The sequence below is a fragment of the Bos grunniens genome, chromosome 3 (assembly GCF_055505025.1).
Source record: "Bos grunniens cultivar Pamir isolate PY7600 chromosome 3, Bosgru_T2T1.0, whole genome shotgun sequence".
Lineage (NCBI taxonomy): Eukaryota > Metazoa > Chordata > Mammalia > Artiodactyla > Bovidae > Bos > Bos grunniens.
The window spans coordinates 785,463-897,017 of record NC_141167.1 but is presented as its reverse complement, the minus strand read 5'-3'; the positions used below and the strand labels follow the sequence as shown (position 1 = coordinate 897,017).

Here is a 111,555-nt window from a genome sequence, read left to right as displayed (position 1 = left end):
CAAACACAGTCGCACTGCGGGTTCAGGGATTCAGCCTGTGAATTCTGAGGGGGGTATTCAGTCTGCAGCACTCGCGTACTTGCAGAAGAACGAGATGCGCTGGGCACACCACTGCCCTGTGGGATGCCACCTCCCAGCCTTGCCCGCATGTAGACATGGCCTGGTGGCTAAGTTCCTGCCCGGGAGCCGCGAGCAGCCATGGTTGTCTCCTTCACACGGCAGACTGTGCCTCTGCCTCGCCCCCAGTCCTGTCTTCACGTTTCCAGCCTTCACTGGGGAGACAATGGCAAGGCCCTTTGGGGGCAGATGCCACGCTGGGAGGAGTCCAGGTCTCTGAGTGACCCCGTGGAACATGGCTGCCCGCCTCCTGGACTGTTCCAGAAGAAGTAAAGTTCCATCTTTTCTGTGCTACTGAGTTTGGGTGGGTTTCTCTGCTAGAGTAGCTTAGCCTTACCCTCAAGCACCGGCTCTCAGCTGGGGGACATTCTGACCATCACGACTTGGGGTGCAGGTCTGACAGTATCGAGTGTGAGAGGCCCAGGGTGCTGCTCGCCCTCGACAAGCACAGGAGAGCACCTCCGCCACCCCCCCGCCCCCAGCACAGGCCTACTGGGCTGAATGTCAGTAGTCCTAAGTGTGAAATCTGTTATCAAAGATTTATCCAGAGCACATAGAAATAAAAAGCAGGGATGAAAAATGCTGCCTGCCGTATCAGTCAACAAAGGATGTGGCAACTGTCAAGCCAGCAGCAGCTGCAGCTGCCCCTGAGAAGCAGGATCCTGGCCCCAGAGAATTAAGGCGCACACCAGAGGAGTGAGTCCAAGGAGCCCACGCTCGCATCTTCCCATACACAGAAAAGCGTTGAACCGACTCGCGATGTCTGGTTAATCAACATCGACTCGCGATGTCTGGTTAATCAACAGTGCTCTTTTCATGTTTTGACTACGCGGTTTTTGCTCAAAAACTCTCACATACCCTGGTCCCTTCCTCGCCTCCTCGAAGCAGTCTCTCAGTCCTCCACATGAAACTTAATTCTTAATGTTTAGGTTGCACAGTTTTTTCTTCAGCTGACAGTAGTGAGAGAGTCATCGCTCATCTTTGCAGTTTCTAAAATGGTCTTTGGGCTTCCCTGGTGGCTTAGTGGTAAAGAATCTGCCTGCCAGTGCAGAAGATGTGGGTTTAAATTCCTGGGTCGGGAGGATCCCCTGGAGAACGAAATGGCAGCCCACTCCAGTATCCTTGCCTGGGAAATCTCACGGGCAGAGGAGCCTGGCGGGCTATAGTCCGTGGGGTCGCAAAGGAGTCGGACATGACTTAGCGACTAAGCAACAAAATGGTCCGTGTAAGAGAATTCATCAAGTCTTCTTATGTGAATGAAAGAAGACAGATTGTTTGTGTCTTTGATACGTGAAGGCCACTACCCTTTGTTTCTCCACAGATGACGGTGAAGAACGTACCGTGAGAGAATAACTACAAACAGCCAACAAATTGTGAAAATCTGCTTAGCCACGCTTAAAATCAAAGAGACACAAACACTGAGGTTCTCCCCCCCGCCCCCCATATCATGTTAAGCAAAGATAATACAGCTGATGCAGTCTAGGGCTCACTGTACTAGACACATTCTCGGTTGAGTGTCAGTTTAACTGTCCCCTCGGCCAGTGCGTTTAGAAATAGCAGCACTTACAACATGCCCTCTGAGCCAGCAATACAATTTCTGAGCATTAACCTTAAAGAACTAATAAGACAATGTGCTATAAGATTAATACAGACTATAAGATTAATACAGCCACAACAGTGCTGCTCCTCCCTTGAGAGGTACGGGTCTACCGTCCCCTCCCCCAGAGTCTGGGTTGGCCCCAGGGACTCACTTGACCAACAGAATGTGGTGAGGTGTCGTCTTGGGATGACCCAGGTGAGGTCACAGAGTCGGGCAGCTTCCACCGGGGCCTCTCAGAACTCTGTAGAAGCTCTGGGCTGGAGAGGCCGCACTCTAGGTGCTCTGGTGCAGGTACCAGTTGAATGCCACCTTCTAGCCGCTCTGGAGATCTCTATCATATTGCACAGAACAAAACAATAACCCAACCGAGCCTTGCTGGGACGCCTGACTATAAAAGCTGTTAGCTCGAATAAAATGTTTCTTTTAGACGACTAAGTTTACAGGTATATTATGTAGCAGTAGGTAACCAGGACAGATACAAACAACTGTATGAAAAATATTCACCAGAACACTTATGGTAATGAGAAACGGGAAACCATCAAAACAGTGTTCCTCTGTAAGGCGTCTGTTAAAGTAGGTATAGTGACCCAGTGAAACACGGCTAGTAACCAGGATGACATCAAACTGAGTAAGACGTGAGATGGCTGGATGGCATCGCCGACTCAGTGCACATGAGTCTGGGTGGACTCCGGGAGTTGGTGATGGACAGGGAGGCCTGGCGGGCTGTGGTTCATGGGGTCGCAAAGAGTCAGACACAACTGAGCGACTGAACTGAACTGTCCAGAATTTGCGAAGAATATTAAGTTAAAAATGTAAATGGTAGAAAACTGGATAGTATGACTCACCAGTTAAGAAGCCCAACAGCTCAATTTTAAAAACTGGGCAGAAAATCTGAACAGACGCCTCACCAGAGACATACAGGTGGCAATATGCATGTGAAAAGGTTCCCAACACCGCATGTCATTGTTCAGTCGCTAAATCATGTCCAGCTCTTTGTGACCCCATGGACTGCAGCACACCAGGCTTTCCAGAATTGGAAATAAAAGGAGATACCGCTACACGTCTTTTTCACGGCCCAAAACCAAAACACTAATGACACAAAATGCTGGTGAAGATGTGCAGCCACAGGAACTCTCATCCATTGTTGGTAGAAATACAAAATGGTACAGCTCTTTGTGGAAGACCGTTTGGCAGTTTCTTACAAGGCTAAACATTACAGTCTGATCCAGCAATTACAGTTTTTGGTATTTATCCAAAGGAATTGAAGTGTGTGCACCCAAAAACCTGACCGTGGTTATAGGAGCTTTATTCCTAATTGACAGAACTTGGACGCAAGCAATATGTGAAGAATAAACTGTGGTACAGACAAGGAGATGATTTCTAGTGTTAAGAGATGAGCACGACTTCCCTCTTGGTCCAACGGTTGACGATCTGCCTTGCAATACAAGGGATCTGGGTTCAATCCCTGGTCAGAGAACTAATATTCCCACCTGCTGTGGAACGACAAAGTCTGCTTCCTGCAAGTACTGAGCCCAAGAGACACAACTAGAGTCTGTGCACCACAAGGAAAGATCCGCAATGAAGATTCCAAGTACTGCAATACGTGACGCAGTCAAATGAATATATATATATATATATTTTTTTTTTTTTAATAAAGGAAGCTGTCCGGTCATGAAAAGGAATGGAGGAAACTTAAAATGCATGTTACTAGGTGAAAGAAGCCAATCTGAAAGGGCTACACGTTCTATGATTTCAACTATATGACATTCTGAGAACGGCAGAACTAGAGACAGTGAAAGGATTAGCGTTTGCCAGGGGTTCCCCAGTAGGGAGAACGGAGAAGCAGCTGATTTTTAGGGCAGAGCAACTGTTACATTTGACACTGTAATGGGTGCCACTTAACATAAATGCCCAACGCAGACTGAAGCCTAATGTAAACCACGGACTTCTTTTTGTTGCTGTTTAGTCGCTAAGTTGCGTCCGACTCCTTTTTGACCCTATGTAGTGTAGCCAGCCAGGCTCCTCTGTCCATGGGACGGACGTCCCATGGCAAGAATACTGGAGTGGGTTGCCATTTCCTTCTCCAGTGGATCTTCTCGACCCAGAGATCGAAGCGGGGTCTTCTGCATTTGCAGGTGGGTTCTTTACCAGAGCTAGCAGGGAAACCTTAATAATGTATCAATACTATTTAATCAACTGTAATAAATGTGCCCCAGCCATGGAAAATGTTCTTAAGGAAAACTGTGTATGCGTGGAAGGGGTGTATAAGAACTCTTGTATTTTCTTGTCAATTTTTCTGAGACCCAAAAACTGCTCTAAAAATAAACTCTATTAATAAAAACACTTATCTACTCGAAACAATAAAATAGGGGTGGTGTGCAACAGTGCACGGGAGCGTGCGTGTGAATTTTCACACCAAGCATTAAATGGAGCGGGGATCGTTGCACAAACATTGGTATCACTTGGATCGAAGGGTGAGCAAGACGATCGCAGGCCCGCGCCTCCGGGAGTGGGGAAGCTGTACATTTCCCTACATCCTGACTTTGTATAATGCAGGTAAAGCTGGCAAAACAGTGAACGCGTTCCCCCTTTTACATGTCCGCCTGGGGTTTAGAACGCCGGCCCCCGCCAGGCGGCCCTGGGAATCGCAGGCTCCGGGCCCGCGGGCCCCGGAAGTCGCCCCTCCAGGCGCTACGCGCGCTCCCGGGCCCTCGGCCGAGCACCCGACCCGCCCGCCCGCCAGGGCCGCCCAGCCCGCCCAGCCCCCGCGCGAGGTCGCGCGCGGCCCGGCCGGAAGCCGAGGCGGGGGCCCCGCCCGGCCGGCGCCCAATCAGCGCGCGTGGCTCATTAATAGTGACTAGACGGCCCCGCCCCCGGCCCTCGCGGCGCCGCCGCCCGCGCAGACCCGGAGCGCGGCCGCGGACGAAGATGGCGACCGCCATGTACTTGGAGCACTACCTGGACAGTAAGCGCCCCGCGCACCTCCCCGGCCCGCCGCCCGCGCCCCGCCGCCCCTGCCGCGCTTCCCCGAGCGCCGGGCTCCGCGCGCGGGCCCCGGGGCACGCGGGGGCGGCGGGGCGGCCGGAAGGCGGCGGGGGCGGCGGGGGCGCGCGGGGCGGGCGGGGCGGCGAGGGAGGGGCGCGGGGCGGGCGGCGCGGGGCACCGCCGGCACGGCCGCGCCAATTCCAGGTGCGTCACGGCGGGGCGGGGCCGGAGCCGCGGGGCGGGGCTCGGGCGGCCCGGCCCCGCCTTGCCGACGGCCACGCCCACCTTCTTGCAGGCCCCGCCCTCCCCGCCCTTGAACCCAGCCTCCTGGGCGGGACCCCTCCCCTTATCGGCTGGGCTCCGCTCACCTCCCTGTCGGGCCCGCCCCCTCTGGCCAGGCCCCGCCCCTCCGAGCCCAGCCCGCCTTGGGGGCGGGACTGGCACACCAATGGTTGAGTCCCAATCGCCTGGGACTCTGAGTCGGGTTTGGGGGTCCCAGGGCCTCGGGGTTCTGGGTTCTGTGCCTGCTTGTGCTGTGACCTAGCTTGTGCCTCACTTCCAGGCCTCAGTTCGTGCATCTATCTGCAAGGCATGCAGGCGCAGAGGGTCACTGAGGGTACCGGTCCGTGCCCAGGGGCTGGGGGCGCTACTTACTGGCCTGGGTTAAGGTGTTCAAGGCAGGGGTCATCGTCGTGGCCAGATGTCCCGACGCGTTGCACATGTCCTCTCTGGAGAACTCCTGAGCAGGTGGCTTTTTTCCTCCACATTTCACAGAGCATGTGATGCTGCCTGCAGAAGCCACGTAGCTTGTTAAGGTCTCTTGCTTGATAGCGGCGATCCCGCATTGGAGTCCTTCGTTCTGACTCCATTCTGGCCTCCGCTGGGGCATGGCCTGGGGAGGGGGAGGCTGGTGGGTGTTGGGCCCCATGGCTCTAGAGCACTGTGCTGTACTGGGAATTTTCACAGCCCCCAGACCCCCACGTGAGGTTGTTGAGAGTAGGGATTGAACTTCTCTGGAGAAGACTGTGGTGATCCACAGGGATCACCCAGTCCTTGCCCAGCCTGAACACAGGTCCTGGGTGGGAGAGCACCCAGGTGCCTGGGGGGGGGGGTGGGCACTGCGGCTTACCCTCCTCTTTCCTGGTGCTTTCTGGTGGGTCCCACGAGGAGAGTCCGAGGAATATGATTCCTGGCCTTTGCGGGGCACCGTGTGAAGGCTTGGGGACAGAAGCCCCTGCTCACTCCCTAAGCACCTGCTGTGGACCAGGAATTTTCCTGGGACACGCTCTCAGATGGGGCAGGTGGAGTTTTTAAACATTCACTGGAGTTTAAAGGTCATGAAGGAGCCTAGCACATCTGAGGTGCAGGGGCACTGCTGCTGTGGGAACCCTGGGGGGTCCCACAGAGAGGCTCTGAGGGGTCCGCTTGCTGTCTGCTGAGCCGGGGAGCCCGGGGGCTTAAGCAGCAACTTTGTTTGATGAGAGGGGCCCATCCTGGCTGCAGGCAGGGGGCGGGCTTGGCCTGGACCAGGAGCCTGGCAGTGGGGACAGCAGACCAGTGTGGTGCAGGGTTGTCACTGTGCTGCCCCTCCTGGTCTGTTTGATTTTAAATAAACTCTCGTAAAATGGGAAACTCAGTCCATCTGTGGTACTGGCCCCATTTCAGGTGCTCAGGAGCCCCGTGTGGCCAGTGCCTCTGTGTTGGGCAGCTCCATCTTTGTATCACGTTCCCCCACGCAGCCCCGGTTGGCACTTCCCGGTGCCCCAAGTTCAGAGTCAAGTTTGAGGAGGACCCCGGGGTTTGGGCTTATTCGCTGGGAGGGGGTGTCTGCAAGGGAGGAGTGGCCTGGGGTCTGGGGTGGGAAGGTCGCGTGGGCGCCCTCTGTCCTCTTTGACTCTGACTTCTTGAGTTTCTGACCGGCACTCAAGCACGTCAGCCTGTACCAGGGTGTGTTCAGTGTTCAGAGCACGTCCCTGGAAAAAGATACCCTGATTCTTCTTGTTTCCGAACCCTAAGAAACAGAAGCTGGAGTGGGCTTATCCCTTGTAGCCTTGAGGTGTGAAGCTTGGAAGGTGAGTGTTTGTCCTGCTGTGTCTGTGTTTCAGGTATCGAGAACCTTCCCTGTGAGCTTCAGAGGAACTTCCAGCTGATGCGAGAGCTGGACCAGAGGACGGAAGGTGGGTGCAGGGCCCTGGGGGTGGTGCTGCGGGCGTGGGGTCATGTCTCAGAGAGAGTGCCGGGTCTGTGCAATCAGATGGAGTCCCTGGTGCTCCTACGTTTCTTCGTTATAACCCTAGTCCCCTCCTTGCAGTTAAAGTGTTTGTTACCTTCTCTTTAAAAGACTTCTCTTTTCACTCTCTGTGTGTATAGTTATATATATATATATATAGTTATACAGTGCTCTTGGATCTTTTGGTATGTAACTCCTTATTTCTAAGCAGCTCATTTTTGCTGCATTTCTTACTTTATTTCCTTTTGGTTTTAGACTTTAGCTGTTCGATTATTACAGAAAGTGAAGATTGACGTCTCTGGTTGCGCCCAGCCAGCTCATGTGCACACAGCTCCTTCCCGCCATCTCCTGGGTGTCGTGGGCCGGGGTTCACGCTGTACTGACGCTGTGTGCGTCCCCTGGGTGTCGTGGGCCGGGGTTCACGCTGTACTGACGCTGTGTGCGTCCCCTGGGTGTCGTGGGCCGGGGTTCACGCTGTACTGACGCTGTGTGCGTCCCCTGGGTGTCGTGGGCCGGGGTTCACGCTGTACTGACGCTGTGTGCGTCCCCTGGGTGTCGTGGGTCGGGGTTCACGCTGTACTGACGCTGTGTGCGTCCCCTGGGTGTCGTGGGCCGGGGTTCACGCTGTACTGATGCTGTGTGCGTCCCCTGGGTGTCGTGGGCCGGGGTTCACGTTGTACTGACGCTGCGTGCGTCAGGGCCCCTGTATTGGTAGCGGACCATCTGCTGTGCGCACGCGCCCTGTCTGGCCTGACTTTCTCTCGGCGTCCCTCCCTGCTCTGCTGCTCGGCTGGTCTCCCACGTTCCCGGTGCGCTGCGCCAGGCACCTGCCAGGCCTCTGTGTGTCCCACACGGGGCCGCCGCAGCTCACCGGCGGGTCTGCTGTGCACGCCTTGCCCCAGGCCTTCCTCCCTCTGCTGTTCCTCCACGCGGAGCCCTGTTTGCTAGGTTGCTAAGCGTGCTGCGTCTTGATTTGCCCCTTTGTTTCAGGGGAGCCTTTTCTCTGGGAGCTCCTGGGAAAAGGGTAGAGAGGAAGGTGAATAATGTTGCGTATCTGAAACTGCAGCAGCGAGTAGTTGGCTGGGTATAGAATCCCAGATTGACGGGCATTTCCCCCAGAGCGCAGCAGGTGCTGCTGTGTCGTCTCCAGGTGGCGACTGAGACGGCCACTGTCGTTTGCATTCCTGATGCTTTGAAGATGTGATCTTTATTTCCACTTTTCTCTGTATCTGTGACGTTTGACATTTGATGATGTGCTTGGGCATGGACACTTTTTTCACACGTCGTGTTGGGCATATACTTTATGATATTGGAATAACTGGTTTTTGACTGAGGTACAGCCTTCTGAGTAGTGAATACAGAGACGTATTTTATTGTGAGATAGACCACTTACATTCAGAAATAAGCGTTCATTTCAGCTCAGTCACTCAATCATGTTAAGACTCTTTGCGACCCCATGGACTGCAGCACGCCAGGCCTCCCTGTCCATCACCAACTGCCGGAGTTCACTCAGACTCATGCCCATCAAGTCAGTGATGCCATCCAGCCATCTCATCCTCTGTCGTCCCCTTCTCCCACCTTCAATCTTTCCCAACATCAGGGTCTTTTCCAGTGAGTCAGCTCTTCACATCAGGTGGCCAAAGTATTGGAGTTTCAGCTTCAACATCAGTCCTTCCAATGAACACTCAGGACTGATCTCCTTTAGGGTGGACTGGTTGGATCTCCTTGCAGTCCAAGGGACTCTCAAGAGTCCTCTCCAACACCACAGTTCAGAAGCATCAGTTCTTCTGTGCTCAGCTTTCTTTATAGTCCAACTCTCACATCCATACATGACCACTGGAAAAACCATAGCCTTGACTAGACGGACCTTTGTTGGCAAAGTAATGTCTCTGCTCTTTAACATGCTGTCTAGGTTGGTCATCAGTTTCCTTCCAAGGAGTAAGCGTCTTTTAATTTCATGGCTGCAGTCACCATCCACAATGATTTTGCAGCCCCAAGAAGTAAAGTCTGCCACTGTTTCTCCATCTATTTGCCATGAAGTGATGGGACCAGACACCATGATGTTAGTTTTCTGAATGTTGAGCTTTAAGCCAACCTCTTCAGTCTCCTCTTTCACTTTCATCAAGAGGCTCTTTAGTTCCTCTTCACTTTCTGCCATAAGGGTGGTGTCATCTGCATATCTGAGGTTATTGATATTTCTCCCGGCAATCTTGATTCAAGCTTGTGCTTCATCCAGCCCAGCGTTTCTCATGATGTACTCTGCATAGAAGTTAAATAAGCAGGGTGACAATATATAGCCTTGACATACTCCTTTTCTTATTTGGAACCAGTCTGTTGTTCCAAGTCCAGTTCTAACTGTTGTTTCCTGACCTGCATATAGGTTTCTCAAGAGGCAGATCAGGTGGTCTGGTGTTCCCATCTCTTTCAGAATTTTCCACAGTTTATTGTGATCCACATAGTCAAAGGCTTTGGCATAGTCAATAAAGCAGAAATAGATGTTTTTCTGGAACTCTCTTGCTTTTTCGATGATGCAGCAGATGTTGGCAATTTGATCTCTGGTTCCTCTGCCTTTTCTAAATCCAGCTTGAACATCTGAAAGTTCATGGTTCACATATTGCTGAAGCCTGGCTTGGAGAATTCTGAGCATGACTTTACTAGCATGTGAGATGAGTGCAATTGTGCGGTAGTTTGAGCATTCTTTGGCATTGCCTTTCTTTGGGATTGGAATGAAAATGGACTTTTCAGTCCTGTGGCTACTGCTGAGTTTTCCAAATTTGCTGGCATATTGAGTGCAGCAGTTTAATGGCATCTTAGGATTTGAAATAGCTCAACTGGAATTCCATCACCTCCACTAGCTTTGTTCGTAGTGATGCTTCCTAAGGCCCACTTGACTTCCCATTCCAGGATGTCTGGCTCTAGGTGGGTGATCACAGCATCATGATTATCTGGGTTGTGAAGATCTTTTTTGTACAGTTCTTCTGTGTATTCTTGCCATCTCTTAATATCTTCTGCTTCTATTAGATCCATACCATTTTTGTCCTTTATCGAGCCCATCTTTGCATGAAGTGTTCCCTTGGTATCTCTAGTGTTTCCCATCCTGTTGTTTTCCTCTATTTCTTTCATTGATCGTTGAGGAAAGCTTTCTTATCTCTCCTTGCTTTTCAAAGGAACTCTGCATTCAAATCTTTGCTTTTCTCCTTTATTTTTTGCTTCTTTTCTTTTCACAGCTATTTGTAAGACCTCCTCAGACAGCCATTTTGCTTTTTTGCATTTCTTTTGCATGGGGATTGTCTTGTTCCCTGTCTCCTGTACAATGTCACAAACCTCAGTCCATAGTTCATCAGGCACTCTATCAGATCTAGTCCCTTAAATCTATTTCTCACTTCCACTGTATAATCATAAGCAATTTGATTTAGGTCATACCTGAATGGTCTAGTGGTTTTCCCTACTTTCTTCAATTTAAGTCTGAATTTTGCAGTAAGGAGTTCATGATCTGGGCCACAGTCCACTCCCGGTCTTGTTTTTGCTGACTATACAGAGCTTCTTCATCTTTGGCTGCAAAGAATATAATCAATCTGATTTCGGTGTTGACCATCTGGTGATGTCCATGTGTAGAGTCTTCTCTTGTGTTGTTGGAAGAGGGTGTTTGCTATGACCAGTGCATTCTCTTGGCAAAACTCTATTAGCCTTTGTCCTGCTTCATTCCGTATTCCAAGGCCAAATTTGCCTGTTACTCCAGGTGTTTCTTGACTTCCTACTTTGCATTCCAGTCCCCTGTAATAAAAAGGACATCTTTTTTGGGTGTTAGTTCTAAAAGGTCTTGTAGGTCTTCATAGAACCATTCAACTTCAGCTTCTTCAGTGTTACTGGTTGGGGCATAGACTTGGATTATAATGATATTGAATGGTTTGCCTTGGAAACAAACAGAGATCATTCTCTTGTTCTTGAGATTGTACCCAAGTACTGGATTTCAGACTCTTTTGTTGACTATGAGGGCTACTCCATTTCTTCTGAGGGATTCCTGCCCGTAGTAGTAGATATAATGGTCATCTGAGTTAAATTCACCCATTCCAGTCTATTTTAGTTCTCTGATTCCTAGAATGTCGATGTTCACCCTTGCCATCTCCTGCTTGACCACTTCCAGTTTGCCTTGATTCATGTACCTAACATTCCAGGTTCCTAAGCTATATTGCTCTTTACAGCATCGGACCATGCTTCCATCACCAGTCACATCCACAACTGGGTGTTATTTTTGCCTTGGCTCCATCCCTTCATTCTATCTGGAGTTATTTTCCCACTGATCTCCAGTAGCATATTGGGCACCTACCAACCTGGGGAGTTCCTCTTTCAGTGTCCTATCTTTTTGCCTTTTCCTGTTCATGGGGTTCTCAAGGCAAGATTACTGAAGTGGTTTAAACATTTATAAATTGCTTAGCAAATAACACCCAGAGACCCTTTCCCCAGATGGAGAAATAGAGCCCCTGGTGCCCACGGCCTGTGAGACTCCTGAGTAGGCCCTCTTCCCCTGAGGAGTGCACCCTGAGTTATCACCTGCAAGGATGGTCTTTTCGTCTCTACACTGAAGCATTAACGCCTTCGTCTGTCTCCACCCTTAATGACCATGGAATCGTCACATTGTGTGTGTTTTCCTGCGTCGTGCTTTTCTTGGTGGGATTGGCCGGTGTTGTCGTGTCTTTTTACTGCTGGGCAGTGCTGAGAGTCGGGCACGACTGAGTGCTTTCACTTTCACTTTTCACTTGCATGCATTGGAGAATGAAATGGCAACCCACTCCAGTGTTCTTGCCTGGAGAGTCCCAGGGACAGAGGAGCCTGGTGGCTGCCATCTATGGGGTTGCACAGAGCCGGACACTACTGAAGCGACTTAGCAGCAGCAGCAGCAGCAGCAGTGCTCTGTTCTGTGAATGGACTGCAGCTTATTTATCTGTTTTATCCTAGATTTGATGTTTGAGTTGTTTCCTGTTATCTGTAGTTAAGGCCATTTTCCCATGTGTATCCTGGCCTCCGAATCTTTAGGGTATGTCCCTGACAGTAGCATGCTGGTCACAGGTGAGGTGAGCACATCATTTATTCAAACAGGGACTCTTGAGAGCCCAGGGAGGCACAGTGAGCCCTTGCTGGGCAGCAGCATACACTGGGTTGTCCTGGGCACCCTGCCCCGGTCAGGGTGTCTGCCCGCGGCCCTGACCCACAGTGTCTGGGAAGGCTGTTCCCCTTGCCACAACAGGCAGCCAGTTCGAGCCAACTACTTCTTGGCTGGAACTTGCCATCGTCAGGCTTTATTGGTTGCCGGTCTGGTGAGCTTGTCCTGGATCGCACGCGGGAAATAGCTCTTCAACCATTTCTCTCTCAGATAAGAAAGCTGAGATTGACATCCTGGCTGCAGAGTACATCTCCACCGTGAAGACTCTTTCCTCGGACCAGCGAGTGGAGCACCTGCAGAAGATCCAGAGTGCCTACAACAAGTGCAAGGAGTACAGCGACGACAAGGTGCAGCTGGCCATGCAGACCTATGAGATGGTGAGTGCGGGCTGCCCCAGGCACACGCCGCGCCCCACGCGGCGGGGAACGCTGCCCAGAGCGGCAGGGCAGGCAGAGGCCAGGCTGGGGCCGAGCGATGCAGCTCGCGAAGGTGCGCCGTGGAGGGACCTGCCTCCCGGGGGCGTTGGTGTAGTCTCGTGCTCTGTGGCCTTTCGGCTGGTTCAGTTATGTGTGTGTATATATATATATTTTTGCTGTTTGTTTTTATCAGCTTTAGGTGAGGCCCTAGGGCTTGCTCTGGCGACCTCCCTCTCAGGTCTGCCTCACTTGAGGCTCATGAAGTGGCACATATGGGGTTCTGTCTGAGGTGCCCCATCCTCACCTCCCACAGCAAGAAATAGTGATTTATCAAAGCCCGAATTCAGTTGTGTTTGAGAAAGAAGCCTCTCGAAGGAGAGCTTAATGCTTATGTTTGGGGTTTTGATGCTGTAAAGCAGTAAGTCCTTTGAGTAAGCAGCCTGTCTTCCTGAGAGTTCGGTGGGATCAGCATCCTTAAGGCACTCCCATTTTCTCAGCTGTGTAACGAAGCTGAGGACTCTGGTTCACTCTGACGGGGCCATGTGGTTCCCGCTTGGGAAGCTGCCACAGGGGGCGATGGGTGGCCGTCACTGCCGGCAGGCGCTTTTCTTGTGATGACCCTGCAGCTGCTCAGCAGGAGCATCCCCTCCCTTGTTATCCTGTGTGGTCATGGGTGACGGGTGATGTCCCACCTCTTTCTCCTTCCTTCCAGCTCCATCCGGAACCTAGAACTTAAGTCGTTTTCTCCTTAAGGACCTGTGCACACTTCACATTTTACGTTAAGTTTCGGTATCTAGTGTCCTTAGCCCTTACTCCACGTCTCACAGCTGTTTCTCATCCCTTCAAGGTTTTCTCCCCAGTAGGCTTTATTCTCGGAGAAGGCAATGGCACCCCACTCCAGTACTCTTGCCTGGAAAATCCCAGGGACAGGGGAGCCTGGTGGGCTGTAGTCCATGAGGTCGCACAGAGTTGGACACAACTGAAGCGACTCAGCAGCAGCAGGCTTTATTCTGTTGATGGGTCATATGTGGGGAAAAAAGACCTTTGCATCAACTAGGAAGTAGTGGGCCTTGTTCTAGCAGAGCTTCGTTAATTCAGGACTCAGCCTAGGGCAGACAGCATTCTTTGGCTGACGCTGGGAACGTTTGTGATTCCCAGGGCGTTTTGCCCTGAGAGCCACGCGGATTGTGTGAGTGTCCTTCCGTGCAGGTGGACAAGCACATCCGGAGGCTGGATGCAGACCTGGCTCGCTTTGAGGCGGACCTGAAGGACAAGCTGGAGGGCAGCGACTTCGAGAGTGCTGGAGGACGGGGGCTAAAAAGCAAGTCTTAATTTTTCTTCATTTTGTTACTATTAACCTTGGAGTTTTGAAGAGTTTTGTCTGATAAGTGTGTTAGGGATATCATGGTAAATACTTTATTTGGGTAAACCTTGTCCTGCCTCAGGAATTCTGTGAACAAAGTTGGGGTCTTTCTTGTTTCAGAAGGTCGAGGTCAGAAAGAAAAGAGGGGCTCCAGGGGTCGTGGTAGGAGGACCTCAGAAGATGACACCCCAAAGAAGAAGAAGCATAAAGGAGGGTGAGAGGTGCTTTTTTTCTTTTTCCCCAGAGAACGTTGGTGTTTGCTCAGGATGATACCACCAGTTACTGCTGAGGCTGCAGACGTGCTCACCTGAGCAGGTGTGCCGTGGCCCCTCCCCCCTCACCTGTGTTAGGTGTGCTGATCTGATATCCTTCTGAATCCGAGGTTCCACATCCAAGGGTCACATAATACTGTAGCACGTATTTACTGAAAAAAATCTACACATAGGTGGAATCACCCAGTTCAGACCCATGTTGCTCAAGGATCAGCTGTTAATTTCACATATTGTGATTTTTGTTCTAGAACATCATTTGACTCCTTTTTTTTGTTTTACAGATTTTAGTTCTGTTTTGAAACGTCTCCATACATGAATGTCTTAGTTACGCTTCTTCCGTAACATGTATCTAAAGCCCTTCTTTGTTCATCTAAACACCCAGTCTGCTGTACATTTGATGCTTTTTGCACACGCACCTCCTGGTTGGTGGTGTTTAGCCTCTTATATCATGTCTGACTCTCTACAACCCTGTGGACTCTGCCCACCAGGCTTTTCTGTCCATGGGATTTCCCAGGCAAGAACCTGCCGACTAGGGATCAAACCCATGTCTGCTGCATTGGCAGGTGGCTTCTTTACTGCTGACCCAGCAGAAAAGCCCTCCTGGTGACCACTCCTGTGTTCTTGGTTCCTTAGGGCACACGGTTTTCTCCTCGTCTGACCTTGCGGGCGTACGCAGGTCGTGGAGAGGGCAGCGCCTGCGCTTCCCAGAGGGCTCGCCCTCGTGTGGCGCAGGTGGACGGAGCTGGGTGGGGGATGGTGGAAAGGTGGTGAGGCGGGGAAGCCACAGCGCCTGTCTGCCGCCTGCGGGCGAGGCTCTCCTGCTGCTCCCCGGGTTGGTCACGGGGCCTGGGAAGCTGGCTGGTTGGAGTCCAGGGGCTGGGCTCTGCAGCCTCTGTGTGGCAGGGTTCGGTAGATGGACCGTGGGTGTGGCTGTGGGCAGGTCCTGCGGTGTCAGAGCGGTCCCGTGGGCAGCAAGGCCTCCGCTGCACCCAGCAGGTGCTGCCTGCCCCCTGCCCTCCACAGCCCTCGCGTGTCTGTACCCATGACACGGTGGTGTGCGGGCTTGCCTTTCCCCGTGGTGGCAGGGCTTCCTGCTCCTTCCTGCTCAGGACCTGGGATCAGGCGGGCATCCTCTTGTGTCCCTTTGTCTCCACGAGTCCCCTTGGAGGGATGAGACTCCAGCTCCCGAGTGCAGGGGCGCCTCCCCGGGGGGCACGTGCCTGGCCGCGCAGAGCCCGGGTGAGCCCCGTGGTCCCAGCACCCTGAGGGCCCGCAGCGTTCCCTTGGCCGCTGTCCGTATCACAGCGGGTGAGCTGGGGCCGTCGGGGGCGACATGGCCGGAGCCCTCGGTGAGGAGGCTGGGCCCAGTGGCCCTCCTGAACCGCATCATCCCCGCGGCCGCCTGGCCGAGCACAGGACCCCGCAGGCCGAGAGAGAGCCCCCTGGCCGGCGGGCCCGTCTGTGGCTGTGCTTGAAGCAGTTGGAAAGCCCCGGGTCGAGCTACGTCTCTCTGATGTTTACAGAGAGGAAGTCTCTTCTCAGAGATGGATACAGAGTCCTCACAGAGGAGGCCTCAGAGCGTCCCTGCCGACGTGGGCCGTGTCAGGGGGCCGGGGTGCAGCTGACTGGGGCGCGGTGCCCGAGGAAGGGGCGAGCAGTCAGTCACTCTGGGACCTGGATCCTTTCCGTTTACCCGGTCGGTGCCTTCACGTCGCCTGGTCGGCCGCTGCCTCTTAGCTTTCCCTTTGCTGGTTCCTCCTGTGATGCGCCATCTCTTTAGCAGATGAATATCTGAACACACCTGTACTTTTTACCTGGGGGTAAGGGAGGGAGGGTTTTCCTTCTGTACTGATGGGAAAGTACTGTTTCACTCACTGAGCTCATGGGATTTTTTTAGAAGGCTGAAACCCACATGAGTCGATTCCCCCCGAGCCCCTTCCCTCCCTGCAGCTGTGGTGCCATGGGCAGCGGTCTTGGGGGTGGCCTGGGTGCTGTGGGGGCTTGGGAGTGGTGCGGGCAGCCGCTGGGTGCAGGGTGGTGGGCTGCTTCCTGGGGCCAGCAGGTAAAGTGGCCCCGAGGATGGGGTGGCTCTGGTGCCGCTTGGTTCCCGAGAGGCAGAGCCCAGGGGAGGCTGGGGGCAAGGTCGCCTGCAGTTCTGGGCTGAAGGTGCCAGTGGAGTCGGGCGGTGGGCGGAGCTGCAGGGCTGCACGGACACCGGGTATCCGGGTGGGCTCGGGGGTGCTCTCGGGTGTCGCACTGGTGGTCATGCCGTCGGCCTTAGGGCAGGGGTGGGGCTGGAGCAGGCCTGCTCGCTGGGCGACTGCTCTGCACACGTGAACACCTGCTCCACACTGGCCCGCGCTGCTTGGCCGCGCCCTTGCCGGGCGCCCTTGGGGTCAGTTTGTCCCCAACCCCCCGCCTGTCGCCCCCGCAGGTCAGAGTTCACCGACACCATCCTATCTGTGCACCCCTCTGACGTGCTGGACATGCCCGTGGACCCGAACGAGCCCACCTACTGCCTCTGCCACCAGGTGTCCTACGGGGAGATGATCGGCTGCGACAACCCAGACGTGAGCATGGGCCGGGCCGGGCCGGGCTGGGCAGCGGGCGGGAGGGCGGCACTGACCACCGCCTCTGTACGAGAGTGCGGGCCGCAGGCCAGGTGGGTGGGCGGCGGGCGGGCGGCACTGACCGCTTGCTCCCTCTCCCTGCAGTGCCCCATCGAGTGGTTTCACTTTGCCTGTGTGGACCTGACCACGAAGCCCAAAGGAAAATGGTCAGTATGGCGCCAGCCTTGTTTGTGGGCTGGGCGGGGGGGCCTGCCTGCTGCGCCCGTCCTGGTGCCTGGGGCTGAGCTGCAGAGGCACAGCTCCCTGCCTTACCCAGGGTTGTGGCTGTCATCACCGCTGTGTGACAGTGACCTCGAGTCACATGGGTTTGAACCACTTCCACGCGGCTGTTTCTCAGTGGTAAACACCACAGTACCGCGAGCTCCCTGGTGGGCGGAACCCGCGGATGGGAACCCGGGTGTGAGGAGCCGTGGGTGGGGACGGCTGCTGGCGCCCTGACCCCCGCCTTGTGCAAGGTGGGCCTCCCTCCGACAGCAGCCGCTCTGGCTCTCGAGGGAGGCAGAGGTGACTGTAGGTCTAGACAAGGCAGGAAGGACTCTCCCTGGGGAAGCTCTGATGGCAGCTGAGGGCCAGGCTCGGGCTGGGCGCCCCTGGAGCCGGGGCCTCCGTCCCGGGGGAGGTGTGGGCGGCCGCAGCTCTGCTGTGTGTGAGAGCCTGGTCCCACTGGCTGGGCCGAGCACAGGCCTGGGGACGCTGCCCCCCGTGCTTCCACCTGTTCCCGGCTCCCTCCAGTGACACCGTGTGTGGACACGGAGCATGGGCTGCTTGAGGGACGTCCGCGTCATCTGCCTGCAGTGGACGGCTGGGCGGGGGCTGCAGGCACATCTCAGAGCCACGCGTGGTGTCCACCCGGCCAGGCCCTGGCAGGCAGAGCCAGCGGAATCTGGTGGCCCGGAGCAGGCTCAGTGTGGGATGGGGTGGGGTCCTGTGCTGAGCCCCCCGGGAAGAAGGGGAGTGTGGGCTAGCTCTGGGGCGGGAGGCAGGCAGGGCGACTTGGGTTTGATTTTGGACGTGGTGGGTTTGAGTTGTTTGCAGGACTTTGCTGGTAGGTGCTAGAAGATTGTTCCCTACTGTGTGGGCGCGGTTCAGGGAGCAGCACACGCTGGGCGGACGTGGGGCGGGGCCGGGTGGGGTGGGGCCCACCCGCCAGCCGCTTGACCCTTGGCCTCCCTGTCTCCCTTCAGAGGGGGCAGAGTACAGGCGGCTTCCCACCTGGTCTGCGTCCTGAGCCTGCATCCGAGCCTGTGCTCTGTGACCCTCAGTGCAGTGAGGCTTCTGGCCCCCCACCCTGGGGCGGGCGGGCTGCGGTCAGGCCCCAGACCAAGTGCTGGGAGCCAGGGTTCGGGAGGCCGCATCGTAGGCGCGTCAGCTGTTCCCTAGGAGGGGCCTCGGGAAGCTGTGTGCACAGGGTCGTGGGGCCGCTGAGCCCCCTGGGGCAGGGCAGGGGTCTGCGCCTGCCTGGCGGGGCTGCCTGGCACCTCCAGCGTGCCCCCTCGAGTGCTCGCTTCCTGTGTGGTCCCATGGGCCCTGTGCTCGCACCGGGAGCGCTGCTGAGCTTGGGCGACAGGAGTGCTCGAGTGTGCACGCCGCTCGCTCGCTGACTCGGGTCTTCCCTGGCCTCAGCACGGACGTCGGGCAGACCTCCCCCCACGGCAGGGTTGCGCCATCTGCGTCTGGGTCTCCGTGCCGGCACCGTGGCCACAGCGTCCCGCTGTCCCGGGAGACCGGGAGATGGGGCCTGGCCTCCCGCCTTCCGGGGCCCCTGACGGCGCCTTTCTCGTCACAGGTTCTGTCCCCGCTGTGTTCAGGAGAGGAGGAAGAAGAAGTGAGGCCGGGGCGGACGCTGGGCAAGACGAGCGCGTTAGCGTGTTCCCTCATTCATGTTGCAATATTTTACATTTATTTTAAAACTACCTTGTTTCCAACGATATTTAATAACTCAACGGCCAGTTGTCATTCTGGATGTTTCCTTGAACAGACGAGAAGCCACCTGAGCCCTGTTGCACAGAGAAGCAATCTTAGGGGACTTGCCACAGTGACTCAGATCTCGTGACTTTTGTACAGACCCCAGGCCCTGAGCATGGTGGTCACCCCTGGTGGCCCCGGGACTCCGTGGGGTGCGTGGCTGGTGCACTGCCGTCGCGTGGCATTTGGAGCCATGAGCCCTGGCGTCTGGCTGGCTTCCTGGGGCGGCTTGCCAAGGCCCCAGTGCCACCGCGGGCACCTCTGAGCCTTGCTGGGAGCCCAGGGTGCGCCCGGAAGTGCCAGCTCTCCCCGGGGGTTCCGCCTCGCTGTGCACTGCCTTTGCGTTTGAACTGCCTGTTCCCTCCATGAGGGGTTTTCTTTCCAGAGTAAACAACTCACCACTAGCAAACGGGCTGTGGGTGCCGTGACCGGTACGGATAAGAGACGGTCGAGCGGAAGGCCGATGGCCCGTTTCTCCGGGAATTCTGACTCTGTGCTGTGAAGATGAGTTATCGTGGTAGCGTGAAGATAGTGGTCTGTGTGAGTATGAAGTGAGCCCAGGCTGCCGGGAGCTGACCTGAGGCCTGCTGACTTGCACAGCAGGTCAGCCGCTTAGACTGAGAGGTGACTATTATGTGATGTGATTTCTGAGCCTCCCGTGCCGCAGGAGCAGTTCTGCACGAAGTGAGGAAACCCGCGTGTCTTTACTCCCCAATCAGCACGTGGTCTTGGACCCGCCTTGCTGGTCACAGTGTGGGTGGTCCAGGCGTGGACGCCCTGCGTGGCTTCTGCAGGCATCCTGTCCCCTGAGGCCGTCCAGGCGTGTGTTTGGAAGACGGTGGGCATGGTGGCTCTGCCTCAGGCCCGGGGTCCGCGACAGACTGGAGGCCCAGCTTCCCGGCATGGACAAAGCACATCCTGTCTGTGAGGAGGGCCATCGACAGGAACCCACCTGCTTCCCCCTGACAGCCGCCCGTCCTGTGCGCTTCCGAGAGAGGAGACAGCGGGCAGGAGCCGCAGAGGCCGTGTCCTGTGGGGCCACTGCCCGCGGGGCAGCTACCATCCGGCAGGCGACGGGGGCCACCCTGGGTCTGCATCCGAGCGCCCTGCGTCTGACCCAGTCCTCGCCAGAGGGAGCTGGGAGGCGGCGGGCGGTCTGTGCAGCGTGTGGCCCCCGGGGCTCCCGTGGGCCGGTGCGGGGTCTGGCCGCGGCTGCCCCTCGGCCCCGGGCTCGTCCCGGCCACGCAACGTTCCTGAGGAAGGGCCCGCTGGCACCCTCAGCCTCTGCCTTGGCTGGAAACCCTGGGGGAGTTGGTGTTTAGTAACTTAGGTTTTTGTTAGCATGGATGTTTAAAGATTAGGGGAGTAAATTGTGGAAAAGTTTTTTTTCACTCCTTTACCAGTTTTTGTGGAGAAGATAGGTAAGTACAGTACACTTGTGGTGATTCCTCATACGCTCATTTCACCTTCCACCCATTCACACCACTGTGCCCACGGGACGGGGGATTTGTGGACACAGGTGGACGGCGGTCCTGAGCCTCAGCGGGGTGCCTGCCGCCCTGGCCGTTCCCCAGGAGGGTGACTGACTTCCCTGCTGGAAGCTTTCGTTTAAAGTTGGCTGGTGTTGCCCTGCTTGTCACCGTGTAATGTGCCATCTGTGCACCTTTTTGGGAAAGTTTCTGTGCTTATATGTTTCCAGTGTTTACTTTTGCTGGTTACAGTAATATCACTGAAATAACATGCACGTAGCTTTGGAGAAAATGGAAAACACGAGCAGGAGAGAGAGGGTCCCCGGGACGTTTTTGGGCCCCGGCCGAATGCCTCCTGACCATGCCGCTGCCCGCGAGGCGGAAGATGCGGGGGAGGCCCTGTGGTCGGGAGCGTCCGGCCCGCGCTGCTCGCCCCTCGCCTGCCGCCCCCGTCAGGACGAGACGCTCGCTGGTCTCGGGCGCTGGCGCCGGGGGCAGGCTGGCACTGCCGCAGCATTCCTGAGCCAGCGAGGGCGCGGGCCCCCAGGGTCCTCGGAGTCTGCTTGTGAGGGAAGAGACTTCTCGTGCAGAGAAGTGGCGCCGTCCGTCTCCAGTGCTGCTCGTACCCATCAGCAGTGGTTGAAACATCCACTGGTTTTCCCGCAGGAGAGCATGCGCTGCGTAGTAGGAGCAGGTGTTAAGCCGTGCCCCCGCCTCTGCGGCGGAGCTTGAGGGGCTCACGGCTGGCACACAAGGCCTGTGACTGTCCCTGCCGCGGGCTGGGCCCCTGAGCAGGCGGACGCGATCCTGGTGCTGGCAGGGCCACCTGAGCCGGGCGGCCCCCGTCTGCCCCAAGGCGGCAGCCTTCCAGATGCAGCTCCTGGGCAGTTGCGGGGGCGTGTGGGGCACTGGCCGGCTGCCTGTCAGTCCTGCCTCCTGACCCGTCGCCGGCAGCCCTCGGCCAGGACTGCTTCGAGCAATAACACTGTCCAAGGAGCAGCTTCCCCGCGTGCCAGGGACTGCCCTGTGCGGGGCTGGGACACTTAGCGTTTCAGGCTTTCCTCGGCTTTTCGTGAACAGTGTGGTTGGTCTTCATTACCTGTGCCGAGAGGAATTTTAAAGTGGGAAGTCTAAGAAAAGCGTTCTCATTCAGGAGAGAGCTCTGTGAAGTTTCCTCCCCGCTGGTATGTATCTGTGGTGTTCATCTTACCACATCTCATCCAAAAGATGGTGCAGCTTTAACCTGAACGTTACGTTGTGTTTTCAAGGAATTATTATTGATGTTCTCTTTGTAAAAGAAAGAAATATTGTAAATCTTTTTATTAAATGATGTAAAGATGTATATCTGTATTTTTGGATCATGTTATAGATGATGGATATATTGTTTAACGAATAAAGTATTTTTTGGAACAAACATTTGAGAATGCATCATTTCTGGAAATAAGACTTCAGCATCGTGTCGAGAGCTGGGACCGGATGCCGTGTGGACTCTTGAAGGGGGCGTGCAGTGGGCAGAGTGGGTGAGTCCCGCCGGGGCCTGGGTGGGATCCTGGGCCTCAGCTGTCTCATGGCGTCCGAAGGCGGTCCCAAGCTCATGAGAAAGACGTGTTCTTAGTGAGGGCACTGGGGGTCGCTTCCTAGGGGCATAAGGTGTCTCCTCTGGAACAGAAGCTTCGCCTTCTAGACCTGCTTGGGTGCCAGGGCCCTGTGGGAACTAAACCTCTCTGAGGACATTTCCTTGACGAGTGCTAACAGTCCGCATCCAGAAAGCCAGCTCCGTCACCACGGTGAAAGCATGGCTGGGCACCCATTTCCAGATGACGCCCCGTTCCCAGACTTGGGTCCTTGCTGGAAGGGAGGCTGTGGCTCTGGAGGAGGGCCTGTGACCTGCCTCTGCCCTCACTGTCCCCCACGTGCCCCAGGGGTGCCTGCCTGGGAGGAGGAGGAGGCTGGGCGCTTTGCTGCGGGGGTGGGGAGCTCAGGTGCATTGCTGCGGGTTCCCAGGGGCCAGGATGCCACTGGTCTGTGGTCAGAGTGAGGTCTGTGGTGATCGAGTGGTAAGGTGACATTGTTCTGGATGGCTGCCCAGGCCCCTCTGGTTACCTTCCCAGTGTCTGTGTCATTCAAATAGATGGACTTGACCACTGGCAGGATGGCCACGCCGACCTGTGGAGTGAGGACTGTCATGGTAGGAAGGGCCAGGGGGAAGTCTCTAGAGTGTTCTCTCCCTGCCGGAGCATAACCCAAAGGCAGGGTGTGTCCTAGCGTGCCCCCACTGATTCACTGTGAAGAGGCAGGCAGGTCTTAGGGAAGAAGGTTTAGAGGTGGTGAGACCCCCGCTGCAGCTGCTGTTCCTGACAAAGCATCCTTACCGGAGCATAACACACGCTCTTGGCAGGCGGCAGGTGCTGGTTGTTGATCCAGTCCTTGCTTGTACTCTCTGCCAATCTGCAGGGACCACCTGGATCTCAGTTCTACTTGGCAGAACCTGCAGCACACTTTCCCAACCCAGCCTTGAGCCATGTACACACTCTGTCTGTCGTGCCCTCGGCCAGGGGTCATCATCTTAGTGTCCCACAGAACGTCCCTCCTGTCTGCTGCACCGAGGACTCTGGAGCTGGTGAGCCAGACATGTCCTGGAGCCGCCTCGGTAGGACACGGGGGCCAGAGGGTGGGAATAGAACTCTGCTCTGGGTACCAGTGACCATGTCAGCCAGCAAAGGGTAGGCGTCTGAATACTGGAACCATTTAATGGAGGATATCCAAGGGCTTTTCCTTTTTTCACAGCTATTTGTAAGGCCTCCCCAGACAGCCATTTGGCTTTTTTGCATTTCTTTTCCATGGGGATGGTCTTGATCCCTGTCTCCTGGACAATGCCACGAACCTCATTCCATAGTTCATCAGGCACTCTATCTATCAGATCTAGGCCCTTAAATCTATTTCTCACTTCCACTGTATAATCATAAGGGATTTGATTTAGGTCATACCTGAATGGTCTAGTGGTTTTCCCTACTTTCTTCAATTTAAGTCTGAATTTGGCAATAAGGAGTTCATGATCTGAGCCACATTCAGCTCCTGGTCTTGTTTTTGCTGACTGTATAAAGCTTCTCCATCTTTGGCTGCAAAGAATAAAATCAATCTGATTTCGGTGTTGACCATCTGGTGATGTCCATGTATAGAGTCTTCTCTTGTGTTGTTGGAAGAGGGTGTTTGTTATGACCACTGCGTTCTCTTGGCAAAACTCTATTAGTCTTTGCCCTGCTTCATTCTGTATTCCAAGGCCAAATTTGCCTGTTACTCCAGGTGTTTCTTGACTTCCTACTTTTGCATTCCAGTCCCCTATAATGAAAAGGACATCTTTTTTGGGTGTTGGTTCTAGAAGGTCTTGTAGGTCTTCATAGAACCGTTCAACTTCAGCTTCTTCAGCGTTACTGGTTGGGGCATAGACTTGGATTACTGTAATATTGAATGATTTGCCTTGGAAACGAACAGAGATCATTCTGTCAGTTTTGAGATTGCATCCAAGTACTGCATTTCGGACTCTTTTGTTGACCATGATGGCTACTCCATTTCTTCTGAAGGATTCCTGCCCACAGTAGTAGATATAATGGTCATCTGAGTTAAATTCACCCATTCCAGTCTATTTTAGTTCGCTGATTCCTAGAATGTCGACATTCACTCTTGCCATCTCTTGTTTGACCACTTCCAATTTGCCTTGATTCATGGACCTGACATTCCAGGTTCCTATGCAATATTGCTCTTTATAGCATCAGACCTTGCTTCTATCACCAGTCACACCCACAGCTGGGTATTCTTTTTGCTTTGGCTCCATCCCTTCATTCTTTCTGGAGTTATTTCTCCACTGATCTCCAGTAGCATATTGGGCACCTACTGACCCGTGGAGTTCCTCAGTGTCCTATCATTTTGCCTTTTCATACTGTTCATGGGGTTCTCGAGGCAAGAATACTGAAGTGGTTTGCCATTCCTTTCTCCAGTGGACCACATTCTGTCAGAAGAGAAGCGAAAAGCAAAGGAGAAAAGGAAAGATATAAGCATCTGAATGCAGAGTTCCAAAGAATAGCAAGAAGAGATAAGAAAGCCTTCTTCAGCGATCAATGCAAAGAAATAGAGGAAAACAACAGAATGGGAAAGACTAGAGATCTCTCCAAGAAAATTAAGAGATACCAAGGGAACTTTTCATGCAAAGATGGGCTCGATAAAGGACAGAAATGGTATGGACCTAACAGAAGCAGAAGATATTAAGAAGAGATGTCAAGAATACACAGAAGAACTGTACAAAAAAGATCTTCATGACCCAGCTAATCACGATGGTGTGATCACTGACCTAGAGCCAGACATCCTGGAATGTGAAGTCAAGTGGGCCTTAGAAAGCATCACTACGAACAAAGCTAGTGGAGGTGATGGCATTCCAGTTGAGCTATTCCAAATCCTGAAAGATGATGCTGTGAAAGTGCTGCACTCAATATGCCAGCACATTTGGAAAACTCAGCAGTGGCCACAGGACTGGAAAAGGTCAGTTTTCATTCCAATCCCAAAGAAAGGCAATGCCAAAGAATGCTCAAACTACCGCACAATTGCACTCATCTCACACGCTAGTAAAGTAATGCTCAGAATTCTCCAAGCCAGGCTTCAGCAATATGTGAACTGTGAACCTCCTGATGTTCAAGCTGGATTTAGAAAAGGCAGAGGAACCAGAGATCAAATTGCCAACATCCACTGGATCATGGAAGAAGGAAGAGAGTTCCAGAAAAACATCTATTTCTGCTTTATTGACTATGCCAAAGCCTTTGTGTGAATCACAATAAACTGTGGAAAATTCTGAAAGAGATGGGAATACCAGACCACCTGACCTGCCTCTTGAGAAATCTGTATGCAGGTCAGGAAGCAACAGTTAGAACTGGACATGGAACAACAGACTGGTTCCAAATAGGAAAAGGAGTACGTCAAGGCTGTATATTGTCACCCTGCTTATTTAACTTCTATGCAGAGTACATCATGAGAAACGCTGGACTGGAAGAAACACAAGCTGGAATCAAGATTGCCGGGAGAAATATCAATCACCTCAGATATGCAGATGACACCACCCCTATGGCAGAAAGTGAAGAGGAACTAAAAAGCCTCTTGATGAAAGTGCAAGTGGAGAGTGAAAAAGTTGGCTTGAAGCTCAACATTCAGAAAACGAAGATCATGGCATCCAGTCCCATCACTTCATGGGAAATAGATGGGGAAACAGTGGAAACAGTGTCAGACTTTATTTTTCTGGGCTCCAAAATCACTGCAGATGGTGACTGCAGCCATGAAATTAAAAGACACTTATTCCTTGGAAGGAAAGTTATGACCAACCTAGATAGCATATTGAAAAGCAGAGACATTACTTTGCCAACAAAGGTCCGTCTAGTCAAGGCTATGGTTTTTCCTGTGGTCAGGTATGGATGTGAGAGTTGGACTGTGAAGAAGGCTGAGCGCCGAAGAATTGATGCTTTTGAACTGTGGTGTTGGAGAAGACTCTTGAGAGTGCCTTGGACTGCAAGGAGATCCAACCAGTCCATTCTGAAGGAGATCAACCCTGGGATTTCTTTGGAAGGAATGATGCTAAAGCTGAAACTGCAGTACTTTGGCCACCTCATGCGAAGAGTTGACTCATTGGAAAAGACTGATGCTGGTAGGGATTGGGGGCAGGAGGAGAAGGGGACGACAGAGGATGAGATGGCTGGAATGCATCACTGACTCGATGGACGTGAGTGGATTCTGGGTGAACTCTGGGAGTTGGTGATGGACAGGGAAGCCTGGCGTGCTGATTCATGGGGTCGCAAAGAGTCAGACACAACTTAGCAACTGAACTGACTGATGCAAGGGCTGAAGAAGCAAAAAGGGACATTGAGGTAGCAATAGTTGGAGGAAGCAAGTTGAGTCTGTGGATTTGACAGCTTGGAGGAGGTGGGCTGACTGGGATTCAGAGGAAGAGGAGGCCAGCTGGCTGCATGGTCACCTTGGGTACCTCAGTCCCAGGAGCCCTGGGAAGAGGAGCCCCACGGAGCTGGGGCTCAGATGTCTGCGGAGACCTGCTGCTCAGCCTCCGCTGGCACCCCCGGGGGAGGGGGAGGCGGCCGGGAGCTGGCCGCTGGGTGGCTGGGGCGGGGAACACCTGTCAGGCCGGGAGCCCCCCCAGCCTGGTGCCCTGGATGGCAGAGCCCAACGGGCCCACAGAGCAGATACCCTGGAGCCGTGGGTGGCAAACTGGCACCGAGCGGGCACAAACTGGAGGGGCTGGAGGAGGCGGCAGTCCCGAGAGGCGGACTCTGTGTCCTCCGGGGCGGGGCGGTGCTGGGGGGCGGGTCAGGGCCTTCCTGAAGTGGGATCGCCACCGAGCCCAGATCCTAGGCCCCCTCACTTGAGTCACTGGGGTTCTCAAGTGCTTCGGGGCGTCCTAGGGCTCTGCCTGCAGTGCATTCCTGACCCGCTGGGATGTCTGCCCTTCTGCCAGAGTTGGGGCCAGGGGACCCGGGCTCTGGGTGCCAGCGTTCCCCGAAGCTGAGAGGGTGAGTCACGGTCCTCTGGGGACCCCTTAGGAGGACAGAATTACGCTCTGGAGTGAGGCGGGATGTACACGTGGGCCAGTCCTCGTGGAAGGGGTGGGAGGGTGTGCAGGGGCCACGCTAGACGGTGCCAACGCGACTCAAGTCCAGCTGTCCTTGCGGGGGAAGCTGGGTGAAGCCGGACATCACGGGGAAAGGGGCGGGGCCGCTGATGGGCGGAGTCGGGCAGAGGGCGGGGCAGTGGGGTGGACGGAGCCAACAACAGGGGCCGGGCCTGGGTGGGCGGGGTCCCCGAGGGCTCCCGGCGCAAGCGCAGTCCCGCCAGCCCCGCCCACTTTCCGCGGCGGCGCGAAGCCTGCGGCGGGGACGCGGACGTGAGTGCGTGCGCGCGGCCGCTCGGGGTCTCGGTGGAGGGGCTGGGGGCGGCGGAGGCGCGCGGTCACGGGCGCCCATGGGGCCCTCGGATCCCACCGCCCGGGCCGATCCGGTCACGCGATCGCGCAGGCTGCGCGCCCCGGGCCCTCCGGGCGAGCCTGGGTCACTCTGCGTGCCTGGGGCGCCGGCGCTTGGTCGTCGGCCCCTGGCTGGGGCGGCCGCTCCTGGTTCCCCGTGGCCCCCGGTGGTCCCCTGACGGCCGTGACCCCAGGCGCCCGGCCCTCGGCGGGAGTCCGGCCCCGAGCTCGCTGCTTACCTGTCCTGCGCTGCCCTGAACAGGCGGGGTTGGCCTCCGCGCCTCCTTTAAGCCTCACCCCCACTGGTGCAGCGCCTGCTGCCTCCAGGCACCCAGGGGCTCTGATCGTGTCCTCAAGGTCATTCGGAGGTGTGACCCCGCCGAGGGCGCTGCCCCTCGAGCCCCCAGGTGGTCTGAGCGCCAGGTGAGCTGGAAGCAACCAGAACACCGGTGCGCCACACTGCTCCCCTCCCCGGGGGTTGCCTGGCGAGTTGCGCAGTCCCGGACCCCCAGGATGGGGGCCCAGAGGAGCTTCCCTCTGTCCCCCGGTTTTTGTGAACTTGTAGCATATCCACAAACATAAGACATATTATTTTAACCACTTGTTCCCTGGTGGCTCTGTCTTAAAGATTCCACCTGTACATTCAGGAGACACTGGTTCACTCCGGGGGTCAGGAAGATTCCAGGGAGAAGGAAATGGCAACCCTCTGAAGTGTTCTTGCCTGGGCAATCCTAGGGACAGAGGAGCCTGGCTGGCTACAGTCATGGGGTCGCAGGGTCGGCGCCGCTGAGAGATTAAACCACCGTGTGTGTGTGTGTGTGTGTGTGTGTGTGTGTGTCTGTGTGTGTGTACAGTCATGGGGTCGCAGGGTCGGCGCCGCTGAGAGATTAAACCACCGTGTGTGTGTGTGTGTGTGTGTGTGTGTACGTACAGTCATGGGGTCGCAGGGTCGGGGCCACTGAGATTAAACCACCGTGTGTGTGTGTGTGTGTGTGTGCGCGCGCGCGCGCGCGCGCGCGCGCGCTCACTCGTGTCCAAGTCTGCGACCCCAGTCCATGAGCTGTATAGCCCACCGGGCTCTTCTGTCCAAGGAATTCCCCAGGCAAGAATACTGGAGCCAGTTGCCATTTCCTTCTCCAAAGGCTCTTCCTGACCCAGGGATTGAACCCACGTTTTTGCATCTCCTGCATTTGCAGGTGGGCTCTTTCCTAGCTGAGCCACCAGGGGAATGGCATCTGTCCCTCACAGCACCTTAACTGCTCGTTCCTTGTGAAGGAAGAGGGGCTGAGAGGGAGACGTGGTTCTTGCAGATGTTAAAGCTAACACAGGTGGGGGTGGGGGTGGCCTCCGCCAGGGGTGTGCGTCTTGTGACTTCTCAGGGTGACTCCTGCCAGGGGCTGTGCTGCGGCAGCTGAAGGCCTTGTGTCCCTCGTGCCCACCTAGCCCGCTTCTTCCGGGTGGTCCAAACCTCACTGCCACCGCAGCCGTGGAAGCCACTGTGGGCCTGTCTCCCCACCCTGCAGGTGCTGCCTTTGTATCAGCTCCATGCTGTTCCAGAGTCATAGGTCCGACCACTTACTTTGTAGGGCAGGAATGATGATGCCCCGTCTGGTGCCCCGGTGGCCTGTGTGGCTTTTCTGCTGGCGGGCAGCCTGCATTCAGGGAGCCTCTGTGAGACAGAAGATGTGGGCAGGGCCGTCCAAGATCCCTGGGCTGGGCGGCCCGCGAGGGGCCTGGGGCACCAGCCCCCTGGTTCCACGAGGCAGCTGCTCAGCCTCCTCCTGCACTCCTGAGGTGACGCTGACCCCGGAGCGGTACCCTGTGCGGCGGCTGCCCTTCTCCGTGGTGTCTGAGGACGACCTGGCCGCCCTGGAGCGAGTCGTCCCTGGCAGGGTCATCACAGACCCGGAGGAGCTTGAGCCTCCCAACGTGGACTGGCTGAGGACAGTCCGAGGTGAGTGAGGGTCTGTTCACAGTTCATGCTTGGGGTGGGCAGGGTTGAGGAACAGCCTGGGATTCCATGTGGCCAGCGGTGAGCACTGGGTGCAGGAGCTCTGGGCGGCGTCACAGACGCTTTTCTGATGCAGGACATCTGCAAATTAAGATAAAACAGCTGACCGCCCCCCTGACCCCCCAGCTGCTCTGAGGGGTGTGTGTGTGTTAACTACTACTCACTTCCTCGCAAGGCGTCAGTTCAGTTCAGTTCAGTCATGTCTGACTCTTTGCGACCCCATGGACTGCAGCACACCTGCCTCCCTGTCCATCACCAACTCCCAGAGTTTACTCAGACTTATGTCCGTTGAGTCGGTGATGCCATCCAACCATCTCATCCTCTGTCGTCCCCTTCTCTTCCCGCCTTCAATCTTTCCCAGCATCAGGGTCGTTTCCAATGAGTCAGTTCTTCACATCAGGTGGCCAGAGTATCGGAGTTTCAGCTTCAGCATCAGTCCTTCCAATGAATATTCAGGACTGATCTCCTTTAGGATGGACTGGTTGATCTCCTTGCAGTTCAAGGGACTGTCAGGAGTCTTCTCCAACACCACAGTTCAAAAGCATCAATTCTTCTGTGCTCAGCTTTCTTTATAGTCCAACTTTCATATCCGTACATGACCACTGGAAAAACCATAGCCTTGACTAGACGGACCTTTGTTGGCAAAGTAATATTTGCTTTTTAATATGCTGTCTAGGTTGGTCATAGCTTTTCTCACAGGAAGCAAACGTCATTTAATTTCATGGCTGCAGCCCAACGCCTGGGCTAATATATAACAAAGAACCGCAAACTGGGCTCAATCGACTGGAGTGTCTGCTCTCTGTTCTCAGGTGTGGGTAGGGCTCCCTCTAGTGGAGGGTCCCTCCTGCCTCTTCCAGTTCCTGGGGCTCCAGGTGATCTTGGCTTGTGACAACATTTTCCAGTCCTTGTCCCTCCTCACACAGTCTCTCCCTGTGTTTCCCTCTCTGTTCTCTTATGAGGTCACCTGTCCTTGGATTGGGGTACCACCCTCATCAGGATGGTCTCAAGTTTAGATCCTTAATTACATCTGTAAGGACCCTTTCTCCAAGGAAGGTCACGTTCGTGGGTTCTGCAGGGTGGGGTGTCTATACGTCTTTTGGGGGGCCTGTTGTCCCCTCTGCAGCTCGCTTGGGCAGGATGTGGGCCCTGCAAGATGGCCTGGCTGCCCACACCCCCACAGCAGCTTGGAGATTCTCCTTCTGGACCCAGCTTGCCTTCCTGAGAGCAGGTTTCCTGAGGCCCTGTGTAGTCTTCCTGGTGCTCAGATGGTAAAGAATCTGCCTGCAATGCAGGAGACCCAGGTTCGATCCCTGGGTCAGGAAGATCCCCTGGAGAAGGGAATGGCAACCTACTCCAGTATTCTTGCCTGGAAAAGCCCATCATGGACAGAGGAGCCTGGCGGGCTACAGTCCATGGGGTCAGAAAGAGTCGGACACGACTGAGTGGCTAAGACTTTCAGTTTTGTGTTTTCTCTTGAAGTGATTTCAGAGGTAACATGACCTACTTAGTTATAAAAACCAACAGTGTCTTTGTTGCATATTAAGAAGATATGCAAGAGAGTTCCATAAAAACATCTATTTCTGCTTTATTGACTATGCCAAAGCCTTTGACTGTGTGGATCACAATAAACTGTGGAAAATTCTGAAAGAGATGGGAATACCAGACCACCTGACCTGCCTCTTGAGAAACCTGTATGCAGGTCAGGAAGCAACATGGAACAGCAGACTGGTTCCAAATAGGAGAAGGAGTATGTCAAGGCTGTATATTGTCACCCTGCTTATTTAACTTATATGCTGAGTACATCATGAGAAACACTGGGCTGGAAGAAGCACAAGCTGGAATCAAGATTTCCGGGAGAAATATCAATCACCTCAGACATGCAGATGACACCACCCTTATGGCAGAAAGTGAAGAGGAACTAAAAAGCCTCTTGATGAAAGTGCAAGTGGAGAGTGAAAAAGTTGGCTTAAAGCTCAACATTCAGAAAACGAAGATCATGGCATCCGGTCCCATCACTTCATGGGAAATAGATGGGGAAACAGTGGAAATAGTGTCAGACTTTATTTTCTGGGCTCCAAAATCACTGCTGATGGTGAATGAAGCCATGAAATTAAAAGACGCTTACTCCTTGGAAGGAAAGTTATGACCAACCTAGATAGCATATTCAAAAGTAGAGACATTACTTTGCCAACAAAGGTCCGTCTAATTAAAGCTCTGGTTTTTCCTGTGGTCATGTATGGATGTGAGAGTTGGACTGTGAAGAAGGCTGAGCACCGAAGAATTGATGCTTTTGAACTGTGGTTTTGGAGAAGACTCTTGAGAGTCCCTTGGACTGCAAGGAGATCCAACCAGTCCATTCTGAAGGAGATCAGCCCTGGGATTTCTTTGGAAGGAATGATGCTGAAGCTGAAACTCCAGTACTTTGGCCACCTCATGTGAAGAGTTGACTCATTGGAAAAGACTCTGATGCTGGGAGGGATTGGGGGCAAGAGGAGAAGGGGACGACAGAGGATGAGATGGCTGGATGGCATCACTGACTCAATGGACGTGAGTCTGAGTGAACTCTGGGAGTTGGTGCTGGACAGGGAGGCCTGGCGTGCTGCAATTCATGGGGTTGCAAAGAGTCAGACACGACTGAGCAACTGAACTGAACTGAACTGAAGAAGATATGGAAGACAAGCTGTTTACAACATGATGACATGTTTAAGCCTGAAATGCCGGACACACTGTGTCCAGGTCCTCAGGCTGGGCCTGGAGCCAGCACAGTCCAGACTGAAGGCGAGCCCTGGAGGGTGTGCTGGGCTCTTGGCTCAGACACGGTGGGGGCCGTGCTGGTGGTAGGAAAGTTGAGTGAGGCTCCAGATCAGAGTGCAGCATCAGGAGCAAGTGGAATTGGGGCGTAGGCGCAGATAACTGGCCGGTCCTGACCTGTGGGGAGGGTGGAGGCGGTGGACGCCCTTCTGCTGGGCGTCTCTACCAGGTTGCCCTTGAGGAAGGTGCCCAGGCCTGTCCTGCCCTCAGAGGCAGCCCCGCCCCACCCAGAGCTCCCTGCCGAGCGCAAGGCAACGTGGTGTCTCTGATACCGAGATAGGAGGGAGGTCCCTGAGGAACGTGGGGGCCCACAGTCCCATGGGCAACGTGGATGCTGGGCACAGCTTGTTCTGCGGGCCACTTGGCTCGAGGAGGTGGCTCTGAGTCCTGGAGCAGAAAGTCTCTGTGGCCTGACCAGCAGGCTCCTGCCGAGGGCGGGGCAGGAGGTTTCAGCTCTGCAAGGTCCCGTGAAAGCAGACCCGAGGCCGTGTGTGCTGACCCTGAGGTGTGTGCGCTGACCCCGAGTGGTGTGTGCTGACCCCCAGGCGGTGTGCACTGACCCCGAGGCAGTGTGCGCTGACCCTGAGTGGTGTGTGCTGACCTTGAGATCTCTGGACATGGACTTGACTGGGGGACCAAGAGCCGGGAGCACTGCTGTGTTTGCGTGTGGGATGAGGGTGCCTGGATGAGGCCCTGGGGTGAGGAGGGTGCCTCCCGTTCCTCAAGGCCAGAGGCGCCTTGAGTGAGAGAGGGGACTGCAGGGGAAGCAGAGCAGAGGCAGGAAGGCTCAGCAGCAGTGGGGGCAGCTGTTCCAGGGACAGTGGGCAGACGGTTGACAGAGAGGACAGGGGGCAGACAGCCTCCGGGAGGGCCTGCAGGGGGAGGGTCCACTGAAGTTAGGCCCTTGGAGCCCTGGGGATGCTCCTGGCAGGTGGCGGGCAGGATGAGGAGGGCTGGATCAAGGGTGGCCCGCCTGTGAGCACAGCAGGGTGTTCAGAGGGGGAGGGAGGCTGCAGTGGGGGGTGATGGTGGCGGCGGTACCCCAACCCTGTGCGGCTGGCCCTTCTGCCTGTCCCCTTGCCAGCCTCTCCAGGCTGGACGTTCCTTCCCTCCTGTCCTGGGAGCTTCCCCAGAGTTGGCCTCTGATGACTTCTGCTCTGGGCTTTGCTCTCTTTGTAGCCTCCCCTTACTAACACACTGGACCATTTTCTTACCCTTTTCCCCATTAGAAAGGTGACTCCGCGGGGCGGGAGAACTTTGTTTTTCTCTCTGTGCCTGTGCCTGTACACACGGTGGGAGCTCAGGTGCTGAGAAACACGAGTGAATGAAACCGACAGGAGCCTCACGGGCGACCAGGGTCCCGGGACTGTGCTGCCCTGAAGGGCCTGGAGGCCTGACAGCCAACCGCCTGGCAGACACAGTTCATTTGATGAAAAGCAAGTGAGAAACGGCTTTCATAATAAGAAAATAAGCTAGAGACTACAGCCTGATCTCAGAGCACCGTAAAAGTCAGTGACGCAGCAGGAAGATGTGCGAGACAGCCTCCTGTCCTCCTGCAGCCTCTTAGCTGCTTAAAGCACTTTCCGCAAAACTGAGAGCGTAGAGAGAAACTTGATTGTCTTCGAGGCAGTGGTCAGGAATGCCAACAGATAAGGCTGTGACTGGGCATCAGATAACTTGTGATAACCAAGAACTGAGAGTGCACAGCCTGCACTGCTGTGGACAGATGGCCAAGATGATAAATACACGAGGTGGGGAAGGCCCCTTCCTGGAGCAGGAGATGGGTTCATGAGTGCGGGAGAATGCGTGCATTTGGAAGCATCCGCCCAGAGAACAGACTCGGATGAGGATGATCCACAGACACTGAAGCTCATGGGCGTCGTCGGCTCGCAGGGCGCCAGATGTTCACGTGTCCTCAGGTGTCCCCACACGACACAGGTTCCTTCCCGGGGAAACCCAGTCACTTGCAGTGGAGAGGACTCCAGGCCCCTGCCGCTGAGGTCCCCGGGCCCAGCTCCAGCCCACGGGCTGCCCCGGGCGGGCCCTCCTCCTCAGGGAATCGGGCTCTAGGCCTGGAGGCTGGCGGGCTAGCTTCCTCGGGAGACGGGACGCCCCTCCTGGGTGACCGTGGCTTCTGTCCCACAGGTTCCAGCAAGGTGCTGCTGAGGCCGCGGACGACCCAGGAGGTGGCACACATCCTCAGGTAGGCGCCCTGCCCACCCCACTCCCTAGTCACCAGCGCGGGGCAGAGAGCACGCGGACCCCACGGCCACGCAGGAGGGCCCGGGAGGGCGGGCTGAGCAGGGGAGGGCGGGGCGACGGGAGGGCGGGCCGAGCGGGGGAGGGCGGGGCGACGGGAGGGCGGGCCGAGCAGGGGAGGGCGGGGCCGAGCAGGCTGAGCGGAGCCGCGGCCTCCAGGGGGCGCCGGGCAGCCTCGATGCCCACGGCAGCGGCGGGCACAGGCCTTTTCTTGAAAAACGCTTGCTTTGAGGTTTTCAATCCCTACACGCTCGTGTTTACTATAGAAAAATTGGAAAACATAGAAAGCCATAAAGAAGAAAAAATTGCAAAAGCAAAATTTTCCTCTCCAAGTGTAACCGCTGATGACATTTTGGTTTGTCAGCTCAGCGCTTTCCTGCATGTGTGTGGGTTGTTAAGCATCATCACATTATACCTCCCGCGTCACGGTCTTTCCCTTCCACGTGGCAATGCCCGCGGTCTGATTCCTATTCCACGCCACTGTCGATGCGTGGAAGGTGAGCGCCTGAGAGTGCTCTGTCCGCGCTGCCCTGTGGAGGTGTGTGCAGGGCCCCAGGAACCTGGCGCTGCTCCGTTTGAGCTTTGCTGGAGGCTGGCTGCCTGGCAGGTGGCTCACGTGACACAGGTGGGCAGCCTGCCCCTTGGGGTGGGCGCCCCAGCGTGCAGATCCTGACCCATCAGGGCTCGGTCCCTTCAGATCCTTGCTCGGTAGGAGGCTGGCTGGGGATGAGGTGCTGCTGGCGACTCTGACCTGGCTCTGAAGGGCAATGGGCAGGAGAGGGGTGGGCAGCCCAGGATAAGGGGGAGCAGAGACGTGGGGTGGGGGGCAGGAGGGGCCCTGAGTGCCCAGGGCTGCAGCTGTTGAGGTGAACAGGCAGGGCAGCAGTGGGCGCTCTGTCTGCGCTCGGAGGAGCAGCCTCGGGGTGGCCTTGGCCTCGTCCGTGACCTGGGAAGGCCATGGCCGCCTGCTCCCCCTGCGGTTTGTGGGGTCACTTGCCCCTCAGACTCCCGTCATGTGTGGGGATGGAGGGGACACCCCCTCGAGGCTGTGGCAGGAAGTGGCCTGGCTCAGTGGCGGGAGAGGCTGGGGTCTCACGGCCCTGATGGCGTCCCCCCAGGGTGCTGGCGTGGGAGTCGGAGAGGGCCCTGACCCTGGTCCTCGGTGTGTCCCAGGTACTGCCACGAGCGGAACCTGGCTGTGAACCCACAGGGGGGCAACACAGGCATGGTGGGCGGCAGCACACCCGTCTTCGACGAGATCATTCTGTCCACCGCCCTAATGAACCAGGTCCTCAGCTTTCATGACGTGTCGGGTAAGGCCGGCTGCCGCTGGGCTGGGCTGGGCTGGGGTGAGGGGGGCCTGGGTCCGGGGTGGGGGGACAAGCAGCCACCCCTCTGCCTTAGCCAGTCGCCCAGGCCCCTTGGCCCTTGGGGTGACTTACACCCTGGACTTGAGCTGTTCTGTGGCCCCTCCCGGCCACACCGACCCTTCCTGAGGCCTGCGGGGCGTATAAGGGGCTCCACGGTTTTGAAGCTCCAGGCCCCACAACTGTGTAGGTGCCTCTCGGTCAGGACCCCTGGGCCGAGCATGCTCTCTGGCCAGGGCGCCTGGACACTGGGGGGGCTGGGCAGAGCCCCAGGCTCCACCCACTTGATGCCAGCAGCATCTCCAACCCAGATTGTCTCCAGACTTGTCACATGTCCCCTGGGGCAGAATCCCACCTGCACTTGAGGGCCCTAGCCTTGTAGGAGCCCCTCTTCACCGCTCCCTTTAGTGAGCCTGTGTGTGTGAGCCCTGTTCCCCCGACGTGGCCTCACTGGCCTTTCCTCTTTTCTCATAAAGGCATTTTCTGGGGGAGGGATGGGGCACACCCGTTTTCCTCCTCGCCCTGGTTCCTGGGCGGACGGATGCCCCTCTCGGGCTTTTTGGCCTGCTGGGCCCCCTGGGCTGAGCCTGAGGGCCCCTGCGGGGGCTCTGCTTGCTCGGCAGGGGTCCTGGTCTGCCAGGCGGGGTGTGTCTTGGAGGCGCTGAGCCGGTACGTGGAGGAGCGGGGCTTCATCATGCCTTTGGACCTCGGGGCGAAGGGCAGCTGCCACATCGGGGGGAATGTGGCCACCAACGCAGGCGGCCTGCGGCTCCTGCGATACGGCTCCCTGCGGGGGACGGTCCTGGGCCTGGAAGTGGTGAGCTGGGGACACTTGCCGCCGGGCGCTGGCCCTGCTTCCGGGGACCTGGCTGGACCTGCTCCGGTTCCTGGGTTGGTCCCAGGGGGCTGTCCTTTCCAATGGTCGTCATGCAAGGTCTCTGGTGAGACCCCCTGGCTCAGGGGTCAGGTGCACCCTTGCTGCCATGCACGGGCACCCGGGGTGCTGCAGGCCCAGCTCTGGTGCCACCCTCTTGGGCCTCAGGTGGGCAAGGAGGCCACCTCTGGGTGCGGCCTGGTCTCCACTGGGCCCCACCCGGGCCGTGGGGGTTACACGCAGCACCCCACTCTCCGGCTTTCCACGAGGCGATGACGCACCTCCTGCCCCCATGAAAGGCTGCTGTGGGAGCTGTGGCCCTGAGCAGGTTCCCGGACTGTGGCATTCCCCCTGCCAGCTTTCCTGGGGCTTGTGCCCAGAGGAGCCCGGTCAGGCCTCCGTCACGGCTCCAGGGGTTCTCTAAGGCCCAGACCCTATGTTTACCCAAGGAGGGGCCACTTCTGTCTGATGAATCGCACGGTTCCTGTGGCTTTGTTCTCTGGCTGCAGGTTGTTTTTTATTGCAAGTATCTTGCAGGCTTTTGCAAGTTGTTTCACTAAGCTTTTGACTAATTCACCAAACAAGAGTCAAACGGGATTAGAGAGCTTGACTGAGCTCCCTGGGGATGAGGAGTGCAGGGATGGGGACACTGGTGCACTGCCTTTCCCTGCCTTCCTGCGCCCCGGGTGCTCCCTGCTCCACCCAGGTGCTCTGTGCTCCACCTGAGGTGCTCTGGGCTCCGCCTGGGTGCTCCCTGCTCCACCCAGGTGCTCTGTGCTCCGCCTGGGTGCTCCCTGTTCCGCCCATGTGCTCCATGCTCCACCCTGGGTGCTCCCTGCTCCACCCAAGTGCTCTGTGTTCCACCCTGGGTGCTCCTGGCTCCACCCCAGGTGCTCCCTGCTCTACCTGAGGTGCTCTGTGCTCTGCTCAGATGCTCCAGGCTCTACCCGAGGTGCTCCCCGCTCCATCTGGGTGTTCCCCACTCAACCCAAAGTGCTCCCCGCTCCACCCAAGGTGCTCCCCGCTCCTCAAGGTTCTCCCTGCTCCATCCCGGGTGCTCCCCACTCAACCCAGGTGTTCCCCCCTCTGTCCTGGGTGCTCCCTGCTCTGCCCTGGGTGCTCCCCACTCCACCCTGGGTGCTCCCTCATCCCCCTCCTCCACCCTGGGGCTCGCTCTCAGGGTGCACAGGGTGGTTTGGCCTCCCCAGGGCAGCGTGGGGCCAGTGCTGATGCCGTCTCTAGGTGCTGGCCGACGGAACCGTCCTGAACTGCCTCACGTCTCTGCGAAAGGACAACACGGGCTACGACCTGAAGCAGCTCTTCATTGGGTCAGAGGGCACCCTGGGGGTCATCACGGCCGTGTCCATTCTGTGTCCGCCCAAGCCCAGCACTGTGAACGTGGCCTTCCTCGGTAGGCGCCCTCCACCAGCCTCCGGGGGAGTCTTGGGTGGCACTGCCTGCAGCCCCCTCCCGTTCCTCCTGCCTCTCCCTCTCCCCATGGCCTGGGACCTGGCCTTGGTGCCAAGGTGGGGTCTGGGCTGGGCACACTTTATTCTGTAAAAGGACCGGGCTTCCTGTGTCTCATCCACCCGCTGTTTGTTATTCTTAAATAACAGCTTATGCTGTAGGGTAAAGACCAAAAGGAAGTAAAACCAAAAGAAGATAAATTAGGAGAGCCGGGTTTGATCCCTAGGTTGGGACGATCCGTTGGAGGAGGGCATGGCAACCCACTCCAGTGTTCTTGCCTGGAGGATCCCAGGGACAGAGGAGCCTGGCAGGCTGCAGTCTCTGGGGTCACACAGAGTTGGATGTGTGTGACTTTCAGTGAAAGACACTGAGTGACTTTCATTCCCTTTCACTCACTCATGCCGTAAGGTTCGCAGGGAAGCGGTGTTTGGTGCCAGGTCCAGGGCCGTGTCTGTTCATCTTGGGGCCGTTAGTCCACCTGGTGGGGCCAGCGGCTCGCCACCATCTCTGCAAGCGCGTCGGGGTCCCCTCCAGCTGCGTGGCTTCTCGGCTCCCCTGCCCCGGGGCACCCCGCCTCCAGCCGCTCAGCTTCTCGACTCCCCTGCCCCGGGGCCACCCCCTCCAGCGGCGCGGCTTCTCGACTCCCCTGCCCCAGGGCCCCCCCTCCAGCCGCGTGGCTTCTCGACTCCCCTGCCCCAGGGCCCCCTCCCTCCAGCCGCTCGGCTGACTCCCCTGCCCCGAGGCCCGCATGCGTGCTCCCTGTGCCCCTCCTCCCCTGCCGCCGTCCACCCGCGCCAGGCTCTGGGCCCCGCAGCCTTGTCCTGATTCCGTCCTTCTGTCCCTTCCGTCGCGCTGGTCATCACTGTAATTCCACGTTTGCCCTCCTGCTTTGGGCTTTCCCGGCCCCGCGCTGTGAACACATCCTGGTTGCTCTGTCGTGGACGCCTGGGGCTGTGAGTCCCTGTTGAGTCCATGTGAGTCCATGCGAGTCTGTCTGGAACGTCTCCCTCCTCCCCTTTCCCGGAAGCTGGCCCCGGTGTCTGGTGTCTCCCATCCTGTGGGAGCGGCGCTCCTCACGGCTCCATGGTCACCAGTGGCGGGTTGGCGTCCCCTGCAGCCGCCATGAGGGGGTGTTTCTCTTTCTTTGGCCGACGTAGAGATTTCCTCTTTTCCTTTGGTCTTTTATGGGTCCCGGTGTGTCTCCTGTGAGAGTGCGTTTCTTTTTCTTTCTGAAACTTCCTAAACCCCTCACTTCCGGAAGCTTCCCTCCACCCCGTCCTCAGCAGCTGCCCAGCCCTCTCTCCCCCCAGCACGGTGGTCAGACACACGAGAGGACCTTTCAGGTGGTCGGTCTCCACGTGTCGTAACCGCGCGGGTTTCCCTCCAGTCCGGCTCTGTGTTGTGTTCTGGCAGCTTTCCTCCGATCTGTCGCCAGTTCGCTCAGCTCTCTTTGCTGGGGTTCACAGGCCACCCCCGGCTACTCCTTGGCCCCACAGAGTGGGTCCCACCCCATGACCCTCCTCCCTGCCCTCCCCGGGACCCCTCAGTGCCTCCTCATCCCTGCCGGGAAGGGCCGAGCACAACCCCGTGCCCACCAGGTCTTCTTGGCCTGCCCTGCCTGCCTGCACACCGACGTCCATGCTCCGCCTCGGGCGCCTGGCAGCCAGCCCCGGGTGCTGGGGCACCGTGGAGAGCTGGGGTCCGGGAAGTATGCCCTGAATGGCTTGCGGGGCCCAGGGTGTCATAGAGACACGGCCAAGTTGCTTCCCGAGGGGCCGGTTTCTGGCCACGTGTTTGTGACTTTCCAAGTGGCCGTTGGCTGGGCAGGTTGGTTTTGCTGCTTGAAGGGCGGGCTCGGGTGGCCTGTGGCGAGGCCTGGTGCCTGCATGCCAGTCTGCCTGTCCTCTCACCGCGCCCGTTGCAGGCTGTCCGGGCTTTGCTGAAGTTCTGCAGACCTTCCGCACCTGCAGGGCAATGCTGGGCGAGATCCTGTCTGCGTTTGAGTTCATGGACGCTGAGTGCATGAAGCTGGTCAGGCTCCACCTCGGTCTCTCCTGCCCCGTGCAAGGTACTGTCCCTGCCTGCCTGTGGGCAGCGCCCACCTCACCTTTGGCGCCGTTTGGCGTGTGGGCTGATGGAAGGTGCCAGGCCTCCAGCCCATCCGTGGAGTAGAGGTGGCAGGGAGTGCGGCGGTTCTGGTGTCCCCGTCGCTGTTGAGGGCAGGGTTCTCCCTGAGGGCCCTTCCCCTGCAGAGCTGGGTCAGATGCTGACAGTTGTGCTGGAGCCCCGGGGTCTCTGGAACAGCCAGACGCAGTCAGGACCCTCCACCGGCTCCTCAACTGGGAGAAGTGTCCCCCTACAACGTGCCAGCCACCAGAGCTCAGCCAGCTTGTTCCGACTGAGCCGACGAGCTCGTCACACCTGGTTCTTGGGCCCGCACGCTGTGTGCATCTGTGTGAACCCGCACAGCTGCAGGTGCTGGCGCTCTCGCTCCTGAGACTGACCAGAGGAAGTGGGCCTGGTCTCCCCCCAGGCCGCCCCCACGGAGCCGCAGCCCTCGGCAAGGGCACCGATTTTCCCCTTTCTGGAGGCTGCAAGTCCAGGACCAGGGCTCCACGGGGGCTGGGTGCTGGTGAGGGCCCTACGTGGTGTCTTCTCTATGTGTGAGGGTCTGGAAAAGTGGAGGGTCCCTTGGGGTGGGGGTGGGGAGGCCCCTGGGTGGGTGGGGAGTCTCTAATGGGATGGAGGGCCCCTGGGGGGTGTGGAGGCCCCTGGGGGCGTGGAGGGCCCTGGTGGGGCATGGAGGGTCCCTGGAGGTATTGATGGCCCCTAGGGGGTATGGAGGGCCCCTGGGGGGCGTGGAGGGTCCCTGGATGGACAGAGGGCCCCAGGGGGCATGGAGGGCCCCTGGGGGGCATGGAGGGTCCCTGAGGGTATTGAGGGTCCCTGGGGGTGTTGAGGGCCCCTGGATGCACAGAGGGCCCCCCGGGAGTCATTGACCACGGCAGGCACCACACCTCCGCTCACCCTGCGGTTTGATGAGAGGAGCCCTGTCCTCCACTGCGCGATCCCAGCCCCAGCATTCCGGCTCTGCCGTGTCTCCGGGGGGCACTGTCTCTCTTAAGTGAAGGACCTGTCTTTTAGCCACAGTAGCCAGCGGCTGCTCTGTGGGTGACCCCAGCGCATCGGGAGGTGCTGGAGCCCCCTGGCCCCGGCTGTCCCGCCCTGGCCTTCCCCTGACCGCCGCCCCCTGTTCACCCTGCCTCTGCTCTTCCAGAAAGCCCCTTCTACGTCCTCATTGAGACGGCGGGCTCTGGGCCGGGGCACGATGCCGAAAAGCTGGGCTGCTTCCTGGAGCAGGTGCTGGATTCGGGGCTGGTGACCGATGGGACCCTGGGCAGCGACGAGAGGAGGATCAAGGTGGGTGATGCCCCGCCCCCACTGCTAAAGTGAGAGGGGCTGCAGCCGGGGACCTGCCTGCTGGCTGCCTCACTAAAACACAGTTGGTGTCAGGGCCTGTGGATGGGGGGCGGCTGGGCAGGGCGTGGGGGGCTCCCTGGGAGGGGCTTCACCAGAGGGTGAGGAGAGTGGGCCTGGCATGGAGGAGGCCGCTGTCACCGTGCGGGCCTGGGAGCTGGGTAGCCACGGTCACCATCCAGGGACATGGGACCTTAGAGGCTGCAACCCATCCTGTTCCCACCTGGCCCTCTGGTCTGGGTTCCTGGGAGGCCCTCACCTCCCGACCCAGGATTTCAGTCCTGCTCCCCGTCCACCACCTTCCTGTCAGCCACTCTGTCCACTCCTTCCTGAGGCTGGGCTTGCTGGGCTGAGTCCTGGGGGGATGGGGAGATGGGGCCTGAGTCCCGGGGGGATGGGGCCTGTGTCCTGGGGGGATGGGGGCTGAGACCTGGGGGGATGGGGCCTGTGTCCTGGGGGGATGGGGGCTGAGACCTGGGCTGCGTCCTCTCTCCATCAGGGCCCAGTACTGGGGCTTGCCTCCCACGCTTTCCTTGTTCCCCCCTAAACGCACTCTGTCAGTTGCCTGGGAATGAGGAATCGTTGGGCCTCGGGCCTGAGAGCCGGGCCCTGCCCACTCCGGGCACACGGCCCGCGTCTTCTGATGGAGGGCCCGGCTCCAGCGGCCCGGGCTCCGTCTGGGTGCACCGAGCTCCAGGCTGCTGTGCGGGGCGGGCACGGCCAGAGCGGGGCTCCTGGGCCATCTGCCGGGGGAGGGGTCCCAGCCAGGGGCCACGCTGCCTGCCTCAGTGCCCTGTTCTCAAGCATTGGCGTCCAGGGGCCTGGCGGTGGCGCGGGGTGAGGGTCGGGGGCGCTTGGGCCTGGACGGGTTGGGGAGCAGCGTCAGCTGTGCAGGTGCACAGAGGGGTTGCAGACGGAACGTTCTAGAGAGGCTGGGTTTGGAGCAGTGGGCAAGGTGAGTGGATAAGGGGCCCGCAGCTCTGTGGCCGCGCCGGGACGTGAGGGCTTGAGGAGGCCGCACGGGGCAGGCAGGGCTGCCGGGCTCAGGCCAGGCATGTGGCCAGGCCCCGGGTACGGGAGGAGCATCAGGCCGGGGTGATGGTCAGGGAGCCCAGGCGCGGGAATGGCGCGACCCACAGTGCTGAGTGACTGGGGAAATGCACACACCCGCTGGGCGTCCCATGCTGGCGAGGAACTCAGGGGGGATTATTGCACCGTGGGCTTGTTTAAAAAGAAATGAAGAAAAGGATGTTTTCCCTTACCCAGAAAGCTGCCTCGCCTCGAGGTTTCCTGCGATGTGGAGGGGGGGATGGAGGATGGGGGGGACCAGACGGGACAAGCCTAGGGACGCCCTCCCGGGTTGTCTGTGACAGGACAGGACGTCATGGGGTGCTGGGAAGGGTGCGCAACCATGCTGAGGTCCCCGCCTGTGTCCCCGAGCTCCCCCGCCCGGCCAGTCCCAGGGTCACAGGGTCAGCGCTGATTGTCTCCGAGGGGCCCTGGGTGTCTGCCCTCAGGGGCCCGCCTGGCTACATCTGGGGCCCCCGTCCAGTGTGCGTTCTCAGACGGAAGCCCCGCCCTTGTCATGGCGTGGGACGTTTTTGTCACCCGGGGGTTTCCTCCTGACCCCGGGGTCATCCTGCAGCCCTGCCTGCTCTGGGTAACGGTGCCCGTCCCCCCTCCAGATGCTGTGGGCACTCAGGGAGAGGATCACTGAGGCCCTGAGCCGTGACGGCTACGTGTACAAGTACGACCTCTCGCTGCCCCTGGACCGGCTCTACGACCTCGTGGGCGACCTGCGTGCCCGGCTCGGCCCAAGCGCCAAGCACGTGGTGGGCTACGGCCACCTGGGTGAGCACAGCCCGCGGGGTGGGGGGCGTGCCTGGGGTGTCCCGGGAAGGCCTGCCCTGGGAGCACGGGCTCGGGGCTTGGCAGGGGCGGGGGCCGGCCTGATCACGGGGGTCTCATGTTTGAGGATGAGCTCTGACCCTGCCCTCCCTCCAGATGAAAGGGTCTTAAAACCAGTTCCCGTCATTATTGTGTGCAGAAGAGTCACGCTTATAAGTTATTGACTCACATGAAGGAGCAATTTCATCCCCCTTGATTTTCAGCAGCCTTTGGGACCGGGTGTCTCAAAGCCCCGTCTGTTCACAGGTGTAGGGGTGACCTCTGCCTGGGGCCTCCACTGTCCTTTTCATAAGGTGGGCTCAGTTCCACCTCCCGGGACTGTGTGGGGGGGCCCTGAACGCGTCACGTGGTGGAATTCCACTCTGGAAATTGAGCGTGATTGCTGATTTCTGAATGCTCTTTTTGCGTCTGCTCGGGTGCCGGGCTCCGGTTTCCCGTTGACCCCTGGGTCTCATCTCTCTGACCTGGGGGCGAGTGGGTCTGTGTGTCCGGGTCAGCCCAGCATGACGGGGACCCTTCTGTGTCTTGTCTGACCCCATTTACTGACCCCGCGGAGGAGCTCCTCTGTCCCGCCCTGTCTGGTTCCCTTTGTCTGTGCAGGCTGGAGGTTGGTCTCAGAGTCATAAAGCGACCTGGGGGTCATCTCTAGAAGCGTCTGGCAGGTTGGAATCACCTCCTCTTTGAACGTTTAGTAGCTTGCAGATGAAGGTGCTTGGGCCTGAAGTTTTCGTGGGTGATTTTTTTGAGGAGATTGACTACAACGCACTTTCTTTCGTAACTACAGGACTCTCCGGCTTGCCTTTTCTTCAGAATTGACTGCTCATCTTTTTCTGGCCTTTGTCTGTCTCTCCTAAGATCCTGAGTGTTCTGGCGTTGCGCTGTTCTTATCCTTCGTGCCGTGTCCAGCACTTGCGGAGGGGGACTGTCTAAGTCCGGATTCGGATTGTTTCTTATCTGTACAACCCGAAGGTTGTGAATTCAGTTTTATTTGGGACTGTACCGAGAGCTCTAGGTGGGGAGCGGGCTCTCGGACGGTGCAGAGGAGGGGAGGGGGCAGGGGAGCAGCCAGGATACGTCGGAGTGTCGTGCTGGGGCCAGAAAAGCCCGTGTGGTCAAACATCACAGTGTTGCTGCTCCTCACAAAGCCGGGCGTGCCAAGGCGGTGACCTCAGTGCTTTCTGTGCGCGGGGAGACGCGGGCACCTGGGCTGGAGATCATTCGTTCCGCGTGGCTCTTGCCGGTCCTGGGCCAGCGTGCGTCCTGGTTTCCGCGCAGGGCGGTGGGCGCAGGGGCTGACGGCCGGGTCCTCGTAACTGGAAGGGAGGGGACGGCCCCGTCCACACCTCCGTCTCTCTTGTTCAGGCGTTTATCGATTCTGCAGCCTCTCCAGAGAGTCAGTGCTGGGCTTGCTGGGCTTCTCCGTGTGGGTTTTCCGTTGGGCGCTTTTCTCGCTATTTCGTCTCCACCTTCCGGCATCACCGCTGCTCTTCTGACTTTATAATAAAGTACGTAGCTCACTGATTTTCAGCCTTTCTGCTCTTCTGTGTATTTAAGTTTCCCTCCGTGTAAGCACACAGGTGGTGTTTGCTGGTTTTAGAAAGTACCTGTTTCTTGCCTCCTCAGACTTGGCAGCATCCAGGAGCGCCCACAGGACTCACGAGGGCCAGACCCGGCTCCAGGCCCTTGTGTCCTGTGACCGAGGCGCTGGCCCTGCACGCCCGGTACTTCAGCTCGCTCTGGGCGTCTGCTGCCCTGGGCGCTCGATGCCACCCCTCTACAGAGGACTGGGTCGGGGACGGCCGGGTGCCTCCCTCTGTCCCGTCTCTGCCACTGCCTGGGTGCTTCCCGTGTCTGAGGGTGCTCTCGTCATCTTTAAGTTCTGAATGCTTTCTGATTTCCCTCATCATTGCTTCTTTGACCCGCGAGGTGGGCAGAACTGTGTATTTTAACTTCTAAACATGCAGGACTTTTCCATCCACTTGAAGGCCGTGGGCTTGCTGTTGACCATGCGGTGGATGGAGGACTGAGTGGAGCACGCCGCTGGTGGAAGTGTGGTCCCTGCCTGGGGCGCCGCCAGTCTCCCTAGCTGTTTGCCAGGTGCTGAGAGCAGACCCTCTGGATCCCGTCTGCCCTCTGTGCTGCCGGCGGCCCGAGTCCGCTTAACTGTCAGCTGACGAGCGAGCTCCCCACCCCTGCAGTAAGGGTGGGCCCCCTTCTCCTGGTGCCTTGGCTGCTTCTGAAGGTGGACACCTGGGTTGTCCGTTTGATGCCTAGAGCTCGGTCTCTGTGCGCCAATGCCAGATCAAATCTCAGAGGCAGAGTTTGGGGTGAAGGAATAAAAAGTAGATTTATTGCTTTGCCAGGCAGGGCTGACACGGTGGGCTCCTGCCCCCAGACTGTGTCCCACGCTGGGAGGGTCTGCTGAGGAGTTTATGGGGACGGTGCAGGGCAGGGTTGATGATTGATAAGGACCAGGGTGTGAGCCGGGCCTGCATTCCTTTAGCCTGGCGTCAGGTGTCTCCTGAACTTCTCCAGATTAGCAAACTGGGATGCTCTGTGGAAGGAAGAACCTGACAGCTTCCACTTATAGGGGCGCTTAGTTCTGTAAAGCTCAAAGATACTGTCATATGCGTCCCTTGAGGTGCAGCTGAAACCACGTACCTCAGATTGGGACGTGAACCCATGTAGTGGGGGCAGGGACTCGAACCCAGTCAAAATCCATGGTCTTTTCTGTCTTGTTTTTTCAAGTTGTTTTCACGTGTGCTGTGTGACTTTTGGGTTTCCCCATTGGCTCAGCGGTAAAGAGCCCACCTGTAGTGCAGGAGCGGCAGGAGCCACAGGTTCGATCTCTGGGTCGGGAAGAGCCCCTGGAGGATGGCCTGGCAACCCACTCCAGTATTCTTGCCTGGAGAATCCCAGGGACAGAGGAGCAAACTAAATATAGTCCATGGAGTCACAAAGAGTCGGACCTGAGTGAGCAGCTAAGCGTGCAACATGCGTGTGATGTTTAAAAGCTATTGATTTACTTTGGGCTGTGCTAGGTCTTCACTGCCGTGTGGGCTTTCGCCAGGTGTGGGGAGTGGGCTGCTCACTGCAGTGGCTTCCTTGTTGCAGAGCACAGCTCCAAGGCTGCCTCTGGCGCGTACAGGCTCAGGAGCTGCGGCCCTTAGTTGCCCTGCGGTGTGCGGAGTCCTCTGGGACCGGGGACCAAGCCCACGTCCCCTGCGTTGGCAGGCAGAGTCTTAATCGCTGGAGCACCGGGAAGTCCACCTGTGGTCTTTTAATTAAGATCGCACACCTGGTCTCAGGACTTAATGACGCTCAGGTTCTTGATGCCTCGTTGCAGAAAGGATTCAGTGGGAGACAAAACGGTCGGTAAGAAGCGGGTTCATTTAGAGAGGGACACGCTGCAGTGTGGGCCACCTCAGAAGGGGAGAGCCAGTGTGTTTTAGGTGAGTAATTTCATAAGCTAACGAGTGGGAGGATTATTCCAGCTGTTTTGCGGGAGAGGCGGGTTTCCAGGAACTGGATCACGGCTGACCTGTTGGTCTCTGTGGGTCGCCCTTGGACCTGTTGTGCTGGTGGGCCAGTGCTGACGTGTTGCGATGACGTGTACTGAGGCCCAAGGTCAGGTGGAGGCTGACGCGTAGTCATTTTGGGCCCATCTGGCTCTGATCGTTCCAGGCCATCTCATTCTGTTAAAGGTCGTGCCCGCGCCCTGCCCCTGCCGCTCTATTGTTCTTGCCTGCTCCTCCCTGTCTCTGCACCCCTCCCCTCCCTGGTTAGCAACTGTTCCAGTCTTCCCTTTGGAGCTCAGGGAAGGTCATGGAGGCTGAACAGAGAGACCCCACAGGGTCCTGCTCAGTTTCAGGTAGTTAGACTTGTAGGGCATTTTAGCAAAGAACAGTACCTCTTTGGAGACAGCATGGATGAAGGAAGAGGATGGACGTTCAGGGGCAAAGCCTGGAGCTGTCCCGGGTGGCGACCCTGCCCTTGCCTGGGGCACCTTTACACGCTCTCGTCCTGCTTCCAGGTGGATGGAGGGCAGGGGGCTATTCTGTGTCTCTTTCTTCTCAGTTGCCTTCAGCTCAAAATAATCCTTATGCCAAAGTGGCCTGTTTTGAGGTGGCACGTTTTGCTGCCCTTCATTTATGGAGACTGTACAGTGACCTGGTTGGTCTCACTTTGGGCCTTCTATTTGTCCCCATTTCTTCTATTTTTTTTTACTCTGATTTGTTACCTTCTTTGCCAACAAAGGTCCATTTAATTAAAGCTATGGTTTTTCCAGTAGTCATGTATGGATGTGAAACTTGGAGTATAAAGAAAGCTGAGCACCAAAGAATTGATGCTTTTGAACTGTGATGCTGGAGAAGACTCTTACAAGTCCCTTGGACTGCAAGGAGATCCAACCAGTCCATCCTAAAGGAGACCAGTCCTGGGTGTTCTTTGGAAGGAATGATGCTAAAGCTGAAACTCCAGTACTTTGGCCACCTCATGCAAAGAGTTGACTCATTGGAAAAGACTCTGATGCTGGGAAAGACTGAGGGCAGGAGGAGAAGGGGACGACAGAGGATGAGATGGTTCGATGGCATCACCGACTCAATGGACATGAGTTTGAGTAAACTCTGGGAGTTGGTGAAGGACAGGGAGGCCTAGAGTTCTGCAGTCCATGGGATCGCAAAGAGTCGGACACGACTGAGCGACTGAACTGAACTGCTTTACCTTCTTTTGGTTGGTGTTTTATCTCATAGAGTTTGTTTCCATTTACTAACAGGAAACTGTGCCCCTCTGATCTCCCAGCAGTATCCCTAGAACTGTGTCTTTATCAGGGAGGTGGTGGTGCTGTTGTTGCTTAGTGGTGTCCGGCTCTTTGTGACCCCCTGGACTGTAGCATGCCAGACTTCTCTGTCCTCCACTGTTTTCTGGAGTTTGCTCAGATTTGTCGGGAGCCGCGTTAGGCGTTACTGACAAAATGGAGGCACGGCCCCACCCCCTCTCTTTGTCCCGCAGGCACGGACCCGGGATGAAGGAGTTAGGCCTTGTGATTCTGACTTGTCTTTTCCTCTCCTCGGCTGAGTTGACTGAAAAGAAGTACTAAGGTGCTTATTGTTCTTGAGAGGAGCATGAGAAGGCGCACACCGCCTTCTGCAGCTGTGCTCAGAAAATAATTCATTAAGTTAGTCATTGACATTTGTTTGAGGACTTTTACAAAAGAGTGTTCCAGGGTGAGCACGTAGGCCGCAGCTTGAGGCCACGGGAGGGATTGCTATCTGAAGCCTACTTGTGAGGAGAATGTTTATGGTAAAGGAGTTTACTGAATTTAGGGCTTAGAAATAATTACAATAGTTAGAAGTTAAAGATTTAAGGAATGTTGGAATGTTAGCATATTTTACTATAGCTTATAGAGGTTAGGAATTTTAGAGATACTATAGCTAGAAGCCTTTTTAAGAGATAGTGAGCTCGGGATGTTAGGGGCAAACAGGATTTAGAAAGATAAGAAATAAACTGAGGAATGTAGTATGAGTTACAATGTAATCACAAGTTAACTATAGGACACATTAGAGGATGTAGATAATAGATGGTAAAGCTGATTCCTAGAGAATCACTGAAGCAGGAACTCTGTTTGAAGGGCAACAATGATTTATGGAGATAATAAATCTGGGTGAGAGAGAACTGAAAATGTCAAACCTCTGACCTAATGTTTTTGTAAAAGTACAAAAGAGAATCTTAAACTTGAAATAAACAGGCAGTCCAAGAAAACCGAGAGGCTGTCTCATTTCTCACCAACACCACTCACTCCTTCAGGTTGAATCCCTGGCTGCTGGAGCTGGACTCCAGCACAAATTCATGTCGTTTGAGTTGGTGATGCTATCTAACCACCTCATCCTCTGTCGCCCCCTCTCCTCCTCAGTCTTTCCCAGCATCATAGTCTTTTCCAGTGAGTCAACTCTTCTCATTAGGTGGCCAAAGTATTGGAGTTTCAGCTTCAGCATCAGTCCTTCCAATGAATATTCAGGACTGATCTCCTTTAGGATGGACTGGTTGGATCTCCTTGCAGTCCCAGGGACTCGTAAGAGTCTTTTCCAGCAGCACAGCGTGAAAGCGTCAATTCTTCAGCGCTCTGTTTTCCTTATGGGCCAGCTCTGCCATGTGTACATGACGACGGGAAAAACCAGAGCTTTGACTATAGGGACATTTGTCAGCAAAGTGATCTCTGATCTCTAATACACTGTATTTGTCATAACTTTCCTCCAAGGAGCAAGCATCTTTTAATTTCATGGCTGCAGTCACCATCTGCAGTGATTTTGGAGCCCCCCAAAATAAAATCTGTCACTGTTTCTACGTTTTCCCCTCTATTGGCCATGAAGTGATGGGACTGGACGCCATGATCTTATTGAGTTTCAAGCCACTTTTTCAGTCTCCTCTTTGACCCTCATCAAGAGGCTCTTTAGTTCCTCTTCACTTTCTGCCATCAGAATGGTATCATCTATATATCTGAGGTTGTTGATATTTCTTCTGGCAAAGTTATCAGGGTGGTCCTACCTTAAAAGAGTTGGAGATTAATCAGTATCACTCTTGATAATCAGTATCAAGAGGGTCACTCTTCCCAAACAGTGTGGCAACCTGTGTGTCAGCCTGGCTGGGCTGTGTGCCCAGATGCTTGGTCAGACGTCAGTCTGGATATTGTTGTGAAGATAGTTTTAAGATGAGATTAGCATTTATCCACAGACCTTGAGTAAAGCAGGTCACCCTCCCATGTGGGAGGGTCTCGCCTGATCAGCTGAAGGCCCGGGCCATGGGACATGGACATCCCCCACGGAAGAGGCCTTTGGACTGGAGCTGCAGTCTCAGCTCGTCTCTGGGTGTCCACCTGCTGGTTGGCCCTGTGGATGCTGGGCTAACCATGTCCCCACAGTCATCTGGGCCAGTTCCTTACAGTCAGCTCTCTGTCCCCCACCCCTGGACACCACTGCTCCCCTGAGAGCCTGGCCAGTCCTCGGAGCAGGGAGCCTGGGGCCCTGTCCCTTGGGCGCCGTCACCCGCGCCGGGTCGCTGTGTCTGGAGCGTGCCCCAGTGCCGTGACATCCCAGCCCTGGTGGCGGTGCTGTTGTTACTGCCGTGTGAGCCCGTGTCTGAGCAGACTCACCCACACTGCGGGCCCGTCTTTGGCCTGGTGTCACAGCCCTGCCTTTAGAGAGTCCTGTGGTCTGGGAAGGCAGGTGGCCGCATGCCATGGGTTTTATGAGCCTGCTCTTCAGTGGTTTCTCCGCAGTGAACTCTGAGACTCTGGTCTGACAGCCCTGTTCTCTGCAGAGTGCAGGCGTCACTAACTGCTGTCGGCAGGTGGCCGGGGACCAGCGGGGCTCCACGGAGAGAAGTGCGCTTTAAGATCTGTCCTTTGTCCTGGAGTTCCTTGGCTTCTCTCAGCGTTGTCTGGGTGGGTCAGTGTCTGTCAGCTGGAGTCCGTGGGCTCTGCTTTCGGACACTGCTCCCCTGCTGTCCCTGTGGATACCATCTCCCTGCCCCCCAAGCATCCCCCGCAGGCTTACGGCGCGGCCTGTCTCTCCCATCCGCGGGCCCAGATCTCTGCGTGCTTGTCTGCTTTCCATTCTGCTACATCTCTCTCTGCTCGTTGACATTTCAGTGACCATCTTTTTCGTTTCTAGAAGATTGAACTGGATATTTAAAAGCTTTCTCTGGTCTGTGTTTTATATTTTTTGCTCATGTTTTTTTAAACACATGAACCATTTATTTTCTCTTTTTGGAAATCACTGGATCGCAGGTCTTCGTGGGTCTTGGTCATCATGGTTTCTCTTCTGTGTGTTTGTAATTTTTGTCTTAGACTTTGTGTGGTGTGTGTGTGTGTCTTAGGCTTTTATCTGTGGGGATTATTGGAGGCTGAGTTGGAGGTAATTTGCTTGCACAAGGAGTGGGGAGGGCCCTGGGGCCATGTGGATCCCCCAGGCCCCTGCAGGGGGTGTAGGTGAGTATCAAAGGAGCCCAGCTTCTCTCTCTGTAGTGCTTCGCTTGTTTTCAGAGCCTTCACCCCGGGTGTGCTGTGGGAACCACATTTGGTGGGAGAGGGGTCCCTGGTTTGCTCCCTACGTTTGACAGATGTGCATGGGGGAGGGGGCATAAGAAGTCCCAGGTCATAGGTTCAGTGGTCCAAGGTCACTGGGTCAGAGGCTGCAGGTCACCCGGTCAGAGGCGTCCTGGGTGCTGGGGGACCCGGGTCTGCGGCGGCCTCAGTGGTCCAGCTGGGCTCGCGCAGGTTGGGCGGATGTTTGTCCGTCTCAGGCGGGGGCCCTCGGGGAGGGGGGTCTGTGCGGGTGGGGTGGGGGGCTGGGGAGAACTCGGAGAGAAACGTGTGTGTGGCCAGGGGCGCTGCGACCCCCGGAGGAGGGGAGTGACCACTGCCAGGTCAGCGGCCAGTGGTGTGAAGGGCGGCGGGGTGGGGCTGGGGGCTCTTGGGAGTGGGGGCCTCGGGGAGGAGAGGGCCTCAAGGGGCAGAGGAGGCCCTGCTGACCTGCGCATCCCTGTCCCTCCAGGGGACGGGAACCTGCATCTCAACGTGACGTCTGAGGCCTTCAGCGCGTCCCTGCTGGGCGCCCTGGAGCCCTACGTGTACGAGTGGACAGCGGGGCAGCGGGGTAGCGTCAGCGCCGAGCACGGCCTGGGCTTCAAGAAGAAGGACGTCCTTGGCTACAGCAAGCCCCCTGAGGCGCTGCAGCTCATGAGGCAGCTCAAGGCCCTCCTGGACCCCAAGGGCATCCTGAACCCCTACAAGATGCTGCCCACCCACGCCTGATGGCCCCCTGCAGCCAGACTGGGGGCCTCCATCCGGTTTTGGTGTTGCCCATGGGGTGGGCCCACAGAGCCTCCAACCTGCAGAGCCTGCAGCAGGCTGGATGACTGACCGCTTGGTCCAGGGGGCTGGAGCTGGCCCCGTGAAGCCCAGGGCACGTGGCTCTCTTGGCAGGAGTCTTCTGGAGCCCTGCTGTTCTATTGGGTGGACAGAGAGCTGTCCGTCCACTATGACTGCCCACTGGACAGACACTCCACCCCTCCTCAGGTCCTGGATAGGCCAGGTGGGCGCACGGTTCTGCCCACTCAGGGTCGACCAGGTCACCCCTGCTTGCCTGTGGCCCGTGGGATCCTGCCTTGTGGGGTATGTCCCTGAGAGGGCGGTCATCCCACTGGCCCCCCACTTGGTACAAGCCTCTGAGGGGCCCCGGGCAGGGGGATGAACTCCATATGGGTAACGGGGCACCGAGGCGGGTCCATTTGCGCTCTGACCAGCAGAGCTGAGACATCGGGCACTTTCTGGATGACAGCTGGTCCCCTTTGAGCCGGAGGAACAGGCGTGCCCGCCCTGGGTACGTCGCGTCCCTGTTTGCTAGAAGGCCCGGCGGTTCAGAGGCCAGCCACCCGTTTCTCGCACTTGCTGTGACGCGTCCATGGAGATGTCTTTCCGGTTCTGCTCTGACCACAAAAGTCAGTAGTGCCAGGTGAGAAGCCCCGCCAGCCACAGGCATCCTGCCACCCCGAGCGGGCGCTCCCCCGGGGCAGCTGCTGGGGCTTGGAGACGGTCTGAGAGGCTGCAGTCGCCTTCTTTCTGGTGCCGTGAGCTTCCAATAAAAATGTAATTAACCAGCATCCTCTCCTCCCTTTTGTTCCTAGGAAAGTGGCCTCACAAACTGGGTGAAGGGCCCGTGTACTGCGTTCTTGAGCGCTGGAAATTCAGGGCCCTGGGGCCTGACCACCCGTGTGTGGGGGCGTCCCTGCACCGGCGCCTGGCCCCATGCCATGTCCGCCGTCCCCCACTGTGTGACTGGGAGGCCCGCCTCATCGGCCCCTGAGGTGTGGCCTCTCGTGGCTTCCTAACGTTGCCAGAGGCGGTCAGGTCCTGTTTGCAGTGTGCAGTGGGGGCCGTTGTGCAGAGACCTCCCATAAGAAGTGTTAGGACTCAGCAAGTTTATTTTAGAGAATTAAAGTAAAATGCATGAATTATTAGAAGGCTTAACACTTGGAGGCATTTTCTGCTGCAGTAACAGCAGGGCTTTGAGAAGGTGGCTTAGTGACTGGGGGTGGGAGGCAGCAAATGGCAGGGGAAACCCCTGCTTCCTTGCAGGACAAAGCTGGCCCGCTCGAATGTCAGAAAGTGAAGCGGCAACCTCTGGCCCTGCAGTTTGCCGCTGGGACTCACCCTGCAGCGTTGACCTGTGTACGTACACACGGCACATGAGCGCACGCGACACACAAGCACGCACTCGGCTCACGGGCACACGTGGCGGTGGGCTGTGCCCCCAGGCCATGCACGAAGCGCCGAGTGCAGCTGGGGTTAGTCAGCGGCTGGTCGCTGGCCGTGCGCCTGTTGAGGAGGAGGCGAGCGTGGCCCTTGAGGCCCTTGGGGAGAGGAGGGGACGGAGGGCAGCTCACTGCTGCTTCCAAGAAGGACGCAGACCCTTGGACGCCAGTTCCAACAGAACCTTCCTGCGTGGAGACCGTGGCGGGGCCTCACTTTGCAGAGGCTCTGGAGGTGGGGTCCGGAGTGGGGGAGATGTCGTTGTCTATACTTCGAGAGGCTTTGCCTTCTTTTTCTGCTAGGAGCAGGTGCAGTCGTATCAAACCTGGATGTCCCAGGCACAGGCTAACTCGGGTCCCGCAGCTCCACTGGGCTGGATGGCTGAGTCAGCCCTGGGCTGCAGCCTGCCCTCAGCTGGCTCCGAAGGGGCTACGAGCCCTGCCCCCAGTGCCACGGCTGGCTGGAGGCCCCCTGCTTGGCCAGGGCCCCCTGGCTGTGGAAGGGGTGCGTCCTTGGGGAGATGGGTGTTCTCCTTGGGGGGGTCTTGGCTCAGCAGGACTTCAAGGCACAGGCCAGGGGCCCGTCTCCAGGCCCCATGCCGGCCCGGGAGGGTGTCAGGTCACCTGTGAGAGCCTTCCTGGACTGGGGACTCTGGGCCGTCCGGGGGCTCTGGGGCCCTCCTGCCTCGCTGGCCCTGGTGGTGGGCTCCGTCCCCTTCCCGCCATCCTGGGCTCGGCACGTGGTCCTGTGGGGCTGCCTGAGCGCCTTGTGGCTGGTCTCTGGTTCCAAGCCTCCGAGGCCTGTGGGTGGCCCCTGCAGCTTGGCCTCTGACTCTGGAAGCCAGGCTGCAGGCTGGTGTTTCCCACCTGTTTCAGGGTTGGGATGGTGGTGGGGGGGAGCGGGCAGCTGACCCCCCTAGCGAAGGAGGTGGCAGAGGCTGCGCCCTGGGAAGCAGGCTCGCATCAGGCGTTTCCTGCTGGGGCAACCCTGAGAGTGGGGGTGACCCCTAGGGTGAGGAGCGGTGACCTTGAGGGTGGGGTGACCCTGAGGATGGGGGGGTGACCCCGAGGGTGGGAGGCATGATGAAGGTGGGGGTGACCCCAAAGTTGGGTATGATGAAAGTGGGGTGTGATCCCGAGGGTGGGGGGCATGATGAAGGTTGGGGCAACCCTGAGGGTGGGGGGCATGATGAAGGTGGGGGTGACCCTGAGAGTGGGGGGCATGATGAAGATGGGGGTGGCCCTGAGGGTGGGGGGTGACCCCGAGGGTGGGGGGCATGATGAAGGTGGGGGTGACCCCGAGGGTGGGGGTGGCAAGGGTGGGGGTCTTGCTCCTGGGCTCACAGCTGCTGGGGTGGGGGCTGCCGTCCTCTCTGCCCACCCCCCACTGGCTGGTGACGGTTCACATCTGCCTCTGAGCCCCCGACTCCTCTGTGCTTTGGAGTGTCTCAGTGGACAGTGTCTTGGAGTCAGTGAAACAAGAGAGGGGGTGCCAGGCAGGCTGGACTGCAAGAGACCCTCCTTCCAGACCAGACAGGAGCCCTGTGTCTGGAGCAGGGAGCAGGAGAGACCCCCAACACCTGTGATTTCCCCGGGATAATCCCCTGAGGTTCCTGGGAGGGCTTGAGAGCGTATTGTGTTTGGATTAGAAAAAGCTGATTTTCACCTTAAAACATCTAAGCTGCAACCTGAGAAGAGGTTATGTAAGAGTGCTGGAGGGGCCTGGGGTGTCGAGGAAGGGGCTGCAAGTGGCCCCCGGGCGGGAGGAAGCTGCAGGTGGGGTGAGAGCTGCTGGAGAGCCTGGGGGTGCGAGAACGTCCCATTGCTCAGCCCCTGGGATGGGGTGCGCCTGGGTGGGAGGCACCCTGCCCAGGCCTGCAGTGGGGCAGAGTCCCCATCCTGTAAGCTGGACTTGAGTTCTGGAGCCCAGAGGCTTGGGGGGAGACTGGTGGCCTCGTGGCCCTGCAGGTGGGCGACCTGAGCATGTCCATCAGGACGCTGACCCCAGAAGGGTGCAGGTGGCCCTGACCCCTGACCTCACTCACGCTAGATGCTGGCCCCAGCCTGCCCCCGCCCCCCGTCTCTTCCCTGACCTCCGCCAGGACCAGGGGTGGTGGCCCCACCAGCCCCACTGCTGCCTGGCCCACTGCCGGGGTCCAGCCCCGGTGGATCCAGGGGATTCGAAGCGGGGACGGCTTCGGCGAACTGGATACAATAGCTTTAATTAAATATTAATTAGAGATATAAAGAGTAATAGAATGAGGAATGCTCAGCAGGAAAATTCAGTGGAGAAAAGAGGCTGAATAACTTGGTTTACGTGGAAAGCTAATGAAATTCCAAGGCAAGGAATTTGCGTCACCTACATAGGCCGCAGGCGTCCTCCCGTTCTCCCGAAGGAGAGGAGACACTAAGGCCTCCCCAGTCAGATCTTAGAAGCCCAGCCATAATTAGTAGGCTTGACGAGCCTCCACTGTCCAGATGGGAATTCAGCCAGAAGGTGAGAGAAAGAACGACATGCGGAGACCAAGCTCCGGTGAACAAGGCCTGCACTTTATTTTCCAAAGTAGTTTTTATACCTTAAGTTGTGCATAGAGGATAATGGGGGGAGGTCAGCAGTCCTTGATCCCTATCGAAGCCAGGTTTTCTTCCTGCAAACTTACCATATGCAAAAGTTTAGGTGATTTACATCATCTTCTGGCCAGGAGGCCTGTTAACATTTTATGACCCTTTCTTCAGAAAACTTATTTTTCTCTAAAGGTGATGATTCTAAAGTCAGGCGCCACCCTCCAAAAACATTAAAATTGCATTCCTATAGGGCAAAGGTGTGGTGGGCTATAACAAGAAAAGAATTAACTCAGGGGTCCAAGGTTACAAACATTAAAGCTACTACTCACATTCCTATACACCAGTTATATTAATCAATATACTCCCAGGGACACAGTAGGTAAGGGATATGGAAACTTAGCAGCAAACATTGGCTCAACAAGTGAAAAACCCTTCACCAATACAATTTCTAATCAATCTTATAACTGCTCAAAGGAATCTGTATTTAGACAGTTAAGAACATCTCATGCCTCTCACAGTTGGGAGGCTCTGAACAATCACATGTGGCCGGAAGGACCTGTTCAGGCAGGCTAGAGGACTTCCAAAGGAGTTTGTAGGTTGAAACACTCTTGTCATGCCCAGGAACTTTATTAACTGGAGCTGTAAGTTAACTCTTTTTCAGAGAGAGGTGGTGGGGGACAGCCCCCCGTAAAGTCAGAGGTGTAGGTGAGAGCACAAAGCAGTAAAGTAGGCAGACTCTGGTTTTGGGGGTAGGTGCTCGAGAATTTCCAGGGGGACTCCTGAGGCTCGATCCTGCCTTTGCATATGCCGAGCCTCCTTCCTCATGACCTTTGCCATGGGCGGAGTTCCTCACGCTGGCTCCCGGCATCCCACAGCCTGCCGTCCCAGGCTCCAGGCACCTCAGACCCCGCGGGCCAAGAGGATGGGCTGAGTTTCTTCCCATTCACCGGCGGTGGGGACATGGCCCCTTCTGGGACAGTCACCCTGGTGAATGCACTCGGGACGGCCCTTGCTGGCTCCTGCTCCTCCAGGGAGCCTCAGCCCTCCTCGCCACGGGCCGGTCCATCCTGGCAGGCTTCCAGAGTGGTTCCTGCAGGGGCGTGTGAGAAAGCGGCTGTGGGCATCCCTGGCAGGCCTGTCTCCCCGGGGCCCCTTCCCCTCTCCTCTCCCCTGAGGTGGTCTGGGCGTCCCGTGGGGCAGCCGCCATGGTCAGCTGTGTCCCTTTGTTTCTGGGCAGGGTAAGCAGCAGCCGGCTCCACAGCCGAGGCATCGGGGCAGTGAGGGAGCAGGGCAGGTGGACCCAGGGTAGCTGGCTGGCGGCTGCCGGGCCCTCCGCGGGCCCTGGACTCAGAGCCGGAGGGCGGGGCAGGGGTGAGGGGGCCGCCCTGCGTGTGACCCGCTCCCGGGGTTCACCAGCCCGAGCCCAGAGGGGCCGCAGGCGGTCAGCTGCCCGGCCCTGGGCTGGCGAGGGGGGTGCATCCGTGGCCTCTAAATGGGAGGCCCCCTTCTGCCGGCCCCCAGCCCCCGTTTAGGGTGGAGCCCAGGGGCGGAGCTGCGCTCTCAGGCTGCCCTCTTGCCCGGTCCCCGGTGCCGCCCATCCCGCAGGCCCTGTGCCTGCCGCCCAGTGAGAGTGCGGGCAGCCCTGGTGGGCAGAGCCCTGTAGGGTTAAACTGCCCCTCGCAGGAGGGAAGCGGACCCCGGGGCCGGGGCACGGCCTCAGCCCTCAGCCCAGAGACAACCACTGGCCCTCGGAGGCAGCTCTGCCGGCTGCACCACCGCACCTGCTCCCACGCTTTGCTGGAATCTTCTTGGAGTCCCATCGACCCCTGGGGCCCTGCCGGGGTGAGCAGGAGCCCCTAGACCCTGGCCTCACAGGGGCTTCCGTCGTGACTCCCGAGCCCAGGCAGCCCCTGCCTGTGTCCCCAGCCCCCCTGGGCTCTATGTCCTGTTCTGGGTGCCAGCCCAGATCTGAGCTGGGGCTGCAGCAATGGCCCCTGGGCTGCCCACCTTGACCCGCTCCTCTTACTCGGATCTGGGTGCTGGGACCCCAGCTGGGGTGCAAGGCAGCCTCCCCGCCCCCGGTCTGTGGGTGTAGGGGCAGGAGAGGGAGTGGGTGGGGAGAGAGCATTCCCCTGAAAGGTGGGGCCGGCCTGAGCCTTCAGGCGAGGAATGCTGAGGCTGCTGGCGTTTGAGTGGGAGACCCCCCCGCCAGCAGCACCGTGGCCTTGGAACGCGGGAGGAGGTGAGCAGGACAGAGGGGGCCTCCGGGGCCGCTGGACACTCCGGGTGATGAGGGCTGTGGCCGCCGGGCCAAGGCCTCTGACGCCGGCAAGGCCAGGCCATGGGGACCCAGGGTGGCACGACTGTCCCCCATCCAGGCCTTGCAGAGTGGGCACTGGGGCCTGGGCAACAGCTCTGTCTGCAGGGTGACCTCCGGTTCCGCCCGCAGGGTCTCCGGCACAGGGCAGACAGCACGCGGAGATGCCCGCCTCTGCAGGGGCCCCTGTAGCCCCCGAACCAGAGCTCCCAAGTCCACAGGGCAGCCCAGGGCTGTGCTGCCCGGGGACCCCCATCCGGCCCTGGAGGTCAGAGACAGGCAGTCTCAGGAGACTGAGAGCCCAGTCACGGGCAGGAGGTTCACAAGGCCCAAGATGGGCTCCTGATGACAGGAGGCCAGGAAGGGGGACACGGGGCTCCTAGCTGTCCTCTGGGACCCCGACCCTGAGGGGCTGTGATGGGGGTGGGGCACTCAGTGAAGGCCTGGGGGGAGTCCACAGAAGCTGCGAGCGGGTGGGTTGGGGTGATGGAGGGTCTCTCTGGCGCAGACAGGCCACTCCCCACCCGTCGCTGTGGGGGCTCGGTTTGCTCCGGAGAAGGAGGCCCAAGTCCCCACTGCCCTGCAAAGCAAGCACCCAGCCCCCAGTTCCCCAGCCCCCAGCCCCCAAGGTCATCAACCAGCCCGAACTCCCCAAGGTCATCACCCACCCCCAGCCCCTCAAGGCTGTCCCCCATCCCCCAGCCCCCCAGGGCTGTCCACCCATCCCCCAGCCCCCAGCCCTCCCCCCACAGTGGCTGGGTCAGACTTGTGTGTGGCAGTGTCCTCTCCCTGCCCCATTCGGCTCCCCATCCAGGCTACTCGCAGGCATCTCCCCTCCCGGAGGCCCCTCCTGCTCCGACCCTCCTCGGGGCTCCTTTTGGCCCAGCGAGGGCCCTGAGAAAGTCAAGGAGCCCCGCAGGCCCGCACCATGGGGAAGACCAGCCGCCCAGCAAACTGGGGCCTCCTGTGCCAGGAGGGCACTGCCCCAGGGCCCCGGGGACAGAGGGTGGCTGCAGGCGGACGATGCCCTGCCTCCTGACCTTGGGCTGGGCTGTGTGGCTCCGTTGGCAGTGAGGTATGAGGGGCGGCGGTCTGTCAGGTGAGACGAGCCCATACCTGACCCCGTGAGTCCTGGCAGCCACGCCCTGGAGCCTTCAGGTGGTTTGTCTGGGTGCTGCAGGTGGGGCTCACCGGTGAGGTCGGGGCTGGGAGCACAGTGCTTCTGTCTCTTTTCATCCTCCACCGCCCCCCCCCCCCGCAGATACGAGGTACATGGTGTGGGCCCCAGCTCCCCCAAGGAAGGCCCTCCTGGAACCCCGGCTGGGCAGGGAGCAGGGCCCCAGCCTTCTCGCCACCCTTCCAGCTGAGCATCTCTTTTCCTCAGGTGCGGGCTCCCTGAACTCCGCCCCTGCCCCCCAAGCCCTGCTGTGTCCGAAGCACCATGGGAGAGAAAGTGAGTGTGCCAGCAAGGCCTCTCCAGCAGCTCGCCAGAAAGTCCTGGGAGGGTTCTGAGCGCACGTCTGCACGTCTGCCCTTCTGCCCATCCACCATGATGGGTCAGACCAGGCTGGGGAAGGGCCTGTGGACAGGCAGCCCCAAAGTGCCTGGCCACTGTGGCACCCCTGGCACCCACATGGCCAAAGACCCTGGGCTGGCTGGGGCTTGGTGCCGGGAGCCGGCGAGAGACATTCCACTCGTGACAAAGGTCGTGAGGAAGGAGGCTCGGCATACGCAAAGGCGGGATCGAGCCTCAGGAATCCCCCTGGATATTCTGGAGCATCTACCCCCCAAAAACCAGAGTCTGCCTACTTTATTGCTTTGTGCTCTCACCTCTGACTTTACTGGGGGCTGTCCCCCACCACCATCTCGCTCTCTCTGTCAAAGAGTTAACTTACAGCTCCAATTCATAAAGTTCCTGGGCAATTAGGAGTGTTTAAATCCAAACCCCTCAGATGGCTCTCTAACTCGCCTGACAAGTTTACCCGGACTCCTGCAGCTATGCGTACGATTGTTTATAGTCTCCCAGCCTTGAGAGGCACGGGAAGCTTAAGATATTCAAATAGCTTAGAGCCTCTCAGAGAGTTAGAAACTGTCAGAATAAAACTAGTAAAAGATTTCATTGATGAGCCAATGCTTGTTGCCAAGTTTCACATCCCCTGTATTGTATCCTTGAATATGTATTAATTAATAGTTGGTATGTAGAAAAAATAAGTAGTGGCCTTGGTGTTAGTAACTTTAGACCCTTAAGGTAATAAATTCTTTCCTGTGTTGTAAACCCATTACACATCCGCCCTATAGGAATGCAATTTTATCTTCGGAAGATGGCGCCAAACCTTAATTACGCTTAGAGAAAATAAGTCTTATGGTTGATAAGTCTTTGTCAAGAGTCATAAAATGTTAATAGGCCTTCTGGCCAGAAGATGATGTAAATCACCTAAACCATTTGTATACGATAAATTTGCAGGAAAGAAACCCTGGTTTTTGATAAGGATCAAAGACTGCTGACTTTGCATCCCCTATTATCCTCTGTGTGTAACTTAGGGTATAAAAGCCCCTGTTAAAAATAAAGCTACGGGCCTTGTTCACCAGCGCTTGGTCTCCCCATGTCATTCTTCCCCTCAACTTCCAGCTGAGTCTCCATCTGGAGCGTGGATATCCTCTGCGACCACTTATTTGCCTGGGCTTCTAAGACCCACTCGAGAAGCTGTCTAAGGTGGGGCACTTTCCGCTATTCGAGAGGGCGCCTGCGGCCTCCGTGGTCAGAGCTAACCTGGTGTCACGGGTTATATTGATTTTCCGCGTAAACCAAGCTACTCAGCTTCTTTTCTCCACTGAATTTTCCTACTGAGCTATCCTCGTTCTATTACTCTTTATATCTTTGATAAATAAATGAATAGGTCGCCAAAGCCGTCTCTCCTTCGAATACCCTGGATCAGCCGGGGCTGGACCTCGGCAGCTGGGGTGCTTCACGGCGGAGTGAGGAATTTTGTCTTCCCTTATGGACCTAACATTTGGTTAAAATGCTGCAAGTATTTCTCTCGGTCTACTGTCTTTGAATTGTATTTATTTATTTCCAAAAGAAAGAAGTGTACTTACATGGAGTAAAATCTAGTAAATTTAAAATTTTCTACCGCAATGTCCTCTTTTGAAAGTTCTTTTCCAGCCCAAGGTGTAGATAACAGCTGAGTTTCCTCCCGGGGTGAAGCTTTTGAGGAGGAGGAGGAAAAGGAGAAAAGCTGCTGACTTTGGCTCCTGCTCTCTTCCTTGTCCTCAGAGCCACCCACTGACCCTCAGCAAGATCTGCATCTTGCCCTGAGTTCTGGACCCAGAGGCCTTGTCACTGCCCACAGCTCCCTGCAGGCCCCCTGGGCTGACCTACCCCGCACCGGGGCAGGGTGAGCGGGCGCAGGCTCACGGGCATGTGCCAGGTGCCAGCACTCGGGTGTGGGCGCAGAGGGCGCGGCCCCAGCCGGGGCTGGCAGGTGTGCTCCTCCAGTTCCTGCTCTGCCCAGTGTCACGCCCCGCCAGTGCCTGTGCCCTGCGCCCGCCCGCTCAAGTCAGGCAAGGGCCAGGCCAGATCGCCACCTGCCAGCATGCCGTCCTCTCTGGGGGGCTTGCAGAGGTAAGCGGGGGCTGTGCCACCACAGGGGCCAAATTCCTTCTTCAGTCCTGGGGGCCTGAGCGCCTGATGGACCAAGTTCTCCTGCGGCATCGCCCTGGACCAGGCATTCGCTCTGAGTTCACCCTTGTGGGCCTCATTTCAGGCAGTGGGGAGCCCCCCTCTCCTGCCTGGGCAGCCTTGTCCTGGGCCTGGTGGGCGGTTCGGGCAAGAGGGATGTGGGCAGAGGAGACAGGGATCTGGCGTCTGGGCTGGAGGCCTAGGTGGGCGGCTGCTGGGGGTCCGGCTATGCTGGCCTCAGTCCTGTGGTCACCTTCTGAGGGGCTGGCCGTGTCCCCCGCCCAGCTCCGGCACTTCAGCCCAATCACCCGTCTTTTGCAGGTTAGGGTGCTGGCCGGGCCCTGAGCCCTAGAGCCTGCCCGTGCGGTGGAGGTCAAGAGGGGAGGGGCGTGGCGTTTGCAAGCACCCCCGTCCTTTCCTGGCCCGTGGGGGGTGCTGTGCCTCTGCCACCGCTCCCCGAGGGCGGGGAAACATGACCAATCTCTTCCCGGGGCCTCCCTGGAGGGCCGGCTGGGGGGTGTCGCCCTGCTATCTGGGGTCCAGCCCGGGTCCTGCGGGCTGTGCCAGCTCTGGCGGAAGGGTGGGTCCCGTGGGGGCTGTTGGGACACACGGCCCGGCTGGCCGCTGTGTGTGTCCCAGGCTTGCGGGTGCAGCACAGACCTCGGGGAGAAGGGCAGTGTGTGGGCTCACACTCGGTGGGGAGAAGGGCAGTGTGCGGGCTCACACTCGGTGGCCCTGAAGGCCCAGAGCCTCGGGTCGGTTTTCTCTGACTTGTGGGAACGCCTGGGGCCCATGTTGCTAGGTCAGTGCCCTGGGCCTGTGGGCAGACAGGCCAGCTGCTGCCCAGGACAGGGCACCGGCAGGCTCGGCCTTGCAGCACGTCTGGGCACCACGGGAACCGAGGGGACAAGTGTGGGCTGGGGGCATCCAGGGGTCCACGGGGAGGAGGGGTGGGCATGGGCCAGGGGTGCCCAGGGGTCCACAGGGAGGAGGGGATGGGCATGGGCCAGGGAGCCAGGGGTCCACGGGGACGAGAGGGGACAGGCGTGGGCTGGGGGAGCCAGGGGTCCACGGGGACAGTGGGGATGGGCATGGGCCAGGGGCACCCAGGGATCCACGGGGAGGCGGGGACGGGCATGGGCCGGGGAGCCCAGGGTTCCATGGAGACGAGAGGGGATGGGCGTGGGCCAGAGAAGCCAGGGGTCCATGGGGACAGCGGGGACAGGGAGGAGGGGACGGGCGTGGTCCGGGGGAACCCAGTGGCTTGTTTGGTTATACGGGCCGCCTGGAGCAGAGACCAGACCTCTTCTGCTGGACAGGGTGAGGGGTCTGGGTGAGGCTGCTGGCCTGAGATGCTGCAGCATCAATCCCCCTGACCGTATGGGAGCTATTGGATGGTCCCTCAACTCTACGCCTTGGCTTCAGGTCTTTGGAAACTTGTGTTTCTGGTTATTTGAGGTCAGCTTCTCAGGACAAAAATCTCCTGGGGTGCTGGGACCAGGGAGTGGCTGTGGGGAGCCATGTGATCCCAGGGGGCTGTGTGACTCATAGAAGGCTGTGACCCAGTGGGGGCTGTGTCACCCCATGGGGGCTGGGTGACCCTGCGAGGGCTGTGTGACCCATAGAAGGCTGTGATTCCTTGGGGGTTGTGTGACCCCGTGGGGACATTGTGACCCCGTGGGGGCTGTGTGACTCCATGGGGACTGTGTGATCCCATGGGAGGCTCTGTGACCCCGTGGGGACAGTGTGACACTGTGGGGCTGTGTGACCCCATAGAAGCCTGTGACCCCATGGGAGCTGTGTGACCCCATGGGGGCTGTGTGACCCCATAGAAGGCTGTGACCCCATGGGGGCTGTGTGACCCCATGTGGGGGCTGTGTGACCCCGTGGGGACAGTGTGACCCCATGGGGACTGTGTGATCTGTGGGGGCAGTGTGACCTCACAGGGGCTGTGTGACCCCATGGGGACAGTGTGACCCCGTGGGGGCTGTGTGACCCCATGGGAACCATGTAGCCTCATGGGGGCTGTGTGACCTCGTGGGGGCTGTGTGACACCCTGTGGGGGCAGTGTGACCCCATGTGGGGGCTGTGTGACCCTGTGGGGACAGTGTGACCCCATGTGGGGGCTGTGTGACCCTGTGGGGGCAGTGTGACCCCATGTGGGGGCTGTGTGACCCTGTAGGGGCTATGTGACCCCATGTGGGGGCTGTGTGACCCTGTGGGGGCAGTGTGACCCCGTGGGGGCTGTGTGACCCCATGTGGGGGCTGTGTGATCTGTGGGGGACTGTGTGGACCCTGTGGGGGGCTGTGTGACTCTCCCAGCCTCAGGTGAGCTCTTAGGGTGGGTAAAGAGTACACGCGGGAGTGCAGGCGGGGAGGGGACAGGGCAGGGCGTCTGGCAACATTCTACTGGTGCACAGCTGTGGTGGCCACGTGTGGGCTGGATGGGGGCCGGAAAGAGTCCAGACGGGGGCCAGCCAGGACACTTGCAGTCTGCTTTTCAGCGGACAAGGGGACGCTTTGGCCTGAGCATGAGGTGACGGAGGCAGGATGGCAACTGAATGAGGAAGAGTAGACCTGTTTCCATGGTGACCGGGCAGAAGAGTGGACCTGTTTCCATGGTGCTCTGGGGGAAGACAGCACGCAGCATCGCTGTCTGGGACACACTGGAATCTCTGTGCTGTGTCTGTCTGAAACACGTCTCCCCGCAGCCACACTGCCTCCCACGTGCTCAGATACTGTCTAGTCTGCGTTTATTCTTTGCCCGTCTGTATCAGGTGGCGCAGTGGTAAAGAATCCGACTCCAGTGCAGGGGGGTCAAGAAACCTGGGTTTGATCCCTGGGTTGGGAAGATCCCCTGGAGGAGGAAATGGCAACCCACTCCAGTGTTCTTGCCTGGGAAATCCCAAGGACAGAGGAGCCTGGTGGGCGACCGTCCATGGGGTCACAAAGAGAGTCGGACACGACTTAGTGAGTAAACAAGTCTAAGTTTATTGACTGTATCTACATCGATTCTATTCTGTGCCTGTGCTTTTCTTTCTGTTCTATTTGCTTCTATTTCACACTATTCTCTAGGAGTGCTGGCTGCAACCTCCAGCCCTCAGAGTGTGACCCACTGAACTGACTTCAGGGCAAATGTGGTGCCACCCGGATGGGAGGAAACACCCCAGGTTGTAGAGCACGAAGCAGTCCCCTTTGGGGGAAGGACTCAGAGGGCCCCGTTGGGGTCGGTGGGGACATGCGCCACCCTGGGCTCTCCTCATATCAGCAATCTTGTAAGCAGCCCCCAGAGACCTGGCTGCACCAGGCCATGCTGACCTATCTCTCGGGCTCAGTGTCCCCCCGGCGACACCCCGCCCCACCAGGGGCTGCGCCTAGCTGGACAGCTGCAGGGCTGGAAGGCCCTGGCTGCCTCTTGCTCCCGGGTCTCGGCTGCAGCATCTCGGTTCCCCTCCTGGAAAGTGGCACAGCACCTTCCTGGGGGTGCCATCTCAGGACAGTGTGGAGGGAAGTAGAAGCAGAAGTTGCAAGGTTCTTCCTGCCGGCCTCAGATCCCAGCCAAAGCAAGGCCGCATCACTCCCAATTCGGTGGGTGGTGACAGGTGGGGACAGGGAGGGAAGCGTCTTGGCCATGTTTCTTCTCTGTTGCACCCTGCAGGCAGCAACAGAGTGACTTTCCTTTCTGTTTTGGCAGGATCCCCTGGGTGGAGGGTGTCCCACTCTTTCCCTCTATTTAGGGGATGTTGAGTTTGGGCATCTGGGCCCTGTCCCTGCTTCTTCTTGGTTTGTACGGATGGCTGTGTGCCCTGGACTCACTGGACGACGGCCTCACCCACCCTGATCACAGGGTCCCCAGGCCAAGGAGACCTCCGGCAGCCCTGTGCCCGGCCCCCTGCTGGTGCATCTGGGGGTGGGGGTGGGGACCGGGGGCCAGCACCTCCTTGTTCTTCTCAAATAGCCGAGCCAGGGCAGGGGGGCAGGGCCTGGTTCCCGAGGATGCAGCCTTCCTGGCCAAGGGCTTATCTGTGAGGAGGGAGCCCTGAGTAACTGTTCAGTCTTGTCCTTGGCTGCTGCTCATTAAATGCTGCCACTGTACACACCCCCTTGGCTTGGCCCCACACCCAATAGGGCATTTGGGGCTAAACAAGAGCCAGTTGAAGGAGTGATGGATGGACAGACCAGAGGTGACCGCTGTGGGTGTGTTTACCTGGCCACTTTGGATCCTACTCAGGAGCCCTGGATTGGGCCCTGGGATCAGCTAAGGGAGATAAGCGCTTATCTTACAAAAGGTTTTCTGCTAGTCATGAGGAGCTGATGTCACCATGAAGGGATTTAGTGATTTCTCAAGATGAGGAGATGCAAGGCTTGGGCTCATAAAATCAGTTTCTGAAAATATCTATGTAAAGACCTATTCCACCAGTTTTCCTGGAGCACAGAGTGTTTCATTTCAGGGAGTGTCAAAGGTCAACAGCTGCAGCTATACAAGATTCCATTCCCGAAGACAGATGGCAAATGCCCAGGACCCTGTCTCCCTGCCGGGCAGGACATCCCTCCTGTTGACAGCCCCAGTAGTGGCTCCCTGAGCACCGGTCCTGCTGGGCGGACCGCCCGGCCCATCCCACACGCACACCCTGCTGACCCCCCGGGTGATGGGACCAGACGGTGTTCTGCAAAGGAAGAGCCTCTCCTTAGAAATGAGGGGTTTCTCTGAAGACATTATTTCTCTTGGGCAGCTGTTGTTGCCACCAAAAACCTTGGATTCTCTGCCCAGTGAAGCCAAATAAAAAAAATATGGAGACAGTTTGGAGGAAATAGAAAGGTGGCTTTAATCCTCAACCGGCGAGGGGAGACAGAACAGGACAGGCTTGTGCCTCGAGGACTGTGCCTTCTTCCATGAGGAGTCGGGGGATCCTATAGATGAGGGCTCGCAGCTGGAGAGCTGATGAGGGACAAGGACATCAGGACCTTGTATTCTTCTTCCTCCCGCATTGTTTCGGAAGCAGTCATAGGCTGGTGTTGGGTAGTCGGGTCCATTGCCTTTTGTGTGCTGTACTGTGGCCTTCTTTCTGAATGGGAAAGAGGAGAAAACCTACAAGGGGTGGTCTGCAGAGGGAGAGTGCAGTAAAGGTGAGCACCAGGTATAGGATGTGCTGCTGCTGCTGCTGCTAAGTCGCTTCAGTCGTGTCCAACTCTGTGCGACCCCATAGACGGCAGCCCACCAGGCTCCCCCGTCCCTGGGATTCTCCAGGCAAGAACACTGGAGTGGGGTGCCATTGCCTTCTCCGATAGGATGTGTCACATAGAGTTAAAAGATAATAGGTGCAGAACTAGCTCATGCAGAGTCAGAGGGTGAAAAGCAAACTTAGTTACCGACTACAGATTGTTGCTGTTCAGTCACTCAGCCGTGTCTGACTCTTTGCGACCCCATGGACTGTAGCACGCCAGGCCTCCCTGTCCTTCACCAACTCCCAGAGTTTACTCAAACTCATGTCCATTGAGTCACACGAGATGGCCATCCAGCCATCTCATCCTCTGTCATCCCTTTCAATCTTTCCCAGGATCAGGGTCTTTTCCAGCAAGTCAGCTCTTCGCATCAGGTGGCCAAAGTATTGGAGCTCCAGCTTCAGTATTAGTCCTTCCGGTGAATATTCAGGACTGATTTCCTTTAGGATGGACTGGTTGGATCTCCTTGCAGTCCAAGGGACTCTCAAGAGTCTTCTCCAGCAACACAGTTCAAAAGCATCAATTCTTTGATGCTCAGCTTTCTTTATGGTCCAACTCTCACATCCACACACAACTAATGGACAAACCATAGGTTTGACTATAAGGACCTTTGTTGGTAAAGTAATGACTCTGCTTTTTAATATACCGTCTAGGTTTGTCATAGCTTTTCTTCCAAGGAACAAAAATCTTTTATTTCATCACTATCCACAGTGATTTTAGAGCCCAAGAAAATGAAGTCTCTCCCTGTTGCCATTGTTTTCCCGTCTGTTTGCCATGAAGTGATGGGACCGGGTGCCATGGTCTTAGTTCTCTGAATGTTGCCTGCAGATTAGGAACGAAGTAAAAACTCGGCGTGATCAGCCCTGCTCACTATTCTCTGTATCTTTGTTCTCAGGGAAGGAAAGAAGAACTCATTCCTCTTTTCTCCTTTACACTGCAATTCTGTGGAGAACTTGTTCCCTTAAGGCCAAAGGGGTTGTTGTAAATGTGACAGCAGAAATTTCCAAGAAGTCCTCAGTGCGGCTCCTCTGAAGGGGCCAGCAAACACCCAGTGTTTGGTGAAGGGAGTTTTATGTGTCAGAACAAAGTCAGGCTGGGGGCAGACTGAGGGGAAAAGCCAGGCCCATTAACATCCCAGGAGGGCCTCATCTGGGCCCTCTATATGGGCCCAGACTATAACTATATGGGATGATAAAACTCTGTGTAAAGTAGATAGCCAGTGGGAACTTGCCATGTGACACAGGGAGCCTAAAGCCAGTGCTCCATGATGACCCGGAGGGGTGGGATGGGGAAGGGGGTGGCAGGGAGGTTCACGAGGGAGGGGACGTGTGTATCCCTGTGGTTGATTCATGTTGCTGTATGGCAAAACCAACATTGTAAAGCAATTATCCTCCAATTAAGAAAAAGGAACCAACTGCTCAGGCTCCAGTGACAAGCTGCCTTCCCTGGAGGGTCTCGTGAGCTCTGCAGATGTGACTCCACTGCAGTGTGGGAACCCCGTGACCACAGCGTGGCCTTCCAGAAGTGCACCCCTTTGGGGCTTGGGGAAAGTGTGCAGTGAGCAGACCCCGGGGCCCGGCCCCTGGGCTGCTGCACCGTCTCCCGCTGCATCTGCGGCCGCCCTCCTGGGGCCCACAGGCCGTGACTGCGGGCTGACAAGGGCATCCTTTCCCAGCAGCCCTGCCCTGTGTGTGAGCATTCTACACTTGGTCCACCGTAGTCCTGAGCTTACAGAGACTCAGCCTGTCCACCTGCTGGTTCCTGGGAGTCTCTCTCAGGTGGATCTCAAGTCCTTCGTCAGGAGGACTTGAGGGAGCGTTAGGCAGCTGGGGGTTGGAGAAGCTCACATCATGTTTGAAAACCCAGGTATGGTAGCAGATACAAATGGTGGAGCAAGGGACTCCCCTGATGGTCCAGTGGTAAAGAATCCACCTTCCAAAGCAGGGGACGTGGGTTTGATCCCTGGATGGGGAACTAAGAATCCCATACACCATGACTAAAGATCTTGTGCAACACAGCTGCTGAGCCGTGCGCTCTGGAGCCCATGTGCTCTGTAACGTAAGATCTCACACGAACAACTAAGACCTGATGAGGCCAAATCAGATCAGATCAGATCAGGCGCTCAGTCGTGTCCGACTCTTTGCGACCCCATGAATCGCAGCACGCCAGGCCTCCCTGTCCATCACCAACTCCCGGAGTTCACTGAGACTCACGTCCATCGAGTCAGTGATGCCATCCAGCCATCTCATCCTCTGTCGTCCCCTTCTCCTCCTGCCCCCAATGCCTCCCAGCATCAGAGTCTTTTCCAATGAGTCAACTCTTCGCATGAGGTGGCCAAAGTATTGCAGTTTCAGCTTTAGCATCATTCCTTCCAAAGAAATCCCAGGGCTGATCTACTTCAGAATGGACTGGTTGGCTCTCCTTGCAGTCCAAGGGACTCTCAAGAGTCTTCTCCAACACCACAGTTCAAAAGCATCAATTCTTCCGTGCTCAGCCTTCTTCACAGTCCAACTCTCACATCCATACATGACCACTGGAAAAACCATAGCCTTGACTGGACGAACCTTTGTTGGCAAAGTAATGTCTCCGCTTTTCAACATGCTATCTAGGTTGGTCATCAGTTTCCTTCCAAGGAGTAAGCGTCTTTTAATTTCATGGCTTCATTCACCATCTGCAGTGATTTTGGAGCCCCAAAAAATAAAGTCTGACACTGTTTCACTGTTTCCCCATCTATTTCCCATGAAGTGATGGGACCGGATGCCATGATCTTCGTTTTCTGAATGTTGAGCTTTAAGCCAACTTTTTCACTCTCCACTTTCACTTTCATCAAGAGGCTTTTTAGTTCCTCTTCACTTTCTGCCATAAGGGTGGTGTCATCTGCATGTCTGAGGTGATTGATATTTCTCCCGGCAATCTTGATTCCAGCTTGTGTTTCTTCCAGTCCAGCGTTTCTCATGATGTACTCTGCATATAAGTACATGAGGCCAAACAAGTAAATATAAAAAGGGGTGGGGGGAGGGCAGGTCATGTGCCACAGTGGCTTGACCTTAAGGGGGTGTGTGTGGAGAGCAGAAAGTGATGGCAGGGGCTCAAATTCTCCCAGCTGTGTCTGAGACTAGGCTTGCGTCTGAGATAGGAAGCAGTAGGAAGAGGGTCACTGAGAAGCTGTGATCACTCACCTAGAGCCAGACATCCTAGAATGTAAAGTTAAGAGGGCCTTAGGAAGTATCACTACAAACAAAGCTTGTGGAGGTGATGGAATTCCAGCTGAGCTATTTCAAATCCTAAAAGATGATGCCATTAAAGTGCTGCACTCAACATGCCAGCAAATTTGGACAACTCAGCAGTGGCCACAGGACTGGAAAAAGTCAGTTTTCATTCCAATCCCAAAGAAGGGCAATGCCAAAGAATGTTCAAACTACCGCACAATTGCACTCATCTCATACGCTAGCAACTAATGCTCAAAATTCTCCAAGCCAGGCTTCAACCATATGTGACCCATGAACTTCCAGATGTTCAAGCTGTATTTGGAAAAGGCAGAGGCACCAGAGATCAATTTGCCAACATCTGTTGGATAATGGAAAAAGCAAGAGAATTCCAGAGAAATGTCTACTTCTGCTTTATTGACTATGTCAAAGCCTTTGACTGTGTGAATCACAACAAACTGTGGAAAATTCTTCAAGAGATGAGAATACCAGACCACCTTACCCGCCTCCAGAGAAACCTGTTCAAAACTGAGAAAGGAGTGCGTCAAGGCTGTATATTGTCACCGTGTTTATTTAATTTATATGCAGGGTACATCATGCAAAACGTTGAACTGGATGAAGCACAAGCTGGAATCAAGATTGTTAGGAGAAATATCAATAACCTCAGATATGCAGATGATACCATTCTAATGGCAGAAAGTGAAGAGGATCTAAAGAGCCTCTTGATGAAGGTGAAAGAGGAGAGTGAAAAAGCTGGCTTAAAACTCATATTAAAAAAACTAAGATCACGGCATCTGGTCCCATCACTTCATGGCAAATAGATGGGGAAACAATGGAAACACTGACAGAGTTTATTTTCTTGGGCTCCAACATCCTGTGGAGAGTGGCTGTGCCATAAAATTAAAAGATGCTTGCTCCTTGGAAGAAAATCTATGACAAACCTAGGCACCATATTAAAAAGCAGGGACATCACTTTGCCAACAAAAGTGTGTATAGTCAAAGCTATGGTTTTTCCAGTAGTCATGTACGGATGTGAAAGTTGGACCATAAAGGAGGCTGAGCACAGAATTCATGCTTTCAACTTGTGGTGCTGGAGAGTCCCTTGGACTGCAAGGAGATAAAACCAGTCCATCCTAAAGGAGATCAGTCCTGAATATTCATTGGAAGGACTGATGCTGAAGCTGAAGCTCTAATACTTTGGTCACCTGATGAGAAGAGTCTATTGAATAGAAAAGACCCTGATGCTGGGAAAGATTGAGGGCAGGAGGAGAAGGGGACGACAGAGGATGAGATGGCTGGATGGAGCCACCAACTCAACGGATATGAGTTTCAGCAAACTCCGGGAGACAGTGAAGGACAGGGAAGCCTGGCGTGCTGCGGTCAATTGCTTCGCAGAGTTGGACATGACTGAGCGACTGAACACCCCCAAAGTGTGGCGTCAGAGTTGGCCGTGTGGGTGTGAACTCGGGGAGTTCCCAGCTGTGTCCACTGAGAGGACCCAGCAACTGACAACGTCCCAGAGCAGTGAGCATCCCCAGCCCCCAGGCTGTGGTCCCTAAAGACCATTTCTTTTCTTTGCTTTTTTTTAAGCCCATTTCTTTCCAACGAGACCCGGAGCGTCTTGGCGATGAGGCTGGTCACAGGCCAGCGGGCAGGCATACAGGGCGAGCGGGGCAGTGCCCCGTCACACCAGATGGCAGAACGCTAGTGTTCGGCTACAAGAGGCATGTACAGTGGCTGAAGGACTGGATACAAGGCACATTTTTTTTAAACAAAGCTTTTTCTACTCTAGTGATAAGGACCAAGAAATGAAAGTGAGTTCGTTTACAATGGCAGTAAAAACTAGAGATTGAAATCAACACAAGGGTCACAGGACCGAGGTAATGAAAACGACAAGATGCTGTTGAGAGCCTGGAGAGAAAACAGCCCTGGGCGCACGGGTCCGGCACTTCCCCGGGGAAGGCGACGCTGGCCCAGGCCCACCCAGCGCCCCCTCCTGGAGCAGCCCCGGCTGCCCCCCCGCCCCTCCCTGCGAGGGGCTGCTGGTGTCCACGGCTCTCAGCAGTTTCCTCCGATGGACGGAGCTGGCTAGGAGTCCCGTGCAGCGGCCTGTCCGTGGGTGGCCGGCCGCCCGCTGCCCCGGACGGAGGGCATCAGGCGCCCTCCCTGTCCTCGGGTCCCCTCCCTTCCTAGCGCCCGGCAGGCCCCTGCTGCCTGACACCGTTTAGAATTGTCCTGTTATTACCATATGACGTGCTTCCATGGGGAGTTGAGAACTGAATTCTGAGTTAGAAACTCTCTTTGGGGGAAGATGTGAAGCTTCAAGACTATTTGGTGTGGGGTCCGGCCGTCTCCTTGCCCCAGAGCAGAGTTGGGGGTGTGGACCTGCACCCTGCTTGCGGCCAGGGGGCCAGAGGGGTCTCACGGGGCGGCCCTGCAGCCAGTGTGAGTCCACTTCTGAGTTTCTGCCTGGGGGGGCGTTGAGAGGTTCCTGCGAGGCCGGGGTCTGGCCTCCCTGCTGTCGGGCATCACCCGCCCCGATGGAGCAGCCGTGCTCTGCCCTTTCCTCCCGGGCTCCTCCCCTGCATGCCCCCTGCTCGTCACACTCCCCGTCCCTGCGAGCCCTGTGGAGAGGCCGCAGGCCATTCAGGAAGCTCCCTCCCGGCTCTGCTCCCCGTGCCAGGCTCCGAGTGCAGGTGCGCCATCCGGCCCCTCTCACCTGGGACTGACCGCCGCACTGAGCGGCCCCTCGTCCCCTCCAGCCCCGTCCGGCCCTCCGCTCCCCCCGGGAGGCCTTCCTGGTCCCAGCCACTGCCACTCCACGTCGCTGGAGCCCGAGGAACCAGCTGCCCTGGGGGCACAGGCTGTGTGGAGACGCAGGGCCCAGAGGTCCCAGGAGGGACCTTCTCCTCCTTCGGATGCAGGGACACCTGGAACTCACCCCCCGACCTCGGATTTGCCCGAGGGGAGGCCTCAGAGCCGGCCCTGACACCAGCAGGGGGCGGGTGGTGAGGAGGGTGTCGGGGCGGGGGAAGGGGGAAGGGCCATGAGCCTCGGAACTGACCGGGAAGGTCAGTCGTGAAGCCTCCCGGTGCCTGGGGGCAGGTGGTCGGCCTGGTCTGTCCTGGGGACGGTGTCTGGCTGGGCGGCTCCTCCCAGGAGCTCAGAGTAAGGCCGAGGGGAGCACACACAGGCCTGCCTGGGCGCCTTGCTCCCCGGAGAGGTCAGGATGCTGAGCCATCAGTGTCCCTCCCGTGCTGGGCTGGTCGGGCCGTGCGCCGGGTGTCCTGGGGGCAGGGGTCTCAGCAGAGGCCACAGAACCCCACCTCCCCGACTTGCTCCTGTCTGCAAGAAAGAAAGGTATGGGTGACGTGTAGGGGGTGGTGTTCCAGCCGAGTAAGGGGTCCCAGTGGTCCCCTGCCTGGCAGCACACAGGGGCCTGCCCGCTGGAAAATCAGGGCCAAAGCACCTGGATGCAAGCGGGTGCCCACACTCTACACACACTGCAGCGAACACCTGGAAACAGCCCAGGCCCCGGAGGTGGTGGCTTTGCCAACACCCTGCTGAGGCCACAGGAGGCAGGCAGGGCCAGGGCCGCCTGGCTGTGAATTCCATTTATTCGTCTAGGAAGAGCCTGCAGCCAGAGCATTAGGACTAAACAGGGGCCTGACTGGGGGGCTGTTCTTGCTGCAGGCTGGGCCCCCTGGATCCAGGGCCACGGCTGGGCTGCAGGCGAGAAGCTCACTTGTGTTTCAGAGATGTGCCTGCCTCCATGGGCAGACCTAGCTAGGCCCAGGTTGCAGCCCACCGTTCCCACGGATTCACACAAACGCAGCTGAGGCTGACAGCCACCACCTTCTTGTGCCCCCCCCAGGACAGAGGCTGTAAACACTAAATGAAGCTTTCTCAGCATTCCCTCGCAGTTGGGGGAAGGGGGACCATGTGACCGCATTTCGGCCGAGAAGATGGACAAGGAGGTTTGTTAGAGGCTTCTAAAAGGCTTTTGCTTCCTTATTATGGCTGGTCCTGTCCCTTCTACTTTCTTGCTGATGCAAATGTTTATGTGATGTCTGGAGCTTAGCAGCCATATTGTGACTACCAGGCCACGAGCATGGGGAGAGAGATGTCGGTTTTCGCAGTGTGACGGGGCCGAGTCTGCCGGAGCCAGCAGCTTCCCTCCCAAGCCTCTAGGTTGGTGAGGGGAGTCTGCCATTGTTTTCTGATTCCTGCAGCTGAGGTTCCAAGTGACATGGGTTTTTACTGTTGCTGCTGTGCAGTTGCCCAGTTGTGTCTGACTCTTTGTGACCCCGTGGACTGCAGCACGCCAGGCCTTTTTATGCTGATGTGAGAGTGCATGTCCTGGCCCTGGCAACGCCTTGAGCCCCGGACTCCTTCAGCCACTGCTGGGCACCTGCTCTTGGTGTCTCAGGACGTTTCACACTCAACAGACTTGCTTCCGATCTTGCTCCCACCTCATTGTTTCTCCTCCCTCTGCACCCCATGCTGACACAAAGCAGGAGGTCTGCGGTGGCGGGTGGGATGTGTGCTTGGCTTCACTCACTCACTCAGCACACATGCGCCGAGCACCGTGCACGTGCCAGCTGCCTTTCCAGAAACCGAGGAGCTTACCCGATGGTGGGCAGAGCTGTGCTGTGTGCTTACTTGCTCAGTCCTGTCCAACTCTTCGAGACCCCATGGAGTGTAGCCCGCCAGGCTCCTCTGTCCATGGGTATCCTCCAGGCAAGAACACTGGAGTGGATTGAGGAAATGGCAACTCACTCCAGTATTCTTGCCTGGAGAATTCCATGGACAAAGGAGAGACTATCACCTCCAGGGGATCTTCCCAACCCAGGGATCAAACCCAGGTCTCCCGCAATGTAGGAGGATTCTTGACCGTCTCAGCCACCAGAGAAGCCCAGTGGGCAGTACAGACTACAAAGGGACTGCTGCAACCTCGACGCCCTCAGGTGGCGGGGGTGAGCTGCAGGGAGGTCGGGAGACGCCCTGCCCACAGCCCGGAGAAGCGCGAGGCGGCTCTTGCAGAAAGACAGTCTGCTGCTGGAGCCTCTGAGTGAAGAGGTCCTGGGGCTGGGTGTTTGAGGAACAGGAGGAAGTGGAATGGCTGGAGGGTAGGGGTGGAGTGGGGGCCTGGGGACTGGCTGGGAAGACTTGCATTTTCCTGAAGGGTTTAGCACAGAAGGCTCTTCAATTATGGGATTTAATCAAGGGTTTGAGCTTGTTGAAAGAAAATGAAAGTGTTAGTCGCCCAGTTGTGTCCAACTCTTTGTGACTCCGTGGACTGTAGGCTCCTCTGTCCATGGGCTTCTCCAGGGAACACTGGAGTGGTTTGCCATGCCCTCCTCCAGGGGATCTTCCTGACCCGGGGATCGAACCTTCATTGCAGGTGGATTCTTTACCTTCTGAGCCACCAAGGAAGACTTTGAGCACATTGGATTTTTTAATAAAAGGGTATTTTGGGCTGCGAGGGCGGAATGAACCACGGGGCAGGGACACAGGAGGGGGTAACCAGGCCACCAGGGTTCGGGAGCAGCGCGGATCAGGACAGAAGGTGGGGGGAGGGAAACGGGACCAGAGCAGGTGAAGAAGCCACTGTCCCTGGGGGTGGGCTGGGTTTGGAGGGCAGCGTTGGAGCCAGTCTGGACCTTGGAGGCTGCGATCCCTGTGGACACCCCAGTGGGGGTTCGGGGCCAGCCCAGGCTGGGGTGTAAGTCTGGGGCGGCCTGCAGATGATGACCAGAGCTGAGACTGGCTGGGCCTCCTCCCCCTTCTCAGTACAAAGTGGCCCTCCAGGTGGCGAAGCGCAGGGAGCCCTTCATGGCTGAGCTGCTGCAGCTTCTTTGTCCAGGGATGGCGGGACAGGGAGCCCCTGCCTGTCTCTCCTGATCTGCTCACTGCCTTTCCCTTGTGTGTTCTGGCCCAGGAGCCCTGCCCACACCACCTTCAGCTCCTGCACCCGGGCGGGCCCCCCTGCCCTCATGGGCCCTGGGCTGGAACTCAGGGGTCTCAGTCAGGCCCATCTCTAGGGGGCCCTGCTCAGGGTTGAGGGTCCACAGACATGTTTTCACCTCTGATTGCCCCCCCAGGGAGTGGATCCCCCTCTTGGCTTCTCCCAGCTTCTGAGTAGTGGGCAGTGCAGGGGGGCCACGTGGGGGTGGTGTCTGATGACTCAGGCCCATCCTGGGCTTTGCCCCCACCCTAGGGCCCCCATGGGCCAGCACACAGTAGGTGCCGGACACAAGTTGTCACATGGATGCCGGGGAGGTGGAGGGGGTAGGGAAGGGGGTGGGCAGCAGAGGCTCCTCCTGGGCCCCGGACTCAGTGCGGAAGAGGTCCTCTGCCCACAGGTGCTTCTGGGCCGTGCTCCTCCTCCTGGCCCTGGCTGTGCTCCTGCTGGGCTGCATCATGCACGTGGACATCGGGCTGCTCATGCCGTGAGTCCTCCACTGGGTGGCCTGAGGTCTGGGCACTGCCCCCTCCCCGAGCAGTACTGGGACCCCAGCGTGCCCCACTCCGGGTGACACCCAGCCCTGCCTGTGACTGTGGTAGGCCACGCCTCCCTGCCAGGCCTCAGCCTCCCCTCTGCAATGGAGGAGGGGCTCTTCCTGTGGTCACCCAGCCTGGGGGCCTCCCAGTATCTCCCATGGGCAGTAAGCTGCCCAGAACTCCAGGCAGGGATACGGGAGGGTTGAATCTGGGCCAGGTTGGGGGTGCCCTGGGCAGAGTTGCTGTGTGCAGAGGGTGACTGGGAGGCAGGGCTGGGGTGGTTGGAACCCCCTAGTGGTCTGGATGTCAGGACCCCTGCTCCCCTGCTTGTTGGTGGTATGGCCTCTGTGAAGCTCAGGGTCCTCCCGATGGCTACCCTGCCCCAGTGGTTTAGCCTGGCTGGTGGGAGGGCCCTCCAGCCCCGGGCCTGGCTGATCTCCATTGGAGAGGGGGAGTGCTAAAGCTCCTGGGTATCCCTGCCTACCCCCCAGGCCTGGCACTAGCCTCTGGACCCTGTCCCCACCATCCTGGGTCACTCTCACCAGCCCTGTTTTGGGATCTTGTGTTGGGGCAGGGTGGGCACCTGTAGCTCCAGGCTGGTGTCCACAACTGGGTGGGTGCCACCCTGAGATCACAGGAGTGAGCACCAGCGTCCAGTCTTGCCCGGCAGTGAGTCAGCCCATCTCAGCATGAGGGGCCAACCAAGCACCGCTGGCCATACGGCCTGGGTCACAGGGCAGAGCGATGCTGGGCGCCCTCAGAGCCAGGCGGGAGGTTGGGAAGCAGAGGGGTGCAGGGCCTGCAGTTCATGGGGCAGGCGGTTGCGCCACTGGAAGAGGGCAGCCAGGGCGGGGTCTCAGGTGAGGGGCACAGTAGCGGGGCTGGGCTGGGGTGTTGCCAGCTCAGGGAGTGTGGGTCGGGGAAGCGTGCACGGGGCAGAGGCTTTGCGGGCCTCCAGGTTCAGGGCTCGCGGGGCTGGAATCTCTCCGGCTGGGCAAGCGCGAGGATTCCCGGCCCACGGCGCTGCGCTCTTCCCCCAGCCAACTCGGGGACCAGGCTGATGGGCCTCCCGTCACCAACGTCATGTTTCTTAAGACGCACAAGACGGCCAGCAGCACGGTGCTCAACATCCTCTACCGCTTCGCCGAGACGCACAACCTGTCGGCGGCGCTGCCCGCCGGCGGCCGCTTCCACCTCGGCTACCCCTGGCTCTTCTTGGCGCGCTACGTGGAGGGCGCAGAGCAGGGCGGGCCCGGGCGGCGCTTCAACATCATGTGCAACCACCTGAGGTTCAACCCGCCAGAGGTGCGTGGGGCGGGGCTTCCGGGGGCGAGCTCCTGGAGGCGGGTCTCCCGGGGCTGGGCTCCATGGGGGCGGGGATCTGGGGCGGGGCTTGCGGGGCCCCGGGGCGGGGCTCCTTGGAGGGCGGGGCTTCCCAGAGGGCAGAGTCTTCCGGGGGCGGGGCCCATGGAGGGCGGGGCTCCAGGGGGCGGGGCTCCCGGGCGGGGTCCCGGGGCTCCCGGGGGCGTTGCTCTCCCAGTCGGCAGCTGGCACCCGGCGTCTGCGGCCCTCTCCCTCTTCTTCGCCTCCTTCTGGGTCCAGACCCACCAGCTCGTCCCTCCGCAGGCCCTTTTCACGTGTTCACAGCTCCTTCTCTGGGTCATTCGGGTCTTAGCTTAGAGGGCATCTCCTCCCGGGGGCTTCTCTGACCTCCTCCCCAAAGGCTCAGCGGGGGTGACGGCGAAGGGTAATGGGGGCCGGGACGTGGCCAGGGTTGTTCTGGATGCTGGTGCAGGGTGGCAGGCAGAGGAGCCAGGTGGCCTGGACTGGAGGCAGGAGACTGGGTTTCGGGGGCAGGGGACCGGGGGCAGGCTCAGGTGTGTTGCGGGGTGGGGGCAAGGGAAGAGGCACCACCTGGCCCCGGGACCACGCCCCGGGGAGCCAGAGGGTCACCAGCCCTTCCCGTGCTGTCTCCCGACAGGTGCAGAAAGTCATGCACAACGACACCTTCTACTTTTCCATCCTCAGAAACCCTGTTTTCCAGCTGGAGTCCTCCTTCGTCTACTACAAGAGCCACGTCCCCGCCTTCAGGAACGTCTCCAGCCTGGATGCCTTCTTGGCCTCGCCGTGGACCTACTACAACCAGAGCCTGGGCCTGAGCAACGCCCACGCCCGGAACAGCATGTGGTTCGACCTGGGTTTCGACAATGGCGCGCCGCCCGAGGAGGGCTACGTGCGCGCGCGCCTGCTCGACGTGGAGCAGCGCTTTCAGCTGCTGCTCATTACCGAACATTTCAACGAGTCCATGGTGCTGCTCCGGCGCCTGCTGCGCTGGCGGCTGGACGACGTGGTGGCCTTCAGGCTCAACTCGCGCAGCCAGCACAGTGTCACCCCCTTGTCGCCCGCATGCCAGGAGCGCGCCAAGCACTGGTGTGCCCTGGACTGGCGCCTGTACCAGCATTTCAACCGCACCTCTGGGCCCGGCTGCGCGCAGAGCTGAGCCCGCGGCGTTTGCGCTCCGAGGTGGCTCGGCTGCGCGAGCGGCGGCGCGAGCTGGCCGCCATGTGTCTGCAGGACAGCGAGCCCAAGAACCAGTAGCAGATCACCGATTTCCGACTGCGCCCCTACCAGTCGGGCAGGGCCAACATCCTGGGCTACAACCTCAGGCCGGGCCTGGACAACCAGACGCTGCAGATGTGTCAGCGGATGGTTATGCCTGAGCTCCAGTACATGGCCCACCTGTACACCCTGCAGTTCCCCGACAAACCCCCCAAGAACATTGCCTTCCTGGGGGCCTAGAGGGATGGCACCGGGGACTCTGGCTGGGCCCTCTCCTGTTGTCCTTGGAAAGCCCTAGGTGCTGTCTCAGGCTCTGAGGGGTCTTCTGGGGGCACCTGGGGTACCCAGGCCCTGCCAGACCACCAGTCCTCAGGGTGAAGACACCAGTGAAGAGACCACCCGTGATCCATCCTCTCGGAGGTGACCTCTCCACTGAGGACCCGAAATATAGGACACCCGCGCACCTGGACTGAGGATGTGAGCCTGCTCATCAGATTCATCAGATGAAGCGTCTTATGAGGTGCGAAAGTGAGGGATCTTACATCAGAAGAAAGGAACCTGGAACTCAGAGCGGCTCCCCTACTTTGCCAGCCATGGGGACATGGCCCTGGTCACTGAGACACCCACACTGTCAGCACCCCACACTCTGGAGGTGGGCTTGGGGACCTGGGTTTGGAAGGGTCTGGAATGCTCAGTTTCCCATCTTTGGCTGTATGAGCCTTATTTCCAACTGAAGAACAGTTTTGGATTGAGAAATGTTACAACTGCTTACAAGGCAAATGGTTTAGCCGGAGCACAGGTTGAAGGCCTGTACTGCAGCTCTGAGCTGCAACAGACCGCCCCCAAAAGATGAGTGGAGGAGGAGACCTGCCGGAGAGCTGGGAGGGGACTGCTCTACCCTTGGTTGCCGTGGAGACGGCACTGGATAAAGCCCGAGGAGGGTGGCTTCCAGGCCCCCCTTCTTGTGGTTTGTGTGGAGGGAGTGAGGATGCCTGCCTGGCAGAACATGATCCCTGGCTGCTTGGGGGCCCAGTGGTTAGTGGGGTGCACACACCGAGAACCATGTGCCCTCTGCCTGAGAAAAGTGGGCTACCTGGAGCACCCAAGAAACAGAGCTGCTCTTTCACACTCAGCTGAGATGCTCAGCCTGGCCTGTCTGTCTGGCTCTGGGGTCCCCTTCCTTCCACGTGGGGCCCTCAGCCTTGAGGACCCCGGCACCTGCTCAGGTGCTCCTGGGTCCAGACATGTCCACACTTTTCAGGGGAATCAGCACTTCAAAGAGAAGGGGAACACTCACCCTCAGAACAGGCAGCAGCTCACTTGGACACAATTTAATGGAGAGACTTTATGAAGAATGAATTTTCAGTAAGAATATGGGATATACTGCAGCAAATTTGAGAATAAATGACAATATTTAGAAACAGAAAAAAACGAACAGAGTCCATGCAGGATGGACGGAGATCCAGGTTGGCAGGAGACGCCCCCCACCCTCCCCCGCCCCCTGGGAGGTTCCTGCATCCTCCATCCAGAGGAAAATGCAAAGAGGGAAATTGCAAGGGAGAGAGGAGACAGGGAATCAGGTCCCAGATGAGCCAACCTGACAGGAGTCCGGGAGGGGTGTATGAGCCATGGACGAGAGTCGATAGCCAAACGAAGAGTGGGGGATGAGCCGGATCTAAAGAAAGCCTCGAGCTTCCCTGGTGCTCCACTGGTGAAACCTGCCGATTTAGGAGATGCGGCTTCGATCCCTGACCCAGGAGGGTCCCGCGTGCCACAGGACAACTAAACCCGGGCACTGCAACTACCGAGCCTGTGCTCTAGAGCCTGGGGCTGCAACGACAGAGCTTCCGAGCTCCGGGCACTAAAGCCTGCAGGTCCCCACACCTGTGCTCTGCAACCAGCAGAGCCACTGCGATGGGAAACCCGTGCACTGCAATTAGAGAGTAGCTCGTGCGGCAGTGAAGACCCAGCACAGACAAACATAAATAAATAATAAATAAAAATAGACATTAAAAAAGATCCAGTGCAGCCAAAATTACATAAACGAAAATAAAAATAAAGACTCAAATCCCATCACTGCCCTGAGCCTCAGGCGAATCTGCCAACCGCCAGAGAAAACACGATGCCTGCTCAGCTGATGTGAGGAAGCGAGTGGATCCAGGATGAGCAGGAAGCGTGGAGGCCTCTTTATACCGAGTGAGCGGGCTGTCTCTGCGAGCCGGTGTCAGACCGTCACTGCTGCCCACAGGGCTGGGACCGTGCAAGTGGGCTGTTCTCAGCTGCATGGTAACCAAGAGCGCGAAACTGCCATGGAGATTCAGTGGCGGTTACTCTGGTCTTTGAGGTTGGCAGGAGCGTCAACCGGCACTGTCTTTTTGGAGGGAAAATTGGGGATATTTATCACAAGGTAAAGTGCATGTGGTTCGTAACAGACAACTTTGAAAACAATCCATCTGCTTGTCCGTCCAGAAGAGAGTTTAACGTGCGGAGTCCGATGCGGCCAATAAAGCTGGAGGCCCGGACTCTGTGGGTCTCCTTTCCTGAGGGGCTCTAGCCGCGTGTTGTTGGAGGTGGGGTTGGTAGGCGGGGCTGCGGCTGACTGGGGTGGGTGTGCAGGGGAAGCTGGGGAGAGAAAGTGGTTTTTCAAGGGAAGCAGGTTCTTATGCAAGATCTCCATGTTTTAAAAAAGCAGGCATCTAACTAAAACATTACAGTGTCTGAGAGAGGGACCAGGGTGTGTGTGTGTGTGCGCGCGCGCGTGTGTGTGTATGTGGGGGGGCCTCCTTTCATGGCCCCCAGGTGCCCTGCCCCGTGGGGCTGCCCGATGGGCATCGCAGAGGCTTGGAGGCCCGTGTCCCTGAGCCTGGGTTCTCTGAGGGAGCTGGTGAGCCACGACTGGTGGGGCTGGCGGACAGGGACAGAGCTGGGCCCTCCCTTCTAGTTCAGATGGGCTCGAGAGACTCCTGGCCGTGCTAACCCTTCCTTCACACCTGTCTTCCCCTTTCCGCTCACCGCAGACCCTTGGGCTTTTATGTGGGCGCCGGCTGCCCGCTGGGGACATCCCGGGGCCCCCGGAGCAGGCAGAGCGATGTGGGCCAGGTCTCAGCCTGCTCTGTGGAGGGGCCCCTCCTCGGGCTGCGGGGGCCCGGCTCTGGTGCGCCGCTGTGGCCGTGGCGGGGAGAAAGCAGCCCAGACGTGCGGCAGGACGGGGGGCTGCAGCCCAGTGAGGGCCAAAGGGCCGGGCACCCTGGGGGCCGGGGGCGGGGGTGAAGGACCACAGAGCACTCACTCGCCTCCTCGTGGGAGGCGTCTCTGGGCCGTCACACCGAGCCCCCCAGGGAGGTCAGCCATGGCCCCGCACGGCCTTGTTGGAGGATGAGCACCCAGGGGGAGGCTGGTCAGTCAGCAGAGGGGAGCCCCGGGCGTCCTTGTCCTGACGCGTCCCCTCCCGCGGGCCTTTCGCCCCCCACCCTGTCTCTGCCGTGCCAAAGCCACGCAGCTGGTGGGACGGTTCTGGGCCCTGACGCAGCCCTGGGCCGCGGCCAGCACCCGGCTCCTGGCCACACAGTGGGCTCTGTCTCCCTGGGAGCGGGTCGGAGAGGCAGGCGCTCCTGCGGCCACCCCACAGCTGGTCTGCTGTCCTGGTGAGTCCCTCTCCGCTCACCTATACCCCGGGCCTGGGGCTCGGGACCTGCCCCTCTTTGGGGTGGGGGCGATGGGCTTGTGGACAAGGGTCCCCTCCTCCATGGGACGACTTCCTGAAGGGCCCCTGGGTAGGTTTAGAGGATGGGATGGGTGTTACCTGCCTGTTGGGGCCCAGCGAGCACTGCTGCTCACATGGCCTGGAGGCGACACTCCAGCAGGCAGGAGTGTCTGTAATTGAGGCCTCGCCCTGGACAGGGCACGGGACACCTGGGTTAGGCCGGAGACCCATCCTGAGGGGCAGCCAGGTCTGCCTGTCTTGAGTGCAAAGGGCCTGTGACCTTCTCCTGTGAGTGTGTCATTGCAGGCAGGCCACAGGACCAGTGTGCTGGCCTGGAGGGTGTGGGCAGGGGTCCGGGCTGGCTCGAGCTCCAGGGTGGGGCCCAGGCAGGACTGGCTGCGGGACTGCAGGGCGGGTCCTGCCTGGACACAGTGACCCCCAGGGGCTCCCAGACTGTCTTGGAGGTCGCTTCTCCTCCCCAGGCCTTGTCTCCCGCTCTGTGATGCATCCCCCCTGGGGAGGTCCACGCTGGGGAGGGTGGATGGGCGCTGTTTCCCCTGAACGCTGGGGCGCAGCAATCCTGGTGGAGCCAAATGCCTGGAGCCTGCTGCACTGGCCCAACCGGGCTGGGCCGTGAGCTGGCGGGCCTATCCTCTGCCTAGATTGAGGGGCCCCCCAAGACTCGGGCTCTGCAGGGACCCAGGGCCTGGCCCGGGCGCTGGGGCCCTGGGTGCCCTGCAGCACCTCCTGCTCTGTGCAGGGGGCGCACTGGCCAGCGGGCCTTTGGACCCTCCATTCCCGCTGCCTGGGCCCGCAGCGGGGGCGGGGCCCGCGCCTCCTGCTTCTGCTGGCATCGGCTCCGCGGGGTCCCCAGGGGAGAGAATGTCCCCTTGTGTCCATGCAGCCTGCGGGGCACGCGGCACCGGCACCTGCTTCCTGCTGGGGCACAATCGCCCTTTGGATGCAGAACGGGGTGGCCCGTGGCTTCCAGGACGCAGGAAGCCGATCCTCTGGCACCGCCCCCAGGCGGGGGGTGGGCAGGCCTGGAGTGAGGCGGGGTCCACAGGGCTGAGTGGGGGCGGAGTCTGCAGGGCTCAGTGAGGCGGGGCCTGCAGGGCTCAGTGGGGGCGGGGTCTGCAGGGCTCAGTGGGGGCGGGGTCTGCAGGGCTCAGTGGGGGCGGGGTCTGCAGGGCTCAGTGGGGGCGGGGCGGGGCCGGCTGCCCGTGAGCCTCCCAGGGGCAGGCGGTCCTGGGCAGAGGTGGAACGGAGTGGAAGTGTATATCTGCCTGGGGGACCTTAGGCATGAAAGTGTGTGCGTTCGTCCTGGTCGCCCCATTCTCCATCCCGACTGTGTCCTTGAATGCGCCGGCCTCGCTGTGCCGGGACTACCTCGCCTCAGCACCCGGTCTGGTCACCGCTGCGTGTCTGGCCCTCAGGCCTCCACTGCTCAGACACCCCTCGCTCCCGTCGCAGACCCGGGACCCCTCTGTGCTGCGGGGAGGGGAGCGGACTCAGTCCTGTTCCTGGATGCAGCCGGGGCCCCCCAACTCTGTGCAGGAAGCCAGATCCCATGTGGCGCAGGGCAGCCCACCCGAGGCCCCGCCCTCGCGAGCCTCCTTCAGGTGCATCCTCCTGGGAGCGGGGCAGCCCCCGCAAAGGCTGCCCAGGCCACGCTGTCACTCCTGCAGGAGCCTGGCCTGTGGGCGAGCGGGGCTGGGAGACCAGCCAAGGTTTAGGGATTCAGGCTTCGTGGGGCTAGGGGCCCAGGGCAGGGGCCGGTGGGGCCTGGGCTGCGGTCAGACAGCCTTGCGGAAGGGGCCCTTTGCATGGTGGCTGAACCCAGAGATGCTCCCTCCTGTTGGGGGTGGCCAATGCCTGGGGCAGCAGTCTCCCCTGTGCCTCCCCTCTGGGCTTCAGAGGCCCCCCTTTCTTCACCGCACCCCTAGCCTGGCTTCTCCCCTGAGTGTGCTCCCTTTTCTGGGGACCCGTCAAGGAGGGCACGGATCTTCCTCCATCCTTGTGTGGGAGCCGCGGCTCTTCAAGTTCAAAGCCCTGCCCCTGAGAGCAGACCATCAACCCCACCTCGATTCCTTTCTGCATGGAGCGGGCAGGGCAGGGCCGCAGTGTGGTGACCTCTCTGGCCTCCTTGGGGTCCCTCTCACTACCCCCGCTAGCCTGTACCGCCCCTGGCTCTCTTGCGGATAAACGTGTGAGCTATTTGGGGTGCCTATTGGTAGGGGCATCTCTGCTGGGCCTCCCGCACCCCCAGCCTTGCTCAGGAGCCTTAGGGGCAGGGTGGCGGGTCCCCTCCCCTGCTGGGGCCTGGAGTGCGGGAACTTCATGTGCAGGAGACCAGCTAGGGCCCCTTCTTGGGTCAGCAGGCTGCCCCTACCTCTCTTGGCCACTCCCCCGAGTCCCCTGGCCCTGCGGAACCCAGTCTGAGAGCAGCAGCCTGGCTGTCTTCCTCCAGAAAGCCTCTGCAGGTGTGTGGGGCAGATGAGCGAGCTTCATGTCCCTCCGCAGCCTCTTCTGCATGTGGTGTCTGCAGGGCTCCTGTGGTCGAGGGACCTCTGTCTGGGGACGCTGAGCCCCTCTTTATCCCAAAGCCTGGGGCCTGACTGTCCCCTTAGCAGCCTCCTGCTGGGCGGGCGCTGTCATGGAGGCAAGCACGTGGGTGGGCAGGGTCCAGGGGCTCTGACACCAACCAGCTCCCTCTCCCTGGGTGATGCTGAGGAGAGGAAGACATTTGAGCTGCAGTGTCGTCAGGGAGTGGTTGTCCTGGACCGGAGGGGGGGCACGTGAGGGGCCTGGGACAGGGTGGTCTCTGGGGTGGGCACGGGAAGGTGGGTGGGACACCGGCACCAGCAGAAAACCCTTGCCCATCTGGAGGGACCAGCAGGGAGCCTGGAGGACTGCCCCGCCGCTGACCCGCTGACCCAGGGTCCTCGCCCCACCCGCAGAGCATGGGGACCCCGCGTGTCCCCGCGCGGACCGTCCTTTTCCAGCGCGAGCGGACGGGCCTGACCTACCGCGTGCCCGCGCTGCTCTTCGCGCCCCCCGGGCCCACCCTGCTGGCCTTCGCGGAGCAGAGGCTCAGCCCCGACGACGCCCACGCCCACCGTCTGGTGCAGAGGACCGGCACGCTAGCCGGGGGCTCCGTGCGGGTGAGCGCGCTGGGGGGCGGGTTCGGGAACCGCGGGGACGGATGTGAGACGCGGGACTGAGGCTCGGCCCCTCCCCGCAGTGGGGCGCCCCGCGCGTGCTGGGGACGGCGGCCCTGGACGAGCACCGCTCCATGAACCCCTGCCCCGTGCACGATGAGCGCACGGCCACGGTCTTCCTCTTCTTCATCGCCGTGCGTGGCCGCACCCCCGAGGCCGCGCAGATCGCCTCGGGCAGGAACGCCGCGCGCCTCTGCTGCGTTACCAGCCGGGACGCGGGGCGCAGCTGGGGCGGCGCGCGGGACCTCACGGCGGAGGCGGTGGGCAGCGCTGAGCAGGGTAGGTGGGCGCGGCCGGGCCTGCGAAGGGGCGAGGGGCGGGGTGTGCACCCGGGGCTGGTGGAGGGTGTCGGGCTGGAGGATCCGCCTCGCCCAGCTCCCAGCCCCAGCGCCGCCCACACCACCTGCCCCGCCGTCTGGCCCTGTGCCTGGGACCCTCAGCCCAGCGGGCTCGTCGCATTCCTGAGCCTCTGCGCCAGCCTGCTGGCCCCAAGCCTCGGACAGCCACTCTTTTACCCCTTCCTCCTCGGCCTCGCCCCCCACCCCGCCCGCCTAGGGTTGCAGCTAGGTAGGTTGGCTTGACCCCAGAGCTTTCCTGTTTTCTTGCTGTCGGTTCCCTGAGGGCTGACCACCCATTGCCCTCTAGGGCCACCCTGCCCCTGGCTTGTGGGTGATGACCCAGGGGTCACTCACACTCTGGCAGGTGGGAGCTCTCTGCTGGTGTGGACCCCACCCCAGGGGACTCGATCTCATTGCTAGGAGGGGCTGCCTAGACCTTTCAGCCCTCAGCTGCCCCTCTGCCTGGGCACACTGGGTCACCGGGCACCACCAGTGGCCATACATCCATGCTTGGGGACCGGCCACCTGCTGACCCTCTGAGAGCCCAGCCCAGGGCCGCCTGCTGATGACCCGAGAGGCTTATCCAGCCTGGGGGAGGGGCCCAGAGGAGCAGAGGGTGGGGGCTTCCTCCCGAGCTGTCCCCTAATGAGAGGCCCTGGCCCCCCATCCTCCCCATCCCCCGGGGTGGTGGTGCTGCCTGCCTGCGGCCACAGCCGCCCCCTCCTGGGGTGACCGGGCCCCTCCTTCCTGCAGACTGGGCCACGTTTGCCGTGGGGCCTGGCCACGGCCTGCAGTTGCGCTCTGGCCGCCTGCTGGTGCCGGCCTACACCTACCACGTGGTCCGGCGGGAGTGCTTCGGCCGGATCTGCAGGACCCGCCCCCAGTCCTTCGCGTTCTACAGTGATGACCACGGCCGCACCTGGCAGCGCGGGGGCCTCGTGCCCAGCCTGCGCTCGGGCGAGTGCCAGCTGGCCGCGGTGGACGGCGGGCGGGCCGGTGGCGTCCTCTACTGCAATGCTCGGAGCCCCCTGGGCAGCCGCGTGCAGGCCCTCAGCGTGGACGAGGGCACCTCCTTCCTGCCCGGGGAGCTGGTGCCTGCCCTGGCCGAGACCGCCCGGGGCTGCCAGGGCAGCATCGTGGGCTTCCCGGCCCCGCCCGCCAGCGGGTGGAAGGATGAGGGGTGGTCCGCGGGCACCAGCAACCCCCTCCGCCTTCCGCACCTCTGTCCTGGGGCCAGGGAGGCCCCAGAGGAGGGCACTGGAGACACCTGTGGGGGCGGGGGGCTGGGTGGGATGGAGGGCTGTGGCAACGGCCCCAGGGAGCCTGGTGAGAACTGGGGCTCCTGGGCCTCAGTGCTCCCGGGACCTCTTGCAGCCTTGTCGCAGAGCCCCACGTGGTTGCTGTACTCCCACCCAGTGGGGCGCAGGGCTCGGCTCCACATGGGTGTCCGCCTGAGCCGGTCCCCGCTGGACCCCCACAGCTGGACGGAGCCCTGGGTCATCCACCAGGGCCCCAGTGGCTACTCGGACCTGGCATCCATTGGGCCTGCCCCTGGGGGCGTCCCGACCTTCGCCTGTCTGCTCGAGAGTGGGGCCAGGGTCTCCTGTGAGGACACCTCCTTCTGCATGTTTGCCCTGCAGGAGATCCTGGAGAACGTGAGGCTAGGGGGAGTGCACCCCGGCCCTGGAGACAAGCCTGCGGGGCGCTGCCAGCCCTCCTGATGGGTCCCTGTCTGGGCCCGGCCCTGGTGCCCAGCAGGGGCAGGGCGGGGGACGGGGTGGTGGGCGCTGGGAGGCGGGAGTAGAGGTCCAGTGGGCAGGGGGCTGCCCCCAGGTGGCCCGCGCCAGCCTCTTTCCAAGGCTGACCGCGGGCTGGGGGCCTGGGGTGGGAGGGGGCACGGGGACTCTTAGTGGAGCACACGGGGCTCAGTTGTCAGTGCGGCCTTCCTCTTTAACCTTGCTTGGCTCACGACTTTCTGGCTTATGGACGAGAAATAAAGGGGTCCTCCGTGTCTGTCCAGGGGCGTCTCTCCTCAGTTCTTTCTACTTCGAAGCCTGGGGAGAGTCCCCAGGGCTCTAGACACCCCGGATCCCATTTGCAAAGTCTGCCCGCCTTCGCCAAACTCCGTGAGGCCAGAGGAGGAAACGCCCCAGAGCCGCCTGCAGGGGCGGGGGCGGGGGAGGGGCGGGGGCAGCTGCCCGCCCTGGCTGGGTCCCCGCCCCAGAGCTGCCTGCAGGGGCGGGGGCGGGGGAGGGGCGGGGGCAGCTGCCCACCCTGGCTGGGTCCCCGCCCAGCACCTTTCTGTTTGCGCTTCTTTGTAACATCTGCCTTTCCGGTTATAGAAATAAAATACACTCCTAGAAAACTTGGGAAACAAAAAAGTGATGCACACAGATTCCCTTGCTCACCCCACAACTATGATTATCTCTTTGGCATTTCTTTCTTGAAGAAATTCTTTTTGCAAAGCGTGACTTCACTTTAGCTTGCCGTTCACTGCCCTCCCCGTTGGCCGCGTTTCGGGCCCCGACGCCCCGTGTGGAGGGCCCTGCAGGGACCTTCTGGGCTGCTCGGTTTCCCTGGTGGCCAGTCGCACACGGTGAGCACCTCTGGGGCGTCCTTTACCTCCTTAGGCTGGCTTCTGGGCAGCATGAATGTCTTGCACTCTCTTCCCAACACTGGGGGTGTCCAGGAGACCTCGGAGCAGCAGAGGGCCCAAGGGTCCCCAAGGAACTCAGGACAGCCAGTCTCTTGGGAGCCAGGAGGCGCCCCCCCCCCCATTGCTGCCTTCACTGTCAGCCCCCTGCAGGGGCCGCCCCCTTTCTGGGGTCACCCCTAGGCTCCAGGCAGCGGTGGGATGGGGGTCTGGGGCCCCTCAGAGCCCTGAGCGTGTGCACCCAGTGACCCCCCACCCCCGAGCAGCCTCAGCCCCCTGGAAGAACACCCCTTCTACCTGCTGCCTTGGGGCAGTGGCTTGAGGCCACTTTTCCGTTTTCAGGTTTAAGCCCCAGAAACCAGCATGGAGGGCAGGTGGGGCTCTCCGGAGGCCCAGAGGTCACAGGTGCATGTGGCTGGTGTCCTGCACTGATTCATGCCCCCGCAGCCCCCAGAACCTCAGCTTGTGACTTGTTTGGCAGCAGGGGTGGGTGTGTGCAGACGCAGCTGAGATCAGGACTGAGAGGGGGCCAGCAGGAGCGAGCGTCTTCACGGAGGGAGACGACAGTCGGGGGAGCACCCTCACAGTGGGAGAGGACGGTCGGGGAGCACCCTCACGGGAGGGAGGACAGTCGGGAGAGCACCTTCACGGGGGGAGAGGACAGTCAGGGGAGCACCCTCACGTGGTGAGAGGATGGTCGGGGAGCACCCTCAGAGGAGGAGAGGACAGTCAGGCGAACATCCTCACGGGGGGAGAGGACAGTCGGGGGAACACCGTCATGGGGGGAGAGGACAGTTGGGGAGCATCCTCACAGAGGGAGAGGACGGTTGGGGAGCACCCTCAGAAGGGGAGAGGATGGTCGGGGGAGCACCCTTGGGGGGAGAGGACGGTCGGGGAGCACCGTCACAGAGGGAGAGTACGGTTGGGGTAGCCTCCTCACAGGGGGAGAGGATGGTCGGAGGAGCACCCTCGGTGGGGAGAGGACGGTTGGGGGAGCACACTCACGGGGGAGAGGATGGTCAGGGGAGCCTCCTCCCAGCGGGAGAGGACGGTCGGGGGAGCACCCTCGGGGGAGAGGATGGTTGGGGAGCACCCTCACGGAGGGAGAAGATGGTCAGGGGAGCCTCCTCACAGCGGGAGAGGACGGTTGGGGAGCACCCTCGAGGAGGGGGAGAGGACGGTCAGGGGATCTTCCTCATGGAGGGGGAGGGGACGGTCAGGAGAGCACCCTCATGGTGGGGAGGATGGTCGAAGGAGCACCCTCACGTGGGGGAGGATGGTTGGGGAGCACCCTTGGGGGGGAGAGGACGTTCAGGGGAACACCCTCACGGAGGGAGAGTACGGTCGGGGGAGCACCCTCAGGGCGGGAGAGGATGGTCGGGGGAGCACCCTCATGGGGGAGAGGACGGTTGGGGGAGCCCTGTGTGGATGAGACCGGGACTGAAGCAGCCTGGTGCACGGCGCTTGGATGCCCAGAGCCCCCAGTGGTGGGCGGCAGGGGGACCTTCCCTGGAGCCTCAAGAAGGAGCACATCTCTGGGCCACCTGACGGGGGGCTTCCGGCTCCAGAACTGGGGTGACTGATACCTGCTGCTCGTGTGAAACTGCTGCTATCCCGCCAGGGTGCTCTGGGCCAGCCCCGACCATCATGCCTCTGAGTCCTGGCCCAGTGTCCCAGCTGGTCCCGCAGGCACATGGCCAGCCTTCTTCTGGGTGAGCCCTCCACCTACGCAGGCCAGCCAGAGCAAGAGTCCTCTCAAGCCGGCAGAGCTGGCCCTACTGACCCGGCCGTCCTGGAGCTGTGGCTCCCTTTGCTGGCCCCGTCCTGGCTCTCTGCTGTCCAAGCTGTTGCTGCGGGCCTGGGTTAGGGAATGACACCCTCGGGCAGGGAGACAGGCCATGGGGAGCGTCCCTGGGCTCAGGACGGCCGGGCCCCCCAAAGCTTTCTCTGCACTGAGGCTGCACCGCCTGAGCCCGGTCTGTCTGGTGCCGGGGGCTCAAGGCCCCTGTTGTCAGGGGGCTCATCTGGGCCAGGCTCGCCCTGCTCTCTGGGCCTGGGTCCCGCTGTTGGCTTGCAGGGGGTCACGTGGGGCCTTGGCCCTGCTCGCGGATCCAGGTGACTGTCCTGGGTGAGTGCCCCGCTCCCCGTTCCCCAGGGCCCCCAGTCCTCAGGAGTTGCCCCTTTGCTCCCTGCCTGCCAAGGTCCAGCCCCGGCTGATCCAGGGTATTCGAAGGGGAGACGGCGTCGGCGACCTATTCAAATGGTAATTAGAGATATAAAGAGTAATAGAATGAGGATAGCTCAGTAGGAAAATTCAGTGGAGAAAAGAAGCTGAGTAGCTTGGTTTACGCGGAAAATCAATATAACCCTTGACACCAGGTTAGCTCTGACCACGGAGGCGCCCTCTCGAATAGCGGAAGGTGCCCCACCTTAGACACCTTCTCGAGTGGGTCTTAGAAGCCCAGGCAAATAAGTGGTCGCAGAGGATATCCACGCTCTAGATGGAGACTTCAGCCGGAAGTTAAAGGGAAGAATGACATGGGGAGACCAAGCGTTGGTGAGCAAGGCCCGTAGCTTTATTTTCAACAGGGGTTTTTATACCCTAAGTTACACATAGAGGATAATAGGGGATGCAAAGTCAGCAGTCTTTGATTCTTATCAAAAACCAGGGTTTCTTTCCTGCAAATTTATCGTATACAAATGGTTTAGGTGATTTACATCATCTTCTGGCCAGAAGGCCTACTAACATTTTATGACTCTTGACAAGGACTTATCAACAAAGACTTATTTTCTCTAAGAGTAATTATTTTAAGGTTTGGCGCCATCTTCCGAAGATAAAATTGCATTCCTATAGGGCGGATGTGTAATGGGTTTACAACAAAGGAAAGAATTTATTACCTTAAGGGTCTAAAGTTACTAACACCAAGGCCACTACTTATTTTTTCTACATACCAACTATATTAATTAATACACATTCAAGGATACAATTCAGGGGATGTGAAAACTTGGCAACAAGCATTGGTTCATCAATGAAATCCTTTACTAGTCTTATTCTGACAGTTTCTAACTCTCTGAGAGGCTCTAAGCTATTTGAATATCTTAAGCTTCCCGTGCCTCTGGAGGCTGGGAGACTGTAAACAATCGTATGCATAGCTGTAGGAGTCCAGGTAAACTTGTCAGGCGAGTTAGAGAGCCATCTGAGGGGTTTGGATTTAAACACTCCTACTTGCCCAGGAACTTTATTAATTGGAACTGTAAGTTAACTCTTTGACAGAGAGAGCGAGATGGTGGTGGGGGACAGCCCCCAGTAAAGTCAGAGGTGAGAGCACAAAGCAATAAAGTAGGCAGACTCTGGTTTTTTGGGGGGTAGATGCTCGAGAATATCCGGGGGACTCCTGAGGCTCGATCCCGCCTTTGTGTATGCCGAGCCTCCTTCCTCATGACCTTTGTCACGAGTGGAATGCCTCACCAGCTCCCGGCACCTGCCCGCTTCCCTGCACCCCCAGGCTGCTCTGACCCAGGCCTCTCAGGATGGCCCTGCGCTCTGCTGGCCGCCTCCTTCCTCTACCGGACTCTACGGACCAGCCCTTGGGCCATCCCCAGCTCCGTCATGGCCGCAGTGTGGCCCCCAGGTGGGTCGGGCCTCCCTGGGCTTCTGGTGCAGACTGTCTGTTTTGTCATTTTCTCCCGGTGTTGTTCCTTCCGTTTCCCTTCCTGATCTCAATGGACCAGCAGGACCTCCATCCTGAAATAGGCATAAGGTCCAGTAGACAGGATCCGGGCTCCCCCAGCCGTCAGTGTCCTCATCCCGGAATCTGTGAGCTCTGTGACAAAGGGACCCCACGACCGAGACTAAGGGCCTTGAGATGGGGATTACCCTGGGTTGATGGGCGGGCTGGCTGTTACCCCAGGGCTCTGAGAAGCAGGGTGGGGGTCAGAGGGGCAGCAGGTCTGTGGCGCTGGGTCTGCAGAAGGAGGCTGGCTGTGAAGCCAGGGCTGCAGTGGCCCCTGGGACCTGGGAAAAGCCACGAGCAGATTTCCTCCTGGGGCCTCAGGAAGGATGGACGGAGGACGCTCCGTCTCTGCCCAGCGAGGCCCAGAGCTGTGCCGTTGTGACTTCCTCCCAGCAGCCACAGGAAACCAGGACAGTCACTGGCTGGGTGCCTGGTTCCGTTGCAGCGCTTCTGGGGCCCACGGGCCTGAATGCTGCCCTGCTCGCGGACGCGTCTGACTCTCTCCTGTGTGTGTTTCCATCATTTACTGTCTCTGTGCTTCATTCTGGTTAGTTTCTCTTAACTTTTCTTCCAGCTCACTAGTTGTGTCTCTGCTGGGATTAACTGGCTGGAAGCTACTGCCTCCTGCCCCTTTGGTTGGGCTTCCCTGGTGGCTCAGATGATAATGAATCCGCCTGCCGTGCAGGAGACCCAGGTTCGATCGCTGGCTTGGGAAGATTCTCTGGAGAAGGGAAAGGCTACCCACTCCTGTATTCTTGCCACGGACAGAGGAGCCTGGCGGGTCGCAGAGTCGGGCCCAGCAGAACGACTAACAGCCGTGTGTCTGTCTTCTCTCCTCCCTCCCCCCCCCCGTCTGTCTCTCTCTCCTTCTCTGTCTCCTCTCTCCTCTCTCTCTCTCCCTCTGTCTTCCTGGACTCCAGTGCTGTGCTCCTTTTCCGTATGTGCACAGAGGGGAAAGGAGAAAAGATCTGCAAGGTTTCCCGTGTGTTACATGCTTTGTATGTTCCGTTCCACTTAATAAAATTAACCCCCCTGTGAAGTGGGTATTATTTCCATTTTCCAGATGTGGAAATTGAAGCTCAGCGGCTTGTGATGACCTCACAGGTTGGGGTAGAAACCAGCTTGCCATCCATTTGGTGGTTCCCACATGGTTCTTTTTTGAATGTTTTCCACTGCGTGTGATTAAAGCAATTTCAATGGCCACAAGTGCTTGTTTTAATCAGTCAACTCAGAGTCTCTCCCCACCCCTTTCTGCCCTTAAGATGACAGCGGCCCGCTCCCCTCCTGGGGCTCGCAAAGGAGGGAGTAGCCTGGAAGATCACAGAGGTGCTTCTCTTTGTGCCCGACTGGAGCGGTTGCGTGTCTGTGGCCCGGTAGCTGGCGGCCCTCACGAGGACGTGCTGGGCTGGGCCTGCCCCTGCGGTCTGGGGCTAGCGCGGGGCCACTTCCCTCACTAGACCTCCATCCTGCGTCCGTTTCCTGTGGAGCCCAGACAGCAGCACAGACTCACATCCTGGCTTCTGCCTTCTCATTGCTGGCTCTACAGGTTCAAGAGCAGGGCCGTGCCCTGGGCCAGCCTGTTTCCTGCTGGGCACATGCAGAGGGGGACAATCACATGTTGTTGTGATTATTATTGCTGCTGCAGACAAAGCTGCAGTGCGCCCCTCTGAACGTCTATCTTTACAAACCGAGACTCTCCTTTCTGCAGGATGGGTTCTCAACTGTGGGGGTGATTGAGCAAAAATCTCCGTAGTTTTTTATTTTAATAGATGATAGCAGACTATTTTCTTAAAAGGAGCGGTAGTTCACATGCTGTGCCTGCAAATGAGAAGGCTGCTGTCTGGCACACTCTTTTCCTTGTTCCCGTTTGGTGGGCACACAGTGGCCCACCCTGCCCTTCCCAGGCGACCGTGACCTTGCGCGTGCCCTTGTCCCTGCGTGGATCCATGGGGGAGGGGAGCGTGTGCCTTCCCTTCCGTGTCCTCTGCAGGCCCCCCTCCACCAAGCCTGGTGGAGGCGGGGAAGCAGTCTCTGCCAGGGCCCCCAGCCTTTGCATCTTTCTAAACCGAGACCGTCCCCCCTGGACACTAACTCCCCCGCTTCGTCCCCACCTGTTGGCACCTGCCAGTCTGCTTTCGGTCTTTACGGTTGGCTGCTCTGAGCACTGCAGGTAAGCAGGCGGCAGGTGTCCATCCCCTTCTGTCTGGCCCATGTCACTGAGCACTGTGTCCTCAAGGTCCATCCACAGTTAGCACGGCTCAGAACTTCCTCCCTGTTTTCTCTGTCGTGTGGACGGGCCGCACTCTGTTTATCCCTCGTCAGTCGGGACACCCGGGTGGCTTCCATCCTGTGGCTACTGCAAACAATGCTGCTGTGAATGTGGGTGGACAGAATTTAAAATTAATTTAGGTTTTAAGTGACTAAATAATAGAATTTGATAGTTGGTTTTTGGAATTCGGACTGATATAAAAGCATAAAAACAGAAGACGATTGTGGATTTTGCCACTGTGGGTTGGGGGAACAGTAGTCCAGCTGCACCTAAGGCAGGGACCCCAAAGGGGACCCCCTCCCGCTCCCAGATCACGCCCTCAGGTCAGCCACGCTTTGCCCGAAGGAACAGTAGGAGCTGAGTCTAGGGGAGCTGGGACCCTGGCTGGGTTGAGTTAAGGGACCTGGGGAGGCTGGTGTGTGGCTCCCGTGGCCAGTGGCCAGGCCACCAGGGGCTGGCATCTCCAGGGCAGTTGGGAGGCTGGGGCCACCTGCCTGGATATGTGCTCAGAGCCACTGGGGCCTCTTCCTGCCCGAGGAGCAGGCGGCTGAGAGCCTCCTGATGCTCAGATGACCGGGCCTGAGGTGCGGGGCTGAGGGGGTGACACGTCAGAGGCGGCCTTGACCTGTGGTGGGCGCAGTGTGCCCCAGACCACAGTGGGGGGCTCAGGGATTACCGACATGGGCCCCCCGTCAGCAATGGGGCAGACCATCTGGGTGGAGGTACAGGGCCGCAGGGAGGCTCCCCCGACCTCTGTGTCTGCCTTCAGGAGGGTCCCCACATTCTGAAGCCTCCAAACACGTAGGTACCTCACCCAGACCGCAGGCACCTCCCTCCATCCACAGGGGACCGCAGACCGCAGGGGCCTCCCTCAGTCCACACAGGACCGCAGGCCCTAGAGGCCGTCGTCCACGAGGGCTGAGGGCCCAGGCCCCGCCCCTACGGCAGCCCCGCCTCAGTGGCCTAAGCTGGGTTCCCTTGGAGACCCTCGGCCACAGCCCCACCCTCCGCCAGCAGTCCCGGGGGACCTGGGGCCCCTCTGCCGAGGTATCTGGCGGCCCCCACAGCCCAGCAGACTGGGTCAGGAGGGCGCAGGTCGGGGGGGGGGTGCTGAGGAGGGGCGGGGGGGTGGGTGTCCTGCCGGGAGTTCTCCAGCGGGGGGCGAGGTGGGGGATGTCCTGCTGGGCAGAGGGGCTCCAGGGTGGGCTCGGCTGGCCGCGCCGGGAGGTCTCCAGCGAGGGGCGGGGAGCCCCGAGGCCCCCGCCCCCCTTCCCCCACCCGGCGGCTCTGGAGCCGCGCAGACGCTGCTGCAGGGACAGGCCCGATGGGCCGCGTGGGTGGGGGTGGGCGCGGTGCCGGGCGCCGGGGCGAGCGGGGACGGAAAAAGTGAGTGGGGCGCGGGGCCGCGTTACGGGAAGGCGGATGCTCAGCGCTGAGCGCGGCTCTCGGTCTCGCTGAGCTGGGCGAGGCTGCCAGGCGCCGGCTCTGCCCGCCCGCGGCCGGGCCACTTCCGGCCCCCTGCTGCCCGCTCTTTTGTCTTTGAAATCTTTCTAGTATCAGTATGAACGCGAGGTCTTTAATCCTGCTCAGAGTGTGTGAATCAGGGAGATGTTCAGTGTTCACTGTGGCGTCTCTGACGCTCGAGCGGCCCCCACGGCTCCTGACCGGGCTCCAGCCTGCAATGCACCGTGGGCTGGGTACCCCTGCACACGGTGGCCCAGAGCCAGTTCGCCCAGAGTCCAGGCCTGGGGGCCTCTGCCTCCCCGGGCCGCCCCACTGTCTGCCCTCAGCACGGTGAACCCCTGGGACTTCCGTCCCTGTCAGCCCACCCCCTGCCCCTTCTGGTGTCGAGGTTCTTCACCCGCGACACCAGGGCCTCTTCCCGGCATAGTCGCCTGGGGTGTGAGCAAGCTCTCCGCGTTGGCTGGTTCACAGGTGTGGCTGTGACCTGCAGTTTTCTGATTTTGAGTGAACACCAGCATCCTTTCCCTGTGTGCACATGTGTACATGCGACACGTGGCTGGCGTGTGCGTGTCATTTGCTCCCCTACTTCCCCCCTGTATCTGTGACCTTGCTGTCTCCTGTAACTGGAGTATCAGCCTCCTGCGTGATATTTAAATACTGTCCCCAGTGTGCTGGTGAGGATTTTTCTCCCACGCTGCAGGGTTTCCCCCAATTCACACTTGAATTTCCCCATCCTCTCTTCCCGGCACCTTGGGAAGCCATCTCCATCCTCCCTGTGAGGCTCTGGCCGGTTTTCCTCCTGCGTCCAACGGGGCTGGGACTGATGGAAGCCAGGGCGAGCAAGACCGGTCCCCCTTAAAACTTCCTAAACCACCTGAAAGAGCTCCCCGCGGGCCCTGTTCCTGGCTTTTCATGTGCTAACGCCACTGCTTTAAGGACCCCGAGTTTCAGATCTGATGACGCTGCTTTTCTTTCACTTTCCTTTCCTGGTTTTCTTGGCTGTTACTCGCCTGTTTGTTTTTCCAAGTGAACCTTACAGTTGCAGAAATGTGGGTTTTACTGGGATCGTGTTAAATTCGGAGGAACTGACGTCTCGGACAGTGCCACGCCTGTGCTCCGCGCTGCCCTTGCGGCTTCTCGCTGTTCTCCTGAGAGCTACGCCTGGGTGCTGTCGTCGGCGGAATATTCTCTATCACTTTTTCTTCAGAGTGGTTCTTGCTGGGTGTATGAAAGCCGTTTATTTCTGGATGTTAACGTCACAGTTGCCACGGACTGGGTTCTACTGTTGCCGGAGCTGTTTCCCCACAGAACCTGCCGGGTTTTCCAGGCAAAGCTTCCCAGGCAGTGTTCCCGCTGGGATCCCGGCCCGGTTTCTTTCCCCTGGCCCGGGGCAGTCCGGGGGTGGCAGGCACAGGTGTGGGCTCGAGGGGCCTCTGTGCTCCGGGCCCAGGGTTGGGGTGTCTGTCCTGTTGGTCAGGGGCATCCCCCGCCATATGGAACAGACTGGAACCTGCTGCTGGCTTCACGCGGGGCCTGTGGGGCTGCAGCAGCACATTCAGGCCCGGCAGCTTGGTTGGGGGCGTGCAGGGGGCAGGCTGATGGCATAAGGTCGGGGTAGGGCACTGGAGGCTGGACGGGGTCCTGGGGAAGGGCTTTCAGCTCCTGCGCGGTGTGAGTGTGGGGGTCGGGCCTGGGAGGCCAGTGTGCTCCTGGGTAGCGAGGGGGCGGTGCTGTGTCCTCCACTGTCTGCAGCCCTGCCCAGCCCCTCCCTGCTCCTCCCCCAACAGCGAGCAGGGAAACTCCGGGCCTTTCCTGGAGTGTTCTCACTCTTTAATTACAGTGTAACAGAGTAGGGCAGGGCATGTGGACCCCTGCATGGGATACATGCCCCCCACCCAGGCCGAGCTGACCCTAGCCACACGGTCGGAGTGCGTGTGCAGGCCTCGGGAGGGGACCTGCCCAGCACCCTGGGGGGAGCCTGGCTGAGACCCCTCTGAGTAGCACCGTGAATGGGAGTCCAGGAGACGTGCAGATGCATGGAGACCCCGCGCCCCCAGGAGGGTTTCAGCGGCTGACTGCAGCTCTGCCAGCTCCCTCCTTTGCCTGTTTCCTGGGCTGCACGAAGGCCTGGTGTGTTTGCAGGCAGAGGGCCCACCGCTGTCCTGGCTCTCTCCGGGCCTGAGGGGGCCAGAGGCCATGGGGAACCCTGACCTCGTGCACGTCCCCATGCGCCCCTCGAGGAACCCGAGTGCTGGGTCTACCGGCCTGCGCCACGGCACAGTCTCCAGGTCCCAGGCTCCCTTGGGAGGCAGTGGGTGTGTATAAGGGTGGCTCCAGGCAGCTCAGTCCAGGGCTGGGCCCGGGGTCCTGGGCGAGGCTCCCTCCCTTGCCCCTAGGGACAATGACGCTTCCTGCCCCCGGATTGCTGCAAGCCTTGAAACGGGAGCCAGGCACGGCTGGCAGGTGCTGGCAGGTACCGGGAGGTCCCCTGTGGGCCGGCCTCAAGCCCTCGGTGGCCCACCCATCTCCTCTCCACCGCGTGCCTCTCCAGGGAACGCGGTCAGCCCTGGCTCTGGGCGGAGGGTCTGAAGGACTCTGCCCAGCCTGTGAAGCCAGTCAGAGGGGCCAGGAGCAGTGTCCATCCTCGGTCCTCAGTGGCCAGGGCCCCTGCGGGCTGTCGGCGGACGCCCTGCGGCCTGGGAAGACGATGGTGGCGTACTCTGTCTGCTCCGGGACGCAGGGAGCCGCGGGCTCGGGGGTCTTCTCCCGCCACTGGAAGTCCAGCTCCCCGTAGTCCACTGTGACAGCTGGCACAGAGGGGCAGCCCTCCTTCTAGGGGAGAGAGGGAGGGATGGTCACCGGTCTCCGCGCGTGCCTGCGAGCGCACACACACACACCCCTCCTGGAACAGGCAGTGATGCTGGGCGAGGGGCGTGGCTGTTCTGAGGCGGCTCCGCCCGGTTGACCGGTTGACTGTGGTGGGAAGGGAAGGACACTCACCGGAGGCTGGTCTTGGCTCCTGCGGGCGCAGCCCCCTGCAGGGAAGTACTCGAGTCAGGGAGCCCCAAGGCCCTGCAGTCGTGAGCTGGGGCTTCGGGAGTCCCTGGGCCCCAGAAAGGCGCCAGGTCTTCTGGCCTCCCCACCAGCCCCCAGAGCCCTCTTGGGACCTGAGCTGTCTGAGCCCCAGGGCCCGGCGGGCTCCTGGGCGTCCTGTGCGGCCCAGCCCAGCGGCCCTCCACCAGCCGCCGCGGCTGTGCACCGTCAGTGGTCCATGCACGTCCCCTCACACATCTGAGGGAGGGAGGCGCGGTCCCCTGGCGAGACGACACCCACGCGGGCGTGTCACTGCGGCTGTCACCTTGGGTGCCCGGCAGTTAGAAGAGCTCAGTGCCTTGGCTGAGGTCCAGCCAGGGTGACGGCCGTGGTGGGGGCTGCCTTCCCTCCCCTCCTTCCCAAGAGCAGGCCCCGGGGAGGGCCAGCATCCAGTAGGCCCAGCGGAGGGGTTTCCGAAGGGATCCCCGGCCCTGGAGGCCCAGTCCAGCCTCTCCCTGATGGGGAACACAGAGGGGATAGGATTGGGGCAGGAGGCGAGGGAGGGGGCAGGGGGCAGAGGCGGGGAGCAGTGCCTTTGGGGACCCGTCACCTCGAGTGGCCCTGAGGAAGACCGCGGCCAGGACCCAGATCAGCGGCGGCAGCAGCAGGACCCCCAGAAGGACGCTTGTGACGCCGATGACCAGGCTCTGCATCTGGCCCTCAGGCCTGGGCTGGGGGCTGGGGGGCTCCGTTGGCGGCTCCAGGACCGCCTCTGCAGGGCCGGAGGACAGGGATCAGAGCTGGGCACCCAGCGGTCCTCTCCTCCAAGTCCTAGGCCCACACATGCGGTCTCCAAGCCTGGCCTTGGGCAGGGCTTCCAAGCACAAGGTCACTCTCAGAGGCCTCCCTGCCAGCCCCCTTCCTCAAGGACAGTGGATCTGGGGGGTGCTTCCAGCCGTGGAGAGCGAGGACGGGGGTCACTGCGGTCTTGGGAGTGGGATGCAGGCCCTGCACGAAGCCTGGAGACCCCAAGACCACCCTGCCCTGGCGGCTCCCACCCCAGCCCTGGGGCCTGCACCGCGCTAGGGTCTCTGGCGCCCACACCTGTCACCGTGAGCTCTGCGCTGTGGCTCTCGTTGATCTGCGTCCGGGGTGGCAGGTAGATGGCCCCGCAGAAGTAGACGCCGCTGTCATTGCGCTGGGCCGCCACGATGCTCATGTTAAACTGCTGCCCATCGGGCAGCGGCGTGACGCGGAAGCGCCGGTCTCGGCTGGGCTGGCTGCGGTCCTCAGGGAAGGCGGCCAGTTTGTCCATCTGGTTGCTGGGGCTCTTGCGGTACCAGTTGAGAACGAAGCGCTCCGGCTTACTGGAGAAGCTGCAGGTGAAGGTGGCATTCGCTCCCTCGGGCACGACCAGCCGGGGGGGAGAGAAGGTGAGGGCGCTCCAGGGCCTGCTGGAGGCCTCTGTGGGGAGAGCGGGCGTGAGGTGGGCAGGGACAGCCCCCGGCCCCGGCCCCTCACCTTCCCTCAGCCCCACCAATGAGGAGGTTCTGCCGCGTGCTTCTGCCCCCGAGCCCTGCTCGCCCCCGGGGCAGGACGCTCACCCCCGGGGACAGGGCGCTCGCCCCCCTCCCCCACCCCGCGGACAGCGCGATCGCCCCTGGGAACAGGACGCTCGCCCCAATCACTGGACGCTCCCCCCGGGGCAGGACGCTCGCCCCTGCGGACAGATCACTTCCCCCCTGGGACAGCGTGCTCTCCCCAGGGACAGCGTGCTCGTCCCCGGGGACAGGACGCTTGCCCCAAGGGAGAGGACGCTCGGCCCCGGGGCAGGATGCTCGGCCCCGGGGACAGCGTGCTCGCCCCCGCGGACAGCGTGCTTGCCCCCGTGGACAGCGTGCTCGCCCCCGTGGACAGGACGCTAGCCCCGGGGGACGGGACACTCGGCCCCGGGACAGGACGCTCGGCCCCGGGACAGGACGCTCACCCCCAGGGACAGGGTGCTCGCCCCCGGGGACAGCGTGCTCGCCCCTAGGGACAGGACGCTAGCCCCGGGGGACGGGACACTCGGCCCCGGGACAGGACGCTCGGCCCCGGGACAGGACGCTCACCCCCAGGGACAGGGTGCTCGCCCCCGGGGACAGCGTGCTCGCCCCTAGGGACAGGGTGCTCGCCCCAGGGACAAGGGTGCTCGCCCCCGCGGACAGCGCACTCGCCCCCGGGGACAGGTCGCTTGCCCCCTGGGACAGCGTGCTCGCCCCAGGGACAGCGTGCTAGCCTCCGGGGACAGCGTGCTCGTCCCCGGGGACAGGACGCTCAGCCCGGGGAACAGGACGCTCGGTCCCGGGACAGGACGCTCACCTCTCACAGACAGCTCCATGGTGGGACTCTGTCCTCTGACTGTACTGACCTGGGACCTGCTCTGATCTCCAGGCCCTCATTTCTGCCCCCTGCCCCAGGTGGTAAGGGCCTCCACCCTCTCCCTTGCTGAATCCTAGTTGCCAGTCCCTGCAGGTCCGAGCCCCACGGTCCCAGCTCCAGCACCCTGGGTCCTGCCTGCTCTGAGCGGGGGAGGGGGTGGGTAACCCCTGGGGGCGTCCCGTGGAGGGGGACAAGCTCCATCTCAGGACAGGGTCATTGTTGGAACCCCCCACCTCACGGCGGGCACTGCTGACCAGGCGGTGAGCGAGAGACCCTCTGTATGTACTGCCACAACTCGGAGACTGGCGCTCAGAGGCCAGCGGGGCCATCGCTCATCTGAGGGTGGGTCTGAGCTCTGCCTGCACGCCCCCAACCAGGCCTGCCACGGCCTGCCAAGGCCCACCGGGGGCCGCCCCATCACGTTCAGGGACCTGCTCGCTGACACACGCACACATGCACGTTCCCACACGCCCGCGTGGGTGTACACGCCCTCACCCACCCGCTGGCTGGGTGGGGGGATGACACCCCTCCTAGGAGATGTCCGTCACATCCCCCTCGGAGTCGAGGCCGATGTGGTGCCCCCTTCGCAAGGAGGCGCCCTGTGGCTGGAGGGTGCAGGGTGGCTCCTGATTTGTACATGGGACCCTGAGAACCATGGCAGGGAGTGGCAGGCCTGTGGCTGCCCGGTCTGGACCCAGCTCTTGGTCTGTGGACAGCTGCCCCAGCGCCCCTCCCCCACAATGCTCCTCCAGGCCTGGGGTCTCCCAGCCCCTGTGGAGGGCGGCTCCTGGCTTCTGTGGAGAACCTCCCAACCCTGCCCTGCTGCTTTACGTGCAAGCTGAGCACAGATTCGGTCAAAGCTGTGCGGTGGTGGTGGTGTACCGAGCTGAGAACACTGGCTCTGGTTCCACTGACCCAGCCCAGCCCTGCTGTGCACATGGCCCTTGGTCGGTGCTCCCTGACTCCCACCTGCGGCGAGCCTGAGTCTGGGGCTTCACAGACACCCTAGACTGGCCCTCCCAGACTGTGCCCCCACCCGCCACACCCACGCCACCTCTTGTCCCACCTGCCGAGGCCTTGAGTGAGCCCACTCTTGCGTGGCACCCCCAGCAGGGCCCCTGCTCTGAACCCCTGCGTGGACATTTGCTGGCGGGCCGCGTGTCTGGGGAGGGGGGCCTGCCCGCCTTCAGGTCAGGCCCTCAGCAGTCCCCCTGGCCGGAATCGGTGACCATCTGTGACGTTTTGTGGGGCCTCATGGAGTCGGAACTGGATGAGCTGGACCCTGGGCTGCCAGCCTTGTCTCTACACAGCTGCCCTCGGCCTGCTCAGGCCCTGGGACGGCAGGTCCCTGCTGGTGGCCGACAAGGCCCTGCTCCGTCCGGACCCTGCGAACCCCCGCTGCCTCTCAGCCCCTCCTCCAGCACAGCGCTGCCTCCTCCCAGATGCCCACCCCACCCCTACCGGGCCTCACCCTGTGGCTGGAGGCCGGGGCTGGAGGCCGCCGGGCCTGAGGCCCAGTCAAGGGTGGTGCCTGCGGGGCAGTGATTGTGGGCGGCCCGTCCCCTCTGGGTGCTCAGGACCCAGCTCCGACGGGGCACTCGCCTCCCAGGGCCTTGGCTGTCAGGGGCCCCGGGGGCCGGGCTGGGGTGTGGGGTCACAGAGCGGACCCTCATGGGGTACCTGGCGGCCCCCAGAGGGAGAAAAATGGGCTCCTCTGAGCAAGAGTCCAGAAAAAGCGCAGAGCAGACGGAGGACGGGGCGGGAGCCCGGGGCGGCGGACAGCTGGGGGCCCTGGGTCCCGTGATGCACGTGTCCCCCTGTTCAGCCTTGGCGTGGGAGGCGGTGCCGAGCTTCTTCCCGAGTCCGGGGCGGGGCCTCACTTTATCTCTGCGGTAGGAACACCTATGAAGTCGGCTCTTATCATTTATGAATTGAGCGTTTAAATGTTGGCTATTTCTGTAACAGTAGAATGTCAACGAGGGGCCCCCAGGCCTTTTTTCCTCTTTGAGAAGAGGGTTGAGGAGAAAGCTGAGCCCTAGCAGGGTCAGCGGGGAGAGAGCCTGGGGGAGGACTGGGTGTGATGGGCTGTGAGCCTTGAGGAGGGCTCAGCGTGCCCTCAGAGACCGCATCTCACAGCTGCTGTCTGATGCTTGATGTGGGCAACACCCACCTGCGGTGCTGAAAGCACTGCTCATGGATTGTGAGGTCCCTGCCTTGGGTCTCCAATTCATCCCAAAGGGAAAGGTGCGCCTTCCTCTCCTTTGCAGTGGACCCGGAGGGAGTGACCCCATCATGGGGTCCCCAACAGGTGCCCCAAGAAGGGCCAGCATGTCTGTGACCTCCTACAAGTGAATGACAGTCACGCCCTACCTGGGTCCTTCAGAAATGCCCATACCTGCAGCACAACCCAAGATAGGCGCGCGGGGCTGCGTCAGACAGAGTGCCCGCTCAGCAAAGGACACCATCAAAATCGGACCAAAGGGCGCCTGCTCAGCAAAGGACACCGTCAAAATCGGACCAAAGGGCGCCTGCTCAGCAAAGGACACCGTCAAAATTGGACCAAAGGGTCAAAATCGGACCAAAGGGCGCCCGCTCAGCAAAGGACACCGTCAAAATCGGACCAAAGGGCGCCCGCTCAGCAAAGGACACCGTCAAAATCGGACCGAAGGGCGCCCGCTCAGCAAAGGACACCGTCAAAATCGGACCGAAGGGCGCCCGCTCAGCAAAGGACACCGTCAAAATCGGACCGAAGGGCGCCCGCTCAGCAAAGGACACCGTCAAAATTGGACTGAAGGGCACCCGCTCAGCAAAGGACACCGTCAAAATCAGACCAAAGAGCACCCGCTCAGCAAAGGACACCATCAAAATCAGACCAAAGAGCACCCGCTCAGCAAAGGACACCATCAAAATCAGACCAAAGGGTCAAAATCGGAGCAAAGGGCGCCCGCTCAGCAAAGGACATCTTCAAAATCGGACCAAAGGGCACCCGCTCAGCAAAGGACACTGTCAAAATCGGACCAAAGGGCGCCCGCTCAGCAAAGGACACCGTCAAAATCGGACCAAAGGGTCAATATCGGACCAAAGGGCGCCCGCTCAGCAAAGGACACCGTCAAAATTGGACCAAAGGGTCAAAATCGGACCAAAGGGCGCCCGCTCAGCAAAGGACACCGTCAAAATTGGACTGAAGGGCACCCGCTCAGCAAAGGACACCGTCAAAATCAGACCAAAGAGCACCCGCTCAGCAAAGGACACCATCAAAATCAGACCAAAGAGCACCCGCTCAGCAAAGGACACCATCAAAATCAGACCAAAGGGTCAAAATCGGAGCAAAGGGCGCCCGCTCAGCAAAGGACACCTTCAAAATCGGACCAAAGGGCACCCGCTCAGCAAAGGACACTGTCAAAATCGGACCAAAGGGCGCCCGCTCAGCAAAGGACACCGTCAAAATCGGACCAAAGGGTCAAAATCGGACCAAAGGGCGCCCGCTCAGCAAAGGACACCGTCAAAATAGGACCAAAGGGCGCCCGCTCAGCAAAGGACACCGTCAAAATAGGACCAAAGGGCGCCTGCTCAGCAAAGGACACCATCAAAAGCTGAAGAGGCAGCCGAGCGAATGGGAGAACGTACTTGCAAATCATACATCTGCTAAGGGGTTAATACCCAGAGCATATAAAAAATTCTGAAAACAATAGCAAAAAGTCAAACAATCTGATTAAAAAATGGGCAGAGGACCTGAGGAGACATTTTCCCCAAGAAGATGTGCAGGTGGGCCACAGGGACATGGAAGGCGCTCAGCATCGGTGGCGAGCAGGAGTCGGGACGCACACAGAAACCACAGCGAGCCGGCCCCTCGCAGCTGCCGAACGGCCGTCATCCAAGAGACTAGAGGTAACAAGTGGCGGAGAGGATGTGGAGAAAACTGGAAACTGGTGCGAGGTATGAAGGTTCCTGAAAAACTAAAAATAGAACTACCACACGATCCACCAATTTCACTCGGTTTTCATGTGAAGGAAACCGAAGCACTCACTTGGAAGATACACACACCTCCATGTTCATAGCAGCATGGTTTACAACAGCCAAGATGTGGACACAAGCCGAGTGCCCATGGACAGAGGAACGGATAAAGAAGATATGGTCCATTTATACAGTGGAGCACCGCTGCTGGTGCTGCCAAGTCGCTTCAGTCGTGTCCGACTCTGCGACCCCATAGACGGCAGCCCACCAGGCTCCCCCGTCCCTGGGATTCTTCAGGCAAGAACACTGGAGTGGGTTACTCAGCCACAAAAAAGGATGAAATCTTGTCACTTGCGACAACATGGATGGAGCTGGAGAATATTATACTTAGTGAAGTAAGTTGCACAGAGAAAGACAAATGCTGTTTGATTTTACTTATATGTGGAATCTAAAAAACTAAGAAACAAAAAAAACCCAAAACAAAGCAAGATAAAAATCGAGCTCGTGGGTACGAAGAACAGACTGAAATTTGCCAGAGGTGCATACTCAGTTGCTTCAGGCATGTCTGACTCCATGCGCCCCACGGACTGTAGCCCGCCAGGCTCCTCTGTCCGTGGGATTTCCCAGGCAGGAATACTGGAGTGGGTTGCCATTTCCTCCTCCAGAGGATTTTCCCCACCCAGGGATGGAACCAGCGTCTCCTGTGTCTCCTGTGTTGGTAGGTGGGTCCTTTACCACCGAGCCACCAGGGACGATCATTGCTGGAGGTTGAGGTGGGCGAATGGGTGAAGGCGGCCAAAATGTACCCACTTCCAGGTATAAATAAGTCCTTGGGGTGTGATCTGCAGCATGGGGGCTAGGGTTAATAATATGTGCTGCATATTTGAAAGTACCTAGGAGAGTAGATCTTGAAAGTCCTCCTTATAAGAGAAAACTGGTACCTGTATATGGTGATGATATTAGCCAGACCCACTCTGATGATCGTTTTGGAATATATACAAGTGTGAAATCATTACATGGTATACCTGAAATGAATATGATGAGGCATGCCAGTTATACCTCAAAACATCCTAATTCTAAGGATTTCCATATCGGAAATGAAATAGAGATTTGATTACAAAAAGAAGAGAAGAATGCTGGGCCCAACAGAGCCAGGGAGAGGGACGCCTGCTGAGGTCCGAGGAGGCGGGGTCCTTGACTCAGCTCATCCGGGAAGGGGCCAGGCAGAGGGCAGGCTCGCGACGCAGGGGCGTCTGAACGGTGGGCCTGCCGCGAGGCCTCCGCCCTGGGCCCTAGGGACTCTGTGACTGCTGTGTGTGCACCAAGAGGGCTGTGGGCTGTGCGGCCCCAGACCCAGGCGTTTAGCAGCCCCCAGATTGCGGCCCTATGGGAAACGGGGTCTTTGCTGGCAGGATCGGGTGAGATGAGGAGTTGGTCTGCGGCCCCTGACGCGCCGCTCCTGTGTCCTTCCTGGGGAGAAGACATGGACAGACCTGCACACGGAGCACGCCGTGTGACACGGAGCAGAGCTGGGGTGATGTGTCCACAGGCCCAGAGACACCCGGGATCCCTACCGCTGCCCGGGGCTGGGAGGGGCCTCGGGCAGAGAGAGCCCTGAGACCCTGAGGCCCCTCTGACTTCCCACCTCCAGAGCCACCAGCCCACAGGCTTCTGAGGTCCACGTGGCCAGCCTGGGGTGGGGGTCGCCACGGCAGCCCCAGCACACTGACCCAGGGTCGGTGGTTGGCCGCTGGGTGCAGGGTGTTCATCGCTGTGTTTCTGTACTTTTTTGTATCTTTCAAATAGTTTTCAAGATTGTAAGTTGAAAAAAATAAAGAATCTGACTTAGAAAAAGTATGTCACAGGCAGAGCCAGACAGCTCTTACAAGACGGAGTTCTCATGACACTGTACAGTGGCATTTTATCCCCAAGCTGCGGTGGGAAAATTTCTGCTCAAAGCAGTTAAGGGATCTGTCCCAAGCTCCCCAGTGCCGACCCCTTTAACATTCTGATCCTTCCTTTCTTTGGGAAGGGACCCTGGAGGGGAGCAAGTCACGGGAGGCAAGTCACCCCTACCCGAGCCTCGGCCCTTCTTCCTGGGCGACACGCACCCAGTCTCCACCCCTCCCCACGCCGTGCCTGGACCCCCAGGGCTCCCCACGGGGCACCTTGTGACCACAGGCTTCTGGACCACTGACCACAGCCTTGAGTTTTGCTCTGTCCACGGTGAGCAAGTCCAGGGGAGGAAGGAGAGCAGGGAGGTCCAGCTGTCCCACTCTGTTGGCCAGGCCCAGGCCTGGCACAGACACCTGAAGGGCTCTGGGCACTGGAGTCCAGGACAGGTGGCCAGGGGGTCAGGGCTGCCACCCCTCCCTGTGACCTTTCCAAGGCCCTGGCCCCGGAGCCCAGTGAGGTCCAGAGGAACAGCCCTAGGCCGACTGGGAGCCCCCTTCCCTGGTGTCCCCTCCGGCAGGGCTTGGCACAGCGGCTGAGGGCAAGGGGAGCCAGGAGGGGCGCCTCCCTGACCACGAGGCTCTGGCTGTGGGCCTGCAGGGCCTCCTGGGGAACAGCCTGTACAGGGCGCTGGGGCCAGGCCCCTTCTGGAAGCCCTGCAGACGCTCCTGGCCCTGTGCCCCAGGGCGCCTGTCACAGACCCAGTGGGGCACGGCCCAGGCCCACGAGGGGATGGGGGCTGAATGGGTGTTACTGGAGCTGGGACCCCGCTGACATAATTGCAGAAACACCATCAGGCCGTCCAGCCTGTGCCCTCAAGGAAACGGCCAGTCCGTTTTCCCGCAGGAAAACACTGGTGGGCCCGGGGTCTGGACTCTGGCAGACCAGCGCTGTCATCCTACAGGGAGGGCGCGAGTCCGCCCGTCCCTCAGGCCTCCCGGCAAGAGCGGGGCCCTCCTGCCTGCTCCCCAGGGGGATGGGGCCCACCCCTCGGCGAGGACAGGGCCCACCCCAGGCAAGGACGGCAGGTGAGCAGTCGGAGCCCAGAGAGGGCCCCTCACCGGTCCAAGGCCACGTAGCACCCTGCCGGGGGCCGTGCTGGGCCTCGGGGGCCCGGTCGCACCGGCCGGAGACTGCGAAGGGGAGGCTCTGCCCTGACCCCGCGCCACCCAGCCCCGGCCCACCTACCTAGGAGCCATCCTGGCCAGCAGCCCAGCTGCAGCACGGCCCAGACGAGTGGCCACAGCGCCCGCGGGGTCCCCATGCCCAGGGCGCCTGCCCGCCGGCATGCCGCTCACAGCCTCCACTGCCGCAGGAGAGGAGAGGAAGCTGTCCCGGGCGGGCGGAGGGCCCCGCCCCCAGCCCACCCCCTCTTCCTGGTGGGAGAGACACACTGCACCGAGACAGACAGAGGGGGAGAGGAGCGAGACACGGGCCGGAGGAGGAGGAGGTGGGTCTGCCCCCCTGGCCCGGGGAGGCTCTCGGCTCCTTCTGTGTTGCTGCCCCTTCCTGAAGCCAGGACCCCCCTGGGCGGGAGGAGGGTCTTCTGTCCCCCTCCCCCGGCCAGTCCTGCCCTCTCTGGGCCCAGGTCCCAGCGCCACTGTGCTTGAACCATGGACTGCCGGAGCCCGCTCTGCTGGGGGCAGCGAGTGCTGGGCGGACCCCTGCCTTGCCAGACCTCCCTCATGGCGGTGGGCAACCTCCCCAATGGAGGTGGGCGGCGAGGCTCTGGGCTCTTTCCTCCAGGCCCTCCTGCGACCCGTGCCTCCTGTCCTACCCAGGGCGCTGGGCCCCTCCCCACGCCCTCGGTGGTCCCTCTGGCCTTAAGTGGATGGGGGGCTTCTGGGGGCCGGCTCTCAGGAGGACCCTGGCAGTGGCGGGGGGGCAGCCTCACTTCCACCTCTTTCCTCCTGCAGAAGCTTCCCAAGCCCATCGGTGCTGGGGGTGGTCCTGGGGTTTCCAGGAGCCCGGCCTGGCCGCCCAGCCCCGACGTTTGTTAAGTCACTGGGTCATTCACCACATTTCGCTCTAAGCATGTTGTTCTAATGAATGGAAAACAGGAAAAACGAAACTGCTGATATTAGCCGTGCGGTGCGTAGGTCTCGTCAGCTAAGATGACAGAGACAGAAACTGCCTGACAGCTGGCGCTCAGCCCCGGCTCTGACACCGGGGTTTGCTGTGAAGGGAAAACATTAAAGAAAACTGAAACGGTGGAAAAAGAGCATCAAAGACACTATCTCCGGCGAAGCAAGGCACTGGGCGGAGGAGGCTCCGTGGTGAATAGGGGGCCACTCCCAGGCGCCAGCCCCCGAGGAGGCCGCAGGGGCAGCGTGGAGGGCGGGAGGGGTCCCTGCTGACCCTGGCCCTGGGGGGCACGTGGGCGCTCACAGAGGCCCGAAGCTCTGTGTGTGGGGTGCTGTGTCCCCTGAGGACCAGGCTGCAGTGGGGTGTGCGGGGAGCACTCTGTCCCCTGAGGACCGGGCTGCAGTGGGCTGTGCGGGGAGCACTCTGTCCCCTGAGGACCGGGCTGCAGTGGGGTGTGCAAGGAGTGGGGTGCTGTCAGACCCTGGGGCCTCCTCACCACCCTCGCCTCCGTTCCACCTGTGAGAGCCCGGACAGTGCCTCCTTCCCTGTCGCCCCCCTTCCCTTCCTACCCCCTCCTGGTGGTCCTTCCCTCCCAGCCTCTTGACCCCCACTCTCACTGATGCCCCAGGGCGGTGGGCTGGGCGGGTGGCCCAGACTCGGCAGGCTGAAAGGGGCCCTTGACTGCAGGAGGGTTGGGGTGGGAGGGCACCGAGGGAGGAAGGGGACACAGACACTGGAGGCAGAGAGAGGGTACCTGGAGCCTGGGGAGGGCAAGACCAGCAGGACAACTGGGCCAGAGCCTGGGGAGGGGCCCTGGGAAGTGAGGGAAGGGGTGGGAATCCCAGGGCCTCTGGGTGCCGTCCCCACAGGCCAGCTCCCACTGCGTATCAACAAGCTGTCCCCACACACACCCCGTCCCCCACCATTTCCCCCATCGTCCACCTGTAGGGCTCCCCGCACCATCCTGTCCCCAACAGT

The 111,555-nt window shown here is 59.2% G+C and overlaps 5 protein-coding genes and 1 long non-coding RNA gene across 18 annotated transcripts; 5 read left to right on the top strand and 1 right to left on the bottom strand.

Annotated features, from left to right (window-relative positions):
* The first annotated feature begins 4,626 nt into the window (after positions 1–4,626).
* ING5 (inhibitor of growth family member 5) lies at positions 4,627–21,622 on the top strand. Of its 2 annotated transcripts, none has more exons than XM_086374214.1 (8): positions 4,627–4,682; positions 6,808–6,879; positions 12,304–12,470; positions 13,719–13,830; positions 13,993–14,086; positions 16,579–16,714; positions 16,859–16,920; positions 18,561–21,622. In XM_086374214.1, exons 1-8 carry the CDS (start codon positions 4,646–4,648, stop codon positions 18,601–18,603), a joined length of 723 nt encoding a protein of 240 aa, XP_086230340.1. In that variant the 5' UTR covers positions 4,627–4,645; the 3' UTR covers positions 18,604–21,622. The 2 variants fall into 2 exon arrangements, with proteins under 2 accessions (XP_086230340.1, XP_086230344.1); XM_086374218.1 differs by lacking the exon at positions 4,627–4,682 and adding an exon at positions 5,265–5,449.
* Positions 21,623–26,544: 4,922 nt separating this feature from the next.
* D2HGDH (D-2-hydroxyglutarate dehydrogenase) lies at positions 26,545–53,048 on the top strand. 9 transcript variants are annotated; one of them, XM_086374003.1, is made up of 10 exons: positions 26,545–26,768; positions 28,804–29,171; positions 34,185–34,242; positions 35,472–35,611; positions 36,289–36,482; positions 37,782–37,950; positions 39,931–40,074; positions 41,284–41,426; positions 43,169–43,334; positions 51,941–53,048. In XM_086374003.1, the coding sequence occupies exons 1-10, from the start codon at positions 26,695–26,697 to the stop codon at positions 52,198–52,200; spliced, it is 1,716 nt and encodes a 571-aa protein (XP_086230129.1). In that variant the 5' UTR covers positions 26,545–26,694; the 3' UTR covers positions 52,201–53,048. The 9 variants fall into 9 exon arrangements, with proteins under 9 accessions (XP_086230129.1, XP_086230149.1, XP_086230139.1 ...); XM_086374023.1 differs by lacking the exon at positions 26,545–26,768 and adding an exon at positions 27,099–27,139; XM_086374013.1 differs by lacking the exon at positions 26,545–26,768 and adding an exon at positions 27,099–27,139 and having other exon boundaries at positions 28,741–29,171.
* A 4,106-nt stretch (positions 53,049–57,154) lies between these two features.
* Positions 57,155–61,714, top strand: LOC147374769 (uncharacterized). 2 transcript variants are annotated; one of them, XR_015154320.1, is made up of 2 exons: positions 57,155–58,103; positions 59,963–61,168. It is a non-coding gene; the product is annotated as an uncharacterized LOC147374769 (long non-coding RNA). The 2 variants fall into 2 exon arrangements; XR_015154322.1 differs by lacking the exon at positions 57,155–58,103 and adding an exon at positions 58,376–58,503 and having other exon boundaries at positions 59,963–61,714.
* Positions 61,715–62,132: 418 nt separating this feature from the next.
* On the top strand, positions 62,133–82,271 carry GAL3ST2 (galactose-3-O-sulfotransferase 2). The gene is given in 5 exon segments (XM_086373970.1): positions 62,133–62,200; positions 77,052–77,138; positions 78,231–78,495; positions 79,172–79,661; positions 79,664–82,271. Coding segments are annotated over 5 exon segments (996 nt in total). The 5' UTR covers positions 62,133–62,171; the 3' UTR covers positions 79,789–82,271.
* Positions 82,272–86,301: 4,030 nt separating this feature from the next.
* NEU4 (neuraminidase 4) lies at positions 86,302–88,732 on the top strand. Its single transcript, XM_086394136.1, has 3 exons — positions 86,302–86,616; positions 86,697–86,952; positions 87,765–88,732. Exons 1-3 carry the CDS (start codon positions 86,416–86,418, stop codon positions 88,730–88,732), a joined length of 1,425 nt encoding a protein of 474 aa, XP_086250262.1. The 5' UTR covers positions 86,302–86,415.
* Positions 88,733–98,939: 10,207 nt separating this feature from the next.
* Positions 98,940–109,926, bottom strand: PDCD1 (programmed cell death 1). Of its 3 annotated transcripts, none has more exons than XM_086394133.1 (5): positions 109,681–109,926; positions 101,269–101,628; positions 100,775–100,936; positions 100,132–100,166; positions 98,940–99,963 (listed from the first exon to the last, which is right to left on the bottom strand). In XM_086394133.1, exons 1-5 carry the CDS (start codon positions 109,754–109,756, stop codon positions 99,748–99,750), a joined length of 849 nt encoding a protein of 282 aa, XP_086250259.1. In that variant the 5' UTR covers positions 109,757–109,926; the 3' UTR covers positions 98,940–99,747. The 3 variants fall into 3 exon arrangements, with proteins under 3 accessions (XP_086250259.1, XP_086250261.1, XP_086250258.1); XM_086394135.1 differs by having other exon boundaries at positions 98,940–99,960; XM_086394132.1 differs by lacking the exon at positions 100,132–100,166.
* Between the last annotated feature and the right edge of the window lie 1,629 nt (positions 109,927–111,555).

Bases quoted from the DNA above. Each gene is read 5' to 3' on its own strand.
- ING5 (XM_086374214.1), top strand. From the start codon at position 4,646: ATGGCGACCGCCATGTACTTGGAGCACTACCTGGACA. The intron at 13,831-13,992 runs GCAAGTCTTAAT...TTCTTGTTTCAG, and splicing joins TGGAGGACGGGGGCTAAAAA to AAGGTCGAGGTCAGAAAGAA. The intron at 16,921-18,560 runs GTCAGTATGGCG...TTCTCGTCACAG, and splicing joins ACGAAGCCCAAAGGAAAATG to GTTCTGTCCCCGCTGTGTTC.
- D2HGDH (XM_086374003.1), top strand. From the start codon at position 26,695: ATGTCTGCCCTTCTGCCAGAGTTGGGGCCAGGGGACCCGGGCTCTGGG. The intron at 37,951-39,930 runs GTAGGCGCCCTC...CGCCCGTTGCAG, and splicing joins TGTGAACGTGGCCTTCCTCG to GCTGTCCGGGCTTTGCTGAA. The intron at 41,427-43,168 runs GTGGGTGATGCC...TCCCCCCTCCAG, and splicing joins GCGACGAGAGGAGGATCAAG to ATGCTGTGGGCACTCAGGGA.
- NEU4 (XM_086394136.1), top strand. From the start codon at position 86,416: ATGGGGACCCCGCGTGTCCCCGCGCGGACCGTCCTTTTCCAGCGCGAG. The intron at 86,617-86,696 runs GTGAGCGCGCTG...CCCTCCCCGCAG, and splicing joins TAGCCGGGGGCTCCGTGCGG to TGGGGCGCCCCGCGCGTGCT. The intron at 86,953-87,764 runs GTAGGTGGGCGC...TCCTTCCTGCAG, and splicing joins GGTGGGCAGCGCTGAGCAGG to ACTGGGCCACGTTTGCCGTG.
- PDCD1 (XM_086394132.1), bottom strand. From the start codon at position 109,756: ATGGGGACCCCGCGGGCGCTGTGGCCACTCGTCTGGGCCGTGCTGCAG. The intron at 101,629-109,680 runs GTAGGTGGGCCG...CTCTCCCCACAG, and splicing joins CTGGCCAGGATGGCTCCTAG to AGGCCTCCAGCAGGCCCTGG. The intron at 100,937-101,268 runs GTGTGGGCGCCA...CCGGCCCTGCAG, and splicing joins CGCAGAGCTCACGGTGACAG to AGGCGGTCCTGGAGCCGCCA.